General features: G+C 38.0%; 3 protein-coding genes across 3 annotated transcripts in view; 1 reads left to right on the forward strand and 2 right to left on the reverse strand.

The window, feature by feature from the left end:
* Positions 1-3212, forward strand: part of SATL1 (spermidine/spermine N1-acetyl transferase like 1) — a 27694-nt gene extending 24482 nt beyond the window's left edge. Inside the window, exon 6 of the mRNA XM_025372579.1 lies at positions 2938-3212. Coding sequence (XP_025228364.1) covers positions 2938-2960 — 23 coding nt within the window. The 3' untranslated portion in view covers positions 2961-3212. The remainder of the gene's footprint in view (positions 1-2937) is intronic.
* Positions 3213-8067: 4855 nt separating this feature from the next.
* Positions 8068-89933, reverse strand: APOOL (apolipoprotein O like). Its single transcript, XM_025372580.1, has 9 exons — positions 89895-89933; positions 46342-46446; positions 40734-40853; positions 37809-37863; positions 36303-36401; positions 28646-28737; positions 21306-21419; positions 21026-21143; positions 8068-8245 (listed from the first exon to the last, which is right to left on the reverse strand). Exons 1-9 carry the CDS (start codon positions 89907-89909, stop codon positions 8157-8159), a joined length of 807 nt encoding a protein of 268 aa, XP_025228365.1. The 5' UTR covers positions 89910-89933; the 3' UTR covers positions 8068-8156.
* Positions 89934-141712: 51779 nt separating this feature from the next.
* On the reverse strand, positions 141713-142824 carry LOC112616391 (formin-like protein 14). The gene has a single exon (XM_025373352.1). It carries the CDS (start codon positions 142416-142418, stop codon positions 141780-141782), a length of 639 nt encoding a protein of 212 aa, XP_025229137.1. The 5' UTR covers positions 142419-142824; the 3' UTR covers positions 141713-141779.
* Between the last annotated feature and the right edge of the window lie 1355 nt (positions 142825-144179).

The following is a 144179-nucleotide window of genomic DNA, read 5'->3' on the forward strand; positions in this document are numbered from 1 at the left end:
GCTTCACAAGGTAATAAAATATCACAAGGCAAATGGAGGCAGGGCGAGATCACAGGACCGGGGCAAAATTTAAATAGCTAATGAAGTTTCGGGCACGCATTGTCATTGATAACATCTTATCAGGAGACAGGGTTTGAGAGCAGACAACTGGTCTGACCAAAATTTATTAGACGAGAATTTCCTTGTCCTAATAGGCCTGGGAGCGCTACAGGAGACCAGGGCTTATTTCATCCCTTATCTGCAACCATAAAAGACAGACGTTCCCAAAGCGGCCATTTCAGAGGCCTCCCCTTAGGAAAGCATTCTCTTTCTCAGGGATGTTCCTTGCTGAGAAAAAGAACTCAGCGATAGTTCTCCTATTTGCTTTTGAAATAAGAGAAATACGGCTCTGTTCCACCCGGCCCACAGGCAGCCAGACTTTAAGGTTATCTTCCTTGTTCTCTGAACATCACAGTTATCCTGTTCTTTTTTCAAGGTGCCCAGATTTCATATTGTTTAAACAATTTGTGCAGCTAACGCAATCATCACAGGGTCCTGAGGTGACATTCATCCTCAGCTTATGAAGATGATGGGATTAAGAGATTAAAGACAGGCATAGGAAATCACAAGAGTATTGACTGGGGAAGTGATAAGAGTCCATGAAATCTTCACAATTTATGTTCAGAGATTGCAATAAAGACAGGCATAAGAAATTATAAAAGTATTAATTTGGGGAACTAATAAACATCCATGAAATCTTCACAATTTATGTTCTTCTGCCACAGCTTCAGCCGGTCCCTCCGTTCGGGATCCCTGACTTCCTGTAACGATACTTCTAAATACTTTAAAAATTAAAATGACATATTTTAAGGAGACAAGATTTTACTATACATATGGTGTTTTAGTTAATGTAACTTATTGCTACTTAATGAGTCTGATCACTATCCTAGATATTCTTTCATGCAGTGAACACTCAGTCACAGATTAGAAAAACATTTTATTACTTCCTCTCAAGGTTTGAATAAGCCAAGCTATCACATGGCTATATGTTTTTTTTTTTTTTTTTTTAAATTTTGTTTTTGAGACAGGGTTTTCTGTCACCCAGGCTAGAGAGCAGTGGTGTGATCACGTCTCATTGCAACCTCGACCTCCTACACTCAGGCAATCCTCCTACCTCAGCCTCCCAAGTAGCTGGGGCTACAGGCAGGTGCCACATCACTCAGCTAATTCTTTATGTTTTGTAGAAAGAGAGTCTGTGTTGCCCAGGCTGGTCTCGAACTCCTGGGCTCAAGTGATCCTCCTGCCCTGGTCTCCCAAAATGCTGGGATAAGAGGTGTGAGCCATTGTGCCTGGTCACACAGATATACTTTTATCTTTAAAAATGCTTTTACATTTTAGGTGGTTTTCAGTAAAAATAGGTAAGAAATACACCATTATAAGACAATAGTGGCAGAGACTCACTTCTTCATGGATCTTTAAAATAAACTCAAACTCTTCTCTGACCTTCTGTACTTCATTCCAATTAGGAAAAAGGGATATGAAAGCATTCATGAGTTGTGTTTCCACAAGCTATTAATAATATTTTAAAAAGATACAGAGTTTTAGATATTACTTATTTTAAACTAAAGCAAATGACTAGTTAAGTGAAATTTGCAGTTTTCATTTTGCATTGTCTATTTAAAAGGTCTAGGTATTGGAGCTGAAATGCTGAAGAGGCTAAGTCAGGTATGTATTACAGTTAGTACTGATATTCTATTCACTAACTTTTTCTTCAATAAATATTCACAGGGCATAAACTAAATCATTAATCTCACCATTTGAACATAACCCCAACATATACTTCAAATTTCTACCCAAATTAAAGTGGATTTTCTTTTTTTTTTTTTTTTTTGAGACGGAGTCTCGCGCTGTGTCACCCAGGCTGGAGTGCAGTGGCGCGATCTCGGCTCACTGCAAGCTCCGCCTCCCAGGTTCACGCCATTCTCCTGCCTCAGCCTCCAAGTAGCTGGGACTACAGGCGCCCGCCACCAGGCCCGGCTAGTTTTTTGTATTTTTAGTAGAGACGGGGTTTCACCATGTTAGCCAGGATAGTCTCGATCTCCTGACCTCGTGATCCACCCGCCTCGGCCTCCCAAAGTGCTGGGATTACAGGCTTGAGCCACCGCGCCCGGCCTAAAGTGGATTTTCAAATCAGATGATCATATACAGCATATGAGTTACAGTCAATTAAAATTGATTTATATATAATCCACAACCACACTATACACCCTTTTTGCTATCAAGTGAAAGTAAAGAGGGAGATTAGAAAGCATTTTTATTCAAAAAAACAGGCCCACAGTATAATATTACAAGACTATAAAAGGAAGATCTTCTTGTATTTTGGAAACATCAAAACATGTGTTCTTATAGGTACATCTTTTCTATATGATAAAGGCTTTGCAAATCAGTTTTGAGCTTTTATTTTTTTTTATTTTTATTTTTTTTTTTGAGACGGAGTCTCGCTCTGTCACCCAGGCTGGAGTGCAGTGGCCGGATCTCAGCTCACTGCAAGCTCCGCCTCCCGGGTTCACGCCATTCTCCTGCCTCAGCCTCCCGAGTAGCTGGGACTACAGGCGCCCGCCACCTCGCCCGGCTATTTTTTTGTATTTTTTAGTAGAGACGGGGTTTCACCATGTTAGCCAGGATGGTCTCGATCTCCTGACCTTGTGATCCGCCTGTCTCGGCCTCCCAAAGTGCTAGGATTACAGGCAGTTTTGAGCTTTTAAAGAGGGCTTTGAAGCTCAGAACAGTGAGTTTTTCTTTTTACAGCTATAGAAAAGTTCAAAAGATAACTACTATATTTGGAAGTATTATTCACACATAGTGTCTTGCATAAAGTAGACCTTCAATAAAATATATATGTTAATGAAGATTATACTTTCAAATGAAACTAATATTTCCTGGTTTGTTTTTAAACAGATAGCCATCAGAACTCAATGTAACCGCATGCACTTTCTTGTCGTCATTTGGAACCAGGCTTCTGTCGACTACTACACTAGTCGAGGGGCTTTAGACCTTTCCTCTGTGGAGGGCTGGCATCTCTTCAGTTTTAACAGAGAAGAACTCCTGGACATGGCATGGGAAGAATGAAAGAGGCCTTGAAACAACTCATCCCAACATAGCCTCCAACATTTGACTGTCACCTGAGTCTACCAGCAGTTTGACTTTGTTGTACAATACAGCAAGTGATCATCACATTCTTGTTTGAGCAGATCTTTTATTTTGAAACAGATTTTGTAGCTCTAGTCAACTTTCCATTATCCAAACCAATATTCTTTTTTTTTTTTTTTTTGAGACGGCGTTACGCTCTGTCACCCAGGCTGGAGTGCAGTGGTGTGATCTCTGCTCACTGAAACCTGTCTCCTGGGTACACGCCATTCTCCTGCCTCAGCCTCCCGAGTAGCTGGGGTACAGACACCCGCCACCATGCCCAGCTAAATTTTTTTTTGTATTTTTAGTAGAGATGGGGTTTCACCGTGTTAGCCAGGATGGTCTTGGATGTCCTGACCTTGTGATCCACCCGCCTCAGCCTCCCAAAGTGCTGGGATTACAGGTGTGAGCCACCGCACTTGGCCTATCCAAACCAATATTCTAATGGCTAGTAGCAGTAGTGATAATCGAAAAGAGCAGATAACTTAAAAGTCACTTATATTTAGCCTTGCGCTATTTTTTACCTACCATATTTCATCAGATTTAAGATGCTTCTTCTTTCACAGTCTGACGTATCTGATGTTGGAATAAATGTAACTAGCAGCATTTGTTTGTTTGTTTGTTTTTAGAGGCAGGATCTTGCTATTTGCTCAGGCTGGTCTCAAACTTTTGGCCTCAAGCAATCCTTCCACTTCAGCCTCTCAGGCATAAGCAACTCTGCTCAGCATTTTTTTTTTTAATTAAAGGTATATGATATGCCTTAGATTTGATGAAATATTGGTGTTTGAATATATTCAGATCTGAGGTTTTAAAAAATTCATTTCAGGCTGGGCACAGTGGGTCACGTCTGTAATCCCAGCACTCTGGGAGGCCGAGGCGGGCAGATCATGAGGTCAGGAGATCAAGACCATCCTGGCTAACACGGTGAAACCCCATCTCTACTAAAAGTACAAAAAAAAAATTAGCCGGGCGTGGTAGCAGGTGCCTGTAGTACCAGCTACTCAGGAGGCTGAGGCAGGAGAATGGGGTGAACACGGGAGGTGGAGCTTGCAGTGAGCCGAGATCGAGCTGCTGCACTCCAGCCTGGGCAACAGAGCGAGACTCCGTCTCAAAAAAAAAAAAAAAAAAAAAAATTCATTTCAAATACTGGAGATAAATTCTGAAGAGCTTACTTATGAAAAACTAGCAAGTAAACTGCTTCCCTACCTTGAGCAGCTTAAGTACCACTGCCTCCTTGACATCATCCCAGTACTACATTCTACCTCTGAACATCCATAGCTCTTTGGTTGTGCTTATCTTAGGGAAGATACCACATACAACACTGTATTTCTGTTTCCCTCTTTCCTAGTAGAGTATAAGTCCTTTGAAATAATTCTAACTTTTGTGTCCTGTGCTGCAACCAGCATAGCAGAACATGTGAATTCCTACTACCTACCAGGCACTTCATGGGCATAGAAACTACACAAAAATTATTCAATGATATCCACAAGGAACCTTGTCTGTGAGAAAATGTTAATTACATAAATTGTGTAAGTACCGTATCTATAAATACCACCTATCACTTGCTAGTTTTTCATAAGTAAGCTCCTCAGAATTTATCTCCAGTATTTGAAATGATTTTTTTAAAACCTTGGATCAGATCTCAAACACACTCATATTTCATCAAATCTAAGACATATTATATACCTTTATTTTTTATTTGTTTATTTTTTGAGACTGAGTTTTCTTCTTGTTGCCCAGGCTGAAGTGCAATGGCATGATCTAGGCTCACTACAGCCTCCACCTCCCGGGTTCAAGTGATTCTCCTGTCTCAGCCTCCCAAATAGCTGGAATTACAGGCATGTGCCACCATGCCTAGCTAATTTTGTACTTTTTTTGTGTGTTTTTAGTAGAGACAGGGTTTCACTATGTTGGTTAGGCTGGTCTCGAACTCCTGACCTCAGGTGATTCACCCACCTTGCCCTCCCAAAGTGCTGGGATTATAGGTGTGAGCCACCATACCCGACCATATCATATACCTTCAATTTTTAATAAAAGGCGAGCACAGTCGCTTATGTCTGGTTGGCTGAGGTGGGAGGATCGCTTGGGGCCAGGAGTTTGAGACCAGCCTGGGCAACATAGCAAGATCCTATCTCTAGAAGAGAGAACATCTAAATTGTACCCTAGAGGATTGAGAGAGGGAACACAACACCGGAATTGGACTTGTAGGATGGGTAGAAGTTAGAATATGGAGCAGGATAAGATGGAAGAACATTCTAAGAGGACACACTAGCACATGCAGAGAAAGAGGCAATAATGAGCAAGGCATGTTCAAGAAACAAATGGTATATCATAAAGACAGTATAATACACATTAGCAGTAGGGTGGGTAAGGAGAGGGAAGATAGGATTAGAAGTTAAGCTGGAATCAGATATGAAAGGCCTTGTATATCAAACTAAGGAGCTTTGATTCTGCAAGCAATGATGAGCCACTAAAGATTTCAGAAAGACAACTATTCATTATAGTTGTCAGGAAGACAACTATGTCATAATAGACAAATAGGTTAGAAGAATAGGGTAGCAGACACTGTATGACCTGTTCCCAACCCCTTACCCCTTGCCTTCCTCATCACAGGAAAATAAACACGATTTCCCTGCTCCCTATCTTCCTTAGGCTAAGTGTGTGGCTATATGACAAGTACTGGTTGAGATATACACAGAGGTCTTCTGAGGAGATTCTAAGAAAGCATTTACTTTTCTGATAAAAGGGAGTCAGAAGCATCTTGTGTACATTTTTATCTGCTATTTCCTACTTTGAATGTGTAGCTGCTCCCTGGAGGTACAGCAGACATCTTGTGACCATGAGGTGACAAACCAGCATGCTGTAGAGGACAGAGTGGAAACAGAAAAAGTCTACGTCCTTAATAGCACCGATGAGCCACTGTCCCAACCCTATACTGCCTAATTCTAGGCTATAAATAGGGCTTTTTTTTTTTGCTTAAGCTAATATTAAGTACTTAACTAGTTTACTGTCACCTGCAAGCAGAACATATTCTGAAATGAGAGAAAGCAAGATTGACAGTGAGCAAATTAGCCTGCAGGCTACTACAGTAACCCAGAAAAGTGATGATGATGACTTGAGGGAGAGTAATTATAGGATTAGAGAAGGTAGAATAGATTTGAAGGAGTGGGAGGTAGAGACAATTTTGTTTTAGGCATATTGACATTGGCATATCTATGGGATGTTAGATGAATATAACTAATAAGTAGAAATAAAGGTCTACAGCACTAGAGAGCTATGGGGGTTGAAGATATGAATAATAAAACAAATGGTGGCTGAAGCCAGTGAGGTCTGTTAAATGAAAATGAGAGCGCATATAGAATGAGAAAATAGGACTAGGGATGAAACTTGAGCAGCCTCAGCATTTAAGGGATTCAGAGCAAGAGAAAAAAATGAAGAATAACAAAAGCAGGAAAAATAGAAAGTAAAGGGATAAGTGAGTTTCATGGAGATAGTGGTGAAGAGTCAATAATGACATAAAAATTCAGGTAGGGGCTGGGTGCGGTGGCTCACGCCTGTAATCCCAACACTGTGGGAGGCTGAGTCAGGCACAGGCTTGAGCTCAGGAGTTCGAGACCAGCCTGGACAACATGGTGAAGTCCTGTCTCTACCAAAAATACAAAAAATTAGGCAAGGTGGCGGGTGCCTTAGTCCCAGCTACTCGGGAGGGTAAGATGGGAGGATTGCTTGATCCTGGAAGGTGGAGGTTGCAGTGAGCTGTGTTTGTGCCACTGCACTCCAGCTTGGGCAACAGAGCAAGACCCCATCTCAAAAAAATTTAAGCAGGTATGGAGGTCAGAATGTCACAAGGCAGAGAGGACTTGAAAGTAGGGAAAAAAGGGATAATATTTACTTTTGTCAAAAAGTAACAATTACTTTTTAAAGAAGTAGAACAATCATAGGAAGGAGAGAGAAAAAATAGTTCAAGGGGAGAGGCCAAGTTAAGGAAAGGTTTTGTCTTGTTTTGTTATTGTTGATTTAAGACAGAGAACACCTGCAGCTATGTAGAAGTGGAGGAAAAGAAACTAGTAAAAAGAGAAACCAAAGACTGGAGATTAAACAGGGTGGAATATGGTCTTAGATGGGAATGAATGAGATCAAGAACACAAAGAGAAGTATGTCTTAGGAAAGGGGGATGCATGGCTGAAAAGAGGTAAGTCTTGAAGGTAGATGGGAAGAAGTTGGGAATGGTCATGTCTAATAATTTACTTTTTTCTCTATGAAACAGGAGGCACAGTCAACTTGGCAGCTATAAGAGGTTTGAGGAGAATAAAAGGTTTGTAATACCTCTTCTAGGGCAAACAATAGTAAACCACTCAGGAACCAGTAGAAGGATTGCCAAGCAGTATTAGGAAGCCTGTGTAGCATATGGCCCTCTCAAATAGTTAGAGATGTTTTCAGATATTTAATTCAGAGGAATTAACATTAACAAAACCAAGAGACAAAGCCAAGCTTAAGTCCCATAAAACATAGATATTTTATTCCAGCTCTAGGAAACGGAAAAAAAAAAAAAAAAACAGAGGGAAACACATCTTTCCACACACCATTCTAATTTAACTGACATTAGTCTGGGAAAGCTAAAGCAGAAATATATGTTTATATGTATAAATATGTATGTCTTTATACATACATATATGTATTTTCAGATTTTAATCTCACTGGAGTTCATGTCTTCATTTTTTTTTTAAATGCCTTTAAAGGTCATCAAATGCAAGGTAATACTTCTACCTAAGTCTCCTCATCAATCCTTTAACATTGTTTGCATTGCATTCAGTTTGTCTGTTAACCACTTACGTAATTTATCAAATTGTACATTTGGATATATAAGGGAAAAACTTGGTTTAAGTAATACTCTATGTATCAGTTACCCATTACATGATTTTTTTCATCATTATTTGCAACGTCACACATCTTGTAGTTTTCTATGTAGTCTCTGTATGCAGTCTACTTCAGCTTCTAGTGCTGTACATATCTATATCTTCTGGGTGGGACTGCCCGTGATCCATGAGCTTGGGGTCAGGCATAAACTGTGTTGCACCTGATAAAGTATTAAAATGAAAAAAAAAAAAAATTAGTCACTTAACAAATGTATTTTTGATACTGGGAAGACAGCAGTGAACAAACCAGATAAAAATCTCTGGTGACATAGACCTAACATTTGAGTTAGGTGAGACAAACTAATTAAATATATATCAGATGGTGGTTAAGTGTTATGTGAAAAAATGAAACAAGGAGGGATATATGGAGTGCTTAGGTGATTTGTAATTTTAAATAGGGCAGCCAGGGAAAGCCTTCCGAAAAGGTGATATATGAGCTGAGAACTGAAGGAGGTGAGGGTGTGCACCCTATAGATACCAGCAGGCAATGCCTTCCAGGATGAGCAGACAGCAAGTGTAATGGACCTGAGGTATATCTGAGGAACCAATATGGCTGGAACAGAGTAGACAAATGTGGTGTATGTAGGGGTGGCGGCAAGGCAGTGAGAGAGAGAGAATGATAGGAGATGTCATCAAAAAGACAATGGAAAGCTAGGTCACATAGGGCCATGGTAAAGATTTTGGCTTTAAGTGAGATGAGAAGCTACTGGACAATTTTGAGTAGAGGAGTGAATGATGCTATGTTTTTTAAAAAGATCACTCTTGGCTATGGGGAAAAGAAACTACAGGGAAACAAAGGATAGAAGCAGGGAGACCAGTTAGAAAGCAATTACAGTACTCCAAAAGACATGCTGAGGGCTTTAGTTACAATGGTAGCCGTAGAAGTGGTGAAAAGGTACCAGATTCTGGATAATGCTGAAGGTAGGATGGACAAGATTTCCTAAATGGATTGACTATGTCTTATGAGCGAAACTCTTCAACTTGAGAAACTGGAATAATGGAGGTGACATTTACTGAGATAGAGGAAAATGTGGGAGAAGCAGGTTTACGGGAAAACAAATGAATCGTTAAGTGTTGGATGTGTTAAATTTGAATTGCTTACTTAACATCTGAGTACAAATGAGTCTTTTGGGTTAAGATTAGGAGATGTTAAAAAGGTTAGGAGAATGTCGGAAAGAAGACTAAGGTGGAAAGCCAGTGAATGAGGTAAGAGAACCAAGAGCAAGAGATATCCCACAGGCCAAGTGAAGATATTGTTTGAAGGAGGAAGGAATTTAACCTGTGTCAAAGGTTACTGATGGATTACATAAGATGGAGATTGAGAATCAACTCCTGGATTTGGCAAAGTGTGGATCACTGGTGAACTTGACAGGCTTCCTGTGTCCCCGGCAAGCAGCTAAGTTATTTTCATGCATTATCTCATAATCCCACCATGAAGTAGATACTATTTTTACATTGTCCTTATTTTACAGATAAGAAAATTTTAATTTGGAGAGGTTAAGTAACTTGACCAAAGTCATTTGGCTGATATGTGGTGGAGCCAGGAATGAATCCACATTTGCCTGACCCCAACATAATAACCCAGGCTCTTCTTTAAAATGATGTTTATAGCAGTAAAAATCTCATATAACTAGTTTTAGTACTAAACAAGATAATGCACACAAACTGCTGCATATAATACCTTGTGCATGGTAAGTAGGCAAGAGACAACTATTTTATATTTACTTTATGACATAATACTACAAACATTTTTTCAGAAATTTGTTTTTATTTTAAATACGTTCAAAATAGGATTCATTTTAAAATTAATTTTATTACATTTGGGAACCATACCTTTTCTGCATAAAAGAATTTAGTTTCCAGTTTTATAACGAAAACAAAGGAGAGAAATTGGAATACAATGATTTATCTTACACCTATCTTTTCTAAAATGTATTTTACAGTGTGACACACCTATGTGTAACTTCATCACCAAATATATTAACCAAACAACCAGATTCATAAGTAATTAGTATTCATGATGGTACAGGTAATGCAGCTCTCCACAGAATAAATTCTTAACCTCTTGTCTCTTTGGGGGTATGTTATAGAACTCATGTAATCTATTAACTTGGATGAGGAAAATTTGTCATTATTTTCACTTACCTCTGACTTAAATGGACATTTTCTTCAATAATGAATACAGGCAACAAAACACAATAGTAACAGCAGTGCCTCAGATTTCTTTGTCACCAACAGAAATCACAGGTATCTTATTACATTATAGTTGCAGATTATCTCAAAATATTCACACTCACCGCTACTTAAAAATTAAAAGTAATTAGACCTATTGTTAGATGCTGTTGTTTAATACACTTAAGGAAGTTCATACATTACTACGTGTTTTACTTTCTGCATTTGAAAACATTATTCTGAGAAGAGTTTGTAGCAAAAAAAAGGGTTAGGAATCCACTGGTGGTTCTGCTGTATCTCTACTGCCATCTGGTGGGTACCATTGCTCAGTACAAGTGAAAAGAATGGTGCAACAAGTTTTTTTATCAAGCAGAAAACACTATATAGTAGGCATGTGACAAATAATTATTTTATGTAAATCTCAATGTGTCAAATTTGCTTAACAGTGTTCATCAACTAAGTTATTTAGCACTTCTAAATACTTCCTTAATTTATATTCTTGTTCAAAGTTTGGTGAAAGATCTACCTTACACCAACTTCCTGAATTAGAAAGATTTTTTTGCCTTTAGATCACTCCTCAAAATTTCTTAAAAGGCTTCAAGATTTTAATTTATTCACAACTTAAAACAGAGATTCTTAGCGAGAGTAGTATGTAAAAGAATCCTCTGTAAAGCTCTTCCTAAAATCCACCTGCTTAGAGGCCTCACCTCTGGAGATTCAGATTTATAATTCTTCATAGTCTAGACCTATGAATTTTGAAAAAAAGCGCAAAACCCTCAAGTAATTGTGATATGGATCCCTCTGGTTTAGAACCACTTAGCCTGTCATTTGATTTCTATCTCTTTAAAAAGCTTCATCTCAAAGGCCGGGCGTGGTAGCTCAAGTATGTAATCCTAGCACTTTGGGAGGCCGAGGCGGGCGGATCACAAGGTCAGGAGATCAAGACCATCCTGGCTAACATGGTGGAACCCCGTCTCTACTAAAAATACAAAAAATTAGCCGGGCATGGTGGCAGGTGCCTGTAGTCTCAGTTACTTGGGAGGCTGAGACAGGAGAATTGCTTGAACCCGGGAGGCGGAGGTTACAGTGAGCCGAGATCACACCACTGCACTCCAGCCTGGGCGACAGAGTGAGACTCCATCTCAAAAAAAAAAAAACAACACACACACACACACAAAAAACACATTTCATCTCATGCTCTTATAAGCAACTAAGAATTGTATCTTTCTTAGAAATTTCTTCATTTCTTGAGTGGATTAAGGGCTCTCTTACCCTCCCAAAGAATAAGCTGTCATAAAACTCTTCTTGAATGTGAATGCCCTAATCATCATAATGCATTCCTTCGCAATTTTATGTTTGCTCTCTGATAAGAACCATTTCTGCTTAAAGCTTTTTAGAAGATTTTTCAAAAAGTTAGTGTTATAACAAATAGGAAAGAAATATGTTTAAAGTTATAAGACATCACTGAATTATAGTCTCATATAGCCGTTCTGTGATATTTGATAATATCACATAACTGATAATTTAGTTCACATGTTATCTCATTGATATTTTAAGCAAGTTAGGTACAAAAAAAGGGGACAGATAACTAATAAATTGCAGAGTGAAGTTAGGATTGTTACAAATTCTCTTTTGGTTTCTTGTGTATAAAATCAGGGTAACATTCAGCATGCAGCTTCTTAGCAACTCAAATACTTAAAGACACTAGTCACTATAAAGTACTTTCTCAAACTTTTCCATTCCTTTTTTCTCTGTGTGCTTCAGTTTGGCTATTTTTTATTGATTTGTCTTTGAATTCATTAATTCTGTGCTTTCTGGTATATAGTCATCTGTTAAACCCATCCAATGAGTTCTTAATTTTGGGTACTGTATTTTTCACTTCTAGAATGTCCACTAGAATTTTTTTTAACAGATTCCAAGTCCCTGTGACATTCTCCATCTTTTCATCCATTTTGTCCATCATTTCTTTTTTCTATTTCATGTATTAATTATAGTTATTTTAAAGTCCTTTTGAGTTAACTTCAATATTTAGGTCATCTGTGGGTCTGCTGTTATTGTTATATTTATTTATTTTTTCTTTTGACTGTCAGTCACATCTTCTTGCCTTTTTGCATAACTAGTATTTTGTTTGTTTGTATAGTGGACATTTTGTATAAAAGAAAGGTAGAAGCTCCAGAAGATAAAGGGCACCAGACAGGGGTGCCCTTTATCTCTTTAGAAAGGGCAAAACACTTACTATCTCAATCTAGTCAGGCATTGAGCTGGGTCTGGGCTGCGTTCTAATTTTAGTAAGAGTCAGTTAACCTCTGGTTCCTCCCAGTTCAGGTATGGCACTCCCAAGCTTCTGACTGACAGTCTGACTGGTTTCTGTCTCCACAGCACCAAAAAACTGTAGGAAATCCGGTTTTGCCCTTAAGAGGTTTTGAGTTTGGCTATGTAGTCTCCGAATCCACAAAAAATCTGGCAACTACCATGAGGGAGACATGACTCATGCATATGTGGCACATCCCCTCTCTCTAGAAGAGGAATTGGCAAACTTTTCTGCAAAAGGTTAGTAGTAAATATTTTTGACTTTGTGAACCATATGGTCTCTGTCACAAGTGCTCGACTCTGCCATTGTAGTGTAAGAGCAGCCATAGACAATACATAGATCAATGTGTGTGGGTATGTTCAATTAAAATGTCATTTCTGGACATTGAGATCCAAATTTCATGTAATTTTCACTTGCTATGAAATATTATTCTTTTGATTTTTTTCAACCATCATGGTTAGCTTGCAGAATATACAAAAATAGTGAGTCAGGACACCTCATACAGGCAGATGCCCCTCTGGGACACAGCTTCAAGAGGAAGGATCAGGCAGCAATATTTGCTGTTCTGCAGTCTCTGCTGGTGATACCCAGGCAAACAGGGTCTAGAGTGGACCTCTAGCAAATTCCAACAGACCTGCAGCTGAGGGTCCTGACTGTTAGAAGGAAAACTAACAAACAGAAAGGAAGAGCATCAACATCAACAAAAAGGACATCCATACAAAAACTCCATCTGTAGGTCACCGGCATCAAAGACCAAATGTGGATAAAACCACAAAGATGGGGAGAAACCAGAGCAGAAAAACTGAAAATTCTAAAAACCGGAGCACCTCTTCTCCTCCGAAGAATCGCAGCTCCTCCCCATCAATGGAACAAAGCTGGACGGAGAATGACTTTGACGAGCTGACAGAAGTAGGCTTCAGAAAGTCGTTAATAAGAAACTTCTCCGAGCTAAAGGAAGATGTCCGAACCCATCGCAAGGAAGCTAAAAACCTTGAAAAAAGATTAGATGAATGGCTAACTAGAATAAACAGTGTAGAGAAGACCTTAAATGACCTGATGGAGCTGAGAACTACATGACACATGCACAAGCTTCAATAGCCGATTCAATCAAGTGGAGGAAAGGGTAACAGTGATTGAATTAATGAAAAATTAATGAAACAAAGCAAGAAGAGAAGTTTAGAAACAAAAGAGGAAAAAGAAATGAACAAAGCCTCCAAGAAATATGGGACTATGTGAAAAGGCCAAATCTATGTTTGATTGGTGTATCTGAAAGTGATGGGGAGAATGGAACCAACTTGAAAAACACCCTTCAGGATATTATCCAGGAGAACGTCCCCAACCTAGCAAGGCAGGCCAACATTCAAATTCAGGAAATACAGAGAACACCACAAAGATACTCCTCGAGAAGAGCAAACACAAGACACATAATTGTCAGATTCAGCAAGGTTGAAATGAAGGGAAAAATGTAAAGGGCAGCCAGACAGAAAGGTTGGGCTACCCATAAAGGGAAGCCCATCAGACTAACAGCAGATCTCTCAGCAGAAACTCTACAAGCCAGAAGAGAGTGGGGGCCAATATTCAATATTCTTAAAGAAAAGAATTTTCAACCCAAAATTTCATATCCAGCCAAACTAAGTTTTATAAGTGAAGGAGAAATAAAATCCTTTACAGACAAGCAAATGCTGAGAGATTTCGGCACCACCAGGCCTATTTTACAAGAGATCCTGAAGGAAGCATTAAACATGGAAAGGAACAACCGAAACCAGCCACTGCAAAAACACGGCAAACTGTAAAGACCACCGATGCCAGGAAGAAACTCCAACAACTAACGGGCAAAATAACCAGCTAACATCATAATGACAGGATCAAATTCACACATAACAATATTAACCTTACATGTAAATGGGCTGAATATTCCAATTAAAAGACACAGACTGACAAATTGAATAGAGTCAAGACCCAATAGTGTGCTGTATTCAGGAGACCCATCTCATGTGCAGAGACACACATAGGCTCAAAATAAAGGGATGGAGGAAGATCTAACAAGCAAATGGAAACCAAAAAAAAAAAAAAAAAAAAAAAAAGCAGGGGTTGCAATCCTAGTCTCTGATAAAACAGGCTTTAAACCAACAAAGATCAAAAGAGACAAAGGAGGCCATTATATAATGGTAAAGGAAAAATTCAACAAGAACAGCTAACTATCCTAAATATATATGTACCCAATACAGGAGCACCCAGATTCATAAAACAAGTCCTTAGAGACCTACAAAGAGACTTAGACCCCACACAATAATAATGGGAGACTTTAACCCCCCACTGTCAATATTAGACAGATCAATGAGACAGAAGGTTAACAAGGATACCCAGGACTTGAACTCAACTCTGCATCAAGCAGACCTAAGAGATATCTACAGAACTCTCCACCTCAACACAACAGAATATACATTCTTCTCAGCACCACATCGCACTTATTCCAAAATTGACCACATAGTTGGAAGAAAAGCACTCCTCAGCAAATGTAAAAGAAGAGAAATCACAACAAATTGTCTCTTAGACCACAGTGCAATCAAATTAGAATTCAGGATTAATGAACACACTCAAAACTGCACAACTACATGGAAACTGAACAACCTGCTCCTGAAGTACTGGGTACATAACGAAACGAAGGCAGAAATAAAGATGTTCTTTGAAACCAATGAGAACAAAGACACAATGTACCAGAATCTCTGAGACACATTTAAAACAGTGTGTACAGGGAAATTTATAGCACTAAATGCCCACAAGAGAAAGTAGGAAATATCTAAAATGAACATCCTAACATCACAATTAAAAGAACTAGAGAAGCAAGAGCAAACAAAATCAAAAGCTACCAGATGGCAAGAAATAACTAAGATAAGAGCAGAACTGAAGGAGATAGAGACACAAAAAAATCCTTCAAAAAAAAAAATCAATGAATCCAGGAGTTGGTTATTTGAAAAGATCAACAAAACTGATAGACCACTAGCAAAACTAATAAATAAGGAAAGAGAGAAGAATCAAATAGATGCAATAAAAAAAAATGATAAAGGGGATATCACCACTAACCCCACAGAAATACAAACTACCATCAGAGAATACTATAAACACCTCTACGTAAATAAACTTGAAAATCTAGAAGAAATGGATGTATTCCTGGACACATACAACCTCCCTAGACTAAACGAGAAAGAAGTTGAATGTCTGAATAGACCAATAACAGGCTCTGAAATTGAGGCAACAATTAACAGCCTACCAACCAAAAAAAGTCCAGGACCAGACAGATTCACAGTCAAATTCTACCAGAAGTACAAGGAGGAGCTGGTACCATTCCTTCTGAAACTATTCCAATCAATAGAAAAAGAGGGAATCCTCCCTAACTCATTTTATGAGGCCAACATCATCCTCATACCAAAGCCTGGCAGAGACACAACAACAAAAGAGAATTTTAGACCAATACCCTGATGAACATCGATGCGAAAATCCTCCATAAAATACTGGCAAAACGAATGCAGCAGCACATCAAAAAGCTTATCCACCACGATCAAGTTGGCTTCATCCCTGGGATGCAAGGCTGGTTCAACATACACGAATCAATAAACGTAATCCATCACATAAACAGAACCAATGACAAAAACCACATGATTATCTCAATAGATGCAGAAAAGACCTTTGACAAAATTCAACAGCCCTTCATGCTAAAAACTCTCAATAAACTAGGTACTGATGGAACGTATCTCAAAATAATAAGAGCTATTTATGACAAACTCACAGCCAGTATCATACTAAATGTGCAAAAACTGGAAGCATTCCCTTTGAAAACTGGCACAAGACAGGGATGCCCTCTCTCACCACTCCTATTCAACATAGTGTTGGAAGTTCTGGCCAGGGCAATCAGGCAAGAGAAAGAAATAAAGGGTATTCAACTAGGGAAAGAGGAAATCAAATTGTCCCTGTTTGCAGATGACATGATTGTATATTTAGAAAACCCCATCGTCTCAGCCCCAAATCTCCTTAAGCTGATAAGCAACTTCAGCAAAGTCTCAGGATACAAAATAAATGTGCAAAAATCACAAGCATTCCTATACACAAATAACAGACAATCAGACAGCCAAACCATCAGTGAACTCCCATTCACAATTGCTACAAAGAGAATAAAATACCTAGGAATACAACTTACAAGGGATGTGAAGGACCTCTTCAAGGAGAACTACAAACCACTGCTCAATGAAACAAAAGAGGACACAAACAAATGGAAGAATATTCCATGTTCACGGACAGGAAGAATCAATATCATGAAAATGGCCATACTGCCCAAGGTAATTTACAGATTCAATGACATCCCCATCAAGCTACCAATGACTTTCTTCACAGAATTGGAAAAAACTACTTTAAAGTTTATATGGAACCAAAAAAGAGCCTGCATTGCCAAGACAATCCTAAGCCAAACGAACAAAGCTGGGGGCATCATGCTACCTGACTTCAAACTATACTACAAGGCTACAGTAACCAAAACAGCATGGTACTAGCACCAAAACAGAGATATAGACCAATGGAACAGAACAGAGGCCTCAGAAAGAACACCACACATCTACAACCATCTGACCTTTGACAAACCTGACAAAAACAAGAAATGGGGAAAGGATTCCCTTTTTAATAAATGGTGCTGGGAAAATTGGCTGGCCATATGTAGAAAGCTGAAACTGGATCCCTTCCTTACACCTTATACAAAAATTAATTCAGGATGGATTAAGGACTTAAATGTTAGACCTAAAACCTTTTACCTTAGAAGATAACCTAGGCAATACCATTCAGGACATAGGCATGGGAAAGGACTTCATGACTAAAACCCCAAAAGCAATGGCAACAAAAGACAAAATAGACAAATGGAATCTAATTAAACTAAAGAGTTTCTGCACAGCAAAAGAAACTACCATCAAAGTGAACAGGTAAACCTACAGAATGGGAGAAAATCTTTGCAATCTACCCATCTGACAAAGGGCTAATATCCAGAATCTACAAAGAACTTAAATATATTTACGAGAAAAAAACAAACAACCCCATCAAAAAGTGGGTGAAGGATATGAACAGACACTTCTCAAAAGAAGACATCTGTGCAGTCAACAGACACATGAAAAAATGCTCATCATCACTGGCCATCAGAGAAATGCAAATCAAAACCACAATGAGATACCATCTCACACCAGTTAGAATGGCGATCATTAAAAAGTCAGGAAACAACAGGTGCTAGAGAGGATGTGGAGAAATAGGAACGCTTTTACACTGTTGGTGGGAGTGTAAACTAGTTCAACCATTGTGAAAGGCAGTGTGGCGATTCCTCAAGGATCTAGAACTAGAAATACCATTTGACCCAGACATCCCATTACTGGGTATATGTTTATTGTGGAACTATTCACAATAGCAAAAACATGGAATCAACCCACATGTCTATCAATGATAGACTGGATTAAGAAAATGTGGCAAATACTCACGATGGAATACTATGCAGCCATAAAAAAGGATGACTTCATGTCCTTTGTAGCGACATGGATGAAGCTGGAAACCATCATTCTAAGCAGACTGTCACAAGGACAGAAAACCAAACACTGCATGTTCTCACTCACAGGTGGGAATTGAATAATGAGAACACTTGGACACAGCGTGGGGAACATCACACACAGGGGCCTATTTTGTGGTGGGGGAGATGGGGGAGGGACAGCATTAGGATAAATACCTAATGTAAATGATGAGTTAATGGGTGCAGCACACCAACATGGCGCATGTATACCTATGTAACAAACCTGCACGTTGTGCACATGTACCCTAGAACTTAAAGTAGAATTTTTTTACAAAATAAAGAATATAGGTTTTGCATATTTATCACCTAAAAAAAAATAGTGAGTCGAGTCAGAATTGGCATACGAGCCATAGTTTCTCAACTTCTGCTTTAGAGGGACATTAATTTTGTAAGACTGTGAGAGATTTCATTCTGCTTTCATCAGATTCTTGAAGAGGTCTATGACACCAAATTTCCAAATTTGTGATTCCCAAAATAACAATTTTCTCCATTAATGTACATGAGATGGTAGAGAACCACCAAACTCATATTCAGAGCCACAACATATAGTTGGACAGTACACCCTATCTCTTCTGTATGGTGATAAGTGGTAGCCATGGCTAGGCTCACTAGGTAAGTGACTTGCTCCTTAAGTATGCTCAGTGAAAATCTGTTTCTCATCAAAATGGCTAATTACTCTAGGCAAATGATAATAATGATATATTTTAATACCCACTGATACGCTTTAGTATGTCCCTGGCATTGTAGTTAGTGCTTTACATGCAATATCTCATGTAATACTCACAACCATGTGAGAACTGTTATTGTCCCTTTTTTGTTGGATGAGGAGACTGTGGCTTGAAGTGTTTGATAACCTGTCCCAGGTAACAGAACTAGTAAATGCTGGATCTGGGATTTTGATTCAAGTGTTATTCTATAACCTGTGCTCACAATCACTACGGTTTCCCATGGTGAAAAAAAACTGTTTTATTCTACATATGAAACGTGGAAATGGTGAATCCCAAGGTTATACTGTATAATAAACTCCAAATGATATATTTTTATGTACTGGGTGTTGGTATGCCCCAAAAGTTCACATGTTGAGACCCTATCTCCCCCATTATGATGGTATTAGGCGGTGGGGAGCTTTGGGAAGTGATTAGAATTAGAGGAGGTGATGACGGTGGAACGTTCGTGAATGGGATCAGTAGTGCCCTTATGAATCTTGAGAGAACTTGCTTCCCTCTGCTCTCTGCCATGTGAGAACACAATGAGAAGTAGGCTGTCTACAAGCCAGAAAAGGGCCTTCACCAGAACCTGACCATGTTGGCACCCTGATCTCAGAATTTCAGTCTCTAGAACTGTAAGAAATAAATATCTGTTGTTTATAAGTCACCCAGTCTATGGTATTTTTTACAGCAGCTCAAACTGACCAAGACATATATGATAAGAATGAGTAGCACTGGCATCTCTTTCTCCCTCTGCATCATCTCGATAGAATGCTTTTCATATACCACGTCACCCAAGACAGGCAAATAAAGGGTTCCAGAATCTAGATGTGTGAACAAAAAGACATTAGCTTTGGAAGGTTTTGGTCCCACTGTTAAGGTGTAGTATGTTTCATCTTCATAAAGATACTTTGGAATTAACAGGCATTTGGAAAAATGACCATACATTATATTCTTGTGAGAATATGGTCACCTGCAGATTATTCAGAGAGTCTAAAAACTGTAAAACTTGTCTTGATTAGTTAGGAGAGAGGACAGAGGAAAATAGTAAAACTCAAATCAGGTTTGTTATTCAATGACAGTTTTTATGAAGATTAAGTGAGAGGAAGGGGCTGAAATTAGAGACTAAATTCCGGTTTTAAATTAGATAACCTATACACAATGGAAAGAGCTTAGACTCTGATGTCAAGAAGATCTAGGCCATAAACACAACTCTGCTACTCACAAGCTATATGATTTGGGGCAAGTTATTTTAGCTCCCTGAGTCTCAGTCTCTTCATCATAAAATGGGAATAATTACCGATCCAGCAGAGGTTTTTGTTTTGTTTTGTGGGTAAGGGCTGAATAACATAATATACTTCTAGCTCTCTGCATCACAGTATGTGTTTGATAAAGGGTGGATATTATTATTCCCCAACCTCTGAGTTAGTCACCTTTCCTTTGCAATAAGACAACGGGTTTTACAATTCACATTGTACATATAGATAAACCTATGCAAATCCATAAGAATACATTGTCAAAATGGTATTAAACACTCTGTCACCTTCTTTGTGATCACAGTAAAATCATGGCAGTATTTGTTTAGAAAGTATAATTGTCACTGTTTGGTTTCACAAAGTATTTATTGCCAGTATGGAATACCAGCAACATTATAAGTATTATAATTGATGATATTTCTACTATTTGATGCTGAAAGTTCTTTTGGTGCCTAAACTTAATAAAACTAAACTTAATAAAAATAAAACAGTCTTAAGATTGACAGGGAGACTGATAGGTAAATAGCACAAAAAATGGAAGCTGACATTTCTTTATGTAGGTGTGACTCATCCCTTTAAAATTACAGAATCTAGAAAGGCCCATTTCCCCCACCTGATAAAATAGCTCAAATTTATAAAGTTATATTAAATGCTTCACCCAGTCAACGTGTTGGTGCTACTCTATATACTCACATACAAAGATCTATATTATGAACTATGTGGTAATTTAAAGCCATTGCAGGTACCTAAGTACCTCATAACCTAAAAAGAAACACAAACCACAGATTGAAAAAGACAAAATATTTATGGGGAGAACACATCTTAGTTCAAACCACTAATGATAATGCAATCAAATTATTTAAGAAAAGAATGAAAACAAAATTAACTTATACCCAACAAACCTGAAGTGGATTCTGATTTGGTCTTCGCTTCAGAGCTGAGTTCTGTTGGCAAGGGCACTGAGGGTTTCAAGACGTCAGTTGTTTTTGCAGGTACTTCTATTTCGACAGAGGATCCTAGCTGTTTACCAAACAGATTTTTCCTTCATAAGTAAATCATTTTACTAATTCCTTCATCTACTTTCTCATTTTATCCTCGACCTCTGTCCAGTACCCTCATTACAAGCCAACACCCACTCAAACAAAACTCAATGTTGACCGCCTTGCTCCATGTAAACTCTACCTTAGTTTTTTCTTTATGTTTAGGGAGTGACTCTTCTTTGTTGCTTTTTGTCCACAGTGATTTAACTGCTCCAAAAATTTGCTGGCTTGTAGCATATATCTTTTTCCCTGTTACCTAATTAAAACAAAAAGTAAGTCAAATAACATATTTTTAAAAGTTAAAATTAAAAATGTATTTTAGATTTGTCAGGTACTTTATGTGAACACTCAGATCAGAATCAATAAAGATATAAATCTCTAAATCATATAACACAAAGCACCATTTCTAAAATTTTATATGAAAAAATTGTTGTGTCATGCAAAGGGTTATAATGTATAATCTGCATTCACACTGTAACATATAAATTTGAAACTATGTCTTTTTAAAAATTTTTTTCAGCTTTAGTGAGATTAGACTGACATATATAAAATTGTATCTATTTAAGGTATATAACATGGTGATTTGATGTAAGTGAAAACTGTATTAACAGAAGTTTGGGGAATATAGTTCGAGATAATGAACTGCTGACTGAGAAAATGAGATTTTTAGCATGCTACAAAGTTAATGCTTTTGCTTAAAATTTGATGGTGCTTTCTCCATTCATAAAGAAATAAAAAGCATCAACTAATTCCTCCAAAGAATAATATTCTTTTGTGGTAGAAAGGTAAAATAAACAATGACTGATAAATACACTCAAGAAGAGAATGGGATGCTGGCTGAATTCCTAAAGTTACTGTTATTTTCATTCATCTCTATTTCTCTTTGAAAATCTTCTTCTGATTTCTTCTTTTTCCTATTCTTCTCCAATCCTTTTGTTTATTATAGTTAAAGTAATTTCAACAGCCATTGATTTTTCAAGTTTTGAAGATGTTTTGAGGGGTTTTCCAGGATTACAATTTCTACAAACATAAATTTTTTAAAAATTATGTTTCCATCCTCAAATAAAAATATTTATTGTTTTTACTAAGTATATCTCTATACTTGAAAAGTTAAGTAATAAACTAATATAAAGAAATTCCTCCTCCTCCCCAAATATAACCTTGGTTAACAGTTATACATATATTCTTCCTGAATTTTTACTCATACATACATTATACATACACAGATTTTAAAACAAATGTAATGTTAATATTTATAGATCTTTCAAAAAAGATGAGGTATATCTATATGTACTGGCATGAATGGAAGTCCATGATGAACCACTAATTTGAAGAAGTTACAGAATAGATTACATAATACAATCTCAATTAATTTTTCAATTAAATTTTAAAATAAATTACACATGTATTTAGTTTGTTTTCCTTTTCAAATACTTGGGATCACAGTAAACATGTTATTCTGAGATATTATTTTTTTAAAAGCTTGACAATATTTCAAAGGCATGGTTCTATATTACTTTATATGCCATAGGTCTACTTTTTAAATTTGCTTCTTAGTTTAGTATTCTATAATGGATGCAACACAATTTGTTGAACAAATTCCCTATTGAGGCACAATGATTTAACAAATCCCCTATTGGTGAGCATATGGACTGTTTTCCTTTTTGTGGGTAGGTAGATGGCAAGTATAAGCAATGATGAAATTAGTATCCTTATACATACAACTGGGACCATAACCCTTATAGTATTTCCTCAAAATAAATTCCTAGAGCTGAAATTTCTGCACTGAAGAGTACACACATTTTAATTTGACAGTATTACCATGTTGCTCTCCAGAAAGTCAGCAATATACTGCAGCAATTTACATTCCCACCAAGAGTATATATCTGTTTTCCTACCCTATTTACCAGCAGTGATATTATAAGTCTTTTAAATCTTTGTCAAATTTAAAGGCTAAAAACCAATATCTAAATGATTTTTCAAATTTGCATTTATTTGTTGATGAAATCAAGTATCTTACGTACATTAGGCCATTTTTGTTTCTTATTTTGTAGACTGCTTGTTCAGGTATTTTTTCATTTTCCCAGAGGGCACATTCATCTTTTGCTCATTGATTTATAGGAGTTCTTAATACATGAAGGATATTAGTGCTTTGTCACATATGTTACAAATAGTTTTCCTAGTTTTTCATGTATCCATTAACATTGTGTATGGTAATATTGTAATCTACAGAAATGTATTAATTTTGATGTTGTCAAATATGTCAACTTTTTCTTTGATGGCTTCTAGATTGTAATTTGCTTAAGAAAGCCTTTCCCATCAACTCGTCATTTACATCAGGTATAACTCCCAATGCAATCCCTCCCCCCTCCCCCCTCCCCATGATAGGCCCCGGTGTGTGATGTTCCCCTTCCTGAGTCCAAGTGATCTAATTGTTCAGTTCCCACCTATGAGTGAGAACATGCGGTGTTTGCTTTTCTGTTCTTGTGATAGTTTGCTAAGAATGATGGTTTCCAGCTGCATCCATGTCCCTACAAAGGACACAAACTCATCCTTTTTTATGGCTGCATAGTATTCCATGGTGTATATGTGCCACATTTTCTTAATCCAATCTGTCACTGATGGACATTTGGGTTGATTCCAAGTCTTTGCTATTGTGAATAGTGCTGCAATAAACATACGTGTGCATGTGTCTTTATAGCAGCATAATTTATAATCCTTTGGGTATATCCCCAGTAATGGGATGGCTGGGTCATATGGTACATCTAGTTCTAGATCCTTGAGGAATCGCCATACTGTTTTCCATAATGGTTGAACTAGTTTACAGTCCCACCAACAGTGTAAAAGTGTTCCTATTTCTCCACATCCTCTCCAGCACCTGTTGTTTCCTGACTTTTTAATGATCGCCATTCTAACTGGTGTGAGATGGTATCTCATGTAAATGACGAGTTGATGGGTGCAGCACACCAACATGGCACAAGTATACATATCTAACAAACCTGCACGTTATGCACATGTACCCTACAACTTAAAGTATAATAATAAATAAAAATAAAAAATAAAAAATATTAAAAAAAAAAAACTAAAAAAAAAAAAAAAAAAAAAAGAAAGCCTTTCCTATCTCAAGATTAAACAGGTATTCCTCTTATTTCTTCTCATACCTTTTATAGTATTCTAGTTTATGGTTAGATGTTTATTCCACCTAGAATTAGTTTTCCCACGATAGTTGGTAAAGGTCTGAGTAATTTTCAAAACAGCCAATTATCCCAACACATTTCTCGAAAAAAAAAAAAAATCTATCATTTCCATTACACACTGATTTGAAATGCCACCTGTACCACATATGCATCCCTACCCTCACGTGTACAAAGATATACTCAATATAATTGATTGAATATTCTCTTTTGTCCTCTTGATCTATTTTATTATGTATGCTATAGTAACCAATACACAGTAGACAGACAACAAATATTAGGTGAATGAATGTCACACTCCATTCAAATCCAGGGCTTTTGTAGGAACTGAATTAAATTTCTAGATTTTGAAACACCTGCCATATTTCAACATTTAGTCTTTCATCCAGAAATAGGATATATCTCCAAAGATACTGAAGATTTTTTGTTAAACATTCTTTACATATAAGTGAGATCAAACAGTATTTGTCTTTCTGTGTCTATCTTATTTCACTGAGTATAATGTCCTCTGGGTTATCCATGCTGTTGCAAATGGCAGAATTTCCATTTTTAATGGCTAAATAGCACTCTGTTGTATATATGTACCGAATTATCTTTATCCATTTATCTACTGAGAGACACTTAGGTTGTTTCTAATCTTGACTATTGTGAATAATGCTGCAATGAACATGGAGGTGCATATATTTCTTCAAGATACTGATTTCATTTTTTTTTTTTTGATATATATGCAGAATAGAAGCAGAGAGTAGAATGGAGGTTGCCAGGGGATAGGAGTGAGGTAAATGAGATGTTGGTCAAAGGGAACAAACTTTCAGTCATAAGATGAACAAGTTCTGGGTATGTAATATGCTGCATGGGTGGTGATGGATGTGTTAATTTGATTGTAATAATCATTACACTATATATGTATGTCAAATCATCATGTTGTACACCTTGAATATATTTAATCTTTATTCATCAATTAAATATTGTGAAAATTTAAAAATACCCTTCAGTAAAGTTTGATAGTTTATTTTTCTTTTAAACAGGTATTAAAACATTATTTGGTAAGTCTATTCTTAGATATTTTATAGCTTTCAAAGACAGACTACTTGTTACTCATTACATAAGTTAATAATAAAAATATTGTGAGGAAAATTATAAAGAGCAAAGAGTAATTCCATCTTGAAGAGTATTTTCAAAATGATGAATAACTGGAGTGAGTCTTTCATTGTTCAAAGGACCTTCTAGACTATCATTTCTTAAACTTTTTAATATCATAGACACCTTGGAGAAGCTCTTGAAAGCTATAGGCCCTTTCCTTCAGAAAAATACAGATACAGTAAAAAGCTCTCACCTGACATCCTTTTAGGAGACGTGACTGATTAATAAAATGTTTTAAATTTATTATAAATGATGTTTGTAGAATGCTGAACATTCATTCCTACCAGGTGCTCTCCAAAATGCTAAGGTACTATCTTTCGGAAGTTGATTAGTATGCTTATCAAGAGTAAGTTCCCTTTTTCCCCAAGTTGTTACATCAGTTCTACTTGTAATTAAACAGTCTAAATGTAACATAATATGATAAAATACAATTATAAAAATAATTATTGTTTCTAGGAAAATTAAGTTAAATGCTTCATAAAGACACAGATGTGAATGGCTAAAAAAATAACTGCTATGAAATTAGAGGTGAGCAAGACAATTATAACAGCTGGGAGAAGTAATAAACATCTAAAAGGATTCTGCACTCATCTTTTTTTAAATGTTTTTAATTGTTCATTCTATTTTAAAGGAACCTAATCTGGAAATTGTAGAAGACATACTACAAACATGGCTTACCGTTGGAAAGATGTTATAGATCTTTAACCAGTAGACCAATACTCAAAGAAAAGCCCTACTTCAAAACAGAGAAAAGGAAAGACTTTTTTTTTTTTTTTTTTTTTTTTTGAGATGGAGTCTCAATCTGTCTCCCAGGCTGGATGGAGTGCAATGGCGCAATCTCGGCTCACTGCAACCTCTGCTGTCTGGGTTCATGTGATTCTTGTGCCTCAGCCTCCCGAGCAGATGGAATTACAGGCGCCCGCCACCAGGCCTGGCTAATTTTTGTATTTTTACTAGAGATGGGGTTTCACCATATTGGCCAGGCTGAAGAAAGACACTTATGTTTTAATTTGAAGTAAAATTGTGGGTATATATTTTTATATATATTTTTACAACTCGCTGCTTTAACACTTTTGATTAATTGCTAACTACTAGTCCTGATTATGTCAAATAAGGTTTTTCTTGTACACACATGACTTTTCATAAAGTTTTGGAGAGGAGGGTGTGCTACAGACTCTCTAAAGTCCATCATGAATCTCAGGTTAAAAAAATTATATATTTGAATTTTTAAAATATTAAATATGATATTATTATAGTCAAAAGAAAAGCAAGGATTTCAACCCTAAGAATTAAAGTAACAATTATTTACCCCAGAAGAACATTTACAAGTTAATCTCTTATATTAGAAAAATTGCTATTTGAAGTTCAGCAATTCTTTTTTTTCCTTTTTAAAAGTAAAATTCAATACTTTATTTTAAAAAATAAAAATAAGACACATACTATGATCTCATTCTTACCTGTCTATTCATACATTTGTTTTTCTATCTCTGTGTATGTATGTTAAGATGTCTAGAAGAACATTCCATCCAAATGTGGACATGGATATTTGTATGGATAGATGCATTTTGGGCGATTTTTTTTCCCTAAACTTTTCTGAAATATTTAGATTATCTAAAGATAAGCAGGCACAATTTTTAAAAACAACCATGATGTCATTACTCTTAGAAAAAAGAAGAATCAGGGCTGGCCACAGTGGCTCACGCCGATAATCCCAGCACTTTGGGAGGCCGAGGCAGATGGATCACCTGAGGTCAGGAGTTCGAGACCAGCCTGGCCAACCTGGTGAAACTCCGTCTCTACTAAAATTACAAAAATTAGCTGGACATGGTGGTGGGCGCCTATAATCCCAGCTACTCGGGAGGCTGAGGCAGGAGAATTACTTGAATCCAGGAGGCGGAGGCTGCAGTGAGCCAAGATTGCGCCATTGCACTCCAGCCTGGGTGACAAAGCAAGACTCCATCTCAAAAAAACAGAAAAAAAAAAAAAGAAGAATCAGTGGAAGCATCATCCACTGGGAGGAGTAATGAACATGGAGGCCAAAAAATCTGAAGCTCAGTATGACGTTGGGCAAATCAGTCACTATGAAACTCCTCTGAGCCACAGTTTCCCTATAGATAAATGAGAAAAGATCAAAGTTGAATTAAATGAGCTTAATGTTTTCTTCCAATACTAGCATTTTATTGATTTCAGTGGTTAATTCCTATGTAAATTATTAAGAAAGTTTTAAAAATAAGTTTACCATGTTATCAATTATTTCAGGTATAAGTAGACTTAATGAATAATGTTCTCTTCCTCTGTTATGAGCTTCTATAGTTTGATCACATTACAAACTACATAGTACACCATATCCTTGACACTCTCAATAGGCAACTTTCTCTACATCAATAGTTAAAGAGATGAAGCAATGGGAATACAAGTACAGAAAGTCCTTCTGGTAACACCACACATTGTTTCAAGCATGAGGGGGATATGTTAACTGTTGGGAATTAAGAGGAGAAGGAAAAGAGGGAGAAAAATGCATAACCCAAAGTTTTCCTTCTCAATCTGAACATGTGTTAAAAATAAAATACTGACAAAAACTGTTCAAATCATTAAAAGAATCTGGATTTGTACTTAAGCTCACAAGAAAAAGACAAAACAACTATAATAAGCATTTATACAGGTGTTTCTTAGTTCTAAGTGGATTCAATATTGAGTTCGTGTGTGTGTGTGTGTGTGTGTGTGTGTGTGTGTGTGTGTTTTACGTTCAAAAACCACTGAAGCCAATCTATCAACTGGTTGTTTCTCATGTCAGGTTAATCTGCTGAACCAAACAGCTGCTAGTATTTTAATCTTCTTTTAAATAAAAATTGAAGTTTATATACCTTAATAATAGAGCAGTATTTCTCCCCATAAATTCTAATTCAGTGTCTCTGAACGTAATCCTCAAATCTGCCTTTACATTGTTGAATTATATTTAAACAAATTCATCCTATTAAGAATGGCATTTACCATGCTGAGATGCTAATGTGATTTGGCCAACAGAGTTGACACCAACTACATCTCTTAAAATTAAATGTTGAAGGTGCTGTGTAACATTTAAATATTGTCACACTGAGAGTTTAAACAAATACTGAAATGTTGCTATTATTTAAAAAGAACTTACCTTAGCAATTATTATGGACTGAACTGGGTAGCAAACAGTTGCTCCTAAAGTGGCCAGTCCCAGAGGATAAGTAATTTTCTTAAACTTGGAACCTATAAAATGCAAATAAATTATTAAACTCCAAATATATGCCACCAGAGACTTGATGTTCTTATACCGTAATGCTTTCTTTGCTCCCCTGGTAAGCCATGACACTCTGTTAAATTACTTTTTATGTAATTATACCAATCAAGATGGAAGCCAAAATGCCCTTAAGGATCTCAAGTCAATTACCCCTTAGCTGTCATGTCCAATTTAACAAAAGTATTCTCAATCTAATACTGACAATTACCTACACAAAAGGAATGGATGATTTTCTGCTGCTTGAAAGCTAGGTATTTTTCATGTCCTACGAAACCCAAATTTATAACCACAATTTTGCAAGTATCTAATAAAGCATGATAATATAGAGAATTAATTAACTCCTGTGTTTGTGACACCATATTAAAGTGAAATGGACTCTCTCTTACGTCTCCTTTTTGATTAAGTATTTAGGAAGGTTAGTTACTCAACTAAATAATCAGCTAAGGACTTTAACAGGTGCATAACTCCTTCATGTCACTGATTTAGAATACTGAATAATAATCACAAGTAACTTGACATAATTAATGCATATCAAAAAGTGCCTTAACTATGCATCATTTAAGAGTTATTTTCATATCTTTTTTTGGTAACAAAATCCTTTCAAAATATCTTTCAAATAGAATCTCCCTAGGAAATTCAATATATAAAACCTATAAACTTGATGCTGCTGTGACTAACTTTGGGGTAGGAAGCTCTGTATCAAACCCTGGCTATATGGCTTTTCCTTTATCCTGATACCACCACTAAACACTTCCATGAAACTAAGGGTTCTACAGAATAGTTTGAAATCCACCACTTTAAGCCATAGCTTAGTTCCAAGTAACTGTTGATTCAAAATAATATGTACGTTAAATGCTTCTCTGAGTATCTTAGACTGTATATATGATCTGGGTAATTGGATGATGGATTTTTAAATTGGGATAAGTACTTTCATGATCTGAAGCAGCTTATACAACCCCTAATCTAAAAAGGGAACAGCCTATCTGGTATATTATACAAATGAAAATGAATGTTTGCAGGCAAATTTGCAGTTTACGTAAGAGAAAAACTAGAGGTCTCTATCGGTCTGGTTTAACTATTATTAAGGAAGCTTTCTATAGTCATGTCTATAATGGACTGAGGTGAGGGGTGGCGGGCGGCCAGGCTGATTCGAACTAGTTTAGCTTTTCTTTAGATTTAGACTTTTGTGGTATGCAGAAAGAGGGTTTAAGTATATTAAAATGTCCTAAGTTGCTCCTTTACTCTAGTCCTGCTCGCTGTTATTCCGTTACCTATAGTTAAATTTCTTATTTCATAATTCTAATATCTCTTGATGTAAGTTCCCTTGACTTAACCAAATTCCCCTAATTGTGCTGCTCCTAAACATAGCAGGTGGCAGTTTTTCCTTATGTGTCATTTTAAAGATTTTAAAAAGACTTACAGTCATCCTCTCTTTACCTGATAAGAGAGGCCAGTCTGCAAGAAAAAACTACTCTGATATTTGCTGTTCTCCTCTATTTTTAAATAAAATGCATCCTGACAAGCAAATACTGAGGGATTTCATCACCACCACACCAGCGCTGCAAGAGCTCTCAAAGGGAGCACTAAACACGGAAAGGAAAAACCATTACCAGCCACTACAAAAACACACTGAAGTACACAGACCAATGGCACTATGAAGCAACTACATTAACAAGTCTGCAAAATTAACCAGCCAGCACCATTATGACAGGATCAAATTCACACATAACAATATTAACCTTAAATGAAAATGGACTAAATGCCCCAATTAAAAGACACAGGATGGCAAGCCAGACAAAAAGACAAGACCCATTGGTGTGCTGTATTCAAGAGACACATCTCATGTGCAAAGACACACACAGACTCAAAATAAAGGATGCAGGAACATTTACCAAGCAAATGGAAAGCAGAAAAAAATCAGGGGTTGCAATCCTAGTGTCTGACAAAACAGACTTTAAACCAACAGATGTCAAAAAACACAAAGAAGGACATTACATAATGGTAAAGGGTTCAATTCAACAAGAAGAGCTAACTATCCTAAATATATATGCACCCAATACAAGAGCACCCAGATTCATAAAGCAAGTACTTAAAGACCTAAAAAGAGATACAGACCCACACATAATATAGTGGGAGACTTTAATACTCCACTGTCAGTATCAGACAGATCATCGAGACAGAAAATTACCAAAGATATTCGGGACTTGAACTCAACTCTAGATCAAGTGGACCTGATAGACATCTACAGAACTCTCCACTCCAGGAAAAAAACAAAAACAAAACAAAAACAGAATACACATTTTTCTCAGTGCCATGTGGCACTTACTCTAAAATTGATCACATAATCGGAAGTAAAACACTCCTCAGCAAATGTAAAAGAACTGAAACCATAACAGTCTCTCAGACCACAGCACAATCAAATTAGAACTCAAGATTAAGAAACTCTCTCAAAACCGCACAACTACATGGAAATTGAACAAGCTGTTCTTGAATGACTTCTGGGTAAATAATGAAATTAAGGCAGAAACCAAGATGTTCTTTTAAACTAATGAGAACAAAGAGACAACGTGCCAGAATCTGCAATGCCGCTAAAGTAGTGTTAAGAGGGATATTTATAGCATTAAATGCCCACATCAAAAAGCTAAAAAGATCTCAAATTGACATCCTAACATGACAACTAAAATAACTAGAGAACCAAGAGCCAACAAACCACTGAGCTAGCAGAAGACAAGAAATAACCAAGCTTCAGAGCTGAAGGTGACAGAGGCACAAAAATCCCTTCAAAAAAAAAAAAAAAAAAATCAACAAATCGAGGAGATGATTTTATTGAAAAACATCAATAAAATAGACTGCTAATTATACTAATAAAGAAAAAAGGAGAGAATATTCAAATAAACACAATCTGAAATGATAAGGAGGATACCACCATTGATCCCACAGAAATACAAAACACCATCAGAGAATACTACAACCACATCTATGCAAATATACTATAAAATCTAGAAATGGATACATTTCTGGACACATACACCCTCCCAAGACTGAACCAGGAAGAAGTTGAATCCCTGAATAGGCCAGCAAAAAGTTCTGAAATTGAGGCAGTAATAAATATTCTACCAACCAAAAAAACCCCAGGACCAGATGGATTTACATCTGAATTCTATCAGAGGTACAAAGAGGAGCTGGTACCATTTCTTCTGAAACTATTCCAAACAACTGAAAAGGAGGGACTCCTCCCTAACTAATTGTATGAGGCCAGCATCATCCTGATACCAAAACCTGGCAGAGATACAACAAAAAAAAGAAAAAGAAAACTTCAGGCCAATATTCCTTATGAACATCAATGCAAAAATCCTCAATAAAATACTGGCAAACCAAATCCAGAAGCACATCAAAAAGCTTATCCACCATGATCAAGTTGGCTTCATCCCTGGGATGCAAGGCTGGTTCAACATATGCGAATCAATAAATGTAATTCATCATGTAAAAAGAACTAAAGACAAAAATCACATGATTATCTGAATAGACGGAGAAAAGGCCTTTGATAAAACTCAACATCCCTTCATGTTAAAAACTCTCAATAAACTAGATATTGAAGGAACACACCTCAAAATAATAAGAGCCATTTATGACAAACCCATAGCCAATATCATAATGAATGGGCAAAGCTGGAAGCATTCCCCTTGAAAACTGGCACAAGAAAAGGATGCCCTCTTTCACCACTCTTATTCAACATAGTACTGGAAGTTCTCGCCAGGGCAATCAGGCAAGAGAAAAAAATAAAGGGTACTGAAATAGGAAGAGAAGAAGTCAAATTATCTTTGATTGCAGATGATATGATCCCTGTATCTAGAAAATCCCGTCAACTCAGCCCAAAAGCTTCTTAAGCTGATAAGCAACTTCAGCTAAGCCTCAAGATACAAAAATCAATGTCCAAAATTTGCTAGCATTCCTATACACCAACAACAGGTAAGCAGAGAGCCAAATCACAAATTAACTCCCATTCACAATTGCCATAAAAGAATAAAATACTTAGGAATACAGTTAACAGGGGAAGTGACAGACCTCTTCAAGGAGAACTACAAACCATTGCTCAAGGAAATCAGAGAAGACAAAAACAAATGGAAAAACGTTTCATGCTCATGGATAGGAAGAAACAATATCGTGAAAATGGCCATACTGCCCAAAGGAATTTACAGATTCAATGCTATTCCCATTCAGTTATCATTGACATTCTTCACAGAATTAGAAAAAAACTATTTTAAAATTCACATGGAACCAAAAAAGAGCTCATATAGCCAGGACAACCCTAAGCAAAAAAGAACAAAGCTGGAGCCATCATGCTACCTGATTTCAAACTATACTACAAGGCTACAGTAGCCAAAGCAGCAAGGTATTTGTACAAAAATGGGCACACAGACTAATGGAACAGAATAGAGAACTAAAACCACACATCTACAACCATCTGATCTTTGACAAACCTGACAAAAACAAGCAATGGGGAAAGGATTCAATATTTAATAAATGGTGTTGGGAAAACTGGCTAGCCATATGCAGAAAACTGAAATTGGACCCCTTCCTTACACCTTATACAAAAAGTAACTCAAGATGGATTAAAGACTTAAAACATAAAACACAAAACTATAAAAATCCTAAAAGAAAATATAGGCAATACCATTTAGGACATAGGCATGGGCAAAAATTTTATGATGAAATCACCAAAAGCAATCACAACAAAAGCAAAAATTGACAAATGAGATCTAATTAAACTAAAGAGCTTCTGCACAGCAAAAGAAACCATCATCAGAGTGAACAGACAACCTATAGAACGGGAGAAAATTTTTGCAATCTATCCATCTCACAAAGGTCTAATATCCAGAATCTACAAGGAACTTAAGCAAATTTATAAGAAAGAAACTAAGAACCCCATTTAAAAATGGGCAAAGGACATGAACAAACACTTCTCAAAAGAAGACATACATGTGGCCAATAAACATGAAAAAGAGCTCAACATCACTGATCATCAGAGAAATGCAAATCAAAACCACAATGAGATAATATCTCACACCAATCAGAACAGGTTTTACTAAAGTCATAAAATAACAGATGTTGGTGAAGTTGTGGAGAGAAATGAATGCTTTTACATAGTTGGTGGGAATGTAAATTAGTTCAAACATTGTGGAAGATGTGGCGATTCCTCAAAGATTTAGAACTGGAAATACCATTTGACCCAGCCATCCCATTACTGGGTATATACCCAAAGGAATATAAATCATTCTATTATAAAGATACATGTATGCATATGTTCACTGCAGCACTATCCATAATAGCAAAGACATGGAATCAACCCAAATGTCCATCAATGATAGACTTATAAAGAAAATGTGGTACATATACACCATGGAATACTATGCTGCCATAAAAAGGAATGAGATCATGTCCTTTGCAGGGACATGGATGAAGCTGGAAAGCCATTATCCTCAGCAAACTAACACAGGAACAGAAAACCAAACACTGCATGTTCTCACTTGTAAGTGGGAGCTGAGCAATGAGAAGACATGGACACACGGAGGGGAACAACACACACTGGGGCCTGTCATGGGAGGGTGGCGGGGGGAGAGCATCAGGAAAAATAGCTGATGAATGCTGGGCTTATACCTCGCTGATGGGTTGACAGGTGCAGAAAACCATCATGGTACACGTTTACCTATGTAACAAATCTGAACATGCTGTACATATACCCTGGAACTTAAAATATAATTTTTTAAAACAAAGGTAAAATGTCTCCTGAGATTCATTATATTTATGTCATTATCTATTAATAGGTTGAGATCTCCAATTTGAAAAACACTGGGTTAGACTATTCTAGCTCTGACATTTGGAAACACGGTGAATGACCTACGGAACATTTTCTCTTGCAAGAATGGTATAAGTATTTTACTGAGAAATGGAGTAATACGTTTTGGACAATTTCCTTCAAAATTTAATTCTTTGAGTCTTATTGTTTTATATCGTGATCTTGGTTTTTAATTATTTCTTACTGAATAATTTATAATACCTATTCAATTAGAAGTTGCTTGCCTACTATAATAAGAAATAGGATATAGGGAGGCATTCATATTAGCTATAGAGAGAGTGTTATGTCCATCCAGATGATATATATATCTATATCTATATATATATATGAACATTCTACCATCCTAACTCTCATGTATATGCTATATATATATGTTATACATATATCTGTTATATATGTTATATATATGAGAGAGAGAGAGAGATATGTTAGAGTTAGGATGCTAGAACGTTCTTATAATTGCACAGCAGTTTTGTACTTAATTATGCCTTGAGTTGAGGCTTTTAGGACTATAGCTGGAAAAACAAACTACAAAGTACCTGACATCAGATTCCAGACTGGCTCAGAGCTGTGCCTTCCAAATATAAGCAATTTAGTTTGGGGACAATGTCTGCCAACTGGAGTGTGGACAAAGGATGACTGAAAGGTGACCAAAATGGCTAGTGACTAGAGAACTACACTAGCTTAGTAAGGGCTTGGAGAAATGAAAACCCTGCATACAAATTTTCATAGCAGCTCTATTCCTAATGACCAAAAGCTGGAAACAACCCAAATGTCCAACAGGTAAGTGATAAAGTAAACTGTGGCACATCCATATGAAGAAATACTACTTAGTAACAAAAAGGAACAAGCTATTAACACATGCAACAATCTTGATAATCTGAGTGAAAGAAGCCAGTCTATGTATGATTCCATTTAGATGGCATTCTCAAAAAGGCAGAGCTAGAGTGACACAGAACAGATCAGTGTTTCTGGGAGTTAGAAGTGGGAAGAAGGTCTGACTACAGACAGATAGCATGAGGTACTTTTTGGGAATAATATAACTGTTCTGTATCCTGGTTGTGGTGATGGTTACATGACTCTATGTATATATTAAAACTGATAGAATTGTATGAATCTACTGTGTCATAATTTTGAAATAAAATTTTTTTGAATATACAGCTGTTCCTATTAAAATTATAATTTGTCGTTTTGTTTTCTAGGTAACTTTTTTTTTAAGACCTTAAGAGTCGCTAACTACCGAAAAAATTTCTTGAGAGTTTTATCTTAACGTAAAAATATATACTAATCACTCAAACTAATTTTCTCAGTCATGATCCCCCATATTCTGGGGGCTACTTTAAAGATTTGAGACAGAGATACTGATATATGAGATAAAATTTTATTTTCTCTTGGTCTCATCCTGACCAATGTTGTTAGAACTGACATGGTATCTCATTCTAGTTTTTATCTGCATTTCCCTAATGACTAATGATGTTGAACTGCCTTTGGAATAGCTATAGTTTTGAAAACACAAAGTCCTTATAAAAGTAAGCATGCTGTAATACAGAATCTAAAAATCTTTACAGTAGCCTATCCAGATAATATTCAATAAAGCATATGACGTTTTCTTATGATCGTAAAATTCAGAAACTAATATCGTGGCATTAAGAGAGAATATACTCTTAAAAACCCTACCTTTTCTCGCTGAAACCAAGCCCGCCAATCCTGAAACTGTAATAACTCCCATTTTCGGAAGAAAGTCTCGAGGAGGATTCTTCAGATAGACATAAGCATCTCAAGAAATCAGTTAAAAATTAACATAAATAACTGAATTCTACTGGGCATTCTATACAGTTATGATGCAGGAAGGTTAAAGAGATTTGCTAAGATAATAAGGTTTAAACACTCTTCAAAAGAGCTATATATAATGACGATATGAGTAGCAACCTAAAAAACTAGATATATTTACTTGTTACGAAATAACATTTTCCTTCTATAGGTGATTTAATATTTCTTTTCTTAATGATACCAGTGGTCATTACTATAAAGAAATGTAATGCTAGAGGGCACATCTTAATATGGGTTACCATAAGGTGAATTTCTGACTGTGTATGTATTATATCTCTATAATGAACATGCTTCTGCCCTTATCTGTTCAAACACTGGTAGCCTCTAGTGAGAACCGAAATAGATACTTTATAAAGGAGTTTTGAATAATAGTTTAAGGATATACACAGCTACTAGACCTTGCTTGCCACTATTCCCTAATAATCTCAAGACAGCCACTGCTGTTGGTTAATCATCACTGAGCCTAGATAAAAAGTAGATAAAGAGTAGGTGAAAGTCCAGATTTCTTGGCTTTCTATATATTTAAATTGTTTCTAGTTCCAAAAGTATACTTTTCTATCATAGTTAATTATTTAATGGCAATCACATATTTAATCCTATTCCTAATGATTGATGAGGAATATAATTTTGAATTTATTCCTAATACATTAAATAATGATAATTCAAAAACAGGTCATCAACTTCATGGAAACATTCAAAATTTTAGCTCATCTTTCTATCTCCCATACATATTTACTATGACAACTGGCATAAGCCAAGAATATTAGAAAGCTGTATCTGTTGCTAAATACCATTAACAAGCTAGAGTCAAATATAATTGCTTTTTAAACATTAGCTTAAATATTCCAGGGTTAGTGATTGCTATAACATTTCCTAGCCGTTGATAGCAAAATACAATGTTTTTTAACAGCAAATAGCACTTAAACTAATTAGCAACAATGGAGACATGTTTTTAATTTATGCTTTATGATATATAATATAGACTTAGTAGTTAAAACAGACCTCAGTTTGTATCCTGCCACTACCACTTGTAGTTATGTAACCTCAATAACCTACTTAACCTTTCTAAACCTCAGTTGCCCTCATCTGTAAAATGGGAATAATTATAATACCAATACTAACAGAATTGTGACAAAAATTATGTAAAATGTTTAGTACAACACCTTAGCCAATAATAACTGCTGAATAATGAATACTATTGCTTTGCTATTATTACCAATAAATTGCTATAGAGAGTATCTTCTGAGTTGGCAAATGTATGATAATGGGTAACATACCAAGTTTATTTTTCTCATATTTAAACAAAGCAATTTAAAAACACAATACAACATTTCTAATTATTTACTCACCTACCTTTTCCAAATTGTACTGTATCCATTATCCCATTTTTCACAAAGACATAAACACCCTGAGCAAAAAAAAAAAGGGGGAGGGGGAAGACACCTGCATTTTTGAAGCTGTTGATAATGAGACAAAATTGCCTGCACCTCCGAGATTATATTAAAAGGTTGACTTAGCATTATGCCCAAATCTAAATCCAGCTTTCCTGTGTATTTACTATCAGAATACTCATTTAACTTAGCTTGTTTTCATTTTCTGCTTTTCATTCTATTTAACATGGATAACATTTATACCATTTTTCTCATATAAATGGATGTCTATGAAATAATCAGAGCAGAAATGATAGTGAAGAAAATAAAGATCTATCATCTTATGTTATAACGAACTAGAAAAATACATGGAATTTAAATAAAGCAAAGTATATTTCAGTTTAGAAGCAACATCTGATTAATAAAGATGCAGTAGCAATAACATAATGATTTGTAGAGGGAAAAAAAGAACAAAAAGTCTAAAGCAAAGGGCTTCATCTTCCTCCCTTTTCTTATTGTACATTAGAATGAGAAAAAAAAATCTAAATTATCTCAGGACAGAAATCATCCTACATAGACTACTGTTTATCCTGTTTTTAAATAGGAACATAAATTCTCTAAAAATCAAAACTATGTTAATCCATCGGAGGAATTAAAGTTTTAAAGCAAATCTTTAACTTTACCTGTCTCTAACTGATTTATTTTAGTGCAAAAGAGTGTTATTTATTGAGTGCTAGGTACTATCTCACTTATATAAGAAAAAAAAAAGGAAGTCACAAAATGATTTACTCATGGTCATATTGTACTCTGTTGATGGAACCAGAAAACACAATCCAAATATATGGTCTCCTTCTCTGAACTAGCTGCTATGAAACCATGGGATAAAAACAGAACAAAAAAGACTTTCAAAGCAGAGAAAATAGAGATTATTATACTGGACAGGGAAGAAATAAGTTTTTGTTATAGAGATAGCTTGGTTTTGTAATTTTATCTTAGATATTTTAATGGTTATCAGAGAGATGCAGAGGTTCATCTTGGTTTAAAGTTGTACAAATCAGCATAAATGCTAACTGCTATTGAACTACTTTTCTGTAGGGACTCTCTTGAGAATATTGCACCTTCAAAGTTAAAATATCTATTGACCAGTCGATTGGGAGTCATTTAACCATTAAGTCATCTTTTTAAAATTTTTTTTTCTTATCTCTGCTAAAGAATTCATTTTTACCACATGGGGTCAGTGCTATCTAAATTTCAAAACACCAAGCTAGCAGTAGTAGAAATTGAATTTGCTCTACATGATTCAAGGTTTAATGTGGAACAAATTTGAGTCAGACGTAATTTTTAAAGAATAGATTACATTTTTAGGGGAAAATTAGAAAAAAAAATTGTTTACATTTAGGACAAAATGCATTGGAAATTGCCTTTTTTCAACCTATTTGTTTGAGCATATTTAATGGAATAAAACATTCTTTTGAGTCTTAAATTGGATGATAGTTACAATAGCAATTTAAAGACCTCTCAGGAACATTTTATCTCACTGAAGAAAAATTTGAGAACATTATGGAAAATTACATCTCAGGAAGCTTAAGTCTGAATCATCTAGCTATTGGCATATAGTCATAGGGACATGATTCAGACCATAACTGGTTAAGGTATTTCCCTCTTAGAGCAAACTATTAGTAGCGTGTAGTACAACTAGTACCATAAAAATTGTATGACAAACACAAGTTTTCAAAAATAACATCATATATTTATCAGATATTTGAATGAAATATCATCTGGAATTATCAGAGTTCATTGATTTGGTATTTCACCTAAGCATACATTATTTTTTATAAGCTCATTAGATTTCTTTCTAAAGATAATGGATAGAAGAAACTAAACAAGAACAGTGGTTCACCATCAGGCTACAGCTGGGGAAAAGTCACATGGTTACTAGGTCAGAATGATGAAAACACTGGTAACAACATTAAGACACTGACACTGGAGATACCGATGCTAACACAATTATGTTTATGTGATGATAAAGAAACATTAGTGTTGTATCAGCTTACTCCACCACTCTGCTGATGGTTATCACTAATTGAAGGCTAAGCATTAAAGTCACGTGTATTCTAGCTTGCCCAATAGCTTACTGTAGCTAGAATGGTCTTATGGGATAACCCCAACAAGTAAACAACACTTTGCTTAGCCAAAGAAGAAAATATTCAGAAGTAATCTCAGAACTTCACATAAAAAGTGAGGGATACTGTGTACATGCTAGGTGACACAAATGCTTGCTGAACTACTTTAATTTATGCAGTAGGGGTACAGTAGGTTCAATACAGCCACAAATTATTTGCTGCAACTTCTACTGAGAATTGGCATCTAATTCCCTTCCCTTTAAAACGAAGCTGGCCTTAGTGACTTAACAATAGAATGCTGTAGAAGTGACTTTCTTGGACATCTGATGATAGGCAAAAAGCCTGACAAATTCTGCCTAGGGCCACTTGTAACATTGTCTTTAGGAGCCCTGAACTACCCATGTTAAGTTATATCTGACCTATTTGAGATCACCATGCTTGAGAGGCCATGTGTAGGCATTCTAGTCAATAATCCCAGCTGAACCCAGCCATCCAGCCATCTTTAACAAGGTGCCAGATATGCAAATAAAGCTGTCTTGGACTGTCTAGATCAGCTCATTTGCCAGATGAACACCACTGGGCCACCTCTGTCAATGTCACATGCAACAGACAAATCATCTGTCTGAACTCAGATCAAATTTGTGACTTACAGAATCATAAGATGTAACATAATGGTTGTGGTTTTAAGCCACTAAGTTTTGGATTAGTTTTCTACACATCAATAGGTAACTGGAACAATTAAATCAGAAACCTCTGATATTAAACCACTATCAGAATTGACTTACCTTGCACCAGCCAATATAACAACCAGTTGCAGTCCGGATGGAAGCAAAACCCATTTGTAAATGACCAGGCTGCTCTTCAACATATTTAGACTGAAGCGGTGGTGCAGTATATATAGGGAGCTACAGGCAAAAAATGTTCATGTCAAAAACGTAAAATAGCTGGACTGTCCGTAACAGCAGTATGGCAGAACAGGAATCCTAATCAGCCTTCTTCCTAAAAACAACTAAAAATGCTGATAAAATACTTTGAAAAAACCATCTTAAATACAGGAATGATGTGGTAAACTGTTTATAAAGACTATTTAAAACCCAGAAATTAAAAGATGCCAAATATAGTATAATATAGTGGTTCTACTCTTATGTATATTTAGAGAAACTACTGTTTTTGCACACCCAGAGTTATGTATAATAATGTTCATAGCAACATTTTAATTACAACCAACCCAATGTCCATCCACAGTAAAATGGATACATTGGGGCATATTCGTACAAAGAAATATTAGAAATTAGGGGGTAAATATAAAAATTACAGCAACATGGAAAAATTTGGATGAATTTCAGGAATATAAGTTTACTTAAAAAAATCCAAAAAACATATTGCTTAGCAATACAGACATATAAGGTAAAATTTAAAAGTAAAGGAGGGGAATAATAGTAAAAATTCAGGGTAATGATAACCTCTGAATGGAATGAAATGGGAACACAGGGGATTTTGTTTTCCTTTAAATTGGGTAGTAGGCACACAGCTGTACATCATTATCATCATATCATACCTTTCATATTTTGAACAGCCTTTTTATTCTAATTAGTATTTAATAAAAACAAACATACACAAAAGAACAATGAAAAATTTAACCAGGTAGGGACTTACTTCCTTTTAAAAAAAAAAAACATTTTTTTTTTGGCTTTTATATTTAGGGTATAAATCATCCTATGAAGCTTGGTGTTTCATGAAGATATAACTGGAAAGAATTAAGTTTAAAAATCAACAGCAAGGGAACTAGATGATTAATGACTTTGGATTTGGTCCTCTATCAACAACAAACATGAAACTATAGTTAACACTATATTGTATTCTTGAAAAATGCTAAGAGTGGGTATAAAATGTCCTCATCACAAAAATGATAACTATTTAAGGTAATACATATGTAAACTGAGTTAGTCATTCCATAATGTATATATACTTCAAAGCATCATGCTGTACAAGGTAAATGCATACAATTTTATGTCAGCTTTTTAAATTAAAATTTAAAAGACATATAAACCATAAGACAGTGTCAGTTTGGTAAAGTTTTTCCAGTAGTAAGTCAGAAAAGTCTTGCTTTACCATTAAATGGCTCTTTACTTCCCATACCAGGATTAAAGAGTTAGTGTTTATCTTTCTACACTAATACTTAGATTTAAATTCACCACATTGCCCACTTTTTGATGGGGTTGTTTGTTTTTTTCTTGTAAATTTGTTTGAGTTCTTTGTAGGTTCTGGATATTAACCCTTTGTCAGATGAGTAGATTGCAAAAATTTTCTCCCATTCTGTAGGTTGCCTGTTCACTCTGATGGTAGTTTCTTTTGCTGTGCAGAAGCTCTTTAGTTTAATGAGATCCCATTTGTCAATTTTGGCTTTTGCTGCCGTTGCTTTTGGTGTTTTAGACATGAAGTCTTTGCCCATGCCTATGTCCTGAATGGTACTACCTAGGTTTTCCTCTAGGATTTTTATGGTATTAGGTCTAACATTTAAGTCTCTAATCCATCTGGAATTAATTTTCGTATAAGGAGTAAGGAAAGGATCCAGTTCCAGCTTTCTACTTATGGCTAGCCAGTTTTCCCAGCACCATTTATTAAATAGGGAATCCTTTCCCCATTTCTTGTTTCTCGAGTTATACCTGATGTAAATGACGAGTTGATGGGTGCTGACGAGTTGATGGGTGCAGTACACCAACATGGCACAAGTATACATATGTAACAAACCTGCACGTTATGCACATGTACCCTAGAACTTAAAGTATAATAATAATAATAAATTTTAAAAAAAGAAAGAAAAAATAAATAAATAAATAAATTCACCACATTGGCAACTGTGTGTAATTAGGAAGGTGAGAGATGCATATTTTATATTAAAGATGCATTTTATATATAAAAAGCAGGTGCACTGCAAGTAGAGAAGTTTCCCCTCTCCCCTAGAAAGGAGAGATATATGTGGATGTACTGGTGTTAGAGTGGGCAACGTTATTTACTTACATGTTTGTCCATCATGTTTCTATCCTCTCTATTATTTACACATCCCAATTCCAAACTTCACTACACTCATTGTTCTTATTCTCTCCTCTGTCCCCATCAAAACCTGCTGATTAAGTTTTCTTTTCTTTTTTTTTTTTGCGACAGGGTCTTGCTTTGTCATCCAGGCTAGAGTACAGTGGCATGAACACAGCTCACTGCAGCCTCAACCTTCCGGGCTCAAGCAATCCTCCCACCTCAGCATCCTGAGTAGCTGGGACTACAGGCACACCCCCAACAAACCTGGCTAATTTTTGTATTTTTTTGTAGAAACGGGGTTTCACCCTGTTGCCCAGACTGGTCTCCAATTCCTGAGCTCAAGCAATCCGCCCACGTTGGCATCCTAAAGTGCTGGGATTATAAGCGTGAGGCACCGTGTCTCACGGATTCAGGTTCTTTATCTGTTGCCAATTGTAAACAAAATTTTGTATATGAAGTTTTCTAGGAACAGCATTCAAAGTTCTTATCAGACTCTCAAAGGGGTCAGAATGGTTAAGAATCAGTGTTTTAAAGTATTTTCCTTCTAAGGCATGGGCATAGTTGAAAGGTTTATGATGACAGGATTTCAGCTCTACTGTAAGAATTTTAAGAGCTAGCCAGTAGGATGTTACTATAGTCTCCACTGAGAAGAGCATTCTCACTATAAATTTTGGAGGCCTTGGGGTTAAATGCCACTTATTGTATAGATAGAAATTGTTTGTTCTCATTTTGAAATTATGATTACATTTAGTAAGCTATAAAACCACATTTAAAATTAAATTGAACCAAAGTAACTAAAACTCTCAAATCAGTATTTTTTCTGTTATTTCTCAGTGACAACAAGCAAATGACAAGAAAATAAGTACAATTCATCTCATAGAGGGATTTTAAAAAGAAATGTTCAGGGATGTCTAGGGCTGGCTATATACATGCATTCCAATTGCTAATCATTTTACTGATCTGAACACTGTAGATTTCATGGTTAAAAAAATGATTGTCTCATGGTCCTACAGAGTTTTCTATTAAAGAGAGATTTAATTATGTTCACTAGATGGCATCTAAGGCAGGAATACATTGAGAATATTTAAAAAGACGCTTAGTGAGAAGAGTTGAACTAAAACAGATTTTCTGTTTAGCTACAAGTTTACCAAAAGATTCAAATAACCAAATAACTAGAACACTTCATTCATAAAGTATTCTGGTTTAGTAGAAGCATTATTATAGATTTAAACGGAAGTATAGCTCACTTTACACAATAAAAGTAGCTAGAAATGTTGCACATAAATCACATTTTAATCCCTTCAGAAATTCTACAGTCCTCAAGGATTGGATCCTGACTTTGTATATAGTCCCTAGCACGTAGTTGGCAACCAGCTTTGTTTAATGAGTAATTCAATTAAATGATATTTAAAATGTACTTGGGGAATACAATAAATACCAAGGAATACTGTGTATTCCATAATAAACAGCACTACTTTATTTTAAAATTTCAAAAATTAAATTCAGTCATTAGGGATTTATCTTCCTACCTAGATTTGAGCTGTCCAGATATGGGAGTGTCAAGGAAGCCTTAAAATCAACATCCTCCTAAGATTAATAAAAAGAAAAAATTAAAAAAATACTTAGAATCAGTTAGTGGGTAGGAAAATGACTCTACCCTAGACCATTAATGAAAATAAACTTTAGTAATTAGAACAGTGCCTCACAAATATATATAGAGGAGCTTAGAAAATATTTTTGGTTGAATTTATGAATATTACCTTTATGCATGTTAGTTTGGCAATATTATCAATTTTTTGTGCCTTTTGACCTACACTTCTGCTTCTAGAAATTCATTCTAAGGAAATGGTTATAGACGTATATATAGATTCAATACAAAGTGGTTCAACAAGTACTGAATACAATAGCAATAGCTGGACATAGTCTACATTTCCAAAAATTTATGAAAATTTTACATTTATTTGATGGTAGTACATTCATACAACAGAATACTTATGACACCATTAAGAGTTCTGCCCAATGTCATCTAACTAGTCAGTCATGGAAGCAGGATTCAAATTCAGGCCTGATTCAAAAACATATTATTAAGTGTGTAGATAAACCTTAGGGATGACTTAAAGTGGGAAGAGATAAAAAGCACAATGATGAATAGAATTAGTAACCACAATTACAGCTCAACAGGCTGGCATGATAAGCCAGATCAACAAGGTAAAATTTAAACAGGTATAAATATACCTTCAACGAGTCCAAAAAGTTCAAATGCCTAAGTACAGACTGGGATGAGGCATACCTTACTGGTAGTCCATGTAAAAAGGCTTAATGAATTTTAGAGAACCACATGCTTACTGTATCACGGTCAAAGGCTGCTTATGAGCATGGTTGATTTTGAGCACTCAAACATAAAAACTAACACGATATTAGGCAGCATTAATAGAAATATAACATCTAGAAGAGGAGAAGTCAGAGACTGACTCTGTCCTGTAGCAGTCAAAACACCTTGGTTCATACATCCAAGTCATGGCACCAAAAACCAAAGTGCTTTTTAAAAACAAAAACAAAGTACTTACACCTGAAGAAAACACTAACTATCCTGAACATGCTTGGCAGAGGCTGATCATGATAGTGAGGAACTCAGAGCTGTGATGTATGAGAAATAGTTGAAGCAACTAAATGCTTTAAAATGTTTATCCTGGAAGCAAAATTACTTAAAGTATAACTGATATTTAAAGGCTTGTTTTTTGAAAGAGAGAAGTTTTCTGTTTGGCACCAATGCAAGAGATACAGTACCAACAGGTAGAAGTGATTATGAGACTAATTTCTGTCTGACATAAGGAAAGGACCTTAAATTAAATGAGAGGATTTAGAAAATGCAATGGGCTCCTTAGACTCCTTTATCTAGAGTTTTATTCACGTAGAAGATATATGGCCACTAAATGTGCCTGCTATAGAGGGAATTACAGTACCATACAGAAGGTTGATCTAGAAAACATCTAAGGTCACTTCCAAAACTGAGATCTTAATGAATCTCTTAAACTGAAGTTTCCTAATACTGAATGTACCTGTATACGTTTCTCAAGAAAGAAAAATCAGACTGCCTAGAACGTCTAACACCCTCTACTATTTATTGATTATTCATTAAGAAAAACCACCAGTTGTTTTTCATTGGAGTTGGAATTTTAGATGTTTGAGTTACATATTGTCTTTTGAGATACTTCATAACTATTTCTCTCAACTTTTAAAACCTACCTAACAAAGACTTCTAAGACATTTTTGATGAGTAAAGATAATTTTAAAAAATATAGCTTTTGTGTTATCTTGATATTATACAAAGTTCATAAACCTTTGTAGGCAAATTACCTGCTCTGGTTTCACTAGCTGCTTTTTGGATTCCTCTTCTTTGACTGCATGTACACTTACAGATGCATATATCAGACCTGCAGGCATGGTTGTCAGTTTTCCCATCTGAGAAAGATAGATCAAAAACACCTTTTTAGTTGAAAAGCTTTCCATCTTCCATTTCCTCATAAATTCTGGAAGAATCTCAGGTAATCTATTGGTTTCACTGTAATATATTAAATATTCAAACACTCCAAATTACTTCATACATTTTTAAGACACAGTTCATAAAATTATCTTCTCATACTGGATGGCAGAGTACTATTTTTACCTGTTTGTTAACTACTTCATAAGGAATATAGCAATATAATATTTATCTGGAATATTATTACATAATAATATAGCAATGTAATAATTACTAAAATCTGAGGGATGGAGTGGGATTGGTCTTGGTATTCATTCAGTCTACAAACATCAGTTGAACACCTACTATGTGCCAGACTCTGGTTTTAGTGTTTAGAATATATCAGTGAACAAAACAAAGATTCCTGCTCTCATACAAATGACATTCTAGTAGAGAAGAGACAGGCAATAAACACAATAAACTATATGTTATATTACAAGTTGATAAATGCTCTGGAGAATGTAAAGGATAAGAGTGGTCTGGAGTACTGAGTGATGCAGGCTGCATCTTGAAATACAATTTATAATAACGTTATCCATAAAAATGAATTATTTCTATTATAAATCCTTTGCCCCGATTTTCCCAATGCATTCCCTTTTACCTGTTTCATGCTAAACCTAAAGCAAAAAGTGATCTTTGTTTTAGCTATAACTTGATTTGAATTAAGAATGCAGGAAAAGTACTGACTCTAAGAATAAAGTGTTCTAGTGTTATTCAGGTACCAAAATAATTTCGAAAGATTATCCATTCAGCAAGGCCAAGTGTAAAGCTTTCCAAGGTACAAATATTTTAACAGTCTGATTCTTTAGATGGGAAAGAAGCTTCCTGAATTTTGACAAAGGACATCATGAGGGAAGCGGTCTCCTTGTTTTACACACAAATAAAACTGCAACACCTGGAGGAATCATTGGCTAAAGGATTCTAAATGTTCTCCAATGACAGTGATAGTGCCTATACTTCATTTCTGACACTGTTTTTAATATTTTCTGAGAAGAGCAAGGGAAGCTACTCAGGCATCAATCAGTTAAGTAATTTCCTGTTTAAACTGGGCAGGACTCTGATTTAGATTGGGGCTGTAAAAATACAGGGTAAAATTAAGAGTCAACACTAAGAAGATAAGTTTTGTTTATTCTTCTCCCCCATGCCTCCTTCTAGTACAGGAAACAGTATCACAGAATTATTTATCTATGCATGCTTCCCTTAAAGACATCACTTTTTTTATTTCTTATACCCAGTTGGTATTCATTAATGAAATAACAAGATTTCCACACCATACTTATGTCAGGTATAATTTAAATGTATATTAAAACTGATGCAAGTATGGTCCCCATGAACCAGGGAAATTTTGTTAATAAAAGCTCTATACTACAGGAAGGATGTAAAATTTTATAACATTTAAAAGCTTTTTTTGAAATACCTGACTTTTCTTCCTAAGAGACTACTCCCTGGATATAAGACAAATACTTTCAAAGTATGTTAATATCTGAATTTTTTCAACACACTAATGATCACAGAGTATACTCACGTTACTTCATATAATGCAATAATAATATGTAGACTATAAAATAATTTCATAGGTATTGCTTGATAATTATGATCTAGTTAGTATTCCAGATTATGGATTTACTCATTGAGCTCATAGCCTAAAAGTTAATATACCTTGAACATTGCCTAAGTACTTTCTCCACATTTTTTACTCTGTAAGGTAATAAGTTACCTTACAGTTACCATTCTTTCCTACTGTCTTCATAGATTCCTTGACTTTTATTGAGGAGGCAGTATGGCACAACCGAAAAAAAATATGAGCTTAGGGTCGGGAGTGGTGGCTCATGCCTGTAATCCCAGCACTTTGAGAGGCCGAGGCTGGTGGATCACCTGAGGTCAGGAGTTCGAGACCAGCATGACCAACATGGTGATACCTTGTCTCTACTAAAAATACAAAATTAGCTGAGTATGGTGGTGCATGCCTGTAATCCCAGCTACTTGGGAGGCTGAGGCAGGAGAATCGCTTGAACCCAGGAGGCAGAAGTTACAGTGAGCCGAAATAGCACCATTGCACTCCAGCCTGGGCAACAAGAGCAAAACTCTGTCTCAAAAAAAAAAAAAATTTTATATATATATATATATATATATATATATATATATATATATATAAGCTTAGGAGTTAAACAGAACTTACTGTCTAAACTTGAACAAATTATTGAAGTTCTTCAAGTTATGCTGCCCAGTATGGTAACTACTAGCCACATGTGGTCATTTAAATTGAAATTAAAATTATTAATAAATAAAAACTTCAGTTGCATTAGTCTCATTTCAAGTGCTCAATAGCCATAATGTAGACCACAGATATAAAACAAGTTCATCATTGCAGAAATTTCCAGTGGACAGTGATTTCTTAATTAGGTTAACTAAGTACTATTAGGTTAAATATCTGAAAAAATGTGTATGCCATCCTGTTGATTATCACAAGGATTAAATAAGGAGTTATATTAAAACGGCTTACATTTGGTACATAGGCAATTAAGTTTAGTTTCCCATTCCTTCTGTTTGCTGAATAAAAAAATTAAGTGGCCGTGCTTATTCCTTATTTTTCTTTTCACATGTATTTCATGCTAATCAGGCTCTAGTGAGAACAGTGAGAACAATAAAATCTATTCAACATATTTATTACCTCCAAATAAAAAAGGTCGCAAATTTTGTCAAAAGAAATCAGGAAGACTGGCACACTAGGGCATCTGCAAGTCTGTTATACTGGTGAAGTACATGTCACTGTCTTAAAGAGGGAAAGCTAATGGTACAGCACATTGAAAATGTTTGAACGAAGATTGGCAAGCTATAATTCTGGGCTAAATCTGGCCTGGACGCTAAGCTAAAAATGTTTTTAAAAAACATATTTAAAGATATGTAAAAACAAGAATATGTGACAAGAGATCTCATGCATCCTGCAAAGCCTAAAACATTTACCATGAGGCCATTTACAAAAAAAAATGTGCCAGCCTCCAATTTAGAAAACCAAATAAGATATTCAAAAAGTTATCAGAGTTTGGGGTGCTATTAAAAAACTTACGGCCTCATGAGGCTGTCATTAATCAAACAGCATTAAAATTGAGCAGAGATAATCGAGTTTTCACAAGAGGAAAGACCTTCACTTAAAACTATTTTTAACTCAAAATAATAACTCAAGTCAAAATTACAACTTATTTAAAATCAATGAGAGATTGAAAACTGGCTCTCTACAAAAGATAACAGGTCCTAAAACAGAATTCTCTCACATGGAAATTTACAAACAGCAGGGCTAAAAGATGAGTATGAGGTAACTTACCCATAAGACTCACCCTCTCCAACTGTTCCTGCAATAAAAATAGAACTGATTCTTGTTATTTCCAGCAGTTATATTCTATAAAGTAGCTGTGAATACTGATTTACAGAATACTGAACCATTCCTCCAGGGAAAAATGCAGGGTGAGCTTCCTGTGATAGCAAGTTTTTTGAAGGTTTTTTATCATGAACTGATGTTGAATTTTATCAAATGCTTTTTCAGCATCAATTGAAATGATTATACGATTTTGATCCTTCATTCTGTTGATATGATGTAGCACACTGACTGATTTGTATATGCTGAACCGTCCTTGCATCTCTGGGATAAATCCTACTTGGTCATCATGAATGATCTTTTTAATGTGTTTTGGAATTTGGTTTGCTGGTATTTTTGAAGATTTTTGCATCAATATTCATCAGGGATACTGGTCTATAGTTTTCTTGTTTGATGTGTTTTAATATCAGGGTAATATTAGCCTTGTAGAATGAGTTTGGAAGTATTCCCCTCTTCTCTATTTGTCAGAAGAGTTTCAGTAGAACTGGTATTTCTTCTTTAAATATTTGGTAAAATTCAGCAGTGAAGCCATCAAGTCCCAGGCTTCTCCTTCTGGGGAGATTTTTACTACGTCTTCCATCTCACTGTTATTTGCCTGCTCAGATTTTGGATTTCTTCATGGTTCAATGTTGGTAGGTTGCGTGTGTCTGGGAATTTATCCATTTCTTCTAGATTTTCCAATTTATTGGCATATAGTTGATCATAGTAGCCACTAATGATCCTTTGAATTTTTGCAGTATTGGCTGAATGTCTTTTTCATCTACTATTTTATTTATTTGGGTGTTTTCTCTCTTTTGTTTTGTTAGTCTAGCTAAAGGTTTGTAAATTTCATCTTTTAAAACAACCAACTTTTTGTTTCATTGATCTTTCGTATTATTTTCTTCATTTCAATTTCATTTATTTCTGCTCTGATCATTATTATTTCTTTTCTTCTACTGATTTTGTATTTGGTTAGCTCTTGTTATTAAGAATTTTTGTTTGGGGAGGTATGAAGATGGCTGATTAGAAGCAGCCAGTGTATGCTGCTCTCAAGAAGAAGATACACAGTAGCCAGTAAACACAAGCTCTTCCACTGAATCATCCAGGAAGACATGTTGGAATTCATCAAAGGAGCACCATGACGCACAGAGAGCAGAGAAGTGCAAGACAGGACAGCTGCCCACCCAGGACTGGCAGGAAGACAAGGGGGGTTCCCCACCACAGGGAAATGGTAAGTCAGCAAAAGCCCCCAGAGGCTCACACTTATGCCATGAACCTTTGCAATCCTGGACACAGGAGACCCCCACAGACCCTCTATTCCCAAGGCCTCCAGACTGACACAGGCTGCCTGGAGTTTTCCGGGTGGGCAGAGTTGCCACTCAGGCACATAAGGATGCCCATGGGCCTTGGACTCCTGAGCACTCTTGCACTAGCTACCATAGATCCACCAACAAGGGAGGCCAGACTCTCTCACATGCCCCCAGGATAGGGGCCATATTCATGGTGCTGAGGAATGGACGGACTGTAGGCTTTGCCTCTGCTACACCTGTCTAGGCAAAGCCCACTGGCCTGCGATCCTAACACAACCACACCAACCCCACCTAAGAATTCAGGCCAATAGCAGCTCTGCAATTCTTCTGGGATAAAGCTCCCAGAGGTAACTGATAGGCCTGACATTTTGGCCAATGCCTCAGCCCCCACCTCTACTACACTCAGGCTGAGAAGGGAGAGAAGAGCCCAAAATATTGCTGGCCTCCAGCACACGGCAGCAGCCTTACAGAGAAGAGGCCAGATTATTTTCCATGCAGGTCTCTGCCAGTGCTACTCCTCACTGGGCAGAGCTTCCCTACCAGGGTCCCCAGTACAGCCATCCTACCCCAACCTGAGCACTTGGGCTGGCAGCAGCTCTGCATTTCCCTGGGATGGAGCTCCCAGAAGTAATCAAGAGACACATCACTTTTACAATTACCGCAGCAAAACAAAACAACAACAAATCCAAAGGACAGCAACATCAAACATTAAAGGAACATCAGCCCACACATGAAAAAGAATGAGTGCAAGAACTTGGGCAACTGGAAAAGCCAAAGTGTCTTCTTACCTCCAAACAACCGCACTACCTCCACAGCAATGGTACTTAACCAGACGAAAGTGGTGGAAATGACAGACAAAAGGTTTAGAATATAGATAGGAATGAAGAACATCAAGATTCAGAAGAAAGTTGAAGCAAATCCAAAGAATCTAAAGAAGTAAATAAAACAAGAGTTGAAAGATAAAATTCCCATTTTAAGAACCAAAACCAATAGAAAGAGCTGAAAAAACATACTGTAAAAATTTCATAATATAATCAGAAGTACTAACAGCAGAAAAGACCACGCTGAGGGAAGAATCTGAGCTTGAAGATCAGTTCTTCCAATCAACTCGGTTAGACAAAAACAAAGAGAATAAAAAAAAGGAACGAAACCTCTGGAAATGTGGAATTATGTAAAGAGACCAAACCAATAACTCACTGGCATCCCTAAAACACAGAGAGAAAGAGATAGTAACTTGGAAAACATATTTGAGAATATTGTCCATGAGAATGTCCCCAACCTCACTAGAAAGGTCAACATTCAAATTCAAGAAATGAATAGAAGCCATATGAGACAGTATATAAGATGACCATCCCCAAGACACATACTCACCATATTCTTCAGGGTCAATGTGAAAAAATATTAAAGGCAGCTAGAGAGAAGAAGCAGGTCACCTGTAAGGGGAACTCCATCAGGCTAAGAGTGGCCTTCCAGCAGAAATGCTATAAGCCAGAAGAGATTTGGGGCCTATATGCAGCATTCTTAAATAAAACAAATTCCAAACAAGAATATCATATCCAGCCAAAATATGCTTCATAAGCTAATGAGAAATAAGATTCCTGTCAGACAAACAAATGCTAAGGAAATTTGTTAACACCAGATCTGCCTTACAAGAGGTCCTTAAAGGAGTGCTAAACATGGAAATCAAAGACTGTTAGTGGCACCATAAAAATCCCCTTAAGTACATAGACTATTGATACTATAAAGCAACCACACAATCAAATCTGCATATTAACCTGCTAACAACATGATGACAGGACCAAATCTGCACATATGAGTGTTAAATTTGAATGTAAATAGGCTAAACGCCCCATTTGAAAGGCACGCAGTGGCAAGTTAGATAAAGAAGTAAAACCCAATTGTATGCTGTCTTCAAGAGACCCATCTGATATGCAGTGACATCCATAGGGTCAAATTAAACGGATGGAGAAAAATTCACCAAGCAAACACAATATGAAAAAGGGCAAGGGGTGCTAATCTAATTTCACAAAAAAAAGACTTTAAACCAACAACGATCAAAAAAGGACAAAGAGGGACATTATATAATAAGGAGTTCAATTCAAGAAGACTTAACAATCCTAAATATATATGCACCCAATACTGGAGTACCCAGATCCATAAGGCAAGTTCTAGTTCTTAGAGACCTACAAGGAGATTTACATAAATGCACAATAACAGTAGGAAACTTCAACACCCTGCTGGCAGTACTAGAAATATCATCAAGACAGAAAACTAACAAAGATACCAGGACCTGAACTTGACACATGACCAAATGGATCTAACAGACTTCTACATAACACTCCATCCAACAAAAACAGAATAGACATTAATCTCATCTGCACATGGCACATACTCTAAAACTGACCACACAATCATCCCTAAAGCAGTTCTCAAAAAATACACACACAAACAAACTGAAATCATACCAATCACATTCTCAGACCACAGTGCAATGCAATAAAAAAAAAAAGAAGTCAATGCCAAAATCTCTCAAAACCATACAATTACATGGACATTAAACAATCTGCTACTGAATTACTTTTGGGTACACAATGAAATTAGGGCAGAAACCAAAAAATTATTTGAAACTAATGAAAACAAAGATACAACATACCAGAACCCCTGGGACACAGCTAAAGCACTATTAAGAGGAAAGTTTACAGCACTGAAAATCCACATCAAAAAGCCTGACAGATCTCAAATTAACATCACCTTACATCACAACTAGAGAAACTTGAAAAACAAGAACCAACCAACCAAAAAGGTAGAAGAAAAATAATAACCAAAATCATAGAGCAACTCAATATAACAGAGATGTGAAAAATGATACAAAAGATTTAAAAAAAAGTTGGTTTTTTTGAAGAAATAAATAAGATTGAGAGACAACTAGCTAGACTAATAATGAAAAAAAGAAGATCCAAATAAACACAATCAGAAATGACAAATGGAACATTACCACCAACTACATGGAAATACAAACAACCCCCAGAAACTATTAAGAAATCCTCTATGAACACAAGCTAGAAAACCTGGAAGAAACAAATAAATTCCTAAAAATATATACCACCCAAGATTGAACCATGAAGAAATTAAAACTCGGAACAGAGAAATAATGAGTTCAGAAATTTAGTCAGTAATAAAAAGCCTACCAACCAGGAAAAAAAAAAAAAAAAAAAAACAACTTGGACCAGATAGATTCACAGCTTAGTTCTACCAGATGTATAAAGAAGAGCTGGTACCAATCCTACTAACGTATTCCAAAAATTGAGGAGGAGGGACTCCTCCCTAACACATTCTAGCATCATTGTATATCAAAACCCCACAGAAACACAACAAAAGAAGAAAACTTCTGGCCAATACTCTGATAAACATAGATGCAAAAATTCTAAACAAAATACTAGAAAGCCAAATCTAGGAAAACATCAAAAAGCCAATCCACCATGACCAAGCAGGCTTTAAACCTGGGATGCAAGGATGGTTTAATAGACGCAAAATAATAAATGTAATTAATCACATAAACAGAACTAAAAACAAGACCCTACGATCCTCTTAATAGATGCAGAAAAGGATTTCAGTAAAATTCAACAACCTTTGTCGAATGCATAGTTTGCAAATATTTTCTCCCACACTGTAGGTTGTCTGTTTTCTCTGTTGATTATTTCTTTTTCTGTGCAGAATCTGTTTAGTTTAATTAAGTGCCATTTATTTTTGCTTTTGTTGTATTTGTTTTGGGGGTCTTAGTCATGAACTCTTTGCCTAGACTGATGTCTACAAGAGTTTTTACAATGTTGTCTTCTAGAATTTTTATAGTTTCAAGCCTTATATTTAACGCTTTGATCAATCTTGAGTTGATGTTTGTATATGGTGACAAATAGGGATCCACTTTCATTCTTCTATGTGCGGCTTACCAGTTATCCTGGCACCACTTGTTCAATAGGGTGTCCTTTCCCCACTTTATGTTTTTGTACGCTTTGTTGAAGATCAGTTGGCTGTATTTGGCTTTATTGCTGGGTTCTCTATTCTGTTCCATTGGTCTATGTGCCTATTTTTACATCAGTACCATGCTGCTTTGGTAACTATAGCCTTATAGTATAGTTTGAAGTCAGGTGTACTAGTCTGTTTCCAGACTGCTGATAAAGACATACCGGAGACTGGGCAATTTACAAAAGAAAGAGGCTTAATGGACTCACAGTTCTACATGGCTAGGAAGGCCTCAAAATCGTGGCAGAAGGTTAAAGGCATATCTCATATGGCAGCAGGCAAAAGAAGAATGAGAGCCAAGCAAAAGGGGTTTCCCCTTATAAAACCATCAGATATGATACTTGTTCACTACCATGAGAACAGTATGGGAGAACTGCCCCATGATTCAATTGTCTCCCACTGGGTCCTTCCCACAACATGAACAAATTATGGGAGCTACAATGCAAGATGTGATTTGGGTAGGAACACAGCCAACCCATATCAACAGGTAATATGATGCCTCCAGATTTGAAAAAGACACATACACACACGTTTATAGCAGTACTTCTGCAATTGCAAAAATATGAATCCAACCTAAATAACCATTATCCAAGGAGTGGATAAAGAAAATGTGTTATATATACACCAGGGAATACTACTCAGCCATAAAACAGAATGAAATAACAGCCTCTGCAGCAACTTGGATGGAGTTGGAGGCCATTATTCTAAGTGACGTAACTCAGGAATGGAAAACCAAATATTGTATGTTTTCACTTACACATGAGAGCTAAGCTTCAGGAGAGCTAATACATGAGGATGCAAGACATAATAATAATATAATGGGCTTTGGGGACTCAAGGGGAAGGATGAGAGGGATGTGACGGAAAAAAGACTACATATTGGGTACACTGTACACTGCTCAGGTGACGTGTACACCAAATCTCAGAAATCACTACTAAGGAACTTATCCATGTAACCAAAAACCACTTGCTCCCCAAAATCTATTGAAATAAAATTTTAAAAATACAATAAAATTCAAAAACCCTTCATTTTAAAAACCCTCACAAATTAGGCATCAAAGGAACATACCTCAAAATAATAACAGCCATCTATGACAAACTCACAGCCAACAACAAACTGAATGGGCAAAACCTGGAAGCATTCCCTTTGAGAACTATAATAAGACAAGGATGTGCACTCTTTTCATGCCTAGTCAATATAGTACTGGAAGTCCTAGCCAGGAGTTAGGCAAAAGAAAGACATAAAATCCATCGAAATATGAAAAGACGAAGTCTCTTCAAAGAAGATATGATCTTATACCTAGAAAACCCCATAGTCTCTGTCCAATAGTTTGTGGTTCTAATAAACAACTCCAGCAAAGTTTTAGGATACAAAATAAAAATTTGAAAAATCAGGAGCATTTCTATAAATTATCAACATCCAAGTTGAGAGCCAATTTAAGAATACGATACCATTCACATTAGCCATGAATAGAATAAAATACGTAGGAATACAGCTAACCACAGAGGTGAAAGATCTCTACAATGAGAACTATAAAACACTGCTGAAAGAAATCAGCGATGACACAAACAAATGGAGAAACAATCCATGCTCATGGGTAGGAAGAATCAATATTTTTTAAATGGCCACACTGCCCAAAGCAATTTACAGATTCAATGTTATTCCTATCAAACTACCAACAACATTTCCCACAGAAGTAGAAACAACGATTCTAAAATTAATATGGAACCAGAAACAAGCCCAAATAGCCAAAACTATCCTAAGTAAAAAGAACAAAGCTGGTGTCATCGCATTTCCTGACTTCAAACTATAGTACAAGGCTATAGTAACCAACACAGCATGGTACTGGTACGAAAACAGACACATAGACCAATGTAACAGGTTAGAGGTTAGAGAACCCAGATTAGACATTAGAGAACCCAGAAATAAAGCCACACAACTATAACCAACTGATCTTTTACAAACTCAACAAAAACAAGTAATGGGTAAAGAACTCCCTATTCAACAAGTGGTGCTGGGATAACTGGTGAGCCCTATGCAGAAGATTAAAACTAAACTTCTGCCTTTCACCATACACAAAAATCAACTCAAGATGGATTAAAGACTTAAAAGTAAAGCCTAAAAAAATTAAAACCCTGAAAGATAAGCTAGAAAATACCATTCTGGACATCGGCCCTGGCAAAGTTTTCCTGGCAAAGGAACCAAAAGCAATTGCAACAAAAGCAAACATTGACAAATGGAACCTAATTAAACTAAAGAGCATCTGCACAGCAAAAGAAACTATTAAACAGATAACTTACTGAATATGAGGAAATATTCACAAACTATGCATCTAACAAAGGTTTCATATCCAGAATCTACACAAAACTTAGACAATCAAACAAGCAGAAAACAACTTACCCCATTAAAAAATGGGGAAAAGACACGAACAGACACTTGTCAAAAGATGACATACAAGTGGCCAACAAATATATGAAAATAAGCTCAACATCACTAATTATTAGACAAATGCAAATCAAAACCACAATGAGATACCATCTCATACCAGTCAGAATGGCCATTATTAAAAAATCAAAAAACAACAGATGCTGGTGAGGCTGCAGAGAAAAGGGAACATTATACACTGATGGTGGGAATATAAATTAGTTCAGCCACTGTGGAAAGCAATTTGGATATTTCTCAGAGAACTTAAAACAGAACTATCATTTGACTCAACAATCCCACTACTGGGTATATATCCAAAGGAATATAAATCATTTTACCATATATACATGCACTCATGTGTTCATTGCAGCACTATTCACAATACCAAATAAATGGAATCAACCTAGGTGCCCACCAGTGGTGTAGTGAATATACAAAATGAGATACATATACACCATGGAATACTATGCATCCATAAAAAAGAAGAAATCATGTCCTTTACAGCAACATGGATGCAGCTGGAAGCCATTATCCTAACTGAATTAATGCAGGAACAGAAAATCAAATACTGCATGTTCTCACTTATAAGTGGAAACTAAACAATTGGTACCCATGGACATATAGATGGGAACAATAGACACTGAGGACTAGTAGATGGGGGAGGGAGGGAGAAAATAATTGAAAAACTATTGGGCAATATGCTCACTACCTGGGTGATGGGATCAATCAAACCCCATATGTCAGCATCATTCAATATATTCTTGTAACAAACCTGCACATGTACCCCAAACCTAGAATAAAAGTTGACATTATTAAAAAAAATAAAAACAAAACCCAAAAAGCTGTCAACTAGAATTTAATTATGAAGCCTATTACTTTTACTAAAAATATAAGGCTGATTTCTATAATTATTCCCTACCACCTAGCATTTTTCTAAAATAATATTTATAAAACATTTCAATAATCTGTTTTATTACTTCTAGTCTAACATTATGGGGATACATGATCAAATACAACTTGATTCTAAAATAAAAGAGGAGAAAAAAAGTCATTCTGCAAGAAAATATACTTTTCTCCAATAACACCTATCTTGACTAATGGTATTTTTTTTTTAATTTATAAAATATACATTGTGTGACTCAGCTATCTAGAACTTTCCAGCTTCTAGAGGAGTTCCTCAACCAGCAAAGGGGGGAAAGAAACAAGACATTTTCAAAATCTCTTGTGGCCAAAAAGCTGTCCTGGAACATCCAGCAACCAACACAAAGGGAGAAAAATCAAGAGCTGAGTATTACAGGTAAGGTTACTCCAGTTGGCTAGTTGTGATTATAAAAGTTAAGATTATACATACCAAAAGTCACAAAATAGGAAAAGTAACAAGGAATAGAAGAGTTAAGAAATAATAAAAAGAGAATAAAAATAGCAGAAGCACAGTATGGCTGACAAAGGAAAAGAACCAGCAACAAAGCGACAAATGCATGATGGAAAAGCTCTATAACCTGTTAGTGTTATGGTACCTGTGCCACACCTCATTATCATGTCTCTGAAAAGAAAAGAGATCTCTGATGACAGTGTGTCTGTTCTGTATTTAAGGAGTGCATACTGTGTGCCAGGTGTTTTACATATATCTAGTATTTTTAATCTTCACAATAATCTAATGTAGTGGTCTTATTTAAGATGCTTTTGGCTAAAATTCTGGAATCTCCAACTGAAACTGGCTTCAACAATGAAAAAAACTTATTCTCCATATAACAAAGTCTAGGAGCAGGCAGACATAAGGATTGGTTAATTCACTAGCTTACTGAGAACCCAGGTTCTTCCATTTTTCTGTTGCCCACATCAAAGTGCCATTTATTTATTTATTTTTTTTTACTCCAGATATTTTAGTCTGTTTTTATTAAAAAGGAGAATATATAATATTCAAACTCTATTTGATCTATGTAGCAAAATTTCAAGTATTTTTTTTTTTATTATACTTTAAGTTCTAGGGTACATGTGCACAACGTGCAGGTTTGTTACATATGTATACTTGTGCCATGTTGCTGTGCTGCACCCATCAACTCGTCAGCACCCATCAACTCGTCATTTACATCAGGTATAACTCCCAATGCAATCCCTCCCCTCTCCCCACTCCCCATAATAGGCCCCAGTGGGTGATGTTCCCCTTCCCGAGTCCAAGTGATCTCATTGCTCAGTTCCCACCTATGAGTGACAACATGCAGTGTTTGCTTTTCTGTTCTTGCGATAGTTTGCTGAGAATGATGGTTTCCAGCTGCATCCATGTCCCTACAAAGGACACAAACTCATCCTTTTTTATGGCTGCATAGTATTCCATGGTGTATATGTGCCACATTTTCTTAATCCAGTCTGTCACTGATGGACATTTGGGTTGATTCCAAGTCTTTGCTATTGTGAACAGTGCCGCAATAAACATACGTGTGCATGTGTCTTTATAGCAGCATGATTTATAATCCTTTGGGTATATACCCAGTAATGGGATGGCTGAGTCATATGGTATTTCTAGTTCTAGATCCTTGAGGAATCGCCATACTGTTTTCCACAGTGGTTGAACTAGTTTACAATCCCACCAACATTGTAAAAGTGTTCCTATTTCTCCACATCCTTTCCAGCACCTGTTGTTTCCTGACTTTTTAATGATTGCCATTCTAACTGGTGTGAGATGGTATCTCAAAGTGCCATTTAAAATGATGCATAGCATCTGGTGTTTTCTTGAAAACTAAATATTAAGGAACACTAAGAGAAAGGAGTGACCTGTAACACAGCTGTAAAAGTCAAATACTCTGAAGACGAATGTGCTGACAAAATAACACCTGTGGTCTAATATAATAGCAATGGAAAAGGGGTAATTAACATTTGCTGAACGCCTACTATGCACCAGAAAGTATTTGGATACAACACCACAAATACCAGCAGTGGCCTTTGGAGAACAAAAAAACACTTAGAAAAAGGCTGCCTTTGATTTATTGAGCATGTCACCCTGCCCACAGGGCCAAGAAGCTGTATATATTTCAATTCACAATTATGGAAGAAAAAGAAAATGATACCAGCCACTTTTTCAATCTAAGACTATTTCCGGGCTCAATACCCATTCAGGTCCACTATCTATATAGTCACTTACATAACAAATACAACGTATTACAATTGGCAAAGTTAAAAACTAAAGATACAGAGTTACGAAGAAAGCGTTCAACTGTCTGGTTTAACATAGATGGGAGTTACGTAGTATATTCGAGATATAACATTCATCAAAATTAACGCTCTAGCACTTAAAGACCAATCTTAAATTACCTACAACAAATAAGTGTCTAGATCAGTGTGGCTGTATTACAAAATTACAGAACATTAATGGTAAAGCATTTCAAGCACTAAGTTACTTTAATTATGATGTATGAAAGGATTATTCTGAAATTTCTGAACATATTAATCATTCAATAACTGTGGTGCAATTATTACTGGGCAATACTTGAAAGTATCAAAAGTTTATCTTAAATAAAAATCTAACTAGAAAATTAAAAATAAAAACATACATCGGGAGTATATTTACACAAACATCTTTTTTAAAACTTTTTCTTTTTTTTTTTTTTTTGAGAAGGAGTTTTGCTCTTGTTGCCCAGGCTGGAGTGCAATGGCGCGATCTCAGCTCACTGCAACCTCCACCACCCAGGTTCAAGCGATTCTCCTGCCTCAGCCCCCTAAGTAGCTGGGATTACAGGCATGTGCCACCATGCCCAGCTACTTTTGTATTTTTAGTGGAGACGGCGTTTCTCCATGTTGGTCAGGCTAGTCTCAAACTCCCAACCTCAGTTGATCAGCCCGCCTCAGCCTCCCAAAGTTCTGGGATTACAGGCGTGAGTCACTGCGCCCAGCCACAATTAAACATCTTAAAAATCCTCGAGAAATGGCACAACAGATCAGCCAAACTTACTTTAGCCAGTTTGTTAATCAGGCTAAAGTATTTTATGAGTATTTTTTAGATACTTTAATCAGTACTTTGACAAATACTGAATATTGTCAAACTCAGTAATAAGATTTTGAAAAACACCTGACAGCCTCCTTTGACACACACATATATACACGTATGCCATATCTGGGGAAAAAATCAGGCTGTATCTCCCTGGTGGAAATGTAGGAGAGGAATACTGAGAGCATTCTATTTACTTGAAAAGATTGTAGCACTCCAATAAAAGATGATTTTAAGGCTGTTGTCAGTTTAGAATTCAGATGTTACAAAATTTCAAAACAGGATTAAATAAGCTATACAGAAATGCTGAACTGATCTTTCTAAAATATTGCTTGTTCTCTCAGCTCTACAACCTTTACCGCCTTCCTCTGGCCCTAGCCACATTAATCTTCCTAGGCCCCAAACATGTCAAGCACATTCCTCCCTCAGTGCCTTCACACACTCCATGTGTTGTACTAGAATGCCCTCTCCTCTCCAGTACCTAACAGTACTTGGCACACAGCAGGCACTCAAAAAATAATTATTGAATGAATACACTTACCAAAACCCTGCCCTTCACTGACGGCCTGGCTCAATTCCCACTAGTTCACTCAAAGACATATCTCTGAATTCATACAGTTCATATTTTTGTGAGACACTAATCTGGTGTTTAACAAATATAACATCACATTATTATTTATCTTTCTGAAATATATGCAGCCTATTTTTCTATTAAATATAGACTCCTGTGGGTAGTCTTACACCTCTCGTATCCAAAAGACTTTGCACGACTAAGGACCTTACAACTAAATAATAAAATGATACACAGGTTTAAATAGGGCAGTACACACAGAGAATCTACTAAGTTATTTTATGTAATAGCATTTATGAGATGCCTATCCACCAAGCATTTGTGGAAGCAAACAACTAAAGGTCCTAAAGCGAAACTGAAATTGTAAGACTGATTCAGCAATCTTAACTTTTTGAAAATTTAATGAAAGGTATTAACTATCTTAGCTCAAAATGTACTTACTCTGAAATTTTTGCATATGCTTGCAGGCCAGCACGCTCTGAGGCATTTGAGGACTCAATCAATCCAGCGCTAACACAAATGAAATTTATCACAAGTACATTTTATCCTGATATGCAGATACAAAATTCCCTCAGGAGTGCTCTAAGAATCAAATACAATTCTGGTGAACTCTGAAAAATCATTTTATTATTTTTAATTTCTTATATCTACTATTTTAATACTTTTTGGAGTACAAGTGGTTTTTGTGTACATGGGTGAATTGTATAGAGGTAAACTATGAGATTTTAGTGCACCCATAACCCAAATAGTATACATTTTAACCCAATATGTACTCTTTTATCTCTCGTCCTCCTTCCACTCTGCCCCTTCTGAGTCTCCAAATTCCATCACACTACTCTGTATGTCTTTGCATACCTATAGCTTAAATCCCACTTCTAAGTGAGAACAGAGGGTATTTGGTTTTCCATTCCTGAGTTACTTCATTTAGAAGAATGGCTGCCAGTCCCATCCAAGTTGCTACAAAAGACATTATTTCACTGTTATTTATGGATGAGTAGTATTCTGTGGTGTATACACAGCATTTTATTGTATTTATCTACTTATTTATTTTTAATTCAATAGTTTTTGGGGTACAAGTGGTTTTTGGTCACATGGATGAATTATGTAGTAGAGATTTTAGTGTACCTGTCACCTGAGCAGTGAACATTATACCTAATGTGTAGCTTTTTTTTTTTTAAATCCCTGACCCACCTCCCAGTATACCCATTCTGACTCTCTAAAGTCCATTATATTACTCTGTATGCCTTTGTGTACTCACAGCTTAGCTCCTACTTATAAGTGAGAACATAACGGTTTTTGGTTTTCCACTCCTGTGTTACTTCACTTAAAATAATGACTGCCAGCTCCATCCAAGACGCCACAAAAAATATTATTTCATTCCTTTTAATGGCTGAATAGTATTCCATGCTGTGTATATACCACATTTTCTTGATCTACTTGTTAGCTGACGGGCATTTAGGTTGGTTCCATGTTTTTGCAATTGTGAATTGTGCTGCTATAAACATGCATGTCCGTGTCTTTTTCATATCATGACTTCTTCTCCTTTGGGTAGACACCCAGTAGTGGGACTGCTGGATCGAGTGGTAGATATACTTTTAGTTACTTAAGGAATTCCCATACTGTTTTCCATAGTGGTTGTACTAATTTACACTCCAGCAGTGTAAAAGTGTTCCCTTTTTACCACATCCACATGAACAGCTACTGTTTTTTGGCTTTTTAATTATGGCCATTCTTGCAGGAGTTAAGTGGTATCTCATTGTGGTTTTAATTTGTATTTCCCTGATGATTAGTGATGTTGAGAATTTTGTAATATGTTTGATGGCTGTTTGTACATCTTTTGAGAAATGTCTATTTATGTTCTTTGCCCACTTTTTGATGGGACTATTTGTTTTTCTTGGTGATTTGAGTTCCTTATAGATTCTGTTTGATAAAACTACACAACAAATTTCAATTATAATTGCTTGAGACTTTTCACGTTCACTGTGACGAGAAACAGGTTATTAGTGCTTGAGACTTTTCACGTTCACTGTGACGAGAAACAGGTTATTAGTCCACTGGCATGAAGGAGGTGAGAATTAAACTGAAATCTGAAGATCAGAAGAAATATTGCACTACACTAGGTACTGGGAAAAAAGGAATTCTTCTAAAACAGAATAACAGCAGAAGCTAGCAATTATTGAACATTTGAAATAGTCCTAGCATAGTGTTATGCACTTTACCTATTACCAATTTAGTATTTTCCAGTATAAAAACCCTGGGAAACAAGTACAATTCTTATTTTAATTATTCAGATAAGAAAATACACTTAGATCATTTATGTGATCTGCTCAAAGTTATGCAGCTTTTATATGATAGGGCAGGGAAATTCTCATGTGAGTCTAGTTAAAGTGGCTTATATCCAAAAGACAGGCAGTAACAAATGCTGATAAGGATGTGGAGAAAAGGGAACCCTTGTATATTGTTTCTGGGAATGTAAGTTAGTACAACTACTATAGAGAACACTTTGGAGGTTCCTCAAAAAACTAAAAATTGAGCTACCATATAATCAAGCAATCCCACTGCTGGATACATACCCAACAGAAAGGAAATCAGTACAGCCAACAGATATCTGCACTCTGTGTTTGTTGCAGCACTGTTCACAATAGCTAAGATTTGGAAACAACCTAAGTGTCCATCAACAGGTCAATGAATAAATAAAATGTGGTACCTATACACAATGAAGTACTATTCAGCCACAAAAAAGTATGAGATCAGTAATTTTCAACAACAAAGATGAAACTGGAGGTCATTATGTTAAGTGAAATAAGCCAGGCACAGAAAGACAAAGTTCCTATGTTCTCACTTACCTGTGAGATCTAAAAATCAAAACAATTGAATTCATGGACATAGGGAGTAAAAGGATGATTACCAGAAGTTGGGAAGGATGGCGATAGATGTAAGGGGAGAGGTGGGAATGGTTAGTTATTACCAAATAAAAAATTTAAAAAAAAAAAAAAAATCAGACCTACTATTTGGTAGCACAACAGTGTGGCTAAAGTCAATAATAACTTAATTGTTCATTTTTAAAGAACTTAAAGAGTGCAATTGGACTGCTTGTAACTCAAAGGATAAATGCTTGAGAGAATGGATACCCCATTCTCCATAATGTACTTATTTCACATTGCATGCCTATCTCAAAATATCTCATGTATCCCATAAATATATGCACATACTATGTACCTAGAAAACTTTTTAAAAACATGAAAATAAAAAAGAGATTTGATTACAGAAGAGTATCATAGTGAGGCAGAATGTGTAGAATTTGCACAGCCATTACTGGCTTTCAAACCGGAAGAAGTCATCATGAGACAAGGAATGCTGATGGTCTCTAGCAACTACAAAAGGCAAAGAAATGGATTCTCCCCTAAAACTCCCAGAAGGAACACATGCCTACCAACACCTTGAGTTTTAGACTTATGACCCCCAGAACTGTGAGGAAACAAATCTGTGTTGTTTTTGGCCACTGAGACTGTGGTAATCTGTTACAGCAGCTATAAAAAATTAATAGAAGTGTCAATCCACAAAGAATCCTTTTTTTAGACAACCAAACATAATTACCATAGGACTCAGCAATCATACTTCTGGGCATTTATACCAGTAAAATAAAATTTATATCCACAAAAAATCCTGTACACAATTGTTGGTAGCAGCTTTATTTGCAACAGCCCAAACTGGAAACGTCCAGTTGGTTCTTTAATGGCAGTATGAAAAGCTTAATGAAACTTCTCCCTCAGGGAGACATCTATCAAAACTAGTAAAAATTAGCAAATTCTCTGAATATTGATCAAATCACTCACAACAAATTGAGATGCATTTATTCAACAAAATCTATAGAATCTGGTAAGAAGAGTGAGAGGCAATGGCATTCATGGCGACTTAAACCCTAACATACCAATAACTGAATTACATGTAAATTGTTTAAATATACTAATTAAGGCAGATGTTGGCAGTGGGGATGAAAAATAGTGACCCAAACTATTTATTTAACAGAGCATTAGTATCCAGAATGTATATCAGATATCTGAGACTTCATGCTATACAGGAAAGAGACATCACAGAGTTAGTCCAGGAAAGTCACTAAACAAGTAAGTGAACAAACATGCAACACCAATAACAAGCCTGAGGTGGGGTTGTGAAGTGTTATCAGAAACCAGAGTTGCTCCAATATATTATCTAAAACGTCCGTGATATAGTTTGGATATTTGTCCCTGCCCATATCACATGTTGAATATTAATCCCCAATAATGGAAGTGGGGGCTGGTGGTGGCAGGTATTTGGGTCATGGTGGCAGATTCCTCATGGCTTGGTGCTGTCTTCACAACAGTGAGTTCATGAAATTTTGTTGTTTTGAAGTCTGTGGTACCTTCCCTTCTCCCTTTCTCCTTCCCTCCTTCCACTTCTCTTGCTTCTGCCATGTGAGATGCTTGCTCCAGCTTCACTTTCCACCGTAATTAGAAGCTTCCTGAGAATCTTCACAGAAGCAGATGCTACCACGTTTCCTGTAAAGCCTGCAAAACTGTGAGTCAATTAAACCTCTTTTCTTTATAAATTACCCAGTGTCAGGTATTTCCTTATAGCAATTCCAGAATGCCTAACACAGAAAATTGGTATCAGGAGTGGGGCATTGCTATAAAGATACCTGAAAATTTGAAAGTGACTCTGCAACTGGGTAATGGACAGAGGTTGGAAAAGTGTGGAGGGCTCAGAATATAGGAAGATGAGGGAAAGTCTGGAACTTCTTAGAGACTGTTTAAATGGTTTTGACCAAAATGCTGACAGCGATATGGACAACGAACTCTAGGCTGCTGAGGTCTGAGATGGAAATGAGGATATTTTGGGAATTGGAGCGAAGGTCAACCTTGCTATGCCTTAGCAAAGAACTTGGCTACATTGTGTCCATGCCCTAGGATCTGTGGAGGTTTGAATTTGAGAGTGATGACCTAGCACATCTAACAGAAAAAAAAAATTATAAGTAGCAAAGCGTTCAAGAAGTGATGTGGCTGCTTATAACAGCCTACACTGAGATGCAAGAACAAATAAATGACTTAAAGTTAGAAATTATATTTAAACAGAAAGCAGAGCATAAAAGTTTGAAATATTTGCAGCCTGGCCACGTGGCAGACCAAAAAAAAGCTCTTTCAAACAGGCTGCTGAGCAACCACCTGCTAGAGATAGTTGCATAACTAAAAGGGAGTCAAGGGCTAATATCCAAGACACTGGGGAAAAGGCCTTGAAGGTATTTCAGACACCCTTGCGGCAGCCCCTCCCATCATAGTCCCAGGGGCCTAGGAGGATAGAAGGGTTTTGTAGACCAGGCCCAGGGACCCACAGCCCTGCACAGCCTCAGAACACTGTTTCCCATATCTCAGCCACTCTAGCTCCAGCTATGGCCCAAACTGGCCCTGGTAGAGTTCAGGCTACCACTCTGGAGAATGCAAGACATAAGCCTTGGTAGCTTCTATGTAGTGTTCAGCCTGTAGGGGTACAGAATCCAAGAGTGATGAATACTTGGCAGCCTCTTCCCTGATTTGTGGATATATGAGAAAGCCTTGGGACTGAGGCAGGAGCCTACTGCAGAGGTGGAGCCCTCGCAGAGAACCTCTACTATGGCAGTGCCAAGTGTCGGAGCCCCCACAGAGGGTCCCTAATAGAGCACTGCTTAGTGGAGCTGTGAGAAAGGGGATACCAATCTCCACACCCCAGAATGGTAGATTCACCAGCTGCTTGCACCCTGCACCTAGAAAAGCTACAATCATTTAAATCCAATCCACAAGAGCAGCCCTGGGGGATGAATCCCGCAAAGACACAGGGGCAGAGCTGTCCAAGGCCTTGGAAGCCCATCCTTTGCAGCAGTGTGTCCTGGATATGGAACACAGAGTCAAAGGAGATTATTTTGGAGCTTTAAGATTTAATGACTGCCCTGCTGGGTGTTGAACGTACATGGGGCCTGTAGCCCATTTCTTTTAGCTGATTTCTCCCTTTTAGAGTGAGAATGTTTACCTAATGCCTATACCCAACAAATAAAAAACCTGTTTTTTATTTGACAGGCTCATAGGTAGAAGGGACTTGCCTTGTCTCAGATGAGACTTTGGACTTTGCAATTTTGAGTTAACACTGGAAGGAGTTAAGACTTTCAGGGAGTGTTGGGAGGGTACAATTGTATTTTGCAATGTGGAAAGGACATGAGATTTAGGAGGGGCCAGAGGTGGAATGATATAATTTGGATATTTGTCCCTGCCCAAATCTCATGTTGAATTATAATCCCCAGTGCTGAAGGTGAGTCCTAGTGGGAGGTGTTTGCATTATGGGGGCAGACCCCTCACGGCTTGGTGTTGTCTTCATGACAGTGAATGAGCTGTTGCGAGACCTGCTCATTTAAAACTGTGTGGAACCTCCCCTCCCCACATACTCTCTATCTCTCTCTCTTGCCCTTGCTCTTGTCATGGGAGATGCCTGCTCCCCATTTTGTAGTCTGCCGTGATTGGAGGCTTCGTGAGGCCTCCCCAGAAGCAGATGCCACCAAGCTTCATGTAAAGCCTAAACAATTGTGAGCTAATCAAACCTCTTTTGCTTATAAATTACCCCGTCTCAAGTATTTCTTTAGTGCTCACAATTCAGCTGGCTAGAAGGCTAGATACATGGCAAGAGAGGAAGCAAGAGAGAGAGTGGAGGTACCAGGCTCTTTGTAACCACCAGCTCTTGCAGGAATAATGGAGTGCGAACTCACTTATTATAGTAAGGACTGCACCAAACCTGTGACCCTGTGACCCAAACATCTAGGCATTTAGGCAATGCACAAATGGCCTAACACAGTTCAGTTTACAACAATGGCCTGTACCTATACCCATTCAGAGCTCTGTTCTGAAAAAGCTATTCCAAAGAGCTCTCCAGCAGAGTGGCAACTCCCATCTTTCTCAATTCCCTGAGCTAAAAGAGATATTCCAGATGAATTTGGCAGATGGTGAAAACCAGGAAATATGCTGCTTTCTCAGCCAAAGCTTCTGCCCCATACAAAGGATTCAGAAAGGATGGCTGCTGGTGAAAAGTCCAGTCCCCCTCATAGCTCTGTGTGACTGAAGAGCTGGTCTAGGAGTCAAAACAGCCCTGTGGAATCTTGCATATCTCCCAACTTTATAGTGCAAAAGTGGTATCCCAGTTAGATTTGGCAGGGGTTCTTCCCAGGGGAAAACTGGATCAAGCATGAAAACTGGCAACACCCTAACTTTGCCAAGCAACTAGACTTTATCTGGATCAAACTGCAGGGCAATTTATGCTCTGGACTGTAATCAAAAACAACAGAACTAACAGCAATCAGTGGAGACTAAAAGTTTGGTATGATATAAATAGAAGCCAAGAGCCATTATTGGGGAGATCAGAAAGAGACAAAGAGAATTCCACAAATACCAGTCATCGCTAGTGGCCCAGAATACTAGGCACATACCCAAGGCTGCATACTCCGAGGAATGGCTGAAGAGGAAAATAATGATTATCTAGTCTTTGGCTGAATATGAGGCAACCTCAAGCTCCTCGGACTGTGAAAGCACTCTCCAAGTCACAAACAGAATCAACAGTAAAGGGTAAACACCTTGCTGGTTTAAAATGCTTAATTACAACCTCTGGCCAACCACACATCACTAAGCATGCTGACACAGAGGCAATCCCTAGAAATCTAGGCCTAAATATAAAAACAGGAAAGAAGTATCTAGGCAGGGATATCTGAGACTTCATACCATGTTACAAACAGACATCACAGAGTAAGTCCAAGAAAGTCACTAAACAAGTAAGTGAACAAACGACAACAAAAAGAAGCCTGGGGTGGGATGAAGGGTGTTGTTGGAAACCAGAGTTGCTACAATATATTATCTAAAATGTCCCGTTTACAACACAAAAATATAAAACATGCAAATAAACAAGAAGTTTTGACCCAATAGAAATTGTCTTAGAGAAAATCCAGATGGATGCAGTGATATTCTCTTTCTTCTTATATTTTTGTCTGGAAAGCTATTTTGTCTGGTGGAGTTACTCTAGACTCGACTCTATTCCCTTAATCTGTGTGTATGTATTTATGTCAGTGTCAAGCTTTTTTATTACTATAGCATTGGAATAGATTTTCAAATCATGCAATGTGATACCTCTGGCTTTCTTCTTTTTGCCAATATTGTTCTGGCTGTTTGGAGTCTCTTCTGGTTGCACATGGATTTTAGGATTGTTTTTCTGTTTCTGGGGAAAGTGTCATTGAAATTTTGATAGGGATTGCACTGAATATGTAGACTGTTTTGGGTAGCATGGACATTTTAATAATATGAATTCTCTCAATTCATAACCAGGGGATAGCTTTCAATTTGCTTCTGTCTTCTATTTCATCAGTGTTTTAAAGTTTTCAGTGTACAGATCTTTCACTTACTTGGCTAAATTTATTTCTAAGTATTTTTTATAGTAGCTAATTTAAATGAAATAATTTTCTTGATTTTTTGGATAGTTCACTGTTACTGTATAGAAACACTGATTTTGTATGCTGATTTTGTATTTGCAACTTTACTAAATTCATTTAGTACTTTTAAAAGATTTTTCTGTAGTCTTTAGGGTTTTCTGTATACAAGGATCATGTTGTTTCAAACAGAGTCTTAGTCCTTTTGTGTTGTTATGAAGGAATATCTGAGACTGGGTAATTTGTAAAGAAAAAAGGTTTATTTGGCTCACGATTCAGCTGGCTAGAAGGCTAGATACATAGCAAGAGAGGAAGCAAGAGAGAGAGTGGAGGTGCCAGGCTCTTTGTAACCACCAGCTCTTGCAGGAAATAATGGAGCGCGAACTCATTATAGTAAGGACTGCACCAAACCATTCATGGGGGATCTGGCCCTGTGACCCAAACATTTACCATGAGGACCCACCTCCAACAATGGGAAACAAATTTCAATATGAGGTTTGGGGAAAAAACATCGAGATTATAGCGTAAGGACAAATTAAATTCTTCCTTCTCAATTGAGATACCTTTTATTTCTTTCTCTTGCCTAATTGCTCTGGGTAGGACTTCCAGTAGTATGTTAAATAGAAATGGCAAGAGTGGGCATCCTTGTCTTGTGCTTGGTCTTAGAGGAAAAGCTTTCAGCTTTTCACCATTGAGTATGATGTTAAATGTAGGATTCTCATATATGGCCTTTACCATGTTTAGGTACATTCCTTGTATAACCAATTTCTTGAAGTTTTTATCATGAAAGGATGTTGAATTTTGTCAAATGCCTTTTCTGCATCTATTGACATGATCATATGGCTTTTGTCCTTCCTTTTGTTAATGCCATATGTCACATTTATTGATCTGGATATTTTGAACCATCTTTCCATCCCTTGGATAAATCCCACTGATCAGGGTAAATGATTATTTTAATGTGCTGTTGAGTTCAGTTTGCTAGTATTTTGTTGAAGACTTTTGCATCTAAGTTCATCAGGAATACTGACCTGTAATTTTCTTTCCTTGTTGTGTCCTTGTCTGGCTTTTGTATCACAGTAATGCTGGCCTTGTAAAATGCATTTGAAAGTAATGCCTGTTGTTCAGTTTTTGAAGAGTTTGAGGACTGGTATTATTCCTTCTTTAAATGTTTGGTAGAATTCAGCAGTGAAGCCATCATGTCCCCAGCTATTCTTTGATAGAGTTTTTACTAGTGACTCAATCTCCTTATTCATTAGCACTCTGTTCGGATTTTCTATTTCTTTGTAATTCAGTCTTGGTAAGTTGTATGTGTCTAGCAATTTGCCAATTTTTTTCTAGGTTATCCAGTTTGTTGGCATATAATTGTTCACAGTAGTCTCATGATTTTTAGTATTTCTGTGGTATCATTTGTAATGTCTCCTCTTTCATTTCTGATTTGTCTTCTCTCTTTTTTAGAACTGAGTCTAGCTAAAGGTTTATCAATGTTACCTTTTCACAAAAACCAACTCTTAGTTTCACTGATCTTTTATATTGTTTTTCTCATTTCTATTTCATGTATTTGTGTTCTGATCTTTATTATTTCCTTCTTTATGCTGACTTTGGGCTTAGTTTTTTTTGTTTGTTTTGTTTTGTTTTTTCCTAGCTTCTTGAGGTGTAACATTAGGTTTTATACTTGGGACCTGGAGCCTGAATCCACAGGAACTGGCCTGGCACCGAGAGAGGCTTGGCACCTGGGACCACTGGGATGGGCCTGGAACCTGGGTCTGGGCTGTCTTAGCACCTCAGTCTATAGGGTCTGTCCCAGTATTGGGGTGAGAATGGACCCTGGGTCTGCTGGAGCAGGCCTGAACTCTGGGTTCTCTAGAGCCTGGGGCCAGCATGGAGCTCGGTTCTGTAGGGGCTGGTATGAAGCCTAGGATTATGGCACTGGCCTAGCACCTGGAGCCACTAGAAATGGCCAGGATCCTAGGGCTGTGGAGACAGGCCTGGAGTTTGTGTCTGCTGGTGCTGGCTGGAGGCTGAGTATATAGGTGCTTGTCTAGAGGCTAAGTCTGCAAGGACTGGCCTTGGTTCTGGGGCCAGCCTGGGTCCTGGGTATACATGAGTGGTCTTGGAGCCTGAGTCCATGGAGACCAATCCACTAGCAGTGTCTACTGGGACAGGCATGTACCCTAGGTCTGCTGGGGCATGGGGCCACAGGGACTGGCTTAACACCGGGCAGGCCTAGAGCCTGTGTCTCTGAGTTCCTGCCTAGTGTCAGAGGCTAAGGGTGCTAATCCAGCACAGGAGTGGATCTCAAGCCTATGGCCATGAGAACTGGCCCATTCCTGGGGACGATCCTGATGCTAGTATCACTAGGGGTGGCCTTGCCCTGGGGTGGCTCTGGAGCCTAAAACTGCAAGGACCTGTCTGAGACTGGGGATAGTCTAGAGCCTGGAGCTGCTGGTATTGGCCTAGCACTAGGGAGGCCTGGAGCCTGGGGCTAGAGGGTTCTGCCTGATACCAGGGTGGGCTTTCAGACTGTATCTGCAGGTATTAACTTGAACCTGGGGTAAAGGGGCTAGCCTGGTACTGAGCAGACGTGGAACCTGTATCCACATATGTCAGCCTGATGACTAAGGCTGCAAGAGCCAGCTTGGTGCTGGGGATAGCTGAGAGCTTAGGACCACTGAGGTCAGCTGAACACTGAGGACAGTCCAGAACCTGAGGATCCTGAGGTTGTCCTGACAGTAAAGAAGCCTGGAGACCAAGTCTGCTGCATAGGTCTGGAGCCTGGGGCTGTGGGATGCAGCCTGGTGCTGGAACAGGTGGGCTTGGAGGCTTAGTCCATAGATACTGACCTGGAGTCTAGAGCTGTGGAGGCCTACCCTGCATTGTGTTTTACTAAGACAAGTCTATTGCTGGTGTCCAAGGCAAAGTCTGGTGTCTATTGCCCACTTTTCTCTCCACGCTACACTGCCTGGTGTTGGGGGAGGGGTGACATGGGCAATGTAAAACTGACCGTCTCTCCTGCCCTCATCAATGCATCTTTTCATAATTCTGTGCTACACCCGGGAGCTGTAATTTCTCACTTGGTTTCCTTAGCTCCTATAAAGGTCATTTCATATATGGAGGGATCTTCGAATTGATGTTTCTGCAAGGGAAAGAGTGCTGGAGCATCCTATTCTGCCATTTTGCTGATGCTTGTCTCTGAGTCAGGGTTTTGACCAATCATATCATCATCACCAATCTTGCTGACACTGCCTCTGTTCAGCACCCACTCCCAGGTCCTGAATCAGGGCTTTCACATGTCCTTACTGAGGCTGCACTCCCGCTACTCTGTGCCCTAGCCCCTGGGTCTTGAGCCAGGGCTTTGATTAACCATCCCTGGGGTTATGCTGCCACTGCTCTAGACTCTACACTCTGGGGCTTAAGTCACAGATATCATTGCTGTTTGCTCCACTCCCTGGGGCCTGAGTTGTGGCTACAACCAGCCATCCCTTGGGCCACACTACCCACTGTTGCATCACAGACCCACAGCCCAGGCCTCCTCTTGGTCCTGTCATTGCTGGATCTGTGTTACTGTTATATCCCTTCCCCATGAGGTCAAGTCATTGTGGAATGTCCTAGAGACCCACCGTAAACTCTGTAGATGATATGCACAAGACCATGTCTTAATCACTGGCACCACTATCCCAGCAAGTATGTCTCTGCTCCAGTTCCCAGATGCCACAGAAGTTCTGTGCACACCTAACCACAGATCCTCAGATCTGTTGCTACTCCAAATACCTGTGCCCTAAGCACTGGCACCACCATCACTGTCTTAGCCTCTTTGGACTTCTATAACAAAATGCTTTAAGCTGGATTATTTATAAATTATAGAAATGTATTGCTTACAGTTCTGGAGGCTGGAAAGTCACATATCAAGGCAACAGAAGATATAGTCTCTAATGAGGGCTTGATCTGTGCTTCAAAGATGTTAACTTCTTCTAGCATCCTTACATGGCAGAAGGAGTAAGTCCATTCCCTTCAATCTCTGTTATGGGGGCATTAGTCCCATTTGTGAGGGCAAAGCCCTCATAACTTAATATCTTTCAGATAGGCCCCACTTATTAAAACTGTCACATACAGTATTAGTTTCCAACATATAAATTTGAAGGGAACACCCACATTCAAACCATAGCAGCCACTGATCATGCACCTGCTCCAATCCCAGCATCACCACAGCTGCAGTTGTGTGAATGCCAGCATGCCACAATCAGTGCCAAGAGGAATAACCTTGGCTAGAATATTCCCCCATGAGAGAAAAGGAGTGCAAGAGGAACCCAGCAGCCACCACTACCAAGGACCATAAGAGCCCTAGCCACTATAGCCACCACAGACTGCACACATATAAACATAAGGCTGCCAGAAAAATGAAAACATCAAGGAAATATGATACCACTAAAGAAACACAGTAACTATGCAGTAAGTGATCTCAAAGAAACGGAGATCTATGTTATCTGAAAAAGAATTAAAAATAATTATTTTAAGGAAGATCAGTGAGATACAAGAGAACACATACAGCTCAATGAACTCAGGAAAGTAATAAAACAAGATCAACAAAGAAACAGAAATTATCAAAAAGAACCAACAAAAATTTTAGAACTGCAGAATATAATGAATGAAATACAAATGTAAAAGAGAGCTTCAAATAGGAGACATGATCAAATAGAAGAAAGAATCTGCAAACTTGAAGGCAGACCTTATGAAATTATCCAGTGAGAAGATTTTTTAAAAAATGAAAAATAGTGAAGAAAACCCAAAGAACTTACGGGACACTATCCACTGAATCACTGATCACATTTGGATGTTTGTCCCCTCCAAATCTCATGTTGAAATGTCATCTCAAATTTGAAGTTGGGGCCTGGTGGGAGGTTACTGGATCATGGGAGCAGTCCCTCATAAATAACTTGGTGCCATCCTCATAATAGTGAGTGAGTTTTTGCAAGATCTGGTTGTTTAAAATTTTGTGGCACCTCCCCACTTGCTTTCTTGCTCCCACTCTCACCATATGACATGCTGGTTCCTCATTGCCATCTGGCATGATAGTTAGCTTCCTGAGGCCCGCACCAGAAACATGTCAGCACCATGCTTCCTGTACAGCCTGAAGTACTGTAAGCCAAAAATAAAACCTCTTTTAACAAAGTAGTTAGCCTCAGGTATTCCTTTATAGCAATGCAAAAATGGTCTAATACAACATAGATGCTAAAGTCCTCAACAAAATACTAGCAAACTAAATTCAACAGCACGTTAAAAGACTCATTCATGGATGGGAGGAAAATAGCAAACAGGAAGCAGGGCTAACATGCATCTCCCACTTGAACAGACAAAACAGTGTGTGGAGACTCATACCATGAACTTTTGTTCCAAGAACCACTGCAGGAACATACCAGGAAAACCAAAAGAATTCACAGATCCTTTGATGGTAGCAGAGCGCTGCTGCAAATTCCATGAGATGGGTGAGTTTCCAAAGTGAGAGAGGGTGAAAACCTGCCTCCAAACACACATTCCACTGGGGAATCTAAAAATCTAGATCATGGGAGAAGGATTTAACCCTGCCTAGAGCTGGAACAGATTTCAGGAACCACATGAAATATAAAGGTAAAAGCAGCAGTGGGGAAGGACCTTGTAGGCACTCAGAGTCTCCAGCTCAAGCCCAGGGAAGCCATCCCTAACTGCTAAGATCTCACAGGGGCTCTCAGGGAAGACAGCCAGCAGAATTAGGGAGGGGTCAAAGGGTGAAAGAAGTTTCCAACTGAATTTTGTAATAATTTTGACTGGGCACAAACATTCTTGAGCAGAATATGGGGGTGAATGGGAACTGCTGCAAATATGAGCATAGGAACCATTAACATTGTGAACACAAAGAGAGAGGAGGGCCTGAAAGCTGTGCTTGCATTCTTAGCAAGGAAACTTATGGCCCAGGGCAGGTCTGAGCTCTGCACACAGGCTGCCTGGATCTAAACTGTTAGCAGGTCACTGCAGAATCAAGATTGGCCTCACCAAATGCATGGGAGCTGAGTGAGTCCTTTCACTAATGGCTATACCCTAAATCCCTGGAGAACTATACTGCACAGCAGAGGCAGCCATAATCCCCTCGAACATAACCCCATTGGCCTGAGAACCATCGCCCTCAACCTCCACGGAAGCCTTTGCAAGCCCCATGCAAGAAGAGACTAAGCTCAGATCCACCTAATACCCTGCCCGCACGTGGTGGTATTTCCCAACCTGCCTGGTAACCAAATACAAAAGACATGAACTCTTGGGAGCTTTATGGCCCTGCCCATTACCTGAGAAAACAGAATACTTCCTCTGCCAACTTAGGGTAAGCTTATATCCCACTACTGCTAACACAGCTGGTGTTATCTTGAATGTGTTACCTCCTGACTGGAGGGCAATTATCTTATGCCATTACAGCAACTCATGACAGAATAACCCTGCTCCTAAGAAGGGGGAGAGCCCCACGTCAGGCAATCACCCCATGGGATAAAAGAATCTGAACAGCAGGACTTGAGTTCTAGATCTTTCTGCTAGTGGGTAGTTTCTCACAACAGAGACACAATTGCAATGCTGGGTACAGTAGGGAAAGTCTACACCTATACCCCAACAGGCAGGCAGCCTCTGTGATCATAAAAGGTCTTGGAGAAGGGGACCTTGTTCCCCCCCAGCACTCCACTGAAGACACAGTGGGCTTCCCCCACAGGAATGCAGCCTAGAAGAATGTATAGACAGCCTTGCTGGAACAATCCAGGGTGAGTGTATCCCCATAACAGGAGCATACTCCACATTCAGGCCAGCAGACAGGCAGAGTCACAATTCCTCCCTACCTGGAAGATCAACATTCCTATACATGAAAAGATGTGTCTGTATGACCCAAGTAGCTGAAACACAAAGACAGGAGTGAAGCTATGAGGTGAATAACTTTCCTGCTGACCTGGCAGGGGGGCTGAGGTAGCTCTCACTCTTCACCCTGATAAAACCTCAGCAGATTTCACTGAGAGCTCCCCCAGCAACCCTCATCAAGGTTGGGATCTTGGCCCACAGTTGGGCATTATTAGGTTGATACAAAAGTAATTGAGGTTTTTGCCGTTGATGGGAAAAACCTCAATTACCTTTGCACCAGCCCTATCTTAGCCACAACTGGTGACTATCCAAGAATACCTTCCCTACTGGACTGAAGACTGAATCATCAATTTAGTAAATAAAACAATGGAAAAAATTAAGTAAATAAATAAATTGTATGCCATGAGAGAAGGAGATAACCTTCAAAAGATCCCTGCCATTCCAACTCCATAGGAGACAGTGAACTCACCCACACACCACGAATATAACTACTACAACCAGCATCAGGGAAAGCCAGCACACAAAGGCTCTCTTTATAACTAACTATCTCATACACAGTCTTCATCCCTACAAGCACAAAAAAGGTCAGGAGTTTGAGACCAGCCTGGCCAACATGGCGAAGCCCCATCTCTAATAAAAATACAAAATTAGCCGTGTTTGGTGGCGCACACCTATAATCCCAGCTACTTAGGAGGCTGAGGCAGGAGAATCACTTAAACCCAGGAGGCAGAGGTTGCAGTAAGCACAGACCATGCCATTGCACTCCAGCCTGGGCCACAAGAGTGAAACTCCATCTCATAAATAAATAAATATTAAAGTCTGATACTTAAGAAGGAAAAGAAGAAATGTAAAATAAAAAAGAAGTCCAATCAAAAAAAGATTCAAGAAGAATTTTAAGAAACAGTCTACATAAATGAGAAGAAACCAGAAAAGTAACTCTGGTAATGACAATACAGGGTTCTATAACACCCCCAAATAATCACACCAGCTCCCCAGCAGTGGATCCAAACCAAAAAGAAATCTCTGAATTGCCAGATAAAGAATTTAGAAGGCTGATTATGAAACTACTCAAGGAGATACCACAGAAAGGTGAAAAAGACCTTAGAGAACTTTTTTAAAAAAATACAGGATATGAATGAAACATTTTCCATAGAAATAGGTATCATAAAGAAAAACCAATCACAACTTCTGGAAATAAAAGACACGCTTAGTGAAAAACAAAATGCAGTGGAAATTTTCAAAAATAGACTAGAACCAGTAGAAGAAAGAATTTCAGAGCTCGAAGACAAGGTTTTCAAATTAACCCAATCAGAAAAAGACAAGGATAAAATAATCTAAAAAAATGAACAAAGCTTCCAGTAAACTGAGGATTATGTTAAATGGCCAAATCTAAGAATAACTGGTCTTCCTGAGGAAGAAGAGAAATCAAAAAGTTAGGAAAACTCATTTGAAGGAATAATTGAGAAAAAATTTCCTGGTCTTGCTAGAGATCTAGACATCCAACTATAAGAAGCTCAAAGAACTTCTGGGAAATTCATCACAAAAAAGATAATCACCTAGACACACAGTCATCAGGTTATCTAAACTCAAGGCGAAGGAAAAAATCTTAAGAGCTGTGAGACAAAAGCATCAGGTAAACTATAAAGAAAAACCTATCAGACTAGCAGCAAATTTCCTAGCAGAAACTTTACAGCCAGAAGGAATTGGGGTCCTATCTTTAACCTCCTTAAATAAAATAATTGTCAGCCAGTAATTTTGTTTCCAGCAAACCTAAACTTCATAAATAAAGGAGAGATAAAGTTGTTTTCAGACAAAAAAAAAATGCTGATAATTCGCCACTACCAAGCCAGCACTACAAGAACTGCTAAAAGCAGTTCTAAATCTTGAAAGAAAACCTCGAAATATGCCCAAAATACAACCAACTAAAAGCATTAATCTCACAAGACCTATAAAACAATAACACAATTTAAAAAAAGGTATTCAGGCAACAACCAGCATGATAAATAAAACAGTACCTCATATCTCAATACTAACACTGATAGTAAATGGCCTAAATGCTCCATTTAAAAGATAAAGAATGGCAGAATGAATAAAAATCCACCAACCAAGTAATTGCTGAGACTCACTTAACACATAAGGACTCACATATACTTAAGGTAAAGGGGTGGAAAAAGATAGTCCATGCAAACGGACACCAAAAGTGAGCAAGAGTAGCTATTTTAAAATAACAACAGTTTAAAAAGACAAAGAGGGATATTATATAGTGATAAGAGGACTACTCCAACAGGAAAATATCACAGTCCTAAACACATACGTACCTAACACAGGAGCTCCACAATTCATAAAACAATTACTACTAGACCTAAGAAATGAGATAGACAGCAACACAATAATAGTAGGGGACTTCAATACTCCACTGACAGCACTAGACAGGTCATCAAGACAGAAAGTCAACAAAGAACCAGTGGATTTAAACTACATCCAGAACAAATGGACTTAGATATTTATAGAACTTACTACCCCAAAACTGCAGAATATGCACTCTTTTCATCAGGACATGGAACATTCTCCAAGACAGACCACATGATAGGCCAAAAAACACTTCTGAATAAATTTAAGAAAATCAAAATCATATTAAGCATCCTTTCAGACCACTGTAGAATAAAACTGAAATCAACTCCAAAGGGAACCCTCAAAACTATACAAATACATGTAAATTAAATAATCTCCTATTGAATGATCTTTGGGCCAACAATGAAATCAAGATGGAAATTTAAAAAGTCTTTGACCTGAATAATAGTAATACAACTTATCAAAACCTCTGGGATACAGCAAAAATAGTGCTAAGAGGAAAGTTCATGGCATTAAATGCCTACATCAAGAAGTGTGAAAGAGCCCAAATATTGACAATCAAATATCACACCTGATATTTGGAACTGGAGAAACAAGGTCAAACTAAACCTAAAGCTAGAAGAAAAGAAATAACAAAATCAGACCAGAACTAAATAAAATTGAAACAAAAAAAATACAAGAGATAAATAAAACAAAGATCTGTTTATTTGAAAAGATTAAGAAAACTGATTGACCATTAGAGAGATTAAACAAAAGAAAAGAAGACAGAATATCCAAATCAGCTCAAGTAGAAATGAAAAGAGAGATATTACAACTGACACCACAGAAATGCAAAAGATCATTGAAGGCTACTATGAACACCTTTGTGCACACAAACTAGAAAACCTAGAAGAGATGGATACATTCCTGGAAATATACAACCCAACTAGATTAAGTAAGGAAGAAGTAGAAACTGAACAGACCAATAGCGAAATCGAAACAGTAGTTTACAAATTGCCAACAAAAACAGATTCCAGGACCAGATGGATTCACAGCTAAACTGTATCAGACACTCAAAGAGGAATTGGTACCAATCCTACTGAAACTATTACCAAAAAAAAAAAAAAAAGAAAGAAAGAAAGAAAGAGGGAGTCCTCCCTAGATCACTCTATGAAGCCAGTATCACCCAAATACCAAAACCAGGAAAGGACATAACAAAAAAAAAAGAAAACTACAGACCAATATCCCTGATGAACACAGATGCAAAAATCCTCAACAAAATACTAGCTAACTGAATCCCAACAGCATATCAAAAGGATAATACATCACAAGCAAGTGGGTTTCATACCAGGGATGCAGGGATGGTTTAACATACACAAGTCAGTAAATGTGATATATCACATAAAAGGAATTAAAACTAAAAATCATAAGATCATCTCAATAGAAGCAGAAAAAGCATTTTTAAAAAATCCTGGCTCCCTTAGTGACAAAAACCTTCTGCAAAATTGGCATAGAAGGAACAGACCTCAAGGTAATAAAAGCCATTTATGACAAGCCCACAGCCAATATCATACTAAATGGGGAAAAATTGAGAGCATTCCCAATGAGAACTGAAACAAGACAAGGATAATCACTTTCACCACTTCTATTCAACATGATATTGGAAGTCTTAGCCAAAGAAATCAGACAAAAGAAAGAAAGGACACTCAAATCGGAAAAGAGGAAGGCAAACCAGTGCTGTTCACCAATGATATGACAGTATACCTAGAAAATTCTAAGAACTCATCCAAGAAGCTCCTAGATCTAACAAACAATTCAGTAAAGTCTCAGGATACAAAATCAATGTACACAAATCAGTAGGACTGCTATACACCAACAATGACCAAGCTGAGAATCAAATCAATAATTCAATCCCTTTTACGACAGCTACAAAACAGAAACAAAAAATAAACAAATAAAAAAACCTCAGGAGGTGGAAGATCTCTACAAGAAAACTATAAAACACTGCTGAAAGAAATTATAGATGACACTAACAAATAGAAACGTGTCCCATGCTCATGGATGGGTACAATCAATATTGTCAAAATGACCATACTGCCAAAAGTGATCTATGGATTCAATACAATTCACATCAAAATATCATCATCGTTCTCCACAGAACTAGAAGAAAACAATCCTTAAATTCATATGGAACCAAAAAAGAGCCCACGTAGCTGAAGTAATACTAAGCAAGAAGAACAAATCTGAAGGCATCATATTACCCAACTTCAAACTACACTGCAAACTAGGCTACAGTTACCAAAACATGGTATTGGTATAAAAGTAGGCACGTAGACCAATGGAACACAGTAGAGAACCAAGAAATAAAGCCAAATACTTACAGCCAATTGATCTTAGGTAAAGCAAATAAAAACAGAATGGGAAAAGCACACACACCCTGTTCAACAAATCATGTTGGAATAACTGGCAAGCCACATGCAGAAGAATGAAACTGGATCCTCATCTCTCACCTCATACAAAAAGCAACTCAAGATGGATCAAAGACTTAAATCTAAGACCTGAAACCATGAAAATTCCAGAAGATAACATCAGAAAAACTCTTCTAGACATTGGCTTAGGCAAAGAGTAGTTCATGACCAAGAATCCAAAAGCAAATGCAACAAAAACAAAAATAAATAGATGGGACCTAATTAAACTAAAAAGCTTCTACACAGCAAACAAAATAGCAGAGAAAACAGACAACTGACAGAGTGGGAGAAAATACTCACAAACTATGCATCTGACAAAGGACTAATATCCAGTATCTACAAGAAACTCAAACAAATCAGCAAAAAAAAAAGAACAAATAATGGCATCAGAAAGTAGGCAAAGACCATGAAGAGACAATTCTTACAATATGCAAATGTCCAACAAACATGAAAAAATGCTTAACATCACTAATTATCAGAGAAATGGAAATTAAAACCACAATGCCATACCATCTTACTCCTGCAAGAATAGCCATAATTAAAAATCAAAAAATAACAGATGTTGGTGTGGATGGGGTGAAAAGGGAACACTTTTACACTGCTGGTGGGAATGTAAGCTAGTACAACCACTATGGAAAACAGTATGGAGATTCCTTAAAGAACTGAAAGTAGAACTACTATTCAATCCAGCAATCCCACTACTGGGTATTTACCCACAGAAAAAAGTCATTATATAAAAAAGTCACTTGCACATGCATGTTTACAGCAGCACAATTTGCAATTGTGAAAATATGTAACCAACCTAAATGCCCATCAACCAATGAGTGGATCAAGAAAATGTGGTATATATACAACCTGGAATACTATTCAGACATAAAAAAGAACAAAATAAGGGTATTTGCAGCAACCCAGATGAAGTTGGAGAACATTATCCCAAGTGAAGTAACTCAGGTATTGAAAACCAACTATCGTATGGTTTTACTAATAAGTGGGGGCTAAGCTAAGATAATTCAAAGGCATAAAAATAAGACAATGCACATTGGGGACTTGGGAACACTGGGAGGGGTAAGGGACAAAATACTGCACATTGGAGACAGTGCAAACTGCTCAGGTGACAGGTGCACCAAAATCTCAGAAATCACTACTAAAGAACTCATCCATTTAACCTAAAACCACCTGTTCCTGAAAAACTATTAAAATGTTTTAAAATGGGCAAAATATCTCAACAGATACTTCATCAAAGATACACAGATGGCAAATAAGCATATGAAAAGATGCTTCACATCATGTCACTGGAGAATTACAAATTAAAACAAGAATAAGATATCACTACATACCTACTAGCAGGGTGAAAATCCGAAACATTGATGATGGTAAATGCTGGGGAGAACATGGAGCAACAGGAAGTCTCATTCATCGCTAGTAGGAATGCAAAATGGTACAACCACTTAGAAGGGTAGCTTGACAGCACTATTCACAATAGCAAAGATACAGAATCAACCCAAATGTTCACCAATAACAGATTGGATTAAAAAAAAATGGTACATATACACCATGGAATACTATGCAGCCATAAAAAGGAATGAGATCATGTCTTTTGCACGAATATGGATGGAGCTGTAGGCTATTATCCTTAGCAAGTAAACACAGGAACAGAAAACCAAATATTGCATGTTCTCACTTATAAGTGGGAGCTAAATGATGAGAACTTACAAACACAAAGAAACCACAGACACTGGGGTCTCCTTGAGGGTAGTGGGTGGGAGCAAAGAGGGGAGCAGAAAAGATAACTATTGGGTAATGAGCTTAATAGCTGGGTGATGAAATAATCTGCACAATAAATGCCCATGATACGAGTCTACCTGCATAACGAACCTTCACATGTACACCTGAACCTAAAATAGAAGTTGAACAAAGAAGTCAATAAATAAATAAAAGTAAAAGGCTCATTCACCATGATCAGTAAGATTTATCCCAGAGATGCAAGGACAGTTCAACATATCCAAATCAATAAACATGATACACCACATTAATAGAATGAAAGACAAAAACAACACGATCATTTTAACGAATGCAGAAAAAGCATCTGACAAACTTCAACATCCTTTTGTGATAAAAACTCTCAACAAATTAATTATACAATGTATGTACCGCAACATAATAAAAGCCATATATGATAAGGCCACAACTAATATACCCAATGGCGAAAAGTTAAAAGCATTTCCTCTAAGATCAGGAACAAGACTCTTGCCACTTCTATTTAACATAGCACTGGAAGTTCTAGTCAAAGCAATTAGGCAAGAGAAAGAAATGAAAGGCATACAAATTGGAAAAGAAGAAGTAAAATTGTCTCTTTTCCCAGATTACATGATATTATACATAAAAATCTTAAATATGCTACCAAAAAGTTGTTAGAACTAATAAATAAACTCAGGGAACTGCAGCACACAAAGTCAACATACAAAAAAGCAGTTATATTTCTATACACTATTGAAGATGATCTACCCAAAAAAGAAAGAAAGCAATCCCATTTAAAACAACATCAGAAAGAATAAAACACTTAAGAATAAACTTAACCCAAGAGGTGAAAGAGCTGTATATTGAAAACTATCAAACCATAATGAACAAAAATGAAGATACAAATGTCAAGATATCCTATGTTCATGAATTGGAAGAATTAATGTTGTTAAAATATCCATACTACCCAAAGCAATCCACAGATTCAATTCTAATGGCATTTTTCACAGACACAGAAAAAATAAACAATTGCAAAATTTGTATGGAATCACAAAAGACTCTGAATAGCCAAAGTAGGTGTACAACCAAAGCAAATGAAATCAGCAATTGCAAAGATACCTGCACTCCCATGTTCATTGCAGGATTTATTCACAATAGCCAAAACATGAAAACAACCTAAGTGTCTAACCTAAGTGTCTGCCAACAGATCAATGGATGAAGAAATTGTGGTGTATATATACACACACACACACACACACACACACACAAAACGGGTTATTATTCAACCATAAAAAAAGAAAGAAATCCTGTTATTTGCAACAACATGGATAACCCTCAAGGGTATTATGCTAAGTGAAGTAAGTCAGATCTGTACGTGGAATCTTAAGAAGTTGAACTTACTGGACTAGAGAATAGAATGGCAGTTACCAGGGGCAAAGGTGAAGGAAAGGGGAGAGGTTGGGAGGTTGGCCAAAGGGCACAAACTTTCAATGATAAGATAGGTAAGTTCAAGGGATACAATACACAACATGGTGAAGTGATACATATAAACTAATTTGATTCTGGTAATCATTCCACAAAATATATGTATATCAAATCATCACACTGTACACCTTAAAATCAAACAATTTCATTTGTCAGTTATACCTCAATAAAGCTGGGGAAAAAAAGAAAAAAAAAAATACATAAACCCAGAGGGTCTTATAGCTACCTGTTCCCCAGGTACATCTTGAATTTACCATTCCCTAGAACTTCTTAATAGCTAAAATCATAAATTCAGCAAGTTTTTTTCTGAGTACAACCTCCTATAATTACAGTTTCGATTTCCTTACTGATCTACTTCAGTTCTTACAGGTAAAGTTACCTACCTTAGAAGACGTTTAGTGAGAATTAAATGAAATAATGTGTATCAACAGCTTAGCACAGTACCTGACACACAGTAAGTCCTCAAGAAATCATAGACAAATTTTGATTTTAAGTATTCTATTACAAACAAATTATCTGCCAATATCCAAATTGTCCTCAAACTCACTCTCAACCTCTGGCATTAAATGAAACTTGGCTTTTACTTGACACTACTATTATATATTCCTCCCAATCCACTTAATTGAAGGCCAGACCTCCAGCAATTCCCCCTGATTTCAGAAGATCTGAGAGATCAGCATAGTCCTTGCTTCTCAAGCACCATGATCTCCACAAATCTTAGCCATTTCTAACACAATTACCCTACCTTGCAATTATTAGAAATTGTTTCACCTTCGAGATCCTAAATGCTTGAAATTTCCCTCATTAAAATAGAATGCTCTTTCAATTCTCCTACTCTTTTTGAACTAGATCTTCTTTCTCACTATGGCCATAAATCTTCTAGTACCCTAGTCCATCACTTCAATCTTCTTTGTTTGTCTCCTTATCCAGAGTAGATGACTATTATTTGGATAAATTCCCTAGATCTTCTAACATTCTCACCTTGACAACACTCAGCACTTGAGCAACCCACTGTCTCCTCTTCCCCTATGCTGTGAGCACTGCTGGAGAAAATCACTACTAGAGCCAACAGTAGCCGGGCCCTCACTTCTCAGCAATTATTAATATTTTATTCAATGTCTACTGATACTTTACTGAATTCCTACAACACCTTTTCCAAGCCTATCCCATTCTTAAACTCCTAAAGGCACATTTAACTCTCTCAGCAGATGACCTTACACCCAGAAGATACAGACCTCCAATGTGAGCTCCCTCCTTGACCTCCTTCGTTCTTCAAAATCACTTTGTATCTTCACCTTCTATCTTGACCAACTCTGGCCTTTGAAGCAAAGTGTGTCTCCTCTTTGCCAAGGTTAATCCCTCCACTTGTTCTCTTGATTTTACCACTGTCTTACAAAGTATGGTTAAGAGTCCAGGTTCAGGACTTAAACCATGTGATTTCAGATCCAGCTCTACCACTTTACTCCTGTATGACCTCGGAGTTACTCAACCTCTTTAAGTTTCTGTTTCCCTACCTGCAAAAAGTGATTAATAACAGTTCCTACTCATAAGGCCAATGTGAAACATAAATGAGAGAATCCACATAAAGTGCTTAGCAAAATTCCTAGCACGTAGTCAATATTCAATAACATAATAGCTGTAAATACTATTACCTTTCCCTCTAGATACTTCCTGGTACATTTTCCCTTGTCTCCAAAGTAGCTCAAGTCTTCTGTCTCCTGTTTTGTTTTTAGTTTTTTTTTTTTTTTTTTTTTTTTAATTAAAAGACACCTTTTCTGGAATTTGCTACCCTCATTCCAAGATTTTGTTCCTTTCTTTCACCACCAAAGAGTAATGTATAACTCCTTTCCAGCGGAAGCATGGAGGAGTGGAAAGACTTCGGGGATAAATATACTGTTTGAACCTAGTTCTTCCACTTAGTGGTTGTATGGCCTGGAGCAAGCAGTTTTTCTAACCCTCCGTTTTTTCATCTGTAAAATGGATATATTACCCATTTCTTAGGGTCATCAAGAGGATTAAACTAAAATAATATATGTAAATCATCTGGCCAAAGTAGGTGCTAAATGAATGCCAGTTCTCCATCCCTTATTCTTTTCTTAACCCCTTACAATCTTGGTTGTTCCTCTACCACTCTATTTATCTCTTTAGCTCACTTCAGCTCTTATTAGCATGGTTTTGAATAATCTAACTCCTCTAAACCTTAATTTTCATCTGTAAAATGGTAATAATACCCACCACATAAAGCTGTCTTGAGAATTAGTGAATTAACACATGTAATGTGTTTTAGCATAGTGCCTGGCCTGGAGTAAGCACTTAATAAATGATAACTGCAGCAACTTATTAACGGTGAAATCAAAGGACTGTTCAACTCTCTTCTCTAAGTTTCAATGACAACACACTATTCTGGTTTGCTTTTTGCCACTGACCATTCCTTCTGTCTGTGGACCTTCTCCATGAAGCCTTTCTTTACTCTCTTCAAACCAAGTGTGAGCTCTCTCTCTTTTTGAGCCTCAGAGCACTCTGTACTTCTCTTGAGGTAAGAAACTCCCCTTACTCTTAATCACAATCATTTGTGTTATATGTGTTATATCTCCACCACTTAATCTCTTTTGTCCTCATTGCCTGGCACTTTATTCATGTAGAACATGTTTACTACCTAATATACATCAGACTTGTGCCAGGTACTACGGATACAAAATATAATTACTGTCTTCAAGGAACTTAAAGTTTAGATAGCTAGAACAGACAAGTAAGTAGTCTGTATGTGCAGTGGAATAAATGCTTGGTTAAGAGTGTGCCCACAGTCCTCTGGGAGCACAAACAGGTGTTATTTAAAATAGACTGGCGAGGACCGGGCGCGGTGGCTCACGCCTGTAATCCCAGTACTTTGAGAGGCCCGGGAGGGTGTATCATGAGGTCGGGAGTTCGAGACCTGCCTGACCAACATGGTGAAACTCCGTCTCTACTAAAAAATAAAAAAATTAGCCGGGCATGGTGGCGCGCGCCTGTAGTCCCGGCTACTCAGGAGGCTGTGGCAGGGAATCACTTGAACCCGGGGGGAGCGGGGGGCGGGGAGGTTGCAGTGAGCCGAGATCAGGCCACTGCACTCAAGTCTGGGAGACAGAGCAAGACTCTGTCTCAAAAATAAAAAATAAAATAAAATAGACTGGGGAGATCAAGGACACTGTTAGACAGGCATTTTTGTGTTTTGCCTATGGGGAGGCTATACACAAATATCTGTTGAATTAAAGAATGAACTATAAATGCAACTAGATAAGCATGGGAAAAGGCACTTTAGGCCCAGAGAAAGAGCATGTAAAAAAGCAAGGAGGGGTCAAGCAAGTAGCTCAGCATCGACAGGAGGAGGGTTCCTGAGTGACAAGAGATAAGGCTGGAAAGTCTAGGTAAAATCAGGTGTTCTAGACATAAGAGTATGACCTGACCCCAGAGGGGAGATGATGACATGCCCATACAGTTTTGTAAATGGGGGGGTGGGATGGGGGTGGGGAGGCAAAAAATCAAATTTGCATTTTGGTAGATGTACTCTGGCAACACAGAAAACGGATTATATAAAAGCCAGGCTTGAGGCAGCAAGTTCAGGTAGGAGGTTGTTGAAAGAACTCACATGAAGTATGAGAACCAGAACTGCAGACGCTGCCGACTTAAACTTCAGCGAAACTGAATTATTCATATTGTATCTCCTGCAAGCCTAACAGAATATTTTACACTTAAAACCCGCTACGTAAATACCTGTAGACTACCATTATTAAACACTACTTAGGGAACTGCAGCAAGCAGCCAGCTGAGTCACTCACTGTACACGGATTCCCAAGTAAAGGCATCTTTTCCAAGCGTAAAACTCGAAAGAAACAGGTTATTCGAGCACAGAGAGCAACAACACTACTTGTAAACCAGCGCACTGCTGAGAGACTATGGGACCTCTCTATTCTGGTCAGTTTCACCCCAAATGTTTCAACAAAGTCCTTCCATAGGGTCATGAGGCCTTGCCCTGTGCGCCGAGACAAATGCCCAGGATTTTTTTTTTTTCTCTCTTTATTGCAGCTCAAGACCGAAACATCTACTGCGGCTCGTCGCCTGGCCAACCATTTTCACCCAGCCATTTCCCAGTTTTATATTGTGCCACTGTGTAAATCGACAACCGAAGGGGATTGAGGAAGCAGTGTCCCAGGCTGATAAAACCCTAATGGGGAAAGGCAGGTGTCTTGAGGCTTCAAACAATAAAGATTGTAATTATGTCAAAACCCACCTCCACCCCGCCCCTTGCTCCGGGGCTCCTTCAGAAGTTAGTAGGATCCCTTTTATAGTTACCGGGATGCTATCGGCAACCACAGAAATTAAGCAAGTTCGTTTTCGCTTACCCTGATGGCCGCCATGTCTACGACCCTTTCCGCCAAGGTTTTCAGACGGAGAGCGGAGAGGGACAAATCAGTTCGACTAGGCTCCCCTTCCGACAGCCCCGCCCCGTTACGCCCGTTGCCTGCCAGTTACCGCCTTTTCTCCGCCCTCCTCCGGCGGCCGTGGCAACTGCTGTTACCGCCTTTTCTCCGCCCTCCTCCGGCGGCCGTGGCAACTGCTGTTGCCTGCCAGTTACCGCCTTTTCTCCGCCCTCCTCCAGCGGCCTTGGCAACTGCTGCAGTTTTGGTCGGCTGTCTTCCGGAGAAACTGTTCACCTTTGTGGTTGCCCCTCCCGGTCCCAGATAAAGCCTTTCAGAATATTATCCATAGTCTAGGTGGGAGTTATTTTCCTGGGTGCAGAACTTTTAATTATTTTGTTTCAGGCATATGTGATATGTCTACATAAGGACTTAATACCCAAGTGTAGCTGCTTTAATAATTAATTATATAGTCAGAAAAAGAAGTTATTACCTCTGCGAAACATGAGTAAGTTCATTCATTCTAAAACTATGTCACGGAGAGCTTACTCTATGCCAGGCAGTTGTTCGGGGCACAGACAAAACATAGTGGCTTCCTCATAGAGCTTATGATTCCAGGAGTAAAAGAGACAAATGCTATGAAGGAAAATAAAACTGTGGGAATGAGGTGGGAGTTTACTGGTTTATATAAATGAGAGAAAGACTCTCTGATAAGCTCATTTGATAAAAGTCCTGAAGGAATTTAGAGAAGAGGGTTGCATACGGAAGGAACAGCAATGAAAAAGGCCAGTGAGGCTGGAGCAATAATTTCAGAGGTAGCGAAGTAATGCAGCGTAAGGGCTTTCGTGCTGCCAAAATAAATTTGGATTTTATGCTGAATAAGATGGGAAATCATTGCAGGATTTTGAGCAAAGGTGTGATGTGATCTAATTTACATTTTTAAAGGATGATTTTGGTACTATCAGGAGAATATACTAAGGGTATGTTGCCGTATTCACAACAGGAGCAAGGTCTTCCGTAGGCCTCCATGAAGGATTCTGAGGAAAGAGGATGCTCATAATATGCCCATTAACAGTCCCAATATTAATTCATGTATTCATTCATTCAGTCAACAAATATTTATTAAGTACAAACTATATACTAGGCATTAGTTGATACCTATCACATTTCATACCGAAAACAGATCCTTTTTTAACAGAACTATCCTGTAAATGACAAAATTGTTTTAAGAAATAATGATGAAATGAAACTAATAATACTGGCTGCAAAAGAAACATTGAATGACTATTTTCTTTTATTGAACTTAATATAAACATATACATACATATATATGCTAATATAAAAATAAAATGCAAAATAAATAGTACAGAACCAAAAAGGAAAAAATGGATCAAGGTGTTTTAATTGCATTAATGTATTTTTCAAAGGAAAAAAACTTATATCTACATGGTGGTCTACCACAGGAATGAATAATAATATTACAGTTTCTGGTTTTGAGCCTTAACTTCTGTATATTTGTCAATAACTTCATCCAAATTTAACATTTCTGCATATTAAATAAATAGTATACCTAGATTTGTCAAGCTAACTTTGTTCGTAACTGATTGATGCACATGTTTTATTGATTTTAATATGTCAGGTTTATTTCACAATAATCAACAGGCAAATAGGAAAAGTCTTAAAATTGTGAATAAGCTTAGAATAAATTTATAACAATTTTATTTCCCCAAAATTTCAGGAATTTCAATAACACCCATGTTTTGTTGTTTTAGTTGTTGTTGCTTCTTTTCCAACTTTAACTTTTATTTTGGGTTTGGGTACGTGTGCAGATTTGTTATACAGGAAAATTGCATGTCAAGTGGGTTTGACATACAGATTATTTCCTCAGCCAGGTAATAAGCATAGCACTTGATAGGTAGTTTTTCAATTCCTTCCACCTTCCACCATTAAGTAGGCACCAGTGTCTATTGTTTCCATCTTTGTGTCTATGCATACTCATCATTTAGTTCCCACTTATAAGTCAGAACCTGCAGTATTTGGTTTCCTGTTCCTGCATTAGTTCCCTGAGGATGCTGGCCTCCAGCTCCACCCATGGTGCTGCCAAGGATATGATCTCATTCTTTTTTATGTTTTTTATGGCTGCATAGTATTCCATGGTGTATATGTATCACATTTTCTTTAGCCAGTCTACTGTTGATGGTCGTTCCGGTTGAGTCAATGTCTTTGCTAGTGAGAATAGTGCTGTGATGAACAGACCCATGCGTGTGTCTTTATAGTAGAATGACTTATATTACTTTGGGTACATACCCAATAATGGACTCCCTATTCAATAAATGGTGCTGGGAAAACTGGCAAGCCATAGGCAGAAGACTGAAACTGGACCCCTTCCTTATACCATAATAAAAGATTAACTCAAGATGGATTAAAGACTTAAATGTAAAACCCAAAACTATAAAAACCCTTTAAGACAACCTAGGCAATGCCATTCTGGACACAGGAACTAGCAAAGATTTCGTGATGAAGATACCAAAACCATTGCAACAAAAGCAAAAACTGACAAATGGGATCTAATAAAACTAAAGAACTTCTGCACAGCAAAAGAAACTATCAATAAACAGCATACAGAATGGGAGAAAATAATATCCAGCTTCTGTAAGGAACTTAAACAAATTTACAAGAAAATCAAACAACCCCATTAAAAAGTGGGCAAAGGACATGAAAAGACACTTCTCAAAAGAAGATATACATGCAGCCAACAATCATATGAAAAACAGCTCAATATCAGTGATCATTAGAGAAATGTAAATCAAAACCACAATGAGATACCTTCTCACACCAGTCAGAATGGCTATTATTAAAAAGTCAAAAAATAACAGATGCTGGTGAGGTTGCAGAGAAAAGGGTACACTAATACACTGTTGCTGGGAGTGTAAATTAGTTCAACAATTATGGAAAGCAGTGTGGCAATTCCTTAAAGAGCTAGAAACAGAAATACCATTCAACTCAGCAATCCCATTACTCAGTAAAAACACAAAAGAATATAAATTGTTGTATCATGAAGACACATGCACACATATGTTTATTGCAGCACTATTCCCAATAACAAAGACATGGAATCAACTTAAATGTACAATCACTGTGGACTGGGTAAAGAAAATATGGTACATATATGCCATGAAATACTACACAGCCAAAAAAAGAATGACATCATGTCCTTTGAAGCAACAAGGATGGAGCTGGAGGCCTTTATTCTTAAACTAATGCAGGAACAGAAAACCAAATATCACATGCTCTCACTTATAAGTGGGAGCTAAATGATGAGAGCATGTGAACACAAAGAGGGGAACAACAGACATTGGGGCCCACTTGAGGGTAGAGGGTGGGAGGAAGGAGAAGTTCAGAAAAATAACTATTTGGTGCTAGGCTTAGTACCGGGGTGATGAAATAATCTGTACAACAAACCCATATAACATAACTTTACCTATATAACAAATCTGCACATGTATCTCAGAACGTAAAAGGTTTTTTTAAAAGTAAATAAATAAAAACAATATTAACTTTTTCAATCCCAAAAATAGAAAAAAATTCATAATTCCCTTACACTCATCTTTTCCTATATGAACAATCAAGAATAAATCAGTGGAATGCATTCAATGCTTTTATAAACTTATCCACAAATATGCAAGCTTATGATTGGCATGTTTTTTTCAACTAAATGCTTTGACTTTACATAAGAATGATCTATAGGACACGGAACTATTGCGTATGAAAATAAAAAGAAGTATGATTCTCAGAATATGTATATGTGATGTCACAATTAGTGGCAGAAATATTTAAAAAGTCAGAAAAAATATATATTGGGCTTGAGGTAATGAACAACACAGACACAATCCCTGGTCCCAGGGAGCTTAAGTATATTTTGACTAAGACAGTAAATAAATTAAGAATATTTTAAATGCTGATAAGTACTATAGAGAGTGACTATAGTATTTAGTCTCTGGTTTGGGGTGAAAGTTACTTTAGATTGGGAATACCTCTTGAAGGAGCAGATGTTTCAGCAGAGTCTTGAGTAAAAAGTGAGTCTACTCATGTTAATATCTGAGCACTCCAAGCAGAAGGAACAACTAATGCAAAGACTGTTAGGTGAGAATAAACTTACTGGAGCACCATGAGTAAGGCAGAAAGTGATAGAAGAGTCTGGCAGGAACCAGATCTATATAAAGAATTTGGATTTTCTTTTAGCTTATTTATTCTTAAATATTATTTGATTTATTATTGTAAGTTTACCAATTGTCCACTAATTGCTTTGGGCACAAAAGGCAGTTTTGTATAATGGAGAGTATTAGCATCGAAATAAGATCTTGGCCTGTAAAGGCAGAAGCTTGAAGGAGTTGAGCTAGACCAGATGTTCCAAAAGTTAGTGTACTTGGGAATCACTTGGATAATTTTATAAAATGAGAATTCCTGGATCTCACCCTTGGCTATTGGTATTTATTAGTTCTGATGTAGGGGCATGTCTGAAGAGTACCCCAAGTGTTTCTAATATGGGCATTACTTGGGCCACATATTGAGAAACAAATCAAGTCCACTTATATGGACTACATAACTTACAATGGTATGTTATTTCTAGCTCTGACATCCTAGAATCATGTAAGGGCTCTTATGTAATGGTATTTGGTGATCCTGGGCAACAACAGTATTCTTGTAGACACATGAAATCCTCCTCTCCAGTGACTTTTATTTTCACTTTACCTCAGCCATCCACAACAATGACCATAGTTTTGACTCTGTTATCGCTAAGAAAACTACATTACCTCTGAAATTTTAAATTCAAACATTATTTTTTTGGACTTCGACTATTTTCCCTTGAGCTCTTTGACCCACACATTTTATTGGCTTCCTCGAGCTCTCTAGACCTTAATGTCTATATTTGCTATCTTTGGCTACACAACACTTTACCCCAAATTTAGCAATAAAAAAAAAAAAAAAAACCACATGTATTGTCTCACAGTTTCTGTGGGTCAAGAGTTCTGAAGTGGTTTAGCTGGATGATTTTACTCATCTCTCATGAGGTTGTAGTCAAGATATCAGCCAGAGCTGCAGTTATCAGAAGGCTTGATTGGGGTTTAAGGATCCACTTCCAAAATGACTCATTCGCTTTGATGGTTGTTGACAGGAGCCTTCAGATATGCCATGTGAATCACTCCATAAGGTTGTGTGAGTGTCCTCATAGAACTCATAGAGCTAGTAGGCTCTAGCTTTAAATGGAGGAATACCAAAAACTTTACATGTTTTAAAGCCACCATCACATCTCCTTTTTCACTATCTGTTAGTCCCTTCTGGCCTCATTTTATTTTCTCACCAGCCTAGACCTTGTGGTACATCTCTTCAACCACTTTTTTGCCAATAAACTCATCTACCCAGTCTCACTGGAAAAGTTTCATTTTAGTCTTTGAAAAAACCCCACATTGAGTATAAATATACCTGACTTTAGGCAGCTAAATCTCCTCTTCTCTATCATGGCTATGTTATTTTATTATTTATTATTTTTTATTTGTATAAATTTAGGGGGTACAAGTACAGTTTTTATACATGGATATATTGTGTAGTGGTGAAGTCTGCGCTTTTGGTGTAACTATTACCCAAATAGTAGACTTTGTATCCATTAAGTATTTTCTCATCCCTCACACCCCTCCCACCTCCCACACCTCTGAGTCTCCAATGTTTATTATCCCACACTCTACATCCATGTGTGCACATTATTTAGCTCCTATTTATAAGTGAGATCATGTGATATTTGACTTTCTGTTTCTAAGTTATTTCATTTAAGATAATGGCCTCCAGTTCCATCCATGTTACTGCAAAAGACATGATTTTGTTCTTTTTTATGGCTGATTAGTATCTTAGTATCTGCCCACCTCAGCCTCCCAAAGTGCTGGGACTATAAGCATGAGCCACTGCACTTGGCCTAATTTTTTTTATCTTTTGAAATAATCAACTTTTTGTTTAATAGATTCTTTGTATTTTTTTATAAACAGCCTTTATTTTATATTTATTTTTTATTATACTTTATTTTCTGGAGTACATGTGCAGAACGTACAGGTTTGTCACATGGGTATACATGTGCCGTGGTGGTTTGCTGCACCCATCAACCTATCATCAACATTAGGTATTTCTCCTAATGCTATCCCTCCCCTAGCCCGCCAACCCCCAACAGGCCCCAGTGTGTGATGTTCCCCTCCCTGTGTCCATGTGTTCTCGTTGTTCAACTCCCACTTATGAGCGAGAACCTACAGTGTTTGGTTTTCCGTTCTTGTGTTAGTTTGCTGAGAATGATGGTTTCCAGCTTCATCCATGTCCCTGCAAAGGACAATAACTCATCCTTTTTTATGACTGCATGGTATTCCATGGTGTTTATGTGCCACATTTTCTTTATCCAGTCTATCATTGATAGACATTTGGGTTGGTTCCAAGTCTTTGCTATTGTGAACAGTGCCACAACAAACATACGTGTGCATGTGTCTTTATAGTAGAATGATTTATAATCCATTGGGTATATACCCAGAAATGGGATTGCTGGGTCAAATGGTATTTCTAGTTCCAGATCCTTGAGGAATCACCACACTGTCTTCCCCAATGGTTGAACTAATTTACACTCCCACCATCAGTGAAAAAGCATTCCTATTTTTTCACATCCTCTCCAGCATATGTTGTTTCCTGACTTTTTAATGATTGCCATTCTAACTGGTGTGAGATGGTATCACATTGTGGTTTTGATTTGCATTTCTCTAATGACCAGTGATGATGAGCATTTTTTCATATGTTTGTTGGCTACATAAATGTCTTCTTTTGAGAAGTGTCTGTTCATATCCTTCACCCACTTTTTGTTGGGTTGTTGGTTTTTTTTTTGTTGTTGTTGTTGTTGTTTTTTAATTTTAAATTTGTTTAAGTTCTTTGTAGATCCTGGATATTAGCCCTTCATCAGATGGATAGGTTACAAAATTTTTCCAATTCTGTTTATCTTTTGAAATAATGCACTTTTTGTTTAATTGATTATTTGTATTTTTTGTCCTCAATTTCATTTAGGTCTTCTTAGATCTTTGTTATTTCTTTTCTTTTGCTAGCTTTATGTTTGGTTCTTACTTTTCTAGTTCCTTGAGGTGTGACATTAGGTTGTTAAATTGTGTTCTGAGTTTTTTGATGTAGGCATTTAGCACTACAAACTTTTCTCTTAGCAGTGTTTTTTACTGTATCCCAGGGATTTTAGTATGTTGTGTCTCCATTTTCATTTGTTTCCAAAATGTTTAAAGTTATTATCTTAATTTCATCATTGATCCAAATATTATTCAGTAGTGTGTGGTTTAATTTCTATGTATTTTTTCAAGAATTCCTCTTGGAATTGATTTGTAGTTTTATTCTACTTTTGTCCAAGAAGATACTAGATAGGATTTCAATTTTTAAAAATGTATTGAGACTTCTTTTGTGGCCTAATACATGGTTTGTTTTGGAGCACAGTCTATGTGCTGATGATAAGAATGTATATTCTGTTGTTGTTGGATAGAATGTTTTATAAATATCTATTAGATCAATTTTGGTCTAAAGTCCAATTTAAGTAGTGTTTTCTTGTTGATTTTCTGCCTTGATAATCTATATAGTGCTGTCAGTGGAGTGCTCAATTCCCCCATTATTCTTATATTGCTTTCCATCTTTATTAGTAGGTCTAGTAATATTTGTATTATGAATCTGGGTGCTCCAGGATTGGGTGCAGATAGATGCAGGATTTTTATATCTTCTTATTAGTTGAATCCATCAATCATTATATAATCACTTTTCTTTGACATTTTTTACTGTTGATTTAAATTCTGTTTTATCTTAGATAAGTATAGCTACTCTTGTTTGTGTGTGTGTGTGTGTTCTGTTTTTTTGTTTTTTTGTTTTTTTTGAGAAGGAGTCTCACTCTGTCACCCAGACTGGAGTGCAGTGGCACGATCTTGGCTCACCTCAGCCTTCGCCTCCCAAGTTCAAGTGATTCTCCTGCCTCAGCCTCCTGAGTAGCTGGGATTACAGGCACACGCCACCATGCCTGGAATACATATATATATTTGTATTTTTAGTAGAGACGAGGTTTCACCATGTTGGCCAGGCTGGGTTCAAACTCCTAATCTTAAGTGATTCACCTGCCTTAGCCTCCCAAAGTGCTGGAATTACAGGCATGAGCCACAACACCTGGCCTCCTGTTTGCTTTATGGTTTCTGTTTCCATGGAATATCATTTTTCCACCTCTTTACTTTCAGTCTATGTGTCTTTAAGAGTGAGTTTCTTGTAAGTAGCATATAGTTAACCCATGTTTTTTATCCATTCTGCAATCTGTGTCATTTGAATGGAGCATTTAATCCATTTCTGTTAAAAGTTAATATTGATATATGAGGTTTTGTTCCTGTCATAATATTGTTATCTAGTTGCTTTGTAAATTCTTTGTTTCTTTTTTTCTCTGTCTTTTTGTGATTTGGTGGAGTTCCGTCATGTTGCCATTTTCTTTCTTTCTCATTCTTATTTGTGTGATTGTTTTATAAAATCTGTGAGTTTTATACTTTCATGGGATTTTAGGATGGTGAATATCGATCTTTTGTTTCCATGTTTAGAACTCCTTTGCCTATTTTTGTTAGGACTAGTCTAAAGGTGTCAAATTCTGTCAGTGTTTGCTTGACTGGGAAAGAATTTATTTTTCCTTAATTTATGAAGCTCTTCTCGGAGGATACAAAATTTGAGTTTGGCATTTTCTTTTTTAATTTAACCACTCTTGATGATAGAATCCCACTCCATTCTGGCTCATAGAGTTTCTGTTAAGAAGTCTGCTATTAGTCTAGTGGGGTATCACTTATAGATGACTAGACACTTTAGCTGATTTTAGGTTATTTTCCTTGATGATCTTAGTCTGATGCTTATATGTCATGGTGAGGTCCTTCTTGCAATGTATTTACTGAGCTTCTTGTATCAGGATATCTATATCTTTTGCTAGACTAGGAAGTTTTCCTCAGTTATTTCCTGAAATTAGTTTTCCAAACTTTTTGCTCTTGCTCTTTCTTCTTCTGTGTGAATATCTTTAATTCATAGGTTAAGTCATTTTACATAATTCTATACTTCTCAAAGGCTTTGTTCATTTTTTTAAATTCTTTTTTCTTTTTGTCTGACTGGATTAATTTGAAAGACCCGTCTTCAAGTTCTAAGAGGATTTCTTCTGCTTTGTCAAGTGTATTGTTGAAACTTTCAACTATATGTTTAATTATTTCAATGAATTTTTCATTTCTAGAAGTTCTGTTGGCTTTAAAAAGAATCTATCTCTTTGATGTATTTCTCATTCATATCCTGAATTGATTTTCTTATTTTTTTTTGTATTGGTTTTCAGATTTATCTTGTATCTCATTGACCTTCTTTACAATCTGTATTTTTAATTCGTTATCTGCCATTTTGAAGATTTCTCTTTGGATAAGATCCATTGCTAGAGAATTACTGTGTTCCTTCAAGGGTGTCATTGCATCTTGGCTCTTTTTTAATATGTCTACTATTATTGCACTGATTCCTTTGCATCTGAAGTAACAATCATTTCTCATTTTTGAGTTTACTTTTATTACGGTAGGACTTTTTTCTTCAGGATGTGTTTATGATGTATGGCTTGTAGGGTCATTTGTCTTTGATTATGGGTGCATTCAGTGGCATAGTCTCTGTATGATTTCCTGGGTCATAAATAGCCTAAATGTGGTGGCTTTCTCAAATGCCAGCTGTAGTAGTAATGCATTGGGCAAGTGAATGGACTCAGGGCCTTCTGAGTAGCTAGGGTGGTGTGCACAATGGTGGTAGCAGCAGTTACACAAATTTGTCTCCTTCCTGAGCACTGTGCAATTGTATCAGCAGATGTTGTAATGGTCTGTGCAGGTTGACCTCCCAGCCAGTAGGTGGTACTTTCATGTGAGTGCCAGCCACAGTGGTGGCAGTAGAGTTTATGCTTCAACATTTTTTTTATTATTGTACTTTAAGTTATATGGTACATGTGCACAACACGAAGGTTTGTTACATATGTATACATGTGCCATGGTGGTGTGCTGCACCTGTTAACTCATCATTTACATTAGGTATATCTCCAAATGCTATCCCTCCACTCTCGCCCCCACCCCATGACAGACCCTGGTGTGTGATGTTCCCCACCCTGTGTCCAAGTGTTACCATTGTTCAATTCCCACCTGTGAGTGAGAACATGTGGTGTTTGGTTTTCTGTCCTTGCGATAGTTTGCTGAGATTGATGGATTCCAGCTTCATCCATGTCCCTACAAAGGATATGAACTCATCCTTTTTTATGGCTGCATAGTATTCCATGTATGCTTCAACTTTTTTAATCAGGAGATGTCAGATGTCTTAGGCAATGAATTTGACTGTGGAACTCCCAGAGGTCCTTGTCCCATGCTCTGCTTCTGAGGCAGGTGTAGGGGGCAAGCCAAGCAGGGCTGAGTCAGGAAAGCCCATGTTTGGGATCCCTGAGAGCTAACACAAGGGCTTACCCTGATGGGAGTCAGAAGACAGTTCTCAGGTAACTAGGGCAATGCTCCAGGGAAGATTGGAGCAACCACTGCCACACCAAAGAGCCAGCATGAGGAAAGAGGGGTGGCTAAGGCTCCACAGACTAGCAGGCTGCAGTGGGACCCACCTCACTCCTATGATCTTGGCCCACTGGGACTCCCTCCTGTGGCCCACAGCTGGCCACAGCAAGCCAAAACAGCCAGCCACATCACAGGCAGTCTGTCCTCAGATTGCAAACCTACCAACCCCAAGTTAAGGAACTCCATGCCTAGGTGAAAAACCATGGCTCCCAGGCCATACCTCTCCCAATCTGGTCTTGCAAAGTGAGGGGGTTCCCAACTCCCAGGCCGGTGGCTGGAACCCATGCCACACTCACCACTCCACTTGAGAGTAGATTGCCAACCACAGTCAGGAAACTGTGTCTCTGGCCACTCTGGTGACATCATGGACAGCAGTCACTCTTTAAAACAGTGACTGCTGCTCCCTCTGTTGTTGCCAGGGACCGGGAGCATGCATGGGGCAATTCCTGCTGACACTTTTTCCCAGGGTCTCCCCACTGCTTCCCACATCAGATCCGGTGTTTGGTGGGGTCAGGGAACCCCCAGGTAGCCTTGATTGCTTGACTCCCCAGTGGGAATCAAGCCTTCTCTACCTCTCTCATGAACTGAGGCTTTACTCACAGTCTTCTGCTGCCCCCACCATGCAGTCTGCCATCTGTCATAATTTTCAGAGGATCCAAAGTTTCTTTTGCTTTTATCCTGAGCTCCTATGTTCCTTCTTGGATAGAAGTTCACAATGTGAATCTCTACACACTATTTTGATATTTCCAAGGGCGTGATTTTTCTATCTCTTCATTGCCTCTTTCAATGATACAGAGTTAAAACCAGGTACAATGAGGGCTCACCTGATTTTTGGTTCTTATGAAGGTTTTTGTTTGTTCGTTTGTTTTTTTCATGTAGATAGTTGTTAAATTGGTGTCCTTTTTTGGGGTGAATGATCTGTTAAGCCTTCTATTCTGCCATCTTGCTCCACCTCCAGGAAGTCCTTTTCCTCGCATAAATACTTTTTTTTATAATAGTCAACAAACAGCACAATGACTTCTAGATGCTTTGTTGGGTACATTTCTCTACCTTTGTAATCCCGTCCTTTCTCTCTCAGGTGGACGCGTTGAGAAAGTTCCTTATAGGCCTCCAACTACAATAAGTGTAATTCACCAAGGGCCTCAAGTACAGTACTCCAAAATTCACTGTTGTATTTGGACTAAAATCATGCCTCCTATGGACTGTTCCTGCCATATGATTGAGCATGGCAGGCAAATTAAGGCAGACACATTCTTGAGAGACATAGAACTCCTCTGGACAAATGTCATGGGTTTGAGCACTCCACCACAGTCTTGACAAACCTTCCTGAAATCACAAGGTAGTCTAGAACACTTCTACCCAACTTTCTTTCCCTCACTCTTTCACTTTAGGTCTGATGACTTTTCCAGTCTTTCCCAGCTCCCTTCCCATTTTCCATCACTGGTGTTTCCCCTAATAAAAATCTTGTACATTTAACTGCATCTTAGGATTTACTCCTCAGAGGTTCCAGACTAGCACCCTTTCCCCTTCCTCTTCCCCTTCCCCTTCTCTTCCCTTCCTTTTCTCTCTCTTCTCTTTTATTCTATTCCTGAACCATTCAGTTCTAAAGATATTGAGTCCAAGCCTTAGCAAGGTAAGGATGGCATATCTACAGAGGGGTGGCCTGGCTCAGGAAGTCATAGCTTAAGTAGTATGAGGAGGGCATTCATGTGGGCTGAAAGATATGTTTGGCCCAGAATGGGAACTCAGAGTGGTAACAGAGATAAGACAGTATCTGTAAGGGGGAGGGTTGTGGATGCATAAATGGGAGATTGGTTTCTTAATCAAAGAAATAAGTATATTAAGTATAATTAAAGCCAGATTTCTCACTGCCGGGGAAGGACGTTACAAATTTGGAAAAGGAGAAAATGAGAATCACCCTGTGGTTTTTGTTTAACCATGAACCCTAAAAGCCACCACACTCCTATAGTATTGAACACTTAATACCTAGATTTAGGCCTCTAAATACCAATCTCCACTAAAAGGAATGATGGTTCTTTGGAGAAATGGTGATTCCTGGGCTGGTACAGGAAAAATACTAGATGAACCTGGGACATCTTGTGCCATAGAGCCAGGAAGTACAAAAGAACAATGGTGACATGTTGAAAGGATAAGAAGTCAGGTCTTAAGGAGATCCTACTGACTAAGTGGAGGATATTTGGGGCATAAAAATAATTTTAATAGTAGATTATGAATCATTGAATAAATCAGAAACTAGTGTGTCCTTGCAGACATAAATAAATGAATGACAAATTAAAAGTTTGATGGAGATCAGAATAGCTAAATAAGACAAATTGAAATTGTGTGCCATCTAATAGGACACAATAAGATCACAACATCCTGTCATATTCCTGCTGAAGATACATAACCTGAATCTAGTGATGACGAAACATGAGACAAACCCAATTCATAAACAGTCTAAACAAACAAATAAACACACAAAAACTAACTAGCTTGTAATCCTCAAAAAAAGTCCAGGTCATGAAACTCAAGGAAAGACTGAGGGACTGCTCCAGGTTGAAGAAGACTAAAGAATCATGCATCTAAATACAACATGTGATACGGAACTGGATTCTTTTGCCATAATGTGCATTATTGAGACTCTTGGTAAAATTCCAATAGGGTCTGTTAATTGTCTTGTTTTGATGATTGTATTGCGGTTACATAAGTGGTGTCCTTGCTTATAGGAAATACACGCTAAATTATTTGAGGGTTAAGGTGCATCAGGTGAGCAACTTAGTCTGAAATGGTCTGGAAATAAAAATGTTTTCTACTGTACTTATACTTTTATTCCAAGTATGCAATTGTTTCAAAATAAAAACAAAAATATAGGTTCCTATGTCCTATCTTCAAAGATTCTTGTTTAGTATTAAAGTCTGTCTTCAAAATTTGTCTTTATAACTACTTCTCCAAGACATTTCGATGCACATCAAACCTGAGTCATTGCATTGGAGAAAACTTATCAACAACATAAACAGGAGCAACAATTGTGAGTTGATTTCTTTGCTATTGTTGTGTTGAGTTATTATAGGATTTCATGCCTAAGACTGCTGAATTTTAGAGAGAGAATACTCTTCTGGAATTCTTATAGGATACCACTCAATATTTGTCCAAGGCTATTTTATGTTATAAAAAAGTGGTAAGGACTGAAGCAGACCTTTTTGTCTGTGTGAATACTTTATTTGTAGCTGGCTTTAAGAGTTATTTCCTATAAAAATGAAGTGAAAGTAATTACCAGTTGTTGCCAAAGTGGCCTTTTATGACTACTCTATTTACTCTGTATCCCCAATGAGCTTGTATGTTTCCAGAGTATATGTATGAATGAGGTTGTTTTTTCCACCATTATATTCCCTAGTGCCTAGCTCAGTACAGGCTAGAGGTTGGTGCTCAACTGTATGTTGAATAAAAGTAATGGATGCCATAGCTCTCTCTTCTCAAGTTTTCTGCAGTAATTCGCTTCTCAATGAAACACTGTTATTAACATACTGATGTTCATTCATTCATTGGTTAGAATATTTTATCCCACATAAAATGTTCAGTTTTTTTTTTTTGTTTTTTTTTTTTTTTTTTTTTTTTTTTTTTCAGATAGTCTCTCCCTCTGTCACCCAGGCTGGAGCGCAGTGGCATGATCTCAGCTCACTGCAACCTCCGCCTCGCAGATTCACGTGATTCTCCTGCCTCAGCCTCCTGAGTAGCTGGGATTACAGGCACCCTCCACAATGTCCAGCTGATTTTTGTAATTTTAGCAGAGACAGGGTTTTGCCATATTGGCCAGGCTGGTCTCAAACTCCTGGCCTCAGGTGATCCACTCGCCTCAGCCTCCCAAAATGCTGGGATTACAGGCATGAGCCACTGTGCCTGGCCCCAGCTTTTTAAGTTATAAAAATAGCCAGAAATTAAAATTGGGACCAGATAATAAAGAAAAATAGTTGATTTGGTTTGGCCTTATTCATTATCTTTGTCTCATCGATGTAATGTAGTTAGAATAAACTCTAATATGTGCAATATATATTAGCATATACATATATAAATGAATATACATACTCATTAAACATATCAATATTTTCTCAACATCTATCTAATGGAAAGGAGTAAATAGTGCTCTTCTGAAGCTATGTTCAGCATGTTCGGACCTCTGAAATGCTTGAAGTTCCCCAAAATGGAAAGTCACCCCATCTACACCTGAGGCACATCAGTAACGTTATTGAGAGATTGGTGAACTGGGAAGAGAAGCCTTTAGCAAAGTTCTAGCTGGAGACCCATGTGTGTCAGAATCCTGGGATGTGATGGAAGCTTGTGTTTCTCACAAATTCTAACGTTGCTTAATAGGTTTTGTTTACACACAACTGGGTTCAACTATAAGTCACTCAAGATTTAAAGTAGCACCATCAAATGCTTTTTAAATTACTGGACTATTTTATAGGATATGGCTTGAGGTTTCAAGCATTCAAATAATTAGCTCTATTATTATTTGATTGAGATTCAACATATCTGACTTAGGGATGTTTGTACAGTTGGCCCTCCATATCCACAGATTCCACATCCATGGATTCAATTATCTGTGGATCAAAAATATTTGGGAAAAAATGGGTGATTGTGTCTGTACTAAACATGCACAGATTTTTTTGTCACTATTCCCTAAACAATACAGTATAACAACTATCTACATAGTATTTACATTGTATTAGGTATTATAAGTAATCTTGAGATGATTTAAAGTATATGAGAGGATGTGTGTAGGTTATATACAAATACTACACCATTTTGTATAAAAATCTTGAGTATCTGTGGATTTTGTTATCTGAAGGGGTCCTGGAACCAAGCCTGCACAAATACCAAGGGATGACTGTAACACTAAGCAAACTGTATCTGAAAGAAATAAAAAGAGAAAATACAATACTTGAGAGCAGGTGACACCATTTATTGAAATCTAAATTTTTAAATGAAGTTTTTAAGCTAAAGATAAATTTGAATTTAGGGTGCAGAAATGTCTTCTTTTGAGAAGTGTCTGTTCATATCCTTCACCCACTTTTTGACGGGATTTTTTTTTTTCTTAAATAATCTCATCATCACAGGTCATTAGAGAAATGCAAATCAAAACCACAATGAGATACCATCTCACACCAGTTAGAATAGCAATCATTAAAAAGTCTGGAAACAACAGATGCTGGCAAGGCTGTGGAGAAATAGAAACGCTTTCACACTGTTGGTGGGACTGTAAATTAGTTCAACCATTGTGGAGTGGCAATTCCTCAAGGATCTAGAATCAGAAATACCATTTGACCTAGCAATCCCATTACTGGGTATATAACCAAAGGATTATAAATCATTCTACTATAAAGACACATGCACACATATGTTTTTTGCAGCACTGTTTACAAAAACAAAGACTTGGAACCAACCCAAATGCCCATCAATGATAGACTGGATAAATAAAATGTGGTACATATACACCATGGAATACTATTCAAAGATAAAAAGGAATAAGATCATGTCCTTTGCAGGGACATAGATGAAACTGGAAACCATCATCCTCAGCAAACTAACACAGGAACAGAAAATCAAGCACTGCATATTCTCACTCATAAGCTGGAGTTGAACAATGAGAACACATGGACACAGGGAGGGGAACATCACACACTGGAGACTGTCGGGGGATCGGGAAAAGGAAAAGGAGAGCATTAGGACAAATACCTAATGCATGCAGGGCTTAAAACCTAGATGACAGGTTGATAGGTGTAGCAAACCACCATGGCACATGTATACCTATGTAACAAACCTGCACGTTCAGCACGTGTATCCCAAAACTTAAATTAAAAATAAAAAATAAATAAAAAATAAAAGTGGGAAAAAATTGAATTTAGGAAGAAACATGTTCCCTTCACTATTGTGCCAAATGTATATTATTTGCAGCAGGTCAATATATAAGATAAAAGACCATTTTAAAACATGTTTGCAGTGGACCTTGCATATCATTGTAATGTATTGGAAAATATACCCCTAATGAGGACTGCACAGTAACATTCACCATCAACAAATTTTACCAGACATTAAATATCAACAAGGTATCTGGCAGAAATCTGATAGCAAAATGGCACCAATTACAATAAGTTTCATAATTTACTTGATGAGAAGAAGGAAAAGAAACAACTAACATTATAGGTTACAAAACTTAGAGTACAAGTCTCAACATGTTACAAATATAAAATTTTAAATATTTAGGAGAAACAACATTATCCACAAGTTGAAATTTAGTTTTAAGATATAAGATGGAAGTGAGTTAATTTTTAATTTCTGTAGCATCAAACATTTCTAGTGTTTTACTTCATGTTTCTTAATCAAGTTTGCATTTCACAAAATAGTTCACTCTCTGAATAAAGAAAAACTGAATTTTTAATGAGATTTTGTATATAAATGAAACATGTGAAACAGAACAAACCAAGATTTTCAGTGTATAAGTTTGTAGGTTAGCTCTTCTTTCTATTACATAGAATTAATCGTAACATTTTTTCTACTTTTGTATGATATTTAATTACTAATTTAGGACACAAAAGGTAACATTTAAAATATCTATTTCTCTGCTTGCCAGCTTAGCAAGGCAAAGCATAAGAACCACAGGTTTATATTACCAAGACAAATGAAATGATACTGGAATCCTTCTACAGTAAAATATAAAATAATCTTAAGGTGCTTAAGAAAGTAACTGTGTTAAAACTGTCAATGATTAAACGTAAGTGCGAATGATGGTGTATATATTTATTTCCAAGTCTCCTTTCTCTGTGTTTCACATATATGTGCATTCATGCACATACATACTCACAAGGATCCAAAAATTATAGTGCCTACATCATAGCATGACACTTGGACAAAAGACCATGGTAACAGCTGCATCAGTAGGTGTAGAAGTGATTTTGATTTTATTATTATTTTTTGAGACAGAGTCTCACTCTGTCATCCTGGCTGGTGTACAGTAGCATGATCATGGCTTACTGTAACCTCGAACTCCTAGACTCAAGTGATCCTCCTGTCTCAGCTTCCCTGTAGCAGGGACTACAAGCATGCCCAGCTAATTTTTTTATTTTTTGTAGAGACGGCGGGGGGTGGGGTGGTCTCACTTTGTTTCCTAGGTTGGTCTTGAACTCCTGGGCTTCAAGCAATCCTCCCACCTCGGCCTCCCAAAGTGCTGGGATTACAGATGTGAGCCACCTCACCCGGCCTAATTTTGTTTATTTTTGCAAACAGTCCTAATAAATTATTGGTAAATTTTGCTGCACAAATAAGATTAATCTTGTAAAAATTTTGCATTTAAATGGTTATAACCCCTCTGCAATTTTCTTTATTAGAATTTTAACTTAGTAAGATATTAAAATACCTGTTGTGAACTTTGCAAGATTAGGATAATTGTACAGATTGAGCACCAACAGTTTAATATCCTAGTGTTGTGATAATTCAACCCCAGAATTAAGAAAAAAAAAAAAACAAACAAAACCTGTCACATCAATCTATACCACATTTTATTTAAAGATACAATAGAGGCCAAGGTATACATGCCACCTATATATTAAAATATCACCTTGAATGGTACACTGTTTAAACCTATCCAAGTAGACACTTCATAAATAAGACAGAAGTCAACAATGGCCAGCAGTTAATGGCAATACACATTTTAAAAAATTGAATGCAGAATCAGTGTAAAAATGGAAGGTTTTTCATAATACCCGTGTACTTTACTCACTGTCCTTTTCTTTGAAAATAAATTCGAGTTGTATCTTTCATTTCCGAAAGGTAAAAAGTTTGAATTCATAACGAATAGTAAAATTTTAAGCATTGCATCAGCTCTTGCTGATTTTCCTGAATCAAGAAAGGGTTTTTTTTTTTTTTTTTTTTTTTAAGTTAAGACAGATTTGTTCTCTAGTCACTGGTGATAAATGTAGAAAAAGAGAAATATAGAGTCACTTACGTGAAACATACTGCACACAGATACACAAACTGAAACACTTGGTTTGAGAACTTGACAGGCTTAAAGGTTTGAGAAGGTGTAATATGTAGAGGTGTTATTACCGAATATTGACAATAATGGGTATTTCCAAGTCAATACTACGTCTTTGTGATCTTTTCTTCTTCACAGACTTTTGAATCTGTCTGAGTACTGCACATGTGTCACCATTAGCACTTATTACATAGTAATGAAATGTTAAGTTTCAGGAATGAACTTTGTCCATTATTCTGCAACTTTAAAATTCTGAAATGTATATGTATTTGTTTTTGAATGACTCAATACACTTACGGAAGAATTATGAAAATTAGTATTTTCATGATGATCTTCAGTATTGGGCTTTGGGGAAAATCAGCATTATTAACTGATAATAATTCTAACACGATTTAATGTTGTGTTAGCTATAATTTTGAATGTCACTGCATTTCTGAAGTTTTATTTTGAAGATGATCTCTTATTTTATTCTAGTATATGTGTAAGAATAGAGAACTTAGTTTGTAGATAAATACTAGTTGCATAAGATAATCAGATCTACTGGAGGTAAGTCAGCTTTAAAATAAACTCTTAAATATTACTTTTCAATAGTAAAAATATGCTCTTGGCAAATTCATAAATTGATGATGTACATCATAAGAATTAGGAAATCGGGGATAGCATAAATTTTTTTTTTTTTTGAGATGGAGTCTCGCTCTGTCACCCAGGCTGGAGTACAGTGGCGTGATCTCGTCTCACTGCAACCTCCGCCTCCCAGATTCAAGCGATTCTCCTGCCTCAGCCTCCTGAGTAGCTGGGACTACAGGTGCACACCACCACGGCTGGCTAATTTTTGTATTTTTAGTAGAGACAGGGTTTCACCATGTTGGCCAGGATGATCTCCATCTCCTGACCTCGTGATCCAGCCATCTCAGCCTCCCAAAGTGCTGGAATTATAGGCATGAGCCACTACACCCAGCCAGGGTTAGCATAAACTTTAGGGATGTTAGTGCTAAAGTTTAATTATTTTAAGGCTTATTTGTTCATATTAATAAAAAGCAAAATGACAAGTTCAAACCTGCAAAAAAATTTTTAAAAGCCTTCAAAATATATCATTTTATTTTTTTCCTTTTTTAAAACTAATGTATCGATCTATTTTGCATACCAGCAAAGGATAAAAAAAAAAAAAAAAAGAGATGCTGCCCAAATGAAAAGTGGGAAGACAGTGAGACAAACAATATAATCAAGTCTATTATTATGCAACTAATTCCTTTTCTAATGGCAAATGAGATATTTGTTTCATAATCATTCCATTCACTTGGGAAAAGAATGCTAAAATATGAGCTGGGACGGCTCACAATATGTCATCATTAATTTCTAAGTTTCTTTTTTGATTTTCAACTTTTAAGTTCAGGGGTACATATTCAGGATGTGTAGGTTTGTTACATAGGTAAACGTGTGCCATGGTGGTTTGCTACAGTTTTATTCTAATTTCTGTTTTGATCTTCTTTTATCCCCTCACTTTCTACAAGATTATCACACATCAATGAGGCTCTTTGCTCTTAAAAGATTTGCTGAACAGGCATATGTACTTTATACCCTATGATCTACTAAAAGCAATTTGCTATATTTTGAGTTTCCACTTCTAAAGCATACTTAAAGTTTAATCATTAGATGGAAATGCCACATGAAATAAATGAAGCTTTCTTGCTAGTTAATGGATTTTAATATAAATTATGCACACTGTCTATACTGTCTCATTATTAAAAAGAAGTACTGTTGTACATTCAGTTACCATGAGATTAATGTTCAAAATTAATGCCCTTGCTTGATTTTTTGGATAAAATTTCTTCTATAGTTATGTGTTGTAATTTTATAATGATTCTTGATATTGTGGTTTTCTGAAATAAATTAAGATTTCACTACATGTGTAAAGCCTCAATTCTTCATTTTACCTTCTAATTATAGCCAAACAGACCATTTGAAATATATATTTTTTAATGTTACAAACAGTTGAAGTCCCTTTGTTCTAATGTACAGGTCGTGGTTATGTATGAATGATTTCCCTATTCAGAATGCTTCGAAAATATTTTGAATTGAATTAAATGCTTTGAGAAATATTTTTCTAACACTGTGTTTATTGAAATGAAAGTAGCAGTTATGATATTTGAATACTACATTTTGTTGGTTCTTAGATAAGTGTTTTTGTATCAAATATTTTTCCCCTTAGTTTCATCATATTAACCTTTGAGGAAAATATTCTTTCATTTGCTTAATTTTTGAAGACTTAAACAGACAAAAAAGAAATATTATTTAGTAAAGAAAACTCTTTCATTCTTCTGCTAAGTAACTTGTGAATTAAAAATTCTTTCAACTTGTCTGAATGCACATTGTACAATTTAATTTACAAATTAAAATTATTTTAGTATAATTAGGGGAATGTATGTAAAATGTCTGTAAAATTAGAAGAATTTATCTGTTACTCACACTGAGCAGTGTACACTTTACATTTTTCTAGAGCCTTAGAAGGAAACAATGTGGCTAATTATGGTGGTTAACCAATAACTATTTATTGCTGTTTTCTGATTAAATATTCCTTCTTGCATAGTAAAATATGCAGGAAACATTCACAGTTCTTTCTCCCATCCTATGCTATCATCAATTTTAGCAACTAATTTTCTTCTTATTTTATAGGAACATATTAAAATGTAAATATATTACATGTAGGTAATTTTAATCTGTCATTTATTTGGAAAAAGCAAGAGAATTAGAAATGGCTCATCATTTTCTTTCTTCAATCCTATGCCTTTAGATTTTCAATTTTAACATTTTTTTTCCATGAAGGCTTCAGGTTCAATTTATGTGAAATTTGTGATGAAAATTTCTTATTCAGTATATTCCATGTTCTTTACTCTCTCTTTCCTCTAGAATTATGATGATTATTGGATGACTTTAGATAATTTACTTGACATAGAGAGCCCTAAGAAGACATGGGACAATCTTGGAAGATATATAATGATGTGTCATTGAAACTTTTGCATTGCTCAGGTCTGAACTAACAATATTTGGAAGTAATTTTCTTTACAAGATTGAGAATTATCTTCTTAGACCATCTTCACATTTGATTATTTACCTTAGTTTCATTCAATTTCTTAAAATTTTGCAAAGAAACACCTGGCCACTTTACATTTTTTTATATTTAAAGTCACTAAATACAGTATCCCCAAAATATATTCATCATAAAGGGTGACAAATAACACTGACATAGCAGGGTTTTGCTGCTGTTGTTGATGATGGTGGTGTTTTAGTGACCTGTTTCAATTATATGTCAGTATTATATATAGTTGAGAACAATTTTGTTTGATTGTCTTTTTTTTTCTTGCTTTGTACTAAATGTTAGTTCTTAGTAAACCATTTCTCAGTTTCCATCTTATTTTACTGTTTTTGCACCCACAAGGTGGTTCCCTTTGAAGGTTAGAAACGTAATCGTTCTGTTTCACAAAGTCAATGTGACAAGATCGTGTATATATAGACTCTCTTTTAAACAGGGTGAATTGTCAGTTTGTTTTTTTTCTGAGTCACACATTGGCAGTAACTGAAGTATGGCAGCCTGTATCCTTGCATTACTTATGTGGTTTTGCCACCATATACAAAATTCAGGTTGCTCAAGTCTGAAATTCAGGTTGCTCAAGTCCTATCTTCTGGGCTGGTAAGAAATAGGGGAAAGAAATCTCACTACTTGTCCTTTTCTTCTGATGCCAAAGCCATGGTTCAGTAAGCACATACTGATCCAGGGGGTAGTGAAGAGAGGGCTATCCTCTTTACCTTCTTCCTCAAAGACCAAATGGATCCTGTGAGTGGGCAGGAGTTTGCCATTAGACTACAGATCACCACCCCTTGCACCGTGTGGTAAGACACATAATTAAGAGTTAGGTGGTAACCTAGAAATTAAATTGCCCTTGGTTTTGTAAAAACAACAGTTACCATTATTCAGGATAGTTGAAAATTTAAATGTACAATTTGAATAATGGCCCTTATTCCCCAAAACTTTGGAAGAAAATATATTATGCATGAATATAATGAGATTATTTTCCACCTGTAGTTTATGAGCTAGTCTCATTACCTTTCAGTCATATCGCACCTATCTTAAAGGTTTTTGTGAAATTTTTTTTTTTTTTTTGCTTTTTTGTTTTGTTTTGTTTTGGTTTTGAGATGGAGTTTCGCTCTTTTTGCCCAGGCTGGAGCACAATGGCACGATCTCGGCTTACCGCAACCTCCGCCTCCCAGGTTCAAGCGATTCTCCTGCCTCAACCTCCCGAGTAGCTGGGTTTACAGGTATGCGCCACGACGACCGGCTAATTTTTTGTATTTTTATTAGAGACAGGGTTTCTCCATGTTGGTCAGGCTGGTATAGAATTCCCAACCTCAGGTGGTCCACCCGCCTCGGCCTCCCAAAGTGCTGGGATTACAGGCGTAAGCCACCACGCCTGGCCGAAATAAATGTTTTTTAAAACCAAATTTTATAGGTAACTATGGTTGTGTAATTTGAATACCATGCTGATCATCTGGCCATTAAAAAGTGGTCCTCTTCTCTCTGAGAAGGGCATTCTACTCAGTGATTTAGTAAAATATTTCAATAATTTCCCCCTTATGCCCTGTGTCCTTTTATGCCAAACTAATTTGGTAGTTGAGAGGAATAAACTAAATTAATTTTCAAAACAAAAGAGTTTAAACCAACAAAAGACGAAGAAGAGCATTACATAATGATAAAGGAAACAATTCAACAAGAAGAGCTAACTATTCTGAATATATATGAACCCAATTCAGGAGTACCCAGATTCATAAAACAAGTTCTTAGAGACCTACAAAGACACTTAGACTCCCACACAGTAATAATGGGAGACTTTAACACCCCACTGTCAGTATTAGACAGATCAACAAACAAAATTAACAAGGATATTCAGGACTTGAACTCAGCTCTGGATCAAGTGGCCTAGGAAATGTCTAAAGAACTCTCTACCAGCCAGGTGCAGTGGCTCATGCCTGTAATCCCAGCTCCTTGGGAGGCCGAGGCAGGTGGATCATGAAGTCAGGAGTTCAAGACCAGCCTGACCAACACGGTGAAACTCTGTCTCTACTAAAAGTACAAAAAGTAGTTGGGCACATTGGTGCATGCCTGTAATCCCAGCTACTCTGGAGGCTGAGGCAGGAGAATCACTTGAAGTCAGGAGGCAGAGTTTGCAGTGAGCCAAGATCAAGCCACCAGCCTGGGTGACAGAGTGAGACTCCATCTCAAAAAAAAAAAAAAAAAAAGAAAAGAAAAAAGAAAAGAAAAAAAAACCTCTCTACCCCAAATCAACAGAAAATACATTCTTCTCAGTGCCATATGGCACTTATTCTAAAATAGACCACATAATTGGAAGTAAAACATTCTTCAGCAAATGCGAAAGAACTGAATCTTAACAGTCTCTCAGACCACTGTGCAATCGCATTAGAACTCAGAATTAAGAAGCTAACTTAAAACTACACAATTTTATGAAATTGAACAACCTGCTCCTTAATGACTCATGGGTAAATAATGAAATTAAGACAGAAAAAAAGAAGTTCTTTGAAAACCATGAGAACAAAGAAACAACATACCAGAATCTCTGGGACATGGCTAAAGCAGTGTTAAGAGGGAAATTTATAGCACTAAATGTCCACATCAGATAGCTAGAATGATCTCAAATTAGCACCCTAACATCACAATTAAAAGAGCTAGAGAGATGAGAGAAAACTAATTCAAAAACTAGCAGAGGAAAAGAAATAACTAAGATCAGAGAAGAATTGAAGGAGATAGAGACATGAAAAACCCTTCAAAAAATCAACAAATCCAAGAGCTGTTTTTCTGAAAAAATTGACAAAATAGATAGACTGCTAGCTAGACTAATGAAGAGAGAGAAAAATCAAATAGATGTAATAAAAAATGATAAAAGGGATATCACTACTGACCCCAAAGAAATACAAATTACCATCAGAGAATACTATAAACACCTCTATGCAAATAAGCTAGAAAATCTAGAAGACGTGGATGAATTCCTGGATGCATACACCCTACCAAGACTACACCAGGAAGAAGAATTCCTGAATAGACCAATAACAAGCTCTGAAATTGAGGTAGTAGTTAATAGCTTACCAAAAAAAAAAAGTCCAGGACAGACAAATTCACAGTCGAATTCTACCAGAAATATAAAGAAGAGCTGGTACCATTTCTTCTGAAACTGTTCCAAATAATTGAAAAGGAGTGACTCTTCTCAAACTCATTTTATGAAGCTAGCATCATCCTGACACCAAAACCTGGCAGAAATACAACAGAAAAAGAAAACTTCAGGTCAATATCCCTGATGAACATTGATGCAAAAATCCTCAATAAAATACTGGCAAACCAAATCCAGCAACACAACGAAAAACTTATCCATCACGATCAAGTTGGCTTCATCCCTGTGATGCAAGGCTGGTTCAACATATGCAAATCAATAAACGTAATCCATCACATAAACAGAACCAAAGACAAAAACCACATGATTACCTCGATAGATGCAGAAAAGACATTCAATAAAATTCAACATCTCTTCATATTAAAAACTCTCAATAAAATAGGTATTGATGGAAGGTATCTCAAAATAATAAGAGCTATTTATGACAAATCCACAGCCAATATCATACTGAATGGGCAAAAGCTGGAAGCATTCCCTTTGAAACCCGGTACAACACAAGGATGCCCTCCCTCATCACTCCTATTCAACATAGTATTAGAAGTTCTAGCCAGGGTGATGAGGCAAGAGAAACAAATAAAGGGTATTCCAATAGGAAGAGAGGAAGTTAAGTTATCTGTTTGCAGAGACATGATCTTATATTTAGAAAACCCCATCATCTCAGTCCCAAAACTCCTTGAACTGATGAGCAACTTCAGCAAAGTCTCAGTGCTGAGACCAGCTCGGTCGGGGAGACCCTAACCCAGTGGTGCTAGAAGAATTAAAGACACACACACAGAAATATAGAGGTGTGAAGTGGGAAATCAGGGGTCTCACAGCCTTCAGAGCTGAGACCCCCGAACAGAGATTTACCCACGTATTTATTAACAGCAAGCCAATCATTAGCATTGTTTCTATAGATATTAAATTACATAAAAGTATCCCTTATGGGAAACTAAGCGATGGGCTGAATTAAAGGAATAGGTTGGGTAGTTAACTGCAGCAGGAGCATGTCCTTAAGGCACAGATCGCTCATGCTATTGTTTGTGGCTTAAGAATGCCTTTAAGCGGTTTTCAGCCCTGGATGGGCCAGGTGTTCCTTGCCCTCATTCCCCTAAACCCACAACCTTTCAGCATGGGTGTTATGACCATCATGAGCATGTCACAGTGCTGCACAGATTTTGCTTATGGCCAGTTTTAGGGCCAGTTTATGGCCAGATTTTGGGGGACTTGTTCCCAACATCTCAGGATACAAAACCAATGTGCAAACATCACAACTGTTTCTTTACAGCACCAGTAGGCAAGCAGAGAGTCAAATCATGAAGGAACACCCATTTACAACTGCTACAAAGAAAATAAAATACCTAGGAATACAGCTAACAAAGAATGTGAGAGACCTCTTCAAGGAGAACTACAAACCACTCCTCAAAGAAATCGGAGAGGAAACAAACAAATGGAAAAAACATTCTATCCTCATGGATAGAAGAATTAATATTGTGAAAATGGCCATACTGCCCAAAGTAATTTATAGATTCAATGCTATTCCCATCAAACTACCATTGATATTCTTCACGGAAATAGAAAAAACTGTTTTAAATTTCATATAGAATCAAAGAAGACCCCGTATAGCCAAAATAATCCTAAGCCAAAACAAAACTGGAGGCATCATGCTACGTGACTTCAAACAATACCACAAGGCTACAGTAACCAAAATAGCATGATACTGCTACCAAAACAGACATACAGATCAATGGAGCAGAACAGAGACCTCAGAAATATCACGACACATCTACAACCATCTGATCTTCGACAAACCTGACAAAAACAAGCAATGGGGAAAGGATCTCCTATTCAGTAAATGGTGTTGGAAAAACTGGCCAGCCATAGGCAGACAACTGAAACTGGACCCCTTCCTTACACTTTATACAAAAATTAACTAAAGATGGATTAAAGACTTAAATGTAAAACCCAAAACCAAAAAACCCTAGAAGAAAACCTAGGCAATACCATTCAGGACATAGGCATGGCAAAGACTTCATGATGAAAATGCCAAAAGCAATTACAACGAAAACGAAAATTGACAAATGGGATCCAATTAAACTAAAGAGCTTCTGCACAGAAACAAAACAAAACAAAACAAAACACACACAAAAAAACTATCATCAGAGTGAACAGACAACCTACGGAATGGGAGAAAATTTTTGCAATCTACCCACCTGACAAATGTCTAATATCCAGAATTTACAAGAAACTTAAACACATTTACAAGAAAAAGACAAACAACTCCATTAAAAAGTGGGCAAAGGGTATGAACAGACACTTCTCAAAAGAAGACATTTATGTGGCCAACAAATGTGAAAAAAAGCTCAACATCACTGATCATCAGAGAAATACAAATCAAAACCAAAATGAGATACCATCTCATGCCAGTCAGAAAGGTGATTATTAAAAAGTCAGGTTACAATAGATGCTGACGAGGCTGTGGAGAAATGGGAATGCTTTCACACTGTTGGTGGGAATATAATTAGTTCAACCATTGTGGAAGACAGTATGGTGATTCCTCAAGGATATAGAACCAGAAATACCATTTGACCCAGCAACCCTATTACTGGGTATATACCCAAGGGATTACAAATCATTCTACTATAAAGACACATGTACATGTATGTTTATTGTAGCACTATTTACAATAGCAAAGACATGGAACCAACCCAAATTCCCATGAATGATATATTGGATAAAGAATGTGGTACATATACACCTTGGAATACCATGCAGTCATAAAAAGGAATGAGATCATGTCCTTTGCAGGGACATGGTTGAAGCTGGAAGCCATCATTCTCAGCAAACTAACACAGGAACAGAAAACGAAACACTGCATGCTCTCACTCATAAGTGGGAGTTGACTATTGAGAGCCCATAAACACAGAGAGGGGAACAACACACACCAGGGCCTGTTGGGGGGTGGGGATGAGGGGAGGGAACTTAGCGGATGGGTCAATAGGTGCAGCAAACCACCACTGGACACGTATACCTATGTAACAAACCTGCACGTTTTGCACATGTATCCCGTTTTTTGTTTGTTAGAAGAAATAAAGAAAAAAAATTATTTCTTCCATAAAAGCAGTGAGAAAACTAGCAGTGAGTGTCAGAATCAACTTTTTTAAAAACTCTAGGCTGGACATGGTAGTTTACACCTGTAATCCCAGCACTTTAGGAGGCTGAGGCAGGTGGATCGCCTGAGGTTAGGAGTTTGAGACCAGCCTGGCCGATATAATGAAACCTCGTCTCTACTAAAAATACAAAAAATTAGCTGGGTGTGGTAGTGGTCACCTGTAGTCCTAGCCACTTTGGAGGTTGAGGCAGGAGAATCGCTTGAACTTGAGAGGTGGAGATTGCAGTGAGCCGTGATTGCGGCACTGCACTCCAGCCTGGGTGACAGGGTGGGACTCTGTCTCCAAAAAAAAAAAAAAAAAAAAAAAGACTCTAGCAATCAACCACATGCTTGCAGCAATTTGTGGCCACTTATTCAAGAAAATCAAGTGAATATTGGAAAGAACAGTGAGCTTTATTGCATTTTAATTTGCCCTATTTCCATTATCCCCCTGTGAACTTCCACATAGCCTTGAAAATCAACATCCTGCAATCATGGTGACAACCAGGGACCGGACAGACATCAGAGGAGGCAGAATAGGGTTGGAAATCCTTCAAAAACTCATTCCCACAGAATTGTCATTTAACTAACTTATCTGGTAAACCCTAATCTAATTTTTGTCTCAATGGATTTGCCTGTTCTAGACACTTCATGTAAATAAAATTGTACAATACGTTACCTGGTTTCTTTAACTTGGCATAATGTTTTAAAGATTCATCCATGTTACAGCATGCATTGCTACATCATCCCTTCTTATGATCAAATAATATTCCAGTGTATGCATATGTCACATTTTGTTTATCCATTGATTGGTTGAGGACATTTAGGTTGTTTCCACTTTTTTGCTCTTAGCAATAGTGCCACTCTGAACATTCTTGTCTAAGTCTTTGTATGGACATACGTTTTCTTTTTTAAATTTTTTATTTTAGGTTCAAGGGTACATGTGCAGGTTTGTTACAGGTAAACTGTGTGTCATGGGGGTTTGGTGTACAAATTATTTCCTCACCCAGGTAACAAGCATAGTGCTCAATAGGAGGTTTTTTAAACCTGTCCCTCCTCCCATCATCCACTGTCAAGTAGGTCCTAGTGTCTTTTGTTGCCCTCCTTGTGTCTATGTGTATCCAATGTTTAGCTCCCATGTATAAGTGAGAATATGTGGTATATGATTTTCCGTTCTTGGTTTAGTTTGCTTAGGATAATGCCCCTTAGCTCCATCCATGTTCCTGCAAAGCACATGATCTTGTTATTTTTTATGGTTGTGTCGTATTCCATGGTGTATAAGTACCAAATTTTCCTTATCCAGTCTACTGTTGATGAGTATTTAGGTTGATTCATGTGAACATATGTTTACATTTCTCTTGGGTATGTGCCTCAGAATGGAACTACTGGGTCATATTGTAAGTCTATAATTAACCATTTGAGGAATTGCCAGACAATTTCCCAAAGCGGTTGTACCATTTTACATTCCTGAGAAGTCTTTAAAAATTGTATTTAACTTCGTTTTTTAAAAATGTAGTTTAATATAGCAATTTTTATAAGACCACTTCTGAACATTTTATGGGAACATTCTGTGGCAAAGTCTATTCTAATCAAATAAACAAGGACCTCCTCCTCACATTCTCATTCTAAAAAAAAAAAAAAAAGAAAGAAAAAAAGAAAAAAAAATAGGGTACTACTAAATAGCACACTTTGTCTCCGAAAAATGTCCAACAGTAAAAGGCAAAAAAGTTGGAAGGTGGTTCTGCCAGGATCTAAACTCATCTTCCACTTGGTAACACAGCAAATAATGGGTAAATATTAGCCTGAAGTTTTCAATGTGATGCTGTTGCTTTAGTAATGCTTTCTTTGGTTCTGGTTATATAAGGATAATATCATAAAAACTAGAGAAAAATATTAAAAACGGTAGTCTTTATGATTAAATGCTAGCAATACTTAGCAGATGTTTTGAATTTTACTATAGCTTTTTTAAAAACTCTATTTTATGCCCTTTAAAAATATAGAGGGAACTTTAAAAACCTACCTGAAGCTGTAAATAAGTTCCTGAGATGATTTTACAAATTAAAGTATATAAATAATAATTTCATTCCTTGAAATTGTATTTTTTCAGTCCAATTTATGTTGATATCACCCTTTCAATGTTCAAACAAAGAAAAATTTGCATATGTTAAATATCTACCTGTCATACCAGTCTTGATCACTTCTTCAACAGAGCAGCAAAAGGATGGGAAGGAAAATTACCATCCTCCTCCTTCTGTTACTTTTGTCTATGGATTCTACTATTCTGTCTTCTGAAAATGGTATCCATATTTTATACTAAGAGTTTTCATACAGAAACTGCATTGTGACATGAATACACTTTTAAACAATGGAAAATTTGAGTTTTCTATCATACATTTGGCTGCTGCTAACCAATGTTGAAATTATGACAGTATTTGTAATAGCCATTTCATGGCAGTTGTTACACCAAATCACAGGAAACTGTCTCTTCAGGGTCAAAAGACAGTTGCATAAATCATTGCGTCTATACATCTGTATTCGGTAAGAAAATATAGGGATCTATGTTTGAAGAATCTACCTAAGGTTAACTTGTAGGTTGGAAAACGTCATGATAGCCTGAAATGTATTCTAAAGCTTGAACAAAGGGAAAATGAGAGAAACAAGGGAAACCTTTTTTAACCCTTTCTTCCCTTCTAACACATAACAGTGATGACAGTAGCCGCTATTTTCCACTAGTGTGGAAATTTTGATTATGTGGCTAGTGCTACTGCTGCATCTAGGATTTCACTAAACAAACATATATAGATATTGCTGCCAAAGAAATTTAATCCATTACCAATTTTAAGATAATTGAAATTGGGCTCAACTAAGGAAATAATGGCTAGTATAGTATGCATAGACTACACTTTCCCACTCTTCATATTGCATATGTGTATGCCTCTGTGTGTTTGTGGAATATTTCAGTAAATAATTAGCTATCAGGAATAGCTCCTTTTAAGTAATTTTGTTTATTAATTTATTTATTCAAACCTAGTAACATACTCCAACTCTACAATAAAGTTGTACTGTGACAGTTTCTAAGTAAATATTGGAGTTTGGTCATTATAAGTGTGCTTGCTTTTTGATGAATTTGCAAATTAGTAAAAATTTATATGTAATATTTCTGCATAAGCTTTTAAAATCTTTATTGTCTTTTTTTTTTTTTTTACTTTCTAGATCAGCTTACATGCAAGATTTTTATATTATTGGTAATAACAATGAATCTGTGAGAATGTTCTTGACAAGTAAACTTTTATTTACTTGGCTTCAAAATCGCTTTGTAAATGATACTCCTATCAGTGGAAGTTATCAACTGACATTTGTTGCTTTTTAAAGGTACCGAGTAATTCTACGGACTAAATTAGGCTAAGCTAATCCTGACTTTTACCCTTCAGGAATTTGCTACCTAGACAGAATAGATTTATTGTATGCAGAATTACAAAAGGGCAGATAGCTATATGATCTACTATATTCAGGATTGTGTAGTCTCTAATCAATAGGCCAGAAAATTGTCTGTGTTTTGAATTACCTGGTGAGAGAGTCAAGAAGTAAAGTAATAAGCATACAAAAGGGACTGCATCTGTAAAATACATGCTTCCTCACGTAACAAATCAATAATCTCTCCGAAAGATTCCATAATAATAGTTTACTTCTCTATCTGTTTCAACCCAATTAAACACTTTTGATGCAATTCAAGAATTCTGAAATGTATATTTGAAAAGTAATTATCTTGTATTTATTAGATATAAAAATTATTTATTATAGTAAAGCTTCTGGTGCTCTTTAAATGATACCATCAATGGAAAGATGTGTTAATGATGAGCTTGTATTTAAATCGTGTTTTTGGGTTTTTAAAACTGCACAAATCTTTGGAAGTTTGAAGTCCGTACCTGTATTAGCAGCTGCATCTCCGAAGAAAAAAAGCATATCCTAATTGTGACATTTGCCCAACCCAAATGAAAAAAACACCAAGGAGAAAAAGTGCAATGGTTAATAATAACAGCCAATAATCATTGACTTTCTCACTGTACTGACTTTCTCACTGAATACTCATGTCAACCATAAGAGGTACAAACTATTGTTATTCCTAATAAACACTGAGAAAACTAAGGTTCCAAGATGTTAAATAATATGCTTGAGTTCGCACAGCTAGTAAGCAGTGGTGCTCTTAATCCCATAATATTCACCTCTATAACATATGGCTTCCAGCTATCATTAGAGATATCTTAAAATTCAAAGGAATATAACCTTGATACCAAATGCAAAAGAGTTGCATAAATGATTTTATTTAGTGAGAAATTTTTAATTAACAATAGAGTAATAGGGCTGGGCTTGGTGGCTCACACCTGTAATCCCAGCACTTTGGGAGGCTGAGGTGGGTGGATCACAAGGTCAGGAAATTGAGACCATCCTGGCTAACACGGTGAAACCCCATCTCTACTAAAAAGTACAAAAAGTTAGCTGGGCGTGGTGGTGGGCGCCTGTAGTCCCAGCTACTTGGGAGGCTGAGGCAGGAGAATGGCGTGAACTCAGGAGGCAGCGCTTGCAGTGAGCCGAGACCCCGCCACTGCACTCCAGCCTGGGCGACAGAGCGAAGCTCCATCTCAAAAAAAAAAAAAAAATACAGTAATAGAAAGATTTATAGTCCTTTGGGTATATATCCAGTAATGGGATTGCTGAATTGATTGGTATTTCTATCTTTATGTCTCTGAGGAATCACCACACTGCCTCCCACAATGACTGAACTAATTTATACTACCACCAGTGATGCATAAGCATTTCTTTTTCTCCACAACTTCACCCGTATCTGTTTTTTGACTTTTTAAAAATAGCCATTCTAACATTCTGACTGGTGTGAGATGGTATCTCATTTTGATTTGCATTTCTCTGATGATCAGTGATGTTGAGCTTTTTTCACATGCTTATTGGCCACTTATATGTTTTCTTTTGAAAAGTGTCTCTTCGGCTGGGCGCAGTGGCTCATGCCTATAATCCCAGCACCTTGGGAGGCTGAGGTGGGAGGATCACCTGAGGTCAGGAGTTCGAGACCAGCCTGGCAAACATGGTGAAACCACGTCTCTACAAAAGTACAAAAATTAGCCGAGCATGATGATGGATGCCTGTAATCCCAGCTACTTGGGAGGCTGAGGCAGAAGAATCACTTGAACCTGGGAGGTAGAGGTTGCAGTGAGCCAAGATCATACTACTGCACTCCAGCCTGGGAGACAAGAGGAAACTCTGTCTCAAAAAATAAATAAATAAATAAATAAATAAATAAATAAATAAATAAATAAAACAGAAAGAAAAAAGAAAAGTGTCTCTTTATGTCCTTTGCCCACTTTTTAAATAAGATTGTTTGTTTTTTTCTTATAAATTTGTTTACATTCCTTATAAATGCTAGATATTAGACCTTTGTCAGATGCATGGTTTGTAAAAATTTCTCCCGTATTGTAGGTTGTCTGTTTAACCTGTTAGTTTCTTTTGCTGTTCAGAAGCTCTTTAGACTGTTTAAGAATCCTTTTCAAATTTGCTGTCCCTCCTCAGTATTACAGATGCAACTCCCTGCAGGAACCCAAACTTTTTCACCAGAAAATGTAAAATGCTCTGGGGGTAAAAAGGGGTTACTGAGACTGGAACATAAAAACATACAGGCTCATAGAATTATAACATTTAAGATGTTTAAACAAACTTTATATAAAGTAGTTGTAACCCCTTTACTAAAAGTCTTATAAAAATGGGTACATCTGACAAAGGGCTAATATCCAGAACCTACAAAGAACTCAAACAAATTTAGGAGAAAAAAACAAACCCATCAGAAAGTGGGCAAAGGATATGAACAGACATTTCTCAAAAGAAGACATGCATACAGCCAACAGACACATGAAAATATGCTCGTCATCATTGGCCATCAGAGAAATGCAAATCAAAACCACAATAAGATACCATCTCACACCAGTTAGAATGACAATCATTAAAAAGTCAGGAAACAACAGGTGCTGGAGAGGATGTGGAGAAATAGGAACACTTTTACAATGTTGGTGGGATTGTAAACTAGTTCAACCATTATGGAAAACAGTATGGTGATTCCTCAAGGATCTAGAACTAGAAGTACCATATGACCCAGCCATCCCATTACTGGGTATATACCCAAAGGATTATAAATCATGCTGCTATAGAGACACATGCACACGTATGTTCATTGCGGCACTATTCACAATAGCAGAGACTTGGAATCAACCCAAATGTCCATCAGTGACAGACTGGATTAAGAAAATGTGGCACATATACACGGAATACTATGTAGCCATAAAAAAGGATGAGTTTGTGTCCTTTGCAGGTACATGGATGCAGCTGGAAACCATCATTCTCAGCAAACTATCGCAAGAACAGAAAACCAAACACCGCATGTTCTCACTCATAGGTAGGAACTAAACAATGAGATCACTTGGACTCAGGAAGGGGAACATCATACACCAGGGCCTATTATGGCAAGGAGGAAGGGAGGAGGGATTGCATTGGGAGTTCTACCTGATGATGGGTGCTGACGAGTTGATGGGTGCAGCACACCAACATGGCACAAGTATACATATGTAACAAACCTGCACGTTATGCACGTGTACCCTAGAACTTAAAGTATAATAATAAAAAAATTAAAATAAATAAATAAAAGAAAAGTAACTTCCAAAAAAAAATGGGTACTATATCTAACTTATACTGTTAGATGTTTCCCCACCTAGCAGTGTAAACTGAAGGCATATAAATCTGTTTTTTAAAGAAATGTTTAATTGCACATGCTAAGTGAAAACTAGTAAGTTGCCCAAGTTCACAAAATATAGGGTAAGAGCTGGAGTGCTAGTTGGGACAAATCCTCCACTGCATAGGCCTTTATGTGGAGCTTTTATTGGGGCTGATGGCAAAAACTGTGAGTACCTTTCAATGACAATTACTGAACTAGAGAATTTCTACTTAATGGGGCATTTACTGCCTTGCTATGAAATATTAACTGAAGCTACCCCTATGCTAATGAAAATAATGTTTCCCAAAAGAGTGCCATGATAAAATAAAAATGGTTTATATAAAATCTTGCTACCTAACAAGCAGAGAGACTCTTTCCTAGGGCTAATTGTGAGGAGCTGCTAAACTCTACAGTGCCTGATAGCTCTCAGGAGCTGTGTGGTTTGTAATCGGCATTTCAAAGGTATACAAACATCTTGTTTTAAGAGCTGCTACTCTGGTTAAAGAAAACTCAAGAGAATCTTTTTCTCTTAAGTTATTGGGGTACAGTATGTCTTTGTAAGAAAATTTACCTTTCTGAGCTCTCCAAAATTTAGATTGAAATTTTGTGACATTATAGTTGTCTGCATAAGTTCAGAAATAGTAAAAACAAACAAAAAACAAAAAAACAAAGGCTGAGCATGGTGGTTCACACCTGTAATCCCAGCACTTTGGGAGGCCAAGGCGGGCAGATCATGAGGTCAGGAGATCGAGACCATCCTGGCTAACACAGTGAAACCACGTCTCTACTAAAAATACAAAAAATTAGCTGGGGGTGGTGACATGCGCCTGTAGTCCCAGCTACTCAGGAGGCTGAGGTGAAAGGACACAAAGATAGATGTGTACCCGCCCCCCCCCCCCCCTACACCCTTTGTTCTGCTCTCTAATCTTTGCACATACCAGAGATTTCGTAAGTTCTGTGAGTACCTGTTTTTCTGCACGTACCAAAAATTTTGTAAGTTCTGAGGCAAGGTCACAAGACGTGTTTAAGTAAGATAAACTCTTGCTGCCATAAACCTGCTCTCCCGCCTCAAAGGTTGAACCGAAATATCAGAAATGGCGGGAACCAATCATAGTTAGCCAAATCGCCTTGTTCAAACACTAGCCAATCATATATCTGATTTGTATAATAACTCTATAAAAACTCACTTTTCTTAGACTATATAACACTGCTTGGAGCTCAGTGGGGGTGCTCTCCTGCCCGTCTCGTTTCACGAGCGAGGGAGAGTTCCAGGTTCGAACCTGTAATAAAGATTCTTGCTGCTTAGCTTTGACTCTGGACTCTGGTGGTCTTCTTCGGGGAATAAACGGTCTGGGCATAACAAATGGGGGCTCGTCCGGGATTTCCCCCAAGCCCACCAGACCCCCAAGTCAATGGATCTTAATCTGTAGGTAAGCCGGCTTTGTCACTGTCTCTGTCTTTGTCTCTGTCTGTCTCCCTGAAATTTTGCGAAATCCGTAATCTGTAATCTGTATTGGTCTGTTTTGTAAGTGGCACGGTCTTGGCGGACGCGCTAAAAGACAGCCACTCGGGACTGGTGGGAGACGTCCCCCAGTGCCCATCTGGGGGCCTCCATCCTTGGTTGCCCCGTCTGACTCAGGTCGGAAGTCCGACACGCGCTCGCGAAGGCTCATCGTTTCTCACTGTCTGTCCGTTATTGTTAAGTGTTAAGTGTAAGTCCAAAACGAAACATAAAACCTTTTCTTCCCCTTCCAGGACCGGACCTGTCGGATACTCCCCTCTGCTTCACACTCATTTTTGTCCCTCCTTCTCTTTGTAGGAGCAGTCCAAAGATGGGCAACAACCAGAGCACACCGCTCTCACTCCTTGTTACCACTTTTAAGGATGTGAAGGCTCGGGGGTGTAACTTAAGCGTAGAACTAAAGAAGGGAAAGCTAGTTACTTTCTGCCGTTCGGAGTGGCCCTCTTTCGGCATAGGGTGGCCCTCCAAAGGAACTTTCTGTCTCTCTATTATTACTAAGGTAAAAACTAAGATTTTCCTGCCAGGGCAGTCAGGACATCCTGATCAAATTCCTTATATTCTAGTGTGGCAGGATCTTGCGGAAAACCCACCGCCCTGGGTAACTCCATTCATCCCTGAGCCCTGCAAGGTCCTAGTAACGCAACCTACAAGACAAAGGACTCCCTCTGCTCCCTTGGCCCCTGTGCTGCCGGACAGCCAGGACCCCCTAACGTTAGAACCCACACTTCCCCCACCATATCCGCACCTTATCCCGCAGGACCCAGTCCCCCAGGGTGGTGCTTCCGTAGAGGGAAACCGAGAAGCGGAAGCAGCCGAGAGCGAAAGTAACCCGGGGGGGCCGGCTGGCCGAACGCGAGGCCGTGTACTGCAGGACCAAGCTTCCCGACTCCCTGACTCCACCGTAGCCCTGCCTCTCAGAGAAATAGGATCGCTCGATGATACCAGGCTGTCCCGTCTCATGTATTGGCCTTTTTCCACTAGTGATTTATACAATTGGAAGTCCCAAAATGCTTGGTTCTCCGATAATCCCAAAAATCTAACCTCGTTGTTAGACAGTGTCATGTTTACTCACCAGCCGACCTGGGATGACTGTCAACAGCTCCTCCGAATCCTGTTCACAAGGGAGGAGCGGGAAAGAATCCAAGTTGAGGCCAGAAAGCTGGTTCCAGGAGATGACGGCCAGCCAACTGCAAATCCTGACCTCATTAACGCGGCTTTTCCTTTGACCCGGCCCAGATGGGACTACAACATGGCAGAAGGTAGGGGACGACTGCTCATTTATCGCCAGACTCTAATGGCAGGTCTCCGAGCTGCAGCTCGCAAGCCCACCAATTTGGCTAAAGTATATTCTGTGTTACAAGGTAAGACAGAAAGCCCCGCTGTGTATTTAGAGAGATTAATGGAAGCTTTCAGACAGTTTACCCCTATGGACCCGGAAGCACCGGAAAATCAGGCTGCGGTAGTAATGTCCTTTGTAAACCAGGCAGCACCAGATATTAAAAGAAAACTCCAGATTTTAGAAGGTTTAGAGGGAAAGCAGATTCAGGACCTCCTTCAGATGGCCCAGCGAGTTTATAATAATAGGGATACTCCAGAAGAAAAACAGTTCAAGGCAACCAAAGAAATGACCAAAGTCTTAGTAGCAGCTTTCCCCCAGGCAGGGAATGGCCAAAGCAGAAAGCAGAAAAAGCAAGGCTCTAGGCAAGGATTAGAAAAGGATCAGTGTGCTTATTGCAAGGAACGTGGTCACTGGATTAAAGACTGCCCAAAGAAATGGAGACCAGCTAACCCTACCTCCGTGCTTGTTACCCAGGACTCTGACTAGGGGGGACAGGGTTCGGACCCCCTCCCCGAACCCAGGGTAACTTTGCAAGTGGAGGGGTCCCCAGTTCGCTTCTTGGTCGATACTGGGGCGGAACGCTCAGTCCTAACCAAACCAATTGGAAAAATGTCTAAGAAAACATCCTGGGTGCACGGGGCCACAGGCATCAAAAAATACCCCTGGACAACCCAGAGGACTGTAGACTTAGGAACGGGAAAAGTCTCCCATTCCTTCCTAGTCATCCCAGAGAGCCCCTGCCCTCTACTAGGGAGGGACTTGCTGACAAAAATGGGGGCCCAAATCCACTTTGAGCCAGAAGGGCCCAAGATAACTGATTCCCAAAACAGGCCAATATCTATCCTGACTGTCACCTTAGAAGATGAGTACAGACTCCATCAAGAGCAAAAGCCCCCCGATCAGGAAATTGACTCTTGGCTCCAGCATTTCCCTGAAGCGTGGGCAGAAACTGGGGGCTTAGGGCTAGCTAAACATCGACCTGCCATATTTGTGGAAGTTAAGCCAGGGACGGACCCGGTTCGGGTTCGGTAATATCCTATGCCCCTGGAGGCAAGAGAAGGAATTACGCCCCATATCTGCCAACTCCTAGACCAGGGAGTCCTACGGGCTTGCCACTCATCCTGGAATACTCCACTGTTACCTGTTTGTAAACCCAACAGTATGGACTACAGGCCAGTACAGGATTTAAGAGAAGTTAATAAAAGGGTCATGGACATACATCCCACTGTGCCCAATCCATACACCCTTCTGAGTGCTTTACATCCCGAAAAACAGTGGTATACCGTTCTTGATCTAAAAGATGCTTTCTTCAGCCTTCCTCTGGCTCCCAAAAGTCAAGGACTCTTTGCATTTCAATGGACAGATCCTGAGAGGGGCATCAACGGTCAGCTAACATGGACCAGGCTGCCACAAGGGTTCAAGAACTCACCAACCCTGTTCGATGAAGCCCTTCATGAAGATCTGGGTGAGTACCGGCGGCAACACCCTGAAATAACTCTTTTGCAATATGTTGATGATCTCTTAATAGCAGCCAGATCCCCAGAAACTTGTGTTCAAGGGACTGAGGACCTCTTGAAGACTCTGGGGGAGCTAGGCTACTGAGCCTCAGCAACAAAGGCTCAGATCTGCAAGTCGGAGGTAACTTATCTGGGGTACCTATTAAAAGGGGGGCAACGCTGGCTAACCAAAGCTCGAAAGGAAACAGTCCTACGCATCCCTAGACCCCAGTCGACACGGCAAGTGAGAGAATTCCTGGGGTTGGCAGGGTTCTGTAGGTTATGGATACCCGGATTTGCTGAGTTAGCCAAGCCCCTATACCAGGCAACAAACGAATGGCAGCCCTTCAATTGGATGGAAGAGGCTGAGCTGGCCTTTCAACAAATCAAAACTGCCTTGTTATCAGCCCCCGCGCTGGGGCTCCCTGATGTCTCCAAGCCCTTCCACTTATACGTGGATGAAAGTAAGGGTGTTGCAAAAGCCGTGTTAACACAGTACCTAGGCCCCTGGCAGAGGCCAGTTGCCTATTTGTCAAAAAAATTAGATTCAGTGGCTGCTGGCTGGCCACCCTGCCTGCGGATAATTGCGGCGACCACCCTAATGGTCCGAGACGCTGATAAACTTATCATGGGGCAAGAGTTGCACGTTATAACCCCGCATGACATTGAAGGCATCCTCCGGCAGCCGCCGGACCGATGGATGAGTAACGCCCGGCTCACCCACTATCAAGGACTGCTGTTAAAACCCCTCAGAATAACTTTTCTGCCCCCAACCTCTTTAAACCCTGCTTCACTGCTGCCAAATCCAGACTTGGACGCCCCGTTCCATGAGTGCACTGAGATACTGGCTCAGGTGCATGGGGTGCGGGGGGACCTGCAAGATCGTTCGCTCCCCGACACAGAACTCATCATCTGGTTCACTGATGGCAGCAGCTACGTCCACCAAGGCCAGCGGTATGCAGGAGGGGCTGTAACATCAGAGACTGAGGTAATCTGGGCGGAACCCTTGCCTCCAGGGACATCGGCCCAAAGAGCCGAACTGATAACACTCACACAGGCCCTCACCCTAGGGGCAGAGAAAAAACTAACAGTATACATGGATAGCCGCTATGCTTTCCCTACTGCGCACATACATGGGGCCATCTACAGAGAGAGGGGACTATGAACAGCCAAAGGCAAAGAAATAAAAAACAAGCAAGAGATCCTAGCTCTATTAACTGCTTTGTGGAAACCAAAGAAATTGGCTATCGTACATTGCCCTGGGCATCAGAAACCAACTACGCCAATTGCTCAAGGCAACTTCTTAGCCGACCAAACCGCAAGGAGCATAGCAAAAGCTCCCAGTCAGCTCCTTGTGCTCCAGCTCCCCGATCCTGGCCCGCAAAATTTGCCATGTTTTCCCGACTATACCGAACAGGATCGTGAATGGATGGACACGCTTCCCCTAAAACAGGTTAAAAATGGGTGGTGGACTGATATAAATGACCAAACCATCCTGCCAGAGAAATTAGGATGGCAGGTGTTGGAACACATCCACCAGACAACTCACCTGGGTGCCTGGCAAATGATAGACTTAATCAGGCACACCAAGTTCAGAATCAGGCGCATAGCTGAACTGGCCAGCGATGTCACAACAAATTGCAAAGCCTGCCAACTGAACAACGCTTGCTCCCAAACCCAGGCCACCGCAGGAATTAGGTGTAGAGGAACTAGGCCTGGTATCTATTGGGAAATAGACTTTACTGAGATAAAGCCTGGAAAATACGGGTATCAGTACTTACTTGTCTTTGTAGACACTTTTTCAGGGTGGACAGAAGCGCTCCCAACTAAGAGAGAAACTGCTCAGGTTGTAGCAAAGAAAATTTTGGAAGAAATCCTCCCCAGGTATGGCTTTCCCATCCAAATAGGGTCAGACAATGGACCAGCCTTCGTTGCTAAGGTAAGTCAGGATTTGGCTTCCATTCTTGGGGCAAATTGGAAATTACATTGTGCTTATAGGCCCCAAAGCTCAGGACAGGTAGAAAGGATGAATCGGACTCTGAAGGAGACCTTAACTAAATTGACCATGGAGACTGGCGCTAATTGGGTAGTACTTCTCCCCTATGCTCTGTTCTGGGCCCGAAATACCCCTTACAGACTGGGCCTCACACCATATGAAATCATGTATGGCAGACCCCCACCCCTGGTCCCCAGTCTAAAAGATGACTTACTTAAACCTGAAACTGAAAATGTCTCTGAGCTCTTGTTCTCCTTACAAGCCTTACAGAAAATTCACCAGGAAATTTGGCCCAGACTACGAGAACTGTACGAGGCAGGATCTCCGCCGACGCCTCATCCGTTCCAGCCGGGAGACTGGGTCCTAGTCAAGTGCCACTGGCAAGAAACTCTTCAACCCAGGTGGAAAGGACCACTGCAAGTACTCCTGACTACTCCCACCGCTCTCAAAGTAGAAGGCATCACTTCATGGATCCACTACACACACGTCAAACCAGTGGACCCAACATCCGACCTTCTCGAGCCGTCTGGAGCACCGGTTACATGGACTGTAGACAAAGCTAAGAACAATCCCTTAAAGCTAACCCTGCGCCGTCACCCACATAGCCATAACCATGTCTAGCTTGCCTATGCTTTTATGCCTTATACATCTGACTCTCCTAACTGCTGCACCGTCTAATTCCTATGTCTGGAGGTTCTGGCTCTATGAGAACAAAACTCACCCCGGGGAAACCCCCCAAGCGGGTAAACTGCTAGCTAGCGCAGACTGCCCCCCTCTGGGTGTAATACTATAGTTTACCTCAATTTCACTAAGCTCCAGATTGCCCAACCAGCAATACCCATGATCTGTTTTGAATATGATCAGACTGAATATAATTGTAAAAATTATTGGTGGCACCAGAGTGCAGGTTGCCCATATAACTACTGTAAGATGCACTCTGTCCGATACTGGACAGAACAACAAGGGTGGTATTTTTACCAAACTGAGTCTCCAGTCACCTACACTTGGATAATTAGAGACCCATGGGACTCTCGGTGGACAACCCCGCAACATGGGGGGGTGTACTATTCATCAACTAGTACCTGGCCCAGTAGCCACTTATATCTGTGGCGAAGTCTAGTCCAGATTCAACCTTTAATCCATACACAGATCCACAGACGAGAAACCAAGCTATCACAGGACTTGCAGCCCTTCTCTTGGCTAACCCTACTACAGGAAGGGCTAACAGTCGCCAACCTCACCGGCTTAGGCAACCTGTCCTCTTGCTTTATGTATGCAACCCTAGGAAGACCACCATTAACCGCTGTTCCCCTATCCTCCCCCCCACAAACTATATGCCAGATTCTAATTCATCAACAGTTGCAATACCCGATGTAGCCCTGTACCGTGACCCATACCAAGAAAAATACCCCTACTGTTATTCAGCATTTAGTAGCAGCCTCTGCAACCAGATGGCTACATACCCTAATAGCCCCATACGTGCTCCCCCTGGTGTGTTCTTCTGGTGTAATATGACTCTGTTAAAAACTCTGTCCAAAAGCATCTCTGACGGACAGTTGTGCATCCCTGTTACACTAGTCCCCCGACTGACCCTGCTAACTCCGGCAGAGTTCATAGGCTGGGCAGGGACTGCCCCAACTGAAACTACGTGACATAGACGAGCAGTTTTTCTACCACTAATTGCCGGAATATCCTTAACCACCTCTGTCGTCGCAGCGCGGTTAGCAGGAGGGGCCCTACAACACTCCATGATAGAAAACGACAAGCTGTTACAACAGTTCTCTGTTGCTATGGAAGACTCCGCCTATTCCCTAGCCTCCCTTCAGCAGCAGCTCACCTCCCTAGCACAGGTCACCCTTCAAAACCACAGAGCCTTAGACTTACTCACGGCTGAGAAAGGAGGTACCTGTATGTTCCTCAAAGAAGAATGCTGTTTCTATATAAATGAGTCAGGGTTAGTTGAGGAAAGAGTCCAACGCCTACACAAACTAAGCTTAGAAATGAAAAAGCAACAATTCACTACAGCCGCTAACAATTGGTGGAGCTCTTCAATGTTTTCCCTTCTGGCACCCCTTTTGGGCCCCCTAATGTCTTTACTACTTCTATTCACTATAGGCCCCTGTGTGGTAAATAAAATTTTACAATTTGTCAGAGAAAGGTTTGATACCATCCAACTAATTGTCCTCCGTAGCCATCACCAGCCTCTCCTGCACCCAGAAAGTGAGGCTACATTATAAGACTCTGGAAATCCAAGATTGGACATCCAGTTACTTATGAGAGGGGGAAATGAAAGGACACAAAGATAGATGTGTACCCGCCCCCACCGCTACACCCTTTGTTCTGCTCTCTAATCTTTGCACATACCAGAGATTTCGTAAGTTCTGTGAGTACCTGTTTTTCTGCACATACCAGAGATTTTGTTTTGCACATACCAGAGATTTCATAAGTTCTGTGAGTACCTGTTTTTCTGCATGTACCAGAAATTTTGTAAGTTCTGAGGCAAGGTCACAAGACGTGTTTAAGTAAGATAAACTCTTGCTGCCATAAACCTGCTCTCCCACCTCAAAGGTTGAACCGAAATATCAGAAATGGCGGGAACCATAGTTAGCCAAATCGCCTTGTTCAAACACTAGCTAATCATATATCTGATTTGTATAATAACTCTATGCCCACTTTTCTTAGACTATATAACACTGCTCGGAGCTCAGTGGGGGAGCTCTCCTGCCTGTCTCGTTTCGCGAGCGAGGGAGAGTTCCAGGTTCGAACCTGTAATAAAGATCCTTGCTGCTTAGCTTTGACTCTGGACTCTGGTGGTCTTCTTTGGGGAATAAATGGTCTGGGCATAACAGACGCAGGAGAATCTCTTGAACCCAGGAGGCAGAGGTTGCAGTGAGCCAAGATGGCACCACTGCACTCCAGCCTGGGTGGCAGAGTGAGACTCTGTCTAAAAAAACAATTGGAGACACTGGTTATTTTACCAAGACTTAAACTAAAATAGCCTATTTTTAGGCAAAGTTCCAGCAAAAGCCAACTTAAGATGAGTCTATATGGCCAATCAATTCTCAATGTACTTTATGCAAATAATCAGGCAAGCATAATAAGCCCAAAACTTACCTTGCACACGAATTGGCCTTGCTATAATTTTCTCTTTAATAAATAATGGCAGCTAAAAAAATACTTTCAAGGGGAAAATGTAACACTTAATACTAGATTTCAGCCCTAACTTTTTCGAGTACAGATTAGATCGTTATTTCTTGGCTATAATAATCCTCTAGAATGTATTAGATTATAATTTTTCTTCATATTTTTAATTGGTGCCCTAATGGAATAAGTTTCCTTTTCTGTTCTGACATACCATTTACTCTTTTTTTTTTTTGAGATGAAGCCTCACTCTTGTCCCCCAGGCTGGAGTGCGATGGTGGTATCTCGGCTCACAGCAACCTCTACCTCCCATGTTCAAGCGATTCTCCTGCCTCGGCCCCCCTTAGAACCTGGGATTACAGATGCCTGCCACCACTTCCAGCTAATTTTTGTATTTTTAGTACAGACAGGGCTTCACCATGTTGGCCAGGCTCATCTAGAACTCCTGACCTCAGGTGATCCACCCGCCTCAGCCTCCCAAAGTGCTGGGATTACAGGTGTGAGCCACCACGCTCGGCCTCAATTACTCTTATAATTGTCAAACTATAATTGTTATTTATCTCTCCTTGTTTTACTTCCAAGGAAACCAAAGCCACGGTATTCTGAAGACCAGAGATATGAATCTCCCTCATTTGGCAACCCACTGGGCCCAGATCTGTTTCACTGCTAATGCTCTGCTGCTAAAACTTTACAAGCTGCCTCCCTGTAGGCCCAGGGACTATCGTGGAAGAGATGGGTGCATAGGATTGTAAGGGTCAGTTTTGAGGGATAAAACTAGGTCAAGGTCAAACCCTCCAAATCTAAAAGGGAGTACAAAAATGCCTAAATATCTGATAAAACAAGTTTAATTGCCTTCTAAACTATCATGTGTCACTTTTGAATCCACCACAACCATAAAAATTTTCTGCTTACTATAGAATTAAAAGGAAATATTTACTAACTAGTAAAATAACAGAATAAAAATACCTTGTAAAAAAGCCTTCTCGGTATAACACTCCCAATTATGAGTTGTGAAGATAAATATATCTATATCTATAGATATACACATGTTTAATTATTTTTCAGAGCAACGCTTATGTTTTATATAGCTAATTGGTAAAAGTCTGTAACAAAAACCAAGCTTATAGTAGCTCAACACATAGAAGTTAAAAATAAGTCAGTCTTGTAACTTTGCCTTTTGGTTTTGTTGTTGGCTTTTTTACTTAAAATAATTTTAAGAAGTAACAAATGCCTGTCCACATCCATTCGTAGCTGGCCTGGAACAATTAATTGGCTATAAGTCTTTCGACTCTTAAGGCTCTCAGCCATAGGGAGTCCTGCCAAGGGACAAAAAGAAATGCTACTGTAGAACTACATGACTTCTTCTGTGACAAAGCCTTCTTTTCTCTCCCAAATACCAGTATATAGTATATGGTGCAATACAAAAGTGGTGTGAAAAATAGATTTTTCTACTGTTAGGAAAAATAGATTTTTCTACTGTTAGCAAGTCTATAACAATTTAGACACTGAGGACCAGGTGTTTCTTGCAATTCATTAATACCCTCCTCAGGTTATTATACCCATGGAGACAAATTGCCTAGAAGAGACACTAAATTTATTGGATTCTGATTTAATGTCAGTCCTAGAATCCTCAAATAAGATTTATCATAAGGTTCAAATAACCCTTAATAAGGGGGTTGAACACATTGTGAGTTTGATCAAAGCACATAATAAGGCATACAGGGGCTTTTCTGGCAGATTGGCTTGTTTACTGCCCTCTGATTCTACCTATAACCTTGGACACTCAATCTTCACTATCTTTATTATATTTCTTACTATATTAGCATTATACAACTCTTGTAAATGTAATGCCAGATACAGCAAAAGGAAAAGGCACAATTAAGGACCTGGATCATGATAGATCGCAAAATACATCTGGCCCAGGAGTTTTGTTTGTTTGTTTTTACTAAACCCTAGGCCTGACTCCATCTCACCCCTTAAACAAATGGCTATTATACTGGGTCAGACCACGTCCTCCCCCATGGTCCAAATAGCTAATATTGATTGATTGATTGATTGATTGATACAGAGTCTCGCTCTGTTGCCCAGGCTGGAGTGCAGCGGTGCCATCTTGGCTCACTGCAACCTCCGCCTTCCGGGTTCAAGTGATTCTCCTGCCTCAGCGTCCAGAGTAGCTGGGATTACAGGCGCAAGCCTCCACACCCCGCTAATTTTTTTGTCTTTTTTTTTTTTTTTTTTTTTTTTTAGTAGAGACAGGGTTTCACCATCTTGGCCAGGCTGGTCTTGAACTCCTGACCTTGTGATCCATCCACCTTGGCCTCCCAAAGTGCTGGGATTACAGGCGTAACCCACCGCACCCAGCTTAATATTTAAAAGTATTACCATCAAATCAGAGAGCTCTAGGAATGAGCCTTCCTAGTGCCAGGACACCTTGTCAGATGGCCAAACCAGACAACTCTAGGAATGAGCCTTCCTAGCACCGTGGGACCTGCTGCTGTTTGTTGGCCTGAACATTTGTCCAAGAGAGGGGACTGAGGACTAAACTCTGATTTTTTTTTTCTTAATCCTCCCCAAATTCCTATCTGAGGGGTCTGGAGAGTCATGCCCTGCAAACCACAAATTCTCATCAGATGGGTTTTATTTATTTTACTGTGACTTACTTTCCAATCTGATTCTGGCATAACATGTGACAAATAAGAAAGTCAAAATATCTTACCTCGAAACATGTTTCTTTGCCATATCTTGAAACGGCCCTGAAAAGCTGTCCTTTGTGGGGGAAAATCTGCATTTGTAAAGAATCTCTATTAACATAGCTAGATCTTTTTCTTCCAGGCCCTTCTAATCCTAAAGAGATTAACCAAGAGACTACCACCTTTAAAAATCGGAATAGGAAACATTTGTCATCTATTGTCTCTAAGGGCAGCCACTGTAAGATTTTAAAAGAACCTTGGTCTCCACAATGTTTTATCTTAACATGAACATTTCCTTTCTATTGATCCCAGGTCTTTAGACAAACTCGACAAATTGTCACCCAGGAAATGTTTAAATTTACCTATTGTCTGGAAGCCCCCACTTTGAACTGTCCCACCTTTCTGAACCAAACCAACGTATTTCTTAAATGCATTTGATTGGTATCTCGTGCGTCTATAAAAATATATGAAACCGAGCTGCAACTTGACCACCTGGGACACATGTTCTCAGGACCGACCTCCTGAGGGCTGTGTCACAGGCCATGGTCACTCATATCTGGCTCAGAATAAACCTCTTCAAATATTTTACAGAGCTTGACTCTTTTTGTTCACAGTATAAACGCAAAACAAGTGAAGATCATGATTTGAGGCCAGTGTAAATTATATAAGAAACTCTTTTCTAATCATGAGATGAAAGAAAGCTATACCATGGATGGTTGGATATTTGCTATGCTTTTCATATACCTAACATGAGAAAGCTAAATATTTTTAGCTAAATATTTTTATATATGCTAATAATATAAGCTGGATTATCCTTGTTCAGGGTCTAACTTTCAAACTGAATTCACTTGCCCTGATGGTATCTATAGAGGCAAGACACAGTCATAATTTCTTACCCCAATACACATAAAACGTGATATTAAAAAGCATGCCAAACATTTAATACGTTGAAAGTACTCAATTTTACATGTAGAGTATCTGTTAGCAGTTTCTACGCGGCAAAAGCTACGTTTTTTGATACGTAGGATAGAACCTTTTCCCCAAATTGGCTCAGTCATTCTGCTTCTGAAAATACTGACAATAGAATACAATCATCTTTCCCTCCCCTAATCCAAATACAAATTTTAACATTTCATAATTGATTTCACTGAAATCGAGGAACTGGTGGGTAGAGACTAACAGAGCAAGATGGGAGTAACCATTTTGAATAAAAAAGAACGTTAAATATTCTAATCAGAAATAGAATTGCCATCCTACTATGGCCGTTTTGACTGTCTCATAATGTCCTGCTTAGATTTTATTGTTTATCCCCAAATATTTACTATTATGTGGGTTTGATTTTGATGGTGAAAACATGGTATTTGAAGCAAAATAATAAAGGCAATATAATTAGTAACTGTGAATTGGACCATAATAGGAAAAGATCATAATAGCGTGAGATCACTGTATTAATATTCTGAAAATTCTGGCTATCATTATTGATGACCTACATACATAATCTCTACAATAAAAATTTCTATTAACTTCTTAGGAACAGACTCACATTTTGAATTTCTTGGTTAGAAATTTCTTAAGTGGTAATGTTTCAACAGTCTACAAATATCAAACATATTCATAGCATAGCTCTCTACTAAATCAATGATCTCTAGTGACATGGAGATAAATTTTATTCTTTTTTTATAGTTACATATCATAATGTAAACATTTTGTAAAGATCTCTTGGTGGCATGTAAAATCTAAAATACAAAGGTTAAAAAGTGGTTTGCAGGCCGGGTGCGGTGGCTCACGCCTGTCCTCCTAGTACTTTGGGAGGTCGAGGCGGGCAGATAAGGAGGTCAGGAGATTGAGACCATCCTGGCTAACAAGGTGAAACCCCGTCTCTACTAAAAACATAAAAATTAGCCGGGCGTGGTGGCGGGCACCTGTAGTCCCAGCTACTGGGGAGGCTGAGGCAGGAGAATCAGGAGAATGGTGTGAACCCAGGAGGCAGAGTTTGCAGTGAGCTGAGATCGTGCCACTGCACTCCAGCCTGGGCGATAGAAGGAGACTCCGTCTCAAAAAAAAAAAAAAAAAAAAAAAAAAGTAGTTTGCATACCTTGCAATAAAGCTTTTACTAAAAACTAGGTAAAAACAAAATTCTCTCTCTCTCTCTCTCTGTTTCAGATGTTCAATAGCCATGCATGGCTAGAGGCTACTGTATTTGGATTGTGTAGATATAGGATGTTTCCGTCATTGCAGAAAGTTTTATTAGACAGTATTGCCTTCATCCCTCCATCTGCCCTTTAAAAAGAGTAGATCACAGGTAATAAACTAAAGTTAACTTTTACACTTCAAAAAAGAGTTTATAAAGTCTCATTTAGAAACAAAATTTTCTCAAGTGAGATTTAGTGTAATTTACAAATTAACAAATTTAAATGCAAAGACTTTTTTTTTTTTTTTTGAAACAGGATCTTACTCTGACACCCAGGCTGAATTGCAGTAACTCAATCACAGCTCACTGCAGCCTCAACCCCCCCCCCCCCCCCCCCCCCCCCCCCCCCGGCTCGAGGGATCGTCCCACCTCAGTCTCCCAAGTAGCTGAGACCACAGGTGCACGCCATTATGTCTGGCTTTTTTTTTTTTTAATTGGTTTTTTGTAGAGATGGGGTTTTGCCATGTTGCCAAAACTGGTCTTGAACTCCTGAGCTCAAGCAATCTGCCCTCCTTGACCTCCCAATGTCCTGGGATTAGAGGCATGAGCAACTGCGCCAGGCCTAAAGAAGTTTCTCTACATCTCTTTTTCTTCTGTGCTCCAGGTAAGAGAAAATTTGGCATGTATTGAAAATGTAATGTCAATAACATTGTCAGCATCCAAATAAATTATTTTAAACATGCATGAAAGCAGTAAGACATTAATCACATATTTTTCCTGCTGAGTAGTTCTTGTTCTCTTTTATTTGAAGTGTTAAGGAATAAACTTACTTTCAGAAAATTAAAACTTTTTTAGCCTACTAAGATTAGATGAAGTAATTGATTAAATTACAAAATGTATTAAATGTGATGATGGTAGTAATCTGCTTATTACACTTATTGGCCATCCCTGAATATACAAGTTCTAATGGAGGAATTGGGCTTTTCCTTACACACAAGTATTTTCATAAAATTAATTTTTACCTGTACAACCAGATAGTCCAGTTAAAACTGTCAGGGTGCAATTCTTCATGATAATTCTAGTCACCTTGTGACAACATTTGTCCTGGACTATCATTTCAAATTTTTTTTTTTTATATTTAGAAAAATATAAATTTTCTTACAGATATACTAATCTTTATTTAATAGTTGATTTTCCTTGTAAGAATGTAAACAAAAACTAAAAAGAAACGCAAAAATTGTGTTTAAGTGAATAAAAGGGGATTATTGAAAACTCAGTTTCATATTGAAAGTATTTTTTTTTCTTTTTCAAATATTTTTATTGACATATACTTGTATATAACAGTCTTGGAAGTTAGAAACCCCCCCAGGGGAGAGGGTAGAATTGCCTGTTTCCTGATCAGCTTAATAAGAACATCTCTCTCTAGGCAAAGGGTGGGCAGGCTTGCTAGTAGTCCCCTTTCAAAGACTGGGGGTTCCTAAATTTAAGTTCTCTTAGCTGTGACCCAAACCCACTATGTGTGCAGCACTCACCTGGTCTGATCCACCTCTCCTCCTTGGGACTTGAGGGAGCAAGGGAAACTGATGTCAGTGAAGCTCACACTGCCTGCTGTGCTGTGTATGACTCCTGCCTCTAACCCAGGACTCTCTGTCATTTCGCCAGCCTCCACCAAACTGTGACAAGCTAACTTGTAGCTGCAGGCTGGGTAGAATCTCAGACCTTACATGGTTCTCGAGAAAACATGAGAAGTAAGAACTAGTAGGTATGGCCTGAGAAGTCACAGACAACCCAACCCTGGGCCTGGGAGAGAGGAAGAGTGGGCAAAAAGGTGGGAGATGAAGGTGTGGGAGCTGTCGGAAACTGGGAACAAAACACATTTTTTATTGTAACAACTAATTGATTTCATTTTGGGCCAGTTAAATCTGAATCTCAAAGTAGAGGATGGATGAATAGTTCTTCAGAATAAAATGAATACGAGCTTTATTAATCTTCATCTTGCTTTTCCCAACCGATGTCAGTTCAAAACAGACTGCGCACTAAAAATTTTCCCGGCGGGAGGCGGTGGCTCACGCCTGTAATCCTAGCACTTTGGAAGACTGAGGTGGGCAGATCACGAGGTCAGGAGTTCCAAGAGCAGCCTGGCCAACATGGTGAAACCCCGTCTCTACTAAAAACACAAAAATTAGCTGGGCATGGTGACTCACGCATGTAATTCCAGCTACTCCGGAGGCTGAAGCAGGAGAATCATTTGATCTCGGGAGGTGGAGGTTGCAGTGAGCCAAGATCATGCCCTTGCACTCCAGCCTGGGCGACAGGGCGAGACTCCTGTCTTAAATAAATAAATAAATAAATAAAATTCCCACTAGTCAGTGGAACTGTTCTCAATCTTAAAGCCACCCCCCACCCCGTTGTTCTTGCATTGTTTTACAATCCTAAATCAATAAATAAATCTTTTTGTCAAAACTAAATGAAAACCGACCTGTTTGTCTTACACTCTCCACACACCCTGACTTCCCACTCGGCCACACCCTCCACCAACCGTGCACGCCCATGTCCCCACCCCCCAGAACCCCACCACTTCTATGCCCTCCACTCATTGCGTGCTAAGAAAAGCGTAGAAGAATGAGGAGACTCCCCTTCATAGAAAGTAATCAAAACAGCCAATTAAGTGAACTGTCACTTTCTGCATCTTTATTATTAAGGCGATGGAATTATATTTTGAAATTACATGGTACACTACTGAGTCCAGTCTCTAGTTATTCTGCCATACTTCCTCCTATCCTGTATTTCCGTTGATGTTGATGGTAAATTCCGTTGGTAAATTTGATCTTGGGTGGTTTGAATAGGCAGTCGGAGGGAAACTGGATTCTCAGGAAGAAGACCCCTCCCAGGTAGGAGGGGTCTTTGGGCCTCGTTTCGGTGGCCTGCCAGTGGAGCATATCGTCCCACACTGGCCCTGCTGAACAGTGGGGCTAGGAGTCGCCGGCCAGGTGGAGGAACTCCTTGTGGATGAGCTTTAGGGCCATAGTCCGCAAAACTTGGCGGGCAGTCCTCGGTACCCGGCCCGACGCTTGGTAGAGGGCAGCGGTGGTGATCCCTGGCTGGGATGGGCAGCAAGGGTATGCCTCGGCTGACGAAGGGGCTGAGGGCCGGCTCCGGGGTCGGCGGGGGCGCCGGGGGAATCGGACGGTGGCGTAGAGGCGGACTGACCACGATTGGCGCCGGGCGCTCCACCACAAGCGATGATCGGCAGGATACCTGTGGCTTAGGGTGACCGAGGCCACGCTTTCCAGTGTTGGAGATTCTGTGGTTTGGAGCTGCCGCTCCTCTTGCTGGGGGCAGCCTGCCCCAGCGGCTAGCCCCTACTGCCCACATCGGGGCGCTGGACACCCGCGCGGATCCGCTCTGTGAGATCAGAGGCCACGGGGGCCTCTAGCCACCCCACGCCCTCTGACGCTGACTGACGCGCTGCGCAACGTTGCCAAGGGCTGGGTCCACGGGAGCGGGGTGGGGCTGGAAAGGAAGGTGAAAGGTTGGGGGGAGGGGCGGGGCAGGACGGTCTCACTCCGTGCCTGTGCCTGGGCGGGCAAGTAGGACCCCAGGCACTGCCCTTCGCCCAGAGTGACCTGAAGAAATAGGAGCAGTTCAGTGAATGCCTCTCTGCCCATTACCCACAGTCACCTTTCCTTCACGGTTTACCTCAGAGGCCTTCTCCTCCCCTCCCTTCTCTCACCACTTGTGTATTTCCAGAGACATTCTCTTTTACAAATAACTTTAGTAGATTTACTATCAATATAATACTTTTTAAAGTAACTTTTGATAATCTTTTGGTAAATTTATTTTTTTATGAAGATTTAAGGCCTTCAAAAAATTCAATTTGGAGCTAAAACCACTTCAGTTGTTGAGGAACTCCTGACAATAAGAAGAAAGGGAGGGAGGGAAGAAAGGAAACCAGTAGTCCATGTGGCATATATAAACACTTCAGTTGTTGTTTATAAAAATGATCTTTTTTTTTTTTTTTTAAATAATGGTTCCAATAACAAGCATAACTGCAGAACAGAATGTCTCATTCTTGAGGCTTTCCAGTACTAATACTGATTCACATGAAACCTTCACTTACTTATATGTGGGAATGTAAAGCCAAATAAGTACCTTCAAAATAGGTTGGCCTGTCAGCCGTATCAGTTCCTTTCCATGAATTAAGTAATAATTCAATGAGGAGTTCTTAAATTTTGGTAAGAAATTATATTATATAAACTAGGTCATAGTTTCATTTATAAGATACTGGATATCCTTCAGTTACGAAAATCTCTTGCTGCAAAATTAGTTAACTAACATACCTATTCAACTAACTTGTGAAGGCAAGATAATTATTTGACAGTACTTTACAGAGATGAGAATGTAGATATAGAAGAGTGGATCTTCTAATAGTAGGTTAAAGTGTCAAACTAATTGAAAGGAACTTTCCCCAGTCTGTTGTGTTATATATGACTGCAGAAGAACAGGGTTTGTGTGCTTCTGAACAAATGAGTTATTGCTGTTACTGTAGTGAAATATCAAATTTTATTTTTGTTTATTTATTTTTCTTGTGCGACAGTTTATTCTTCCTGGGAGACCAATGAGAATAACAAGGGGTAGAGATCAATTAAAAACAGTCTCTGCAACTTCATGTGTGCTAGTATTTCATATTATATTTTTAGTGGCTTTAGTTTATATTTTTTATTTCAATAGCTTTGGTGTACAAGTGGTATTTTGTTGCGTGGAAGAATTATATAGTAGTGAATTCTGAGATTTTAGTGCATCCATCACCTGAGTAATATACGTTGTACCTGATGTGTAGTTTTTTTTTTTTTTATCACTGGGCCCTCTCTCATATTCCCACTTTTGAACCTTGAAAGTTTATTATATCACTCTGTATATCTTTGCATATTCATATCTTAGCTCCCACTTATGAGTGAGAACATATCGTTTTTGCTTTTCCAATCCTGTGTTACGGCACTTAGAATAGTGGTCTACAGCTCTATCCAAGTTGCTGCAAGTTGCATTATTTCATTCCTTTTAATGGCTGATAGTATTCCATGCTGTATATAGGCCACATTTTCCTTATCCACTGATTAATTGATGGGCACTTAGGAT

The sequence above is a fragment of the Theropithecus gelada genome, chromosome X (assembly GCF_003255815.1).
Source record: "Theropithecus gelada isolate Dixy chromosome X, Tgel_1.0, whole genome shotgun sequence".
Taxonomy (NCBI): Eukaryota; Metazoa; Chordata; class Mammalia; order Primates; family Cercopithecidae; genus Theropithecus; species Theropithecus gelada.

Coding starts and splice junctions, on each gene's coding strand:
- LOC112616391 (XM_025373352.1), bottom strand. CDS start 142,418: ATGTGGGCAGTAGGGGCTAGCCGCTGGGGCAGGCTGCCCCCAGCAAGA.
- APOOL (XM_025372580.1), bottom strand. Junction 36,402..37,808: donor TACAGTACAATTTGGAAAAG/GTAGGTGAGTAA, acceptor TGATTTCTTGAG/ATGCTTATGTCTATCTGAAG. Junction 21,144..21,305: donor AACATAAAGAAAAAACTAAG/GTAGAGTTTACA, acceptor TTTGGTAAACAG/CTAGGATCCTCTGTCGAAAT.